The sequence below is a fragment of the Diadema antillarum genome, unplaced genomic scaffold (genome assembly GCF_040938485.1).
Source record: "Diadema antillarum isolate AM-2024a unplaced genomic scaffold, OU_Dant_1.0 scf00000052, whole genome shotgun sequence".
In the NCBI taxonomy this organism is placed as follows: domain Eukaryota; kingdom Metazoa; phylum Echinodermata; class Echinoidea; order Diadematoida; family Diadematidae; genus Diadema; species Diadema antillarum.
In genome coordinates this window covers 1,288,044-1,420,625 of record NW_027270941.1, presented here as the reverse complement: position 1 = coordinate 1,420,625, position 132,582 = coordinate 1,288,044, and the positions used below count along the sequence as shown (strand labels likewise).

General features: G+C 38.9%; 2 protein-coding genes across 2 annotated transcripts; both read left to right on the top strand.

Moving 5' to 3' along the window:
• Positions 1–26,478: 26,478 nt before the first annotated feature.
• LOC139715630 (FYVE, RhoGEF and PH domain-containing protein 2-like) lies at positions 26,479–127,086 on the top strand (the record flags this gene model as incomplete). Its single annotated transcript, XM_071627186.1, has 17 exons — positions 26,479–26,787; positions 92,183–92,997; positions 98,839–99,078; positions 103,133–103,281; positions 109,447–109,603; positions 110,534–110,621; positions 111,677–111,727; positions 114,508–114,566; positions 117,862–118,005; positions 118,949–119,044; positions 119,892–119,990; positions 121,198–121,275; positions 122,248–122,379; positions 123,377–123,505; positions 124,067–124,198; positions 125,233–125,384; positions 126,286–127,086. Coding segments are annotated over 17 exons (2,918 nt in total), but the record flags the coding sequence as incomplete, so codon positions are not given.
• LOC139715608 (uncharacterized) lies at positions 44,214–68,772 on the top strand. The gene is made up of 4 exons (XM_071627169.1): positions 44,214–44,827; positions 62,248–62,655; positions 63,855–63,994; positions 68,767–68,772. Exons 1-4 carry the CDS (start codon positions 44,725–44,727, stop codon positions 68,770–68,772), a joined length of 657 nt encoding a protein of 218 aa, XP_071483270.1. The 5' UTR covers positions 44,214–44,724.
• Positions 127,087–132,582: the final 5,496 nt, after the last annotated feature.

Below are 132,582 nucleotides of genomic sequence, written 5' to 3'. Positions count from 1 at the left end.
AGCACGACTTTTGGGTCGTGAAACAGACAGGCACGGTGACAAGACAGACATACACGCCACCTCAATGTCCTTTACAAAGGAATATTTGCATACGACACAGAGTGCCAGTAGGAATATGGGGGTCCTTGATATTGTATGTGGCGTGACGTCGCATTTTGGAGGGGGTGAGTAAAATCGTGCGAAATTTCTGGCTCATCACGTGATGGATGCAACACGTAACTGATGTGGTCTGATTCATTTCCTAATATTTGTTGCAGTTTGGAATGATACAGTAGGCCTACTCCTTTCTCTTGGATGCATACTTCAAAATAAAGTACGTTCACCCAGAACCCTCTGTGCTTATATTTAGCATAACAACTGTAGGAATACCAGGCAGACAAGTATAGATTTATAGGCACACTGTTTGCAAGAATGCATCAAGAAACAGTGAAGCGTTGTTTTTTAAAGCAAAGTTCTTTTATTTATAGATGCAGTAGAACTTCATAGCAGGTGGCATTGGTTCTGTTAACTTCTATGAGTTTCTTTTTAAAGATTTTTTCACATTCTTTTTTTATATCTGTGGTACACAGGTTTACCATTTTTGATAGCTGGATGGAAATAACATAATGTGCTGTTCATGTTCATCAAACGTACACTGTACATGAAATCACAGAAAAAAATGGTTAGTTTTTGTATTTGTGGTTATGTCTAAAAACTTATGGAATATAGTTATACTTGAATGTTGTGCTGTACTTGTATAACATTTGTCTGATTTGAACAGAGCAGGTAACTAATGATCAAAGCTGTTTAAAAAAAAAAAAAAAACCAGTGTTGGTGCCCTCGTTCTTATATAGTTTAACTGTCAGTTCAAACAGAAATAGCGTACAGGTTCTTATGCAGTGTTGTGCATGCCAGTTCAAACAAAGTACATCTGCTATTGAGACAGGAAAGACTGATTTACTTTTGACAGAGATTTTATAAGTCTATAGATAATGGGTAAAGGTAACAGGTTTACAACTCATCCTATTATATATCACAATCTTCTATCTAACTGCCATGGATCATTTGTGATAAATGAGCCATATAGCAATCACAAACATTCAACTTTATACACCCAACACACCACACCCACACACACACAACAAAAACAAACACACCCGCACACTCACTCGAGAGTCATGTACTATACTTTCGTGTCATGGTTGAGAATTTGTAGAGTATAGACCAGACATAGGAAAGGGCACTGAGCAACATTGCTAGTTTTTATTGCATGGATAGCAGGTGTAAAAGGTGGAAGATGTGTTTTCCTTTACTTTCCTGTGCAATGTTTACCCTGAAAATTAATGACCACACTTTCAAGTATATTAGAGGATACTTTATCCCAATTAAAAGCTTCTGGTTTTGATGAAAATAAACTGCACAAATTTATAAAGCAAAATAAGACAGGAAAAAAAGAATAGAAAATGTCAGTGGACATTTACACTTTCATATTTTTTTTTTCAAATATGTGACACCTTTTTGATTCCCCTTATTCTAGAATGCAGTCACTTTGAAATTAGTATTTTTTTTTTTTTTTTTTTTTTTTTGGGGGGGGGGAAGAATTATATATTTTAACAAATGATGTACAATCATGTAAACTATCATTTATCTTGCAATAAATCATAAAAATATGTGCTTGCTTTCGTAGAACACATTACCATTTTCAACCCAAAGTTTTTCACATTCCTGCTTTGCAGAGGTAATGTTTAACACAAATGCTTCTTATTACATCTTGTATGCCTTCTGACAAATTCTTTAACTTGTAATATTATTTTTTTATTATTATAAAAACATCTGCCAAGGTCACAGAGTCCCAGAAAATTTTATCAAAATCTCTTTGTAGCTTTTTGAGTAATATTGTGAACAGCTATACAAGTAAACAAACTAACTGGCAAAAATCATAACTTCCTTTGTGCAGATGATTTTTAGGAGTGGTTTAGGTTTATAGCTGTAAGAATTACTGAAATTTTTAGCACATCACAGGAATCAATCTAAGTTATTGACAGTAAGGTGAGTGCAAAATTGCTTACTGTATTTGATCAAAAAATGATATTGAAAGGAAACTGAAAGATATCCTACTCTCTATTTTTAAGTTTGATTTGATTTGATTTGATTTATTGGTTCAATCTGATAAATGAGAGTAAGATCAAAGAAATGGAATAATGAAATTTTGAGGAGCTTCAGTGTAATCAGGCAGAAATAAAGTTAAGGACTTTCCCAAGACCTAAAGGTTTTGCAAAACAGGTATCTAATTATCACAGTCATATATGTGACCGTGCACCTCAAAACGAACATAAAGTCGCACACACTGATTTTGCGTGAGGACTGAAAAAACGTGAAATGAATCAACTTAGCCGAACTTGACTTTTTCATATTTTCTGAAAGAGCGGGTCTTCTTTTACATTATGCTAAAGTTTGGTATCATAAAACGGGCAGGAAAGTGTGTTTTTTTAGCAGTTTATCTCGAACATTTTTGGTAGAATAATGTGATTAGGTGTGTCTTTAGAATCCCTTTTTCATTTCTGAAAAACCTTGTCCACATTCTTCACTTTCAACTCTAATAACTTTTGAAAGGATATTGCTACTGCTTTGAAAGTTGGCATTAATTATGGACAGAATGTATTAATGAGGCATGCTTAATTTCAGTTTAATCTGATAATCACTTCATTGTTGTTACTCTGGCGGTTTACTTCCTGTTTTTTGTCCCATTCATCGCACAGTCAGCACGGTTTGGTAAAGATTATGCGCTTGAATAGACACTGTACTTCAGAGCCTCTTTTCTCAGTTCACACTTTTCCTGAGTTTGTGCTTTCTTTCCAATATTTAGATAGGTTAGGAGAGTCCATTTGATTTGAGTTATACATCATTGTAAAGCTTAAAGTCTGCTCTTTCAGAATATGGTCTTAACTAAAAATTCTTGTCTGGCGACTTTTTGTTTGTTTTGAGGTGCAGGGTCACATATGAAAGTGCCTAAAGATGTAATATGATTGTATGTTGCTGGTTTATAGAACTATTGGTTGGTTGGATATTAAGCTATTCAATGCAGTTCAATTCAATTCATTTTTTTTTTTCATTTTTTGACAAAACATAAGAATATACACTTTTCTCTCTCTTGTATAATGAGTAATGTAAACAATACAATATGAAATGAAGTGTGGAAAACATTTGGAAAGGGAGTTTCCCTCTGCAGTTATTATTCAAGTCAATTTAATCATAACACTTAGCTAAAAGGTCATTGATAAAAGGACATTTTGTGCAGAATTGAGAGTACGAGCATTAAGACAGATATTATATGCAATTTTTAACGGTTATGGGTAATCCCCTACTATTCATGGTGGGACTAAAGAATTTTGGCAATCACATTTCTACGAGAGACGACGTATGCGTGCCGTTGGTAGATATAGATGTCTGTCTGTCGTGCGCCGTGTTTGCACGGGCCACTGCGCGTGTGCATCCCCTGCACGCATGGCTCACCTGGGTGTCTGTGGTTCGTGCAGGAAATCTAATTAGTAGAAACGATATTGGCCCACCGTCCTCCGCTTCACACCGCCAGGCTGCCCTCTTTCCGGCAATCTTCGGAGGAACTCAGATAACTAGGTACCGTTCCTCCGCTACCGTGTCTTATCCGAGTACTGATGGGTAATTCTATTTTCGCAGCGACTGAGAGAAGCTCGAGAGCGTTTTTTTTTTTTTTTTTTTAAACACAGTCTGTATACAGTACTGCTCTTAACTTTACCTCACATGAAAAATTTTGGTTTTTAAAAATTTTGTTGCTAATAAGCGATTGTGTGTGTGTGTGTGTGTGTGTTTGTGTGCGTGATTTGCAAGATGTACTAAATTTGAACAATGGTTATGTCATAATGTGCTCATTTTGAGCACAGTAGGAAACATTAGGGAAGGGATTTTCCCTCCCATTTACCATATAATCCTATATCTTCCACGACAATACACTACAATCCCTTGGTGTTTGAAGATGATTTTTTTACCAGTAGAGGGGCTTTTTGGGGTGTCCTTGTCATGGCTTTTGATGCATTTCAATGGCACACAAGCTGTGAAAAAACCATAGCTTTCTTAGATGGGGAGATTGTGATTTTTTTTTCTGAACTTTCAGTTAGAAATGAGCAACCTAAGGAAGCTATTGCATCAACACAATACACAACAATTAATATGTTTGTTTTGTTAGTTTGTTTTTTATTCTCCTTAGTATGGATAGGCAGTCTCAAGATACATACAATTTAAAAAGTGACCAAATTATAGATCAGCTCAAAAGAACTTAATTGTTTGATTAAGTATTGGTTTCATTATCAGTAAAATTATGATTTGGTGAAGCCATACATCTACATTTGTGTCCAAAATGCAGAAGGTTGGAGCTTCATACAAGGTGGAGTGTTTCTGTAAGCACATTATTTCTTTTCCTTTTTTGATTGACATCCTCCATACAAGCAGGCTTAGAAAGGAGGGTGTCATTGCAGACTGTAGGGAAGGGCCTCATCAGTGTACAGTTAAAAACACATGTCATGCCCAGGATATATTTGATTTAGAAACGGCTGCGTCTCCCCAGGAACCGTTCGAGCTTCTGGTGTGTATCAGAGGACATTACACTGAACCGTGACAAACACCCCATTCACACTGGGCTTTTAAGTCTGGTTCCTGTGCTGCTTGTAACTGTTTCAAAAGCAGTCTCACGTGATCTCGGTCTATTTAACCCCACTTGAATAACCAAAGGTGATTTGAATCTGAATGCAGACTATGAAAACGGGGGTTCATGGGTGGTTTTAGCCATATCGAGCTTGAATGAATGTTTCACAGGTCAAAGCAGTTCAAGAAAGGGTTTATTAGCTGACTAAAAAGCTGATATTTTGGGTTGTGCTGGATGATATAGTAGTAATGCCCCTTGAAAACTCTGTTGTGGTTATTCAGCACACATTAAACTTCAAAACTGATATTTTGGGTTGTGCTGGACGATATAGTAGTAATGCCCCTTGAAAACTCTGTTGTATTTATACAGCATGCATTTGACATCACACTTAATAAAAGCAAATTGGCATGCATGGTTTATTTCTGAGGCAGTTTGTTACCATAGCAACAGTATAAATTGTGTAGCATATGGGTTTCACCTCTACAGACAAGCACTGATATTCAATAAATTTATTTGATTGATATGTTTCTCAGGGAAACACTGCTGTCAAGGAGGCCCTGCTCATGCTAAGAATCAATTCTAGACTTACAGACCCTAGAAAGGCAGTAGAGATCTTGACGTTAATTGATATGACTTGGATCAAAATAAATTTGCCTTTAAAAGATTTTGCTGCACTCTACAGGCAATTGCTGGATAACAGAATCTTCATGACTGGCATTGTCTTTCGTTATATTGAAATTTTGATGTATAACCAAAAAGTAAAGTACATAAAAATATATGATAATTTTGGGACCTGAATTTGTTACTTTTTTTGTTGTAACAAAAGTTTTGTTTAACTGTCTTTGATATAACGGGAGAGCACTGTATTTATTGCATGTCATGCATATTGTTGATTATCTGCTGAAGAAAGAGAGAGAGAGAGAGAGGGAGAGAGAGAGTGAAACTTTTGTGGATCTGAATCAAAATTTTGGGTACATTGTGTCCTTTTACAGGAAATAACCTTCATTTCATTGCAGCCAGACTGTAGTATCTAGAATGGAATCTAGCTCACTGTATAGTCAAGGACTTTATGTAACTCATGTGAACATAGAACATTTGACAAATAGTGGCAGTGAAGCATGTACGTGGGACTGACCAAGTGGCATTGCAAGTGGACTGCAAAATACTGTAGGAAGGCTTCAAGGGATCAGAAATGACAATTCAAGGAAGGATATATTATTTCTCATTGCCATATAAAATGGCAAGATTTTTGCTCCTGAAGTCAACAGTTGGTGTTTTAGCCCTCCATCCCCCCCCCCAAAAAAAAGAAGATAAAAAAACAAATAAAAAAAAATTGTAATGTTCAAATTGTGAGGGTTTATCATTTTTCCCATCATAGGACCAGTAACATGACAAGACATTACCTTATGAAACTTAGAATGCAAAGTCATTGCGTGGTCAAGTTAACCTCAAGAACTTGAAATGGAACTGACAGAACAGTACATTATATGTTCCATGAAATGTATGAGAGAATGTTCTGGAAATTCAAATTTTCATAAGCTTTTGGGAAATAGAATTGTTGGGGTGCGTGTGTGGGTAGAGCTATAATGTTCCCTGGTGTTTGAGATATTCACATTTAAACTAAAAATATAGGGATTTTTTTTTTGCTTGCATTATAATAATCATTCGCTCTAAATTTACATCAGTGTGGTTGTTTTTTCCTGTTTTTCTGAAATGTCCTTTTCACATACCTCCTTTGAGGTAACAGTGGTTAAGCCTAGGTTAACAGTGACAGCTCTCATCAAAGGTTGCTTGTTGGGTTTTTTTGAGTGAAATGGGAGCTGAAAATACCATCCTGAGAAGTAACATGATTATATTTAGACTTGATTCATGACTTAAAATTAGACTATGCACAGCCAAAGATCGCAAGGTACCAAAATCGTCTAAAGATATCTCCAGTTTAAAGAAGAACGAAAACAATGGAAAACTTAAGAAGACATATTTTTACATGATTACTGAAACTTTGATGAGTTCTTTTCTTATAGGAATGAACCCCTATTTGGTTGTGAATTATTGACAGGCAAAGGTTGGTAAGGGTACATAGCATAATGTATATCAAGGGATGTACTTTAACCCTTGTATCTGCACCCTCTCTGCACTATAAATATATAATATAAGAAAAACATGTCCTACTCATATTCCCTAGTCTAGACAAAGATTTTATCAACCAGGAGGAAATATGTTTGACAACACATCCTCACCAAATGTGGGCTGTGGTTTCAAAAGGTGCCTGGCACATTCCATAGTTTAGCCATTGTGCGCCCCCCCCCCCCCCCCATCCCCCTGAATATGGCTACACTTTCGTAGGCTTGAAGTTTTATGATCGCTTAGAGGGCTATGGTCCCATCTAACAGGAAGTAATGAGCTGGTTGTACGCTCTTCTGTGTCACGAGGGTGAGTTGCGGGATGAAAGTGCAGTCACCCTGACGGTATTACGCAATAGGCCAAAAGCTGTCAGATTTATTTGTGCTGGTGTTTCTGTTGCTTCTATGACACCTGCATCATGGTGTCAGCAGCATCATTTGAATCATCCCCAGGTGATGTGACAGTCATGATCCCTAAGCTGCGCAGGTTCTGTTCATTAGAACCATGTCCCACCAATTAATGGTTCCCTCCAGACATCGTTGGAATCAGTGTGCACCGATACAGGTTACCTGCTACCGTATTGGTCACCAGTATGTTCTACAGGTCACCAGCTTCACATTCTTAGATTGTGGGTCACCAAGAAAGGTTGCCTCCTGATATTAGTTCAACCGCAGGTCACTGGTAAGGGTTGCCCAGGCATATTGAACTCATGGGGCATCTTCAATTTTACCAGTACTTCCTGGCACCACTGAACATGTCAGTTGCCTCTTGCCATCATAGATCACAGGTCACCAACAATGGTTACCAGTCAGCACCACAGTGGTCACTGGTCACCATTCTGGCACCATATCACGGGTCATCACCAATGGTTATCTTTCAGCACCACAGAGATTATTGATGTTCTTTGTGGTACCATATCACAGGTCACCAACAATGGTTACCTATCATCACTACAGTACCCATCTTTGGTCACTGTTGTTCCACCATCCAAGTTACACATCACAGTAAACCATCAATGGTTACCTATTGACACCACAGTAATCTTGGGTCACTGTTGTGGCACCATTCAAATTGTATGTCACCTACAGTGGATCACCTCCTGGCTCTATCATTTAAAGGACAAGTTCACCTTCATAAACATAAGGATTGAGAGAATGCAGCAATATTAGTAGAACACATCAGTGAAAGTTTGAGGAAAATTGGACAATCGATGCAAAAGTTATGAATTTTTAAAATTTTTGTGTTGGAACCGCTGGATGAGGAGACTACTACAGCTTGTGAGTCATATGCGTACAACAGTATAAAGAAAATGTAAAGAAAATTCAACATATTTTCACTTTTTTCGCATAATAAAAGAGCACTTGACTTGCCTCTTTCTAAAGGCAGGGGGAATGATATTACCCATAACATTTGTCGGTAACGAGTCGGGGGAATGTGTACTTTTTTCAAAAGATGAAATTTTGTGAAATTCTCTTTATATTTTCCTTACATTGTTGTACGCATGTGACATCTAAGTTATTCACACACTGCAGTAGTCTTCTCATCCAGCGGTTACTGCACAAAAACTTCAAAAATTCATAACTTTTGAACGGATTGTCCGATTTTCGTCAAACTTTCAATGATGTGTTCTACTAATATTGCTACATTCTCTCAATCCTTATGTTAATGAAGGTGAACTTGTCCTTTAAAGTGATAGTCACTATCAAATGTTACCTCCTCAATTTATTTGACATGGTTAGGCTTAGGTTCATGAAATCAGTTTTTTGATAATTTACTCTGATGCTTAGTCTTTTTTGTCATAGGGTAACAACGTACTGCGTCCTGAAATGATGGGGGTAATATCGTAAGCGTAACAGATCATTCCATGCTAGTCACATATACAACATGTAATAGCAATTTTGAAGAAAAAAAATACAATGTTTGCAAATCGCAAGATAACAGGGATATCCTCCATATTTGAATAGTCTACGAATGCATATTTTTGGAATTGTATGCTGGTATGCTTTGGCCAAAATTGAAGACTTTGACAGATTTGATTTTGCAGGGTACGAGAAGGCTAGCTAAAGAGGTTTACAACTTTACATTTTAATGATAGATTAATGAGACAATATTTTTTTTGTTGCTGTCTGCAAGTCCATTGGTTGGTTGCATGAGGAATCCACAATGTGCCCAGTGCACTCTCATTGGGCTGTTATGTAGCTGTGCTGACAGAGTACGTAAGAAAATATCAATCAGAAGGAATAAATGTCAGCCATGAAAATGACAACTGCAAGCAGCTTGCGATGAAACTGAAAGTTCTTTTAAGCCGGACACCCTGCTGAGATTACCAAATAGACATAGATCTTCTTTCTTTGCCTCTTCTCCTTATTCTCCCTCATTCTCTTCATGGTATTCAATGTTGTGTTCTTTAATCTCCCTTTTATTGCTGTCATAACTGATGTTATGAATAGCTTTGACTGTCAAACTAGTTAAAGGACAAGTTCACTTTCATAGACATGTGGATTGAGTGAATGCAGCAATATTGATAGAACATATCAGCAAGAGTTTGAAGAAAATCGGACAATCCGTATAAAAGTTATGAATTTTGGAAGTTTCTGCTTAGTCACTGCTGGATGAGAAGACTACTACAGCTTGTGATGTCACAGGTGTACAACAATATAAAGAAAATATAAAGAAAATTCAAGATATTAATACTTTTCTCGCATAATAAAAGAACACATGACTTGCCTCTTTCAGAAGGCAAGGGGGAATGATGTTGCCCTTAACATATGTCAGTGACTAGGCAAGGAAATGTGCACTTTTTTCAAAATGCAAAATTTTGTGGAATTCTCTTTATATTTTCCTTATATCATTGTACGCATGTGACATCATACACTTTAGTAGTTTTCTCATCCAGCAGTAACTGTGCAGATACTTTAAAAATTCATAACTTTTGAATGGATTGTCTGATTTCCCCAAACTTTCACTAATGTGTTCTACTAATATTGCTGCATTCACTCAATCCACATGTATATGAAGTTGGACTTGTCCTTTAATAAAACCCCTAATGAAGTGTGATTATTGACATGAAATGAGACATATTATCTTGTCACCCTAATCATGACAGGCCTTTTGCATTGTGACCCAAAAAGCGATACCTCTTGCGTGTGTGAATAGGCCTATGGTGTTTTGAATTGTCCCATTGTGTTCAAATGCCAAATCTACTGCATCAAAAGTTTGAAGCAGATTTTCTCCAAACTGTGCTTACGTGGCAGCTGGGTTTTATTTCTTGTACCCTATTTAGGTTAGTTTCTGAAAATAAACTTGGTTAACCATTATTTGAAAGCATAGAGAAAGTCTAGAGAATAACAGTAATTTATGAAATATCATTTAACCAAAACAGGAAAATCATAATTTGATAACTTTATTGAGCTTCAAATTGTGGGGGCCAGAAAAGCCAATATTTCCCAAAGAGCCTAAATACATTTTTACCTGCCAGGGTAAAAGTGAACTACTTCTGTACTGTAATTCATTTTTTTTGGTCATGATATCACCACTACCTACTCACTACTTATACTTGTGATATGTTTATAAAAGACTACCTGATTCATAACAAGTAATAATGCTGAGAAGTGAGAGAGAGAGAGAAAAAAAAGAAGCTTGCCACTGTTCAGCAGTCCAGACAACCATTGACACAAAGTGAGAATAGGGTTTCAAGATCTGCTTCCTTGTTTTGAGCAGTTTTCCTTGATAGTAGTTACGCAGTGGGGGGGGGGGGGGGGGAGGGGAAGGGGACATAGGAGAAGCTATGAGGAAGTAAGAAAGAAGATGTAAAGGCACATGGTGGTATCCTTATTACAGTACCCTCATAATCTCTTTCTTTCAACAGTACACCCCTGTTACTGAACTATCAAATCGTCGGCTGAGAATGAGAAGGGTGTTAAAGGGATTGTATAGTTTTGGCTGAGACCTAACTTCTGGTTTCTAACATTTCTTGTTGAGATGGTGAGAAACCTCTTATGAAATATGAAAGAACATGTAATACCAAGAGGGATTCAATGTTCATTTGATGACAATTGGTTTTGAAATGGCTGAGATATCTAAACCAGAGCAATCCTAATAAAAGGTAGGACCCACCTTTTATTACCATCTCTTTGTTATACCCCCGCCAAACGAAGTTTGAAGGGGGTATATAGGAATCAGCGGACGGTCGGGCGGTCGGGCGGTCGGGCGGTCGGTCGGGCGGTCGGTCCGTTGCAAATCTTGCGTCGCGAACTACTTCCTCAGTTTTCAACCGATTCCCATAAAACTTGGCACAGATGTGTGCCTTGGGTTGTAGATGTGCAAGACGTATTTTTTGACAGTACCCAAAAGTACGTTGCCATGGTAACGGCATATTATGGGCAAAAATGAGTACAAATCTTGCGTCGCAAACTCCTCCCACAGTTTTTGATCAATTTTTATGAAATTAGGTACAGATGTTCATCTGAATATGTTAATGTGCAAGACACATATTTCCGCAGTGGCAAAAAGTGCGTTGCCATGGTAACGGCATGTTATTGGTAAAATATAGGGCAAAATGCTTCATGGCAAAACTGCTTCATCAGTGTTCTTCCAATTCTCATGGAATTCATATTGAATGTTTGTCTTAGGATATAGGTCAGCATGACACATTTCTTGACAGTGACAAAAAGTATGTTGCCATGGTAACAGCTCACATATTATGAGCCAAAATGATGGAAAATTTTGTGTTGCAAACTACTTCCTCAGTTTTTGCCCAATTTCCATGAAACTTTGTACAGATGTGTGCCTTTGGTTGTAGATGTGCAAGACGCATTTTTCGACAGTACCCGAAAGTACGTTGCCATGGTAACGGCATATTAATGGCAGAAGATCAATGAAAGATCTTGCGGATTTAACTACTTCCTCAGTTTTTTGACCAAAGCTTATGAAATGTTGTTTTGACCAAAGCTTATGAAATGTTGTTTGGCGGGGGTATAACCAGTCGCTGTAGCGACATTTCTAGTTTTACTTTGTTTTGAATGTCTCAACCATTCTGAAACCGATTTTCATCAAATTAACTTTAAATTCCTCTTAAAATGGCATGCTCTGTACTATTTCATATGTGGTTTCTTGGTATCTTGCAAAAAAATTAAAAGCCCAATCCTCGTCTCCACCAATACTACACCATCCCTTTAAGTTGTCTTGAACACTATGGGTTTAGTGGCAACTTGACGCCCTTATCATTCTCAACCGACCAAATGCTCCAGCCGCCACAGTGGCATTTTTGGTGTATCGGGGGAAGTACCCGTCATGACAGAAGAATTTGTCTCGGTGCTATCTAGTTACGAGCTACGGACGTTTTCATGTTGAGCACCATTAATGTTCAGTGACAGACAGTCATTTTTTTTTTTTTTGGGGGGGGGGATATCATCCAACTGAGGGATGTTTTTGAAGTTATTGGTCTCCTGTTTAAATGAAATGTGTCCTGATGCGTATGTCGTGCAAGTAAACAACAAAGAAACAAAGCAAAGAAGGAGGATTTATTTGTAACTATTTGCAGGTTTTCACAGTTCGAAACTGCCACATCTCTGCAATCAAATCATATATATTTAGTACCACAGATATTCCAAAGCAGTGGAGAAGTATGTGTTTTTATATCTCTCTTTCTGATCTGTAATTACTCATTGTTATATTTTTTTTATATCTATCCATCTTACTCATTGATTGCTTCATAATTCTCTCTATTTGTTTGTTTGTTTATCTACATATTAGATTATGTATATATTTGTCTGTTTTTCTGTTTGTATTTGTCTTGTGTAGCATTTCATTTATTCAATATCTCTTCATTTAATCTCACCACTTTATATATTTCTTATGCCTTTCTGGAAGACACAATATAAGTAGCCTTGTATTTGTACAAAGAGCGAAAAAGATAACAAATTTAGCTAGTGTTAAAGCTTTCCATAATTGCCATAATTCCTGTAGGAGGTTATCCCAAATAACTAATGATAGATATACCATTACCTGCGAGTCTAATCAGACAATGACTTTTGGCTGAATTGAATATGTTTCTGTGAATTTGATGGAGGTACTACAAATATTTGCAGCCACAACAATGAAACAGAGAAGAGTGGGAAATTTTACACCAGCCAGAAACTATGATATTTATCCTACGTAAAAAGAACAAGCCAAAGGATGCAGTTACGGCCGTATCCTGGTCATATTATCCAAGCTGTTGGAAAGAATAATGGTCGCTAAAATGGTATGTCACTTTTGTTGTGTAGATGCTGTTGATCATAACTCTATCATGGGAATGTGCAACATTGCCCTGTGAAAGTTGGCATAGATGTTACAAAAGAGATTCACCATTCGATAACAAAGACCTAGTCTTTCATCCAGACTTTATGTCAAACACTCTCAGACAACCAATTATGTATTGTGTATTACTTTGGCTGTGTGGTGAAAGCAAGTGCATTCTTTCCTCTCTCCTGGGTTATAAAAGTGTAGCCGTAATATTTAAACCTCTCTTATTGGTGTTTGAATGTAGGCCATATTCATAAGATTAAGAACAGCTTATATGCTTATATCAGTGGTATGATTTGAAATGAAAAAAAAAAATATGACAAATGCTTTGAAGGTGTAGTGATTCCTACATGCCCTGTCATACGACGTTAATCCAATATCTCAAAAATGCCACTGATTCTGAGTTAAATCACATTGATGGGATGCATTTTGGGGAGGTGTTTATAAGTAGAAATCAATTGTGCATACTGAAAGAAAGCTGTGCTTGACATGGATAAAACCTTGTCATGCTTTATAGCCTTTATAAAATGCAAGATGAACTGAAGAAACGTTGAAAAGCCATGTCATGCCCAATTAGTGTATTTTTTTTCTTTTTTGAACACACAGCGATTCTGATTTATCTGTGAACAGCTGCGTGGGAATTCTGATCATGAAGTGGCAACAAGTGCTCCAAAGGAGTTAATTGTGTTAAAGCAGAACACCTACATGCCCTTTGTGTCTTGCTCTTGTGTCTATGGGCTAATTAGTTTGATCAACACCCAAACCTAGTCTGTTCCGGCTCTTCCCCACTCCCCACCCCCCCCCCCCCCCCAACTTGCTTAAAACCGCAGAGCAGTTTTGATCAGGAAGGTACGCCAAGCCGCTCTTTCACCACACACAGCAAGCAAAAAAATGTCAAGGGCATATTCTGAAAAAATGTTGTCCGGAGTCTGAATGACGGAGTGGATGACAGTGATCACATGATCAACTTGCCGAGTTTCAGCCACACAGTCCCATACCTTTGGGATCCTATTTGGCTCTCTATTTTAAAGTCTTTCCTGATTTCATAATCTAGCAGGGAATAGGTTCCATTAGTTTTCCATTAATCAGAAAGTCTCAAAAGAAATTTTAGTGATTAAAAAAAAAGAAGAAATGACATATCTGTGTTAAAACAATATAACATTTAGAAAAACTATGTCAAATAAAATAAAAAAGGGGGAAGAAATAAACTATTCATGTACAGGTATATTTCATATACTCAAATTGATTTGCAAACTTATGAAGTTCATTTATTTTATATTATAGTGTTAATTTGTGCCTGTATTTTATGTTTATATATTTATGTTTTTGTGGGAAATGGAAAAAATGAATGAATCGATGAATGGATGAATATATGAACATATGTACTACAAACTTTAACTTTCTACTTCATCACTGTTATGCAACAAAATAACTTTATGAACATCAAAACAGGCTGAATTGTTTTCAGCTTAAAAGTGTGGCAATACCATGTCTCTGGCCTTCATTCAATGTCAGTGAAACAATACCGCTGTCCATAACAATTATGTCTTGTCCCTCCTAATCCCTTTTCATACTTGTGTTTCTTAACCCCGTACTTTCTCTGACCCAGGACTATCGTTAGTCCCGTACCAATTTTTTTAGCTTTTTACACTCGCCAATAAATCCTGTGTTAAGCTCTTGTCCTGGGCTAAGGAGAAAACTGACCTTTTTACACTTGTATTTCTTAGTCCCATACTTTCCAAACCACATGAATATTCATGATTACGCTGTGCACTGTACAAGTACATGCATGCACCGGCAGCACTTGATTACCTCGTTTCTGATTGGTCAGTGGGGGGTTGGACTTCGTCTCCGTCGCTTAGCCCCGGATTATTTATTCGTTCAGTTTACACTCGCTTGCTTGGCACTGCAATTGCGAGGTTAGCACTGCAATTGCGGTGCTAACCCTGCTTTTTTGCAGGGCCAGATAGTACGAGATTGTCAGTGGGGCTAGCCCACTTTGGCAAAAACAAGTGTAAACAGAAAGTGGGCTAAGGAAAGTCCGGTACCAACGGTGAGGCTAAGGCCCCCCCCCCCCCACCCCCTTAGCCCCAGCGTTGGTACAGGACTAAGCAAAAATTTGCAAGCATAAAAAGCCCTTTAGACATGTGTCTGCTTGACTGAAACACTCATTAATCTTGCCTAATACTATAGGACCGAACACACAGAATGTGCTGAGGCATATTTGCATTTATAGGGATGAACACTACAAGGAGGATACATGCCTGTACAATATGCTTACACCATATTGCTGAGATATAATTTGGAATATCCTCCATCTCGTAATGCTATGTTTACACCGTGTTCCCATTGGCCACGGCAGTCCTGTTTGCCTGAAACGTATTGCGCCGTGGGTGGATGAGATATTCTCCTGTTTTCCCCTGTTTTTCTCTCAAATTGGCATTTTTTTTTTATAGAATTGGTGCAGATATTTATAGGGATGGTCCAGCATTGGTGGAGATGAAAATTAGGCTTTTAACTTTTTGCGAGATACCAAGAAAACATTTATGATACAGTACAGAGCATACCATTTTAAGAGGAATTCAAAGTTTATTTGATGAAAATTGGGTTTGGAATGACTGAAACATCCAAAAACAAAGTAAAACAAAGCGATCGTGATAAAGTATGGGTCCCACACTTTATTAGAATCGCTCTTTTTTGGATATCTCAGCCATTTCAAAACCAATTTTCATCAAATAAACGTTAAATTTCTCCTAAAATTACATGCTCTTTCATATTTCATAGGAGGTTCCTCATTATCTCACCAAAAAATGTTAGAAACCTGAAATTAGATCTCAACCAGAACTGTACGACCCCTTTAATGAATTGGATAGCACCTCAGAGCCACACTTAGACAAACCTGATATTTGAAAATTGCAAGTTCGTGAGTCCAATATCCTTTCAGAAGCATACAAATACTGACAGGAGATGCTATTGTAGATCTCTGACATTTAGACCATAGAGAGCCTTGAGCATTTGAAGAGATATGCAAATAAGCATTAAATGTGGAATGTCTTCTTCCTAATTATGACATGTTTGCTGGATTTCCAACATACACTATCTAGCACAGGAAGAATTAATTGCCAAATGGGTAAACCCCGATGCAATTTGCACCACAATTAATGATCAGACTGTTTGACACATCTAGCCTTCATGTTTATAGCAAAAGATCAATTCTCCTGCTACTGTGGGAAGCAGGATCAAGTCAGGTCCAAAACGTAGTATTGTAACAGACATTAAAGTTTAGAACATGTACTCATCAACTTGCTGTGGTGCTTCATGGGAGATGATTGCTATATTTCAATGCATCGTAATATAATCCGTTATGTACTGAATTCTGAAATGCCCATAGACTTGATACGCAGGCGACCAGGTTCCCGTACACAATGAGATAATAGATTTAACGATGTGAGACTAGTCATATCATATATTTGGTGCCATTGAAAGTACTTCATATTTTGATGTGTCATGAGAAGAGTATTGTGTTTTCATTGCAACATCAGTGATACAATACATTATGAGTAAGAGCAACAATGGAAGAATATAAAGGAGACATGAGGAGTGTGTGCACGTTTTACGTGATACCTTGCCTTGATTCGGGAAGTAGAAAAGAGTGCATCCTTAGACAGTAAAAAATAAGGTTCTTAAAACATGTATGTGTACAGACAATGACACTAAATGTGACTCAATTATCGTTACTTATGAACAGCAAAGAGGGGAATACAAATCAATTGTTAGCCATGTTCTTATCTGCCCCCCCCCCATTGCAGACAGTAATGTTTCTAATGTTTCTGAGATCTTTGGGTTAACCCTTAGATGCCCTTATAGAGTTACAGATGTTAAAACTGGGAAAACTGCAAGGTCAGGCGATTTGACAAAAAAAGAATGATTTTTGTGTTTCTTTTTAATCAAAATATTATTCTAACAACCATCTGTCTGAATTTCAAGTCAATGAGTCTTTAGAAATCGGCAACATTTCCATGTGACTCATGCATTGGTTTTTTTTTTTTTTCTGTCATAAAATTTTGGAAACAAATTGAAGCAAGTTTTATCTTTAAATCATTAAATTCTATCTTCAAATTAATGAACTGGCTGTCGGGCAGAAGTTCAGTCAGTTGGAATCCAACCTGAGTATGTATGCCCATGATTTTTATTTTTGATCATGGCACTACTAAAACACTGAGTAGGCAGTGCTTGTTTAGGTTGATAAAGACCAATTTCAATCAATTGCATTAAATCATATCTTGCTTTGTGGACTAATGAGATATTTCAAATTCCAAATTTTGTCAGGCTTTTGTGGTGAATACTCATACATCAAACTATTACACTTTATATTTTATTTCATCGCACATGTTGAACAATTCATCAGTAACTTCCTTTACCAATGTGGGAGTCCACTCCAGCATTTATGCTGAACCTCAGAGCTTCTGTTAGCAGAGGCCCCCGGCCCCGCTCCTGAGGCTGAACAACCAACCATGAATGATGACTAAATTTGGACCTGCTGTGAGTGCAGATCGGAAAGAGGTGTATTTTTAGTTTGCATTTTTCTTCACGAACAGCCTGTCTCATAAAGGTGAAGAAAGAAAAAAAAAAGGAGTGTGATTCCTTTTAAGGTGAGGAAAAAGGAGTTATGCGATATTGAATCCACACAGATCGCATTTGTCTTCTAGTATGACTAGAGTTGCCATGGCAACTATACATACATATATATATATATATATATATATATATATATATATATATATATATATATATATGTGTGTGTGTGTGTGTGTGTGTGTGTGTGTGTGTGTGGTTGTATGTGTATGTCATGTCAGACGTATCAGATTTTCTTTTGTAATTAGTCTAGCTACATATACTGTAAAACCAGAGATGTTTGCGTGCATTTTAATTTCATGAATTTCGCGAGAGCCAAGATTCGCAAAATTAAAATGCACATGAAACTTCTTGTCCACACTGTATGCATTGAACGCCAGTGGCAAGTAGTAAAAATTTCATGCCGTGAAAATATCTTACTGCGTATTATACTCTGAGATATCAATTTTGTCATTTGCATTCTTGGTGGTTTCAATCTAGATGTCTGCAGTATGTTCATATCTTCAGTAAACAGGCATTTCCTTTGGGTTAGGGATGGGTGGTTGTAGTGAATATACAATGAATACAATGCAGAGCACAAGTATGCATACTTTACCATTTTCTGTTACTGCCAAAATGGTAATTAAGTGGTTTGTTGGGGTAGGATGGAGCTGTAAAGAGATGCATGGGGGTGGCTCAAAATGATTTGATAAAGAGTATGGCTACATTAACACTTAGAAGACTAGTCCAGAGTATGATACTCGAGCAGGTGGGTATGGGAAATGTGTGTAATAGCAAAACTAGGTTGTCCTCGATAGGTTAAAAGAAAATAAGAAGGAGGAAAAGATAAGAGAAAAGTAATGGATATTTTCAACTTCAAATGTGTTGCTTTTTTTTTTTGTTCCAGAGCTCAAACTGAGCAGACAAGGGCTTCTGTAATAATTCATACTGTTTAGTTTCCTGTTGCAAATCTCAACATGGTGGTACGATGATTCAGTGGTAGCATTTTCAAACTTGCCAGATGGTTTCTTGTCAGATAGTACCTTTTTTAACATCAGTCATATCTGTGAGAAATGGCTGCAAAGATGATTATGAATTTAAGCTTAACACTAAGTTTGAGGGGTACAGGTTCCTCCTGCACACACGCAAAAAAGTAATCTCCAAAGTAATCACCAAGTATCATGCATTCCTGCCTAAATATAGATTTGTCAGACATCACCCCCTTTTATCAAAATGTTTATTATCTTTCAATACAACGTGACCTGAATAACAACCCTACTGCAGAAATTTCTAACCTTTTCGCCAATTTTTTTCTGTTCTTTTGGCTCTGGGCCGGTCATTTGCAACCAAAAAAAAAAATGTTGTTTTTATGTGGTATGTTGGAATGTTCAAGTGTTGTCAGGGACATTGAGAAAAACCTTGGATGATCTGGTTTAGGGGCTGTCTCGAGTTTGTTAAGCAGCTTTGGAGCTAATTTGCCTGTCACTATGAGGTTGATTGCGTGAGAGATTCCGAAAACCTTTTTGATGGAAGAGGGTATCTCATGCTCTTTTTATAAAGTACGTTGCATTTCCGAACACTGCACACCAACTATTGATTGGCATTTGAGGCGTCGTCAAAATCCAAAGGAAGACTGAGTTTCCTTCCAGGACAACAATAATGAAGTGGATATTAATTTGATAGTGAATAAGTGCTGCCAAATATCTCAGGCATGAAAAGAAATCTATAATGCGTGGGCTTAATTTGATCAAAGTTGCGTGCCAATTTTCTTTGGCGAGTATACTTTGGGTATTATCTAATATTGCGGAGAATCTCCAGCGAACTGTAAGTAAATTTCTTACTCTGCTGCCGCCAATGGTAGTCATTTACAAATGTCTGCTTTGTTCTCTGGACGTTTAAAGGGATGGTATAGGTTTGGTTGAGATGGGGTTTCAGGTTTTATTTTCATTTTTTTTAATGAGATAATTAGATACTACTTACATTAGATATTTAAGAGCATACCATTCTCAGAGGAATTCAAAGTTAATTTGATGAAAATCGGTTCGAAATGGCTGAGGCAAACAAAATTAAGTAGGTCCTAAGAAAAGGTGATGGGCTCCACTCTTTATGAGGACCTCTTTATTTTGCTTTGCTTTTTGATATCTCAGCCATTTCAAAATTGGTTTTCATGAAATAAACTTTGAATTCCTCTAAGAATATTATTGTATGCTCTTTAATACTTCATATAATAACAGAATGTAGTTACTAATCATCTCGTAAGAAGTTAAAATCTGAATCCCCATCTCCACCAAAACTATAATGTCTCTTTGAATGTCCAGTGATGAATATCACATATCCTTTTGAAATTAGATGAACTCACCAAACTCCTTGTTATCATACCTGTTGTTGTGGTTGTTGTTAAGGAAACATTAATCATTAAGATGTAATAACTTTAAAAAGGGAGAATTTTGTCAACATATACAGAGACTGACCCCCCCCCCCCCCCCACCCATCATCCTCACCATGGTCAGGCATTGTGTAGCAACATCGCCAGCAAATGGGCTCTTCACAAGCATGGAGTCTTGATTTCCATGAGGGTGTATCCAGGCATAAATCACTTATGAGATTAGTATACAGCTCCTGTTTGTGGTGACTCACCAGTATTGAGAACAGCGTGCTGTTATTTGCAGCACAATCCCTAAACAACAAACGACCAACTCTGCCTCCAGTGCTGAGGGGTGTGAATGGTAATGCAGCATTCATGTGTGTGGTGCAATCTTTTCTCTCAGTACCAAAAAATTGAAGAAAACAATGAACAAAAACAAAAACCTACACACCTGGACTCAACAAATTACTCTCAAAACTAAGCAGCACATACTACTACTACTAATGATAATATACAACATTTATAAAGTACTTAATATCATATTTCTAAGCACTGGGGAAGTGAAAGCAAAGATGAAGAATGAGTGAAGTAGAAAAGACAATGAACAAGTACATCCACATATAATTACAGCTGATAATTATGTATGAAGATAATGACAACTGTATACAAGTACTAACATATAAAACACTGCCTGGAAAAAAAAAAATGTTTTATAGAGTGACTTAAACGATTCTAAGGTATTGGCTTGTCGGATGCTGATGGGAAAATTGTTCCATAGTTTAGGGGCAAGAGAAGAAAAGGCACGATCCTACATTTGTTTTCTTTTTAAAGTGGAAGAGTTTTTTTTTAATGAGTTGAATTTTAAGACAGAATGTTCAGAAAATCCCCCCCCCCCCCCCAAAAAAAACCCAAAACAAATAGAAATGAAATTTCAATTTCTAAAGTTTGATGCTACCACAAATTGACTTCTCTTTATAATCATCTTAATGGTGTCCTGTGTTACCGCACCATTACTCACAATGGTTTTCTTCTCTGTTTTGAGGTATATCATTAAGAGGATCAGGTTTCTGTGTGAATTAATATACTGTCTATAGATTTCCCTTTTCATCAATCATTTTCTATCTTTTCTCTGGATTATCTAAAACAGCATCCTGGGTGATGGGAGTTAAGGAAGCGAAATCAGATAGTGCCGGGAGAGAGAGGTTACGTATGAGCCATGTTCTATAAAAAGTCATTTTCAAGTATGAAGGAGAACCGTGAATGTCGACACCTAGTTAGTCACTGAGGAATGGGATAAGGTAAACTCAAGTTTTGATCAAAAAATAGGATATCAATGCCACTGACTCAGAGAGAAAGAAATAAGTCTTCTTTAAGAGACACTTTTCCCACAAAGTTTTGTAACTCTGCAGGTGCCTGAAAGGTATACCGACGCAGTGCGGTACTATGCTGATCACAGAACCTGTTCAACCTGTACCGTCTCTTTTGGCCCCATTTCTCTTTGTGGGAACAGATGTTATGTTATATAGCGTGACATTTTCTCTGTGGGTTCATGACTGTACATGACAGTTTTGCAGGTGCAAGTATGTGTTTTCATTTAGCACTATCCCTGTTCAAGATATGCTTTGCCCCCGATATGCCCCCCGCCCCAGATGTATAAAAATTAGGTACCAGGTGATGTTGGGGTACCAAGGTATAGATATGGCAAGAACCATTAATAGTGGAGCAGTGGCAATCCTGAAGAGGCTGTCTATCCATAACCGAAGACACCATGAAGCGCATTGTATCATTATCATTATCTTGTGTGTAAATGATACAAGTGATGTATAATGGGAATTTTTCATATGATGTAAGTGACTTTAAAACAGTTCTTGCCTGTTGCGCATTTCAAGCATTTGAAAATCTTGGCATTTTCAACTCACTGACGATGGCCCTGTAGTATGTTATTTTGCAACATCTCTAGTTAGTAGTATATGAAGTGAGGACTGTGCAAAAGTGGAAATTCCGCATGCTCAAATTGGGGGAAAATGGGGATATTTTAACCAGGATGTCGCAGTGAAATAGACCGACATGTCATCGGGAATGAAACACCCTTACACGGAGTGATTTCCCTTGCGAGGAAGCGCGCTCATTTTGGGATTTGCAGTCCGCACATTATCGGATGTGGATTCGGGGATGCTGTCAGCGGCTGTCCTAATTAGGTGCCGTATTTTGCGGCGTGCGCATGTTCGCAATGCTGAAATTCAAAACCAGCCATCAGTATGAATTTTTTGATGTGTAATTGATGCAACATTTTTACTTGTTTCTCTCGCTCTCTTTCTCTTTCAGTGCAATTGCACTGAGCGTCCTCCAGACTGAAATAAAGCAGCCACAAAAGTAATAAATATTTCCTGGCCAACTGGAAGTGAACTATTGGGGGGGGGGGGGAACCTTGTGAAACGTAAAAATCAGCAAAAAAAAAATATATATATATAACTTTGGCAGAGCACTTGCAAAGCACAGTTTATTTGGAGTGACTGAAAATGATGTTTTTGACTGCAATATGTATTTATAGCGCTTGAGACATTTATTGTGACAGTATGCCATATAAATATTGTGAATTGTTATAGTTATTACTGTTTTTGTGGCTACTTGTATTTGTCATTTTTTTTTTCTGCACTTATTGTTAATGTTGTTTGAAAAACTATGATCATTACTTGGTAAACTTGACAAACTTTGGATCATAGGTCTCATTTGCTTATGGAAAATAGAAGGTGTATTTTTATTTTGTAAAGCAAAGATAAGGTTGTAACTCCCTGTTTTTTGGTGTTTTTTTTTTTGGGGGGGATATATGCATCAGTCATCAAGATGTGCAGGGAAGAGAAAAAGGAGAGAGAAATAGAAATAGAAATTGACAAATAGAGCGAGAGGGAATTAGAGTAGAAGAGAGAGAATATAAGTGATATAATGACAGAAAGACAGGGTAAGAGGAGAAGAGAGGGAGAGAGAGAAAAAAAAGAGAAAGTAGCAGACAGGATATTATGAATCAAAAGACAATTAGCATGTGTTTTTCTAATGGCAAAGTATGTTTTTCATGGAGGGGCTTATTTGAAGGTTTATTACATCATGTAATTTCACACTCTACATTCAGCCAATTGTCAAATTCCCCTTCTCACTTTCGGAAACGAAGGAACATTCACTCCTAACCCTCATTCATTACCAACACATTTATTTTAAAACATTTGACTAACTTCACCTTGAGGGCATATCCATGATTAATATATTTCAGGAGGCCTACCACAATGAGCCTTGAGACATCATTGATTCTGTGATGGTTGAAGCCTACCTGAACTGGAAATTGCAGTTCAGTTTTATCACTAAACATAATTGTAGGTTTTGCATCTGAAAGAGATGTCACAGTACTCAGAAACTTTACTCTTTCTCTCCCCCTGATAATATCAAAAGCGCATGAAGGGTTTTGATTTCAACCATAGGTGTGTCTTCATCAGCTCGAGCTTGAAGAATAGCCCGTTATTTCTGATCCAAAGAATTAGCCCGATCAGAAAATAGCCCCCTACTTTTGCAACGAAGACCGAAATAGCGAGCTATTCCGAAGCCAAAGAAATCTTGGACTTATTTGCAGAATAGCCAGCTAATTTGCAAAATAGCGCGCTAATCTTAATGCGTCTTCATCAGCTCAAGCTTAAACATCGGCACTGCATGCATTGCACACCACGCAGGAACGTAGGCAGTCGGGTTGGAGTGTGTTTGCGCCAGCATCGAGCTTATAAACCCGACCGTGCCATGCCTGAAGCTCGAGCTGGTGAAGATGCAATTGCACATTTCAGCTGACTTCAGGCTTATTTCTCTGATCCCCATAAGCTTGCTATTCTTCAAGCTCGAGCTGATGAAGACCCACCTCATGATTAACATGCAATTCTGCATCCTGTTCAAGGTAGCTTCAGTGAATACAGAACTGAGAAACCAGAAATGTTCACATGCATTTTGATTTTTTTGGGAATTTGGCGAGAGCCAAAATTCACAAAATTAAAATGCACACGAAAGTTCTTGTCTACACTATATGCATTGAATGCATGCCAGTGGCAATTCATAAAGATTTCATGCCACAAAAAAAAGCTGTCTCCAGTTTGCAAAAACTTCATGCCACGAAAATATCTTGCTGTACAGTAAATCAGATGTACGGAGTGGTTGATGTCTCATTAAAATTGTGCCTGAGATTAAAAAAAAAAGTCATGGAATTTTAACATTTCCCATATTTTCACTAATTAGTGGTACTAGTCACAGCAACATACTCAAATTGGCAGCAATGATGATGTCATAACCTTGCAAGTCTTCCATTCAACCTGCAGAAAACAAAAATCTTCATTAAATATCCTTTCTTGGCATGGAATCAATAGGAATGATTGATGCAGTTTTCCAATAATTAAAACTCATCAAAGTGCCCAGTATATTGCACAGCTCCTGCATAAGAGGAAAACAAGCCACCAACTCCTGTCAAAAACCTGATGACTTCTCTCCTTAGTAGATGCTAATTACAACAGGTGCTGTCTAGCAAGGAAACTGTATGCCGAACCATTAATCATATTGCATTTCTTCTCATATGGAAGGAGGGGGGGGGGGGGGGGGCAGTAAAGGTTTTGTACAAGCAATGGCACCTCTAGCACACTTAACCTATTGAAGACTAGTCCTGAATACACTCGGGCAGGTGTCTATGGAAAATGTGTGATATAGCAAGATCAGCTTATCCTCAATGGGTTAAAAAACCAAGTGTCCTCTGATATTAACCCAGTGAGGACGAGTCCCGGGTATACTCGGGCAAGTGTCTATGATGGGAAATGCGTGTTGTAGCAAAATCAAACCGTCCTAGGAGGCTGTGAAAATACAATGTGAGAATTATACAGAGGCTGTTATTGTTGTCATGGACAGTTGAGTTACCTGAAGAGGGGAAATTTAGACTGAAACTTTCTCAGAATTCTATTGATATCACATACATGAACAAAAGAAAATCAGAGCAAACGAGGAAAAGAGGCTAATGTCTGACTGAAACCATCCTTGTCATCGAACGACATTTTTGTAGCTGGTGTGAATGAGTGCATGTTTGACATCAGTAGTAAATTTATAGTGTATGCAGTCCTGATTAGATTGGCAATATCTGGCCATAGAGGGGGTAATTGCAATCTGTGGTAATTGAACAAGTGGAACAGTTCAGACCTTGAATAGTATAGAGTATTTGTTAGGTAGCCTTATTCATGAAAATTAATAATGTTGTGACTCCATTCCAATGATTTGTACAGTATATCAGAATATTATGACTATAATTGCCATGTGGTGATTTATTTAGTAGGAGTCTACCTATTTAAAGGTTGTAATTTTTAAAAGTCTGTGAGCAAAACATTAAAAAAATTGGGGTTAGTGGCATTGTTATGGGCTCAATACCCACCTAAAAAAATTATGGGGATAGAACTATCACTTGAAATGTTCCACATCTGTGAACTCTCTACCAATCCAACTTCAGAAATTGTAGCAACCTTGTTACCTTGAAATCTAAACTGAAGACCTACTTTTCCCAGTAACTTTGTGAATAATGTGTGACATAAGTTGTCTGTGGGAGCTGGGTGCCTTTGAATGTTCTATAGGTTCGATTGTTTGTTCATTTTTTCCATCTGAGAAGATGGCTGGATAGCCTATGTTCACCTGCACTACAGAGACTCCAACCCAAAGTACAACTTGTACCTTCTGATCTGGAGATTCTCCCGCCCGAAACCCCTAGCAAACGGGAGACTCAAAGTTGATGTGTGCGAAGAGCGAAATTCCCAGGGTTCTAGATGCTCTCTGGTGCTATCTAAGGCTTATTTTTTCAACATACGATAGAAATATGTAAGAAATCCTTTCCAACGGGAGACAAAGAGCCAGGGCGGGAGAAATAAAATCTCAAATGGGAGAATGGGAGATTTTGCAAAAATGGGTTTTCGGCGGGAGATCTCCCGTCGAAAACGGGAAAGTTGGAGTCTCTGGCACTATCTGGTCTTCCATGTGTTCCAGTTGGATGTGAGGCGGGACCACTTCACTGGGTTAAACACCCTGTTCTTCGCGATGAATGAATGAAGCAGGGTCTTTTACATACATGAGTTGTGACTCTCTCACACACGGGGCCTCCATTTTATGTCCTATCCGAGGGACAGAGTGTTTTGCCTCTTGCTAGAGGGGATGGTATGATTACACACAACATTGCTCAGTCCAGACTCGGGTTCGAACCCGGGTCGCTTGGATCGGAGGCAGACGTGCTACCGACTGAGCCAACTCGCTTATACACATAGGTAAATGGTATTATGTAAATGTTGTTCATCATCTTCATTATTAATCAACTCCATAGAAAGTATGAGATTTGTATTCTTTAATTTTTTTTTTTCATCTTTCTCCAAATTTCTCTGTGCAGCTATCAGCAAGGACAGTGCTGAAAAGTGGGAGGATCGCTGTACCTTGCTGGATGGCGCCCCCACGTGCAAGACCAGCCCCAACAAGTCGCCCCTCATGGAGAAGTTCCGCCAGCTGTCGGAGGGCAAGGGGCTCAAGTCCCGGGCCCGCAAGGAGACCGGGGCCCCGCTGGCCGCGGACAAGCTCGGTGGCAGTGGCAGGACAAACAGTGGTGGTGCCTTGAGCAACGGGAATAGCATGGAGAAAATGGACGAGGGAGATGATGACGACGAAGACGATGATGATGACGATGACGACGATAGCTCTGAAGGTAGGGATGGACACTCAGAGAAGAACAATCTAACTGATAAAATATGAAATAGTCACTGTGCAAGCAAAAATATATTCTAACAGAGTCAGAGGAAATTCTACTTTATTTGCAGTTAGTAGTGAAAAAAAAAAAGAGAATTAAGAAATAGTAGCTTGTGCAGGATGGGTGGATTCGTCATTGATCACTGCAGACACCTGCTGTTCTCTTTCATGATGTGATTCTATTTGTGCAAACATGACAACGGTTGCATTGTCTCTTTTACTGATCTCTTAATATTGACAGCATGTAACTGAGCATGAAATGTGCTGCACATTTTGGGAGAAGATTTTTGTTTTTGCATGTGTGTAGTAGTGTGTGGCATCATCCATTTTGGTCTTGTGCAAGTCATTGGCTGATAGTTCTCTTGGTTGGCTGGGTTGTGGTATAATCATTTGCTTGTCAGCTACAATATAAAGAATCATGCATCTGTAAATGTCATTAAAGGGGTGGTACAGTTTTGGTTAAGATGGTGCTGCAGGTCCAACTCTGTGTGTGTGTGTGTGTGTGTGTGTGTGTGTGTATGTGTGTGTGTGTGTGTGTGTTTGTGAGATAATGAGAAACCTCTTTCGTATGAAATACTGTATAAGAGGGTTTAATTTTTGTGAATTTCGCGAATCACAGTTGGATCGCGAATTTAACAACACGCCAAATTGTCTCCATGTGCTTTGTTAATAGAGCTTCACCGTAAGCCTTGGCGTCGATTCGTGAAAAGAACATCTCGCGAAAATGTCTATGACCTCGTCATTCATGAAAATATCTGTACGCGGAAATAACAGCGTATACAGTATGAAAGAACATGTAATTGTTAGAGGAATTCAAAATTTAAAACATGAAAATTGGTCTTGAAATGGCTGAGATAGCCAATCAAAGTGATCCTAATAAAATGTGACCGGCCACAACTTTTATTAGGATTGCTTTGATTTACCTTATTTTTGTATATCTCAGTCATTTTCAAAACCGATTTTCATCAAATAAACTTTCAGTTCCCCTAGGAATTGTATGCTCTTTAACATTTCATAGAGTGGTTTTTAAATATCTCACAAAACGTTAAAAGCTGAATCCTCATCTTAACCAGTACTATACCATCCCTATAAGCAGACATTCATAGGCTGTGCCATTACTAAGGGGTGGCAAATGCAAAACATATCTAGAGAGACAGAAAGAGAGGGAGGAAAAACAGAAAGTGAGGAGAAAATGTTATGAAGAATTCAAATGCAAAAATGGATATATCCATTTTCATCAACTTGAAATTGAATTTGAAATTGAATCTCCTGAAAAAAAAAAAAAAATTGAAACATGTATGATGATTTTAATGATATCTCAAAGTATCAATACTTTTAAATGCCAAAATTTTCATTGTACATTGATTTTCTCATATTTTGCGCTACTTTTGGGTAGCGCGAATTTAACTGGCAAAAATATCTTCCCAATTTTATCTGCACATTTTTAATGGTTTTAGCAATTGCACACTGTAAATTCAAGAACCAGCGAATATGTTTTTATCCACTCAGTGCGAAAATATCGATGTTTACAGTACTGTAAACGTGGAAATTTTCGCGGTACATTAATTTTCGCGGATTTCGCGCTACGTTCGGCTAGCGCGAATTCAAAAACGCGCGAATATATCTTCGCAATTTTCTATGCACATTTTGAACGGCCTGAATTGCGTGCGCTTCGTCGATGATACTACTACGTAGTACAGACATGTTTACGCGTATAGCAGGCACCGCACGCACCGAGCCCATGGCCGATTGGTGTGCTACATCTCCGCGACTACAGTACTAGTACTACAGTACATGTAACGAGTAAAATATGTGTACAGTGTACTACGTAGTTTAGCGCTTGTACTCACACTCGCGCCGCTCGCTACGTCGCTTTCATACGCTGGCATCGCTGCGCGAATTTAAGAACCCGCGAATATGTTTTCGAGCCGCTCAGCGTGAAAAATTAATCGCGCGAAAATATTGACGTTTACAGAAACCTATTTCTTGTTATGTAACAAGTACAATATTATTGAAAATACCTTTTTTCCCTCATTGGATGATGAGCTTTACTTAAAAAACTTTAAAAATGGAATTTATCTGTCTTTGCATTCAAAGGAGACCATAATCAGGTAAAATCTAAGAAAATGGTTATTTCATCTAAATCATTGAAACAGAAGCACATGAGCGCTACAAAAATATGTAATATGAAAAAACTGCTAGAAGAGAACTGATACAATTATATGCTTCAATATAGAGGGTGAAGTGTATTTGATGACATGCCAACCAGCAGTGTGCATGTGTTCATCATGGTCCTTGGGCTCCAACCATTACAAGAAGAGGAATTCCAATGATTCAGTATGCATGAAAGTGCATAGCGCCCTCTCTAGTCTGTGGTGTTGTTACTCACCGCTGGGGGTGGATCTGTTATCACGGAGACTGTTGGATAAGGATGTGTGACTTGTAACCATGATGAGGTCTCGTATTTGTATAAGTACTGCCCTGTTCTCTACTGTACTGTACTTTGATACTAGAATTACCACACACATACACATACAATACCGTTGATGTTTAATTAGAAAACAATCATGGCTACTCCGCCAGGTACGTACTCAGAAACTGAGTCTGATTTATTATTAATTTTTTGTCTACTTGAGTGCTTCCATCGTTTTCCTTGTTTTTTTATGTTTCCTTCTGCATGCTAATGGTGTAGTTCTTTTTTTTACCATAAAATTATCATCCGCATCAAAACTCCTGATACCTTGGGTTGAAGAAGATTTGATTAATTTGATGGTCTCTGTGTATGCTGTCTTGCAGGGTTATATTTCCTCAACTCAGTGTGCTTCATTCATCTCTGTCTGTGTAAACCCTTGTGAAGTCCTTTGCAGAACTTTACAAAAAAGGGGGCAAATATGCACCAACTTTAATGCAAAAAGGGGCAAAGATGTACCATGATTTGGTAGTTAGATAAGAAATGACCAATTATGGCATCGGATTGTTATGGAATACTGCCAAGATTATTTATAAATATATTCATATTACAACAGGAATTTTACTGATAAATGTCATATCCATCCATGTTCTTGAGACATTTTGTAAAGATGGATTATTATGTCACCAACTCTCCAGACTAAAAACAACAGAAGCTGTTGAACTGTGGTTTTTATTAGTCACATTCCATGTCCTAATGTAGCCACGGAAGAACCAAGAAGGAGCATTTGAATTCTAGACAGGATCCCTGCAGTGCCCTTAATAATACTGGAAAAAAAGAAGAAAAGAAGACCAAACCTCAAGTACCCTGTCTGCTGTGTAGGAAACATGCAAGTGGGATATTGTCCGTGCATAAATGCACACCTTGAACGCTGGTAAAAGAGAGCAACTTTTTTCTCTTTTTTTTTTTTTAAACCGTCTCCTCTGTTCAGGAAGTGATTAATGGGCTTTGATTAGGCGGGTAGCAGGTGGCAGCCCCGTTTGGTCTCCCTATTATCGAATCAGTCGTCAATTTGTTCCCGGACGGGTATTTGACGGAGCCTCAGGTCTCCTCCGGCAGTGCCAAGTTCATGCCATGAGGGCATTTGCGAGCGTTTCTTTTTCTGTTTTTTTTTTCTTCTGTTTTTTTTATCTTCTATTTTTTTACAACTTCACTGGCATTGCATTGTTGAAGCCTCTGCACTGTCAATCAAACACAATGACAGTGGCCTGTGATCTAAGCCTGCTATCATATAGGATTCTTTTCCTCGTAAAGTTGATGGGGGGGGGGGGGGGAGATGAGGTCAAAGATTGGGTTGTATAGAAGGTAATTCTCATCACCTTGTGCTAATAAGTTTTAGTAGCGTTAGCATTAATAAGGTGTCATCACTTACTTCGTCTGAGAAGAGAATTATTGCGATAGAAGGAAGGGAGAAAAAGGACTAATGGAGAAGGGCCTGGTGAGGGGAAAGGAAAGGATCATTGTTCTGTTGTAGTACAGATCATTAAAAAAAAGAATCATTTTGGCGAAACTTTGCGACAGTGATGGTGTTTAAAGTTTAGAGGGTTATCGCTCTGATGTATTCATGGGATACGTAAAAGCCACAAGCAAAACCTGCCCAATGTTCAGGTATCCAGTAATCATAGACTTCAAGAGAAGCTCCACTCCATAGACAAGCTAATCATCAAGAAGACCAAAATACAACATTTAAAGGTACTGTTCACCAGTGGGAGCAGTGACTTAAAAAATGTTTGAGTTATCACATTTGATGCATATGTGTAGGTCAGTTGTATCACAAAACGTCCTGCCATATAAGAATTTCACAGTAAAGCCTGAAATATAAGGAGATAGCACTATTTTTCTCAATAGACCTTAACTCTAGATGGTTTATTCTTGAAACAATTTTATTGTAACTATTGTTCACATTTTGTATATTTAGCAATACTTAACATTGATTATAGTGATTGACATTGTTACTTTAGTTGTTTCTATCACTAACTCATATTCTTATGGCACTAAAGCTGGGTTTTTGTTTCATCTGCAAATGGTAAAGAATGTTGAAGTTTTGATTAGAATTGGCCACAAGAGAAGCGAGTTAATAGAAATCAAAGGTTGTGTGCATTTACACGAAACAGAAAGATTGGAAGCAGCTACATTTAGAAGTAAATTGAATGAGGTGATGATGTCACTGTCTCACAACTCTCGCATCGGTTTGTTCATCTAAATACAAACAACAACAGCAACGTGGTTTGGCTGATAACTTTGCAAAGACAACTTCCTCCTGTGCTGAACATTCACCATGGCCAAGATACTGCAAGTTTGCAATCTTGATTGAAATAATGGAATCATACAGTTTGGACTAATTTATTTCATCTAACAAAAATAAAAGGAAGTGTAGTAAAGATTTGTGTATAGGTGAGCGGGAAATTTGTAAGGTGATTGTGACATCGTTGTCTCAGTGAGAGTGCGATTTTGCAAAGTGCTTTTCTAACTTGCCATTTGTTTGTTTATTTTACTAATTTTGCTCCTTGAGAAACTTCAGGTAAAGCAGAGTTTAATATTGAATGTCATTTGATACTGTAAAAACTATACCAACATAATGATTTTTAATTCCGCATGTTGCATATAAATGATGATGTCAATAGGTACGCGCCAGATCATGAGTGAAAATTTCTCAGTATGTGGGGGGGGGGGGGGGGGGTGTTAACATATATTTTACCCTCCCCTCAGTTTTTTGGATTATACAATGTGTACATACATCTTTGTGTTGGGGGAGAGAGGAGGTAAGGGGAAAGGTTTGGCGGGACGCTGGAAAAAATGATATCTTGCAACTGACGATTTTGCTTTTGATTGCAGTCTGTCTTGCTATATCTTTTTATGAGAGAGATAAGAGAAAAGAGATTGAAAGAGAGATCAACAATGAGGAAAATTTGAATGCTCAAATTCAGAAAAGATAAACAGCTACTGAACACACCTGCCCAGACTCTGTAGTGATGCGAAAAAACATATTCATGGTCATTTCTTTTCTTTTCTTCTGAAGGCCTTTAACCCGTTGAGGATGGTTTGATTTTGCTACAACATGCATTTCCTATAGACGCTTACCCAAAAATACTCGGGACTCGTCCTCAACGAGTTAAAATACATGTATTGTCTATTAAATTCTCTCCGGTAAGCAGAATGCAAGAACAATGATTGTGAAACATATGTGAAAGTGGGTTGGTTTCTTTGCATTGTCGAAACCTTTCCAAAGAAAAAAAAAGAACAAGGTAAGAAGGCCTTGAAAAGAGAGAGAGGAAAAGAAATTAATTAGTCTTTATAATGATGCACTTTTACGATATATATTATGAGTTATGGTAAGTGAAAGTGAAATAGAGGAGAGAGTGGAAGAGAGAAAAGAGAGAGGGAGAGAGGGTAGGGATGAGAAGTGATGGGAGCATGAAGATAATCATGCTAAATTGCTCTGCCTACCATAAGATCGATCATTTCAGTGATAGATATGCAGTTACCCAGAGAGAGGGAAAGAAGGAAAGAGGGTGAAGGGAAAGTAGACACCAGACATTACACCCATCTATACACCTAATAGTGTTTGATACTGTTTTTCTTCTACATCAGTAGAATGAGAACATGTGATGCATCATCATCACAAAAGACAAAGAATGCCGGGAAATATATATATATATATATATATATATATATATATATATATATATATATATATATATATATTCTTTGATATATGAATATGAATACAGATATGAATTTGTCGAATGCTAAGCTTTAAAGTGATGTATGATTTGCCCTACTTCATTACAGTGAAACATTAAAAAAAAGAATGAAAAGCTAGAAAGCTGTAAAGGTTATATCGCCAACGTTGGCTTTTTGTGCAGTTTTTCCCCTTTTATGATCTGTGACTTTATATAGGTGAGGTGATAATGCACCACAAATGAGCAGGGAAGAATGAAATGTGTCCTATTAATTACAAAGTACTTAGCAAAAAAGAGAGATCGTAGAATACTAAGATATATTTGCAGTAGACATGGTCAGAGACAGTGGACGAGTGAAGAAAATCTGTAGAATATCACCATGATATGCAAAGAAATAAGGAAAAAGAAAAAAAAAAGGATGCACAGAACAGAGGTATTGTAGTATAGATTGTATGTTGCCATGTCCAATGAATGAACAGAGAATCACATGCAATAAACAGGGAAGGGAAATCAGTATCATTTGTGTTGTGATTGTAGAAACTAAAACAAGTTTGGGAAGAATGATAACAGATTATTGAAATGTACTATGTACCCTGGCAAACACTGAAAGCACTGAACACGTTGACAAGGACAAGATGGATGTTTACCATGCAAAACATTACATGCACTAAATCAATTCCTCACAGGATTGTGCAATTCATATAGACTTTGTGCTCATACCCATAAACAGTGGGTTAACAACCCATCTTCTCAGTGGGAGATATACACAGGTGAAGCTGTTGATGCAGCAACTCACTCATTAAAGAGATTAATAGATAAATATGAAGATATGTTATATATTTATGATAAGAGAGAGGGGAAAAGAGAGATGTATGTTTATAAATAAAAATATATGGCGATAGAGAAAGAGTGGGAGAGATCAGGGGAGAGAAAAGAAGAAAGAGGGAGAGATATATTAGTGATCTCTTGTACTATGAAATAGACATTGGACAAACGAGGAAGAGCATGCACTGGAAAACTTTCTGGTCTTGTGATTGATATCACCCATCAAAACCAGTCAAACGAAACTCGGATAGGAACAATGGAGCCGGATAAGGGAACGACTTGTGTCAGTTATTGCATCTCACTAAACGTCGTCACTGTTTAATGACAGTAAAGCTGGATTAATTGCCTCTCAACTCTCTCTTTCTGAGAGGGATTGCATTTTGGTGTGGCGAGGAACGCTTCTTTCAGAACGGGGTACGGCCATCATGGAGAATGGGATCCAATAGGTGGAGTGTGTATTCACGGTTCTCCTTCGTTGGCGTCTTGGCCAAAGTGGGCGTCATCATTGCGTGTTTCCTCTAGACAGCATCCATTGTTAAGGTATCAATTGAGGTCACATTCTGTCGATCATTTGTAATGTTTCTTCATTCTGATGTTTCTTCGTTTCATAGCGAGGTTTGTTTTGGAAACTTCAGTATTGTAGAAAAAGCTGAACACGATGATGGGGAACAAGCAGGTTATGCCTATGTGCATGGAGTGTGTGTCCATGTGTCTCATCCATGGTGTGGTCTTGCGGTGGCTGCATTTTGAGGAGGTTGCTACAAAACTTTGCTTTGTTTCTCACATGTTGATTTTTGGTTAGTATCCCTCAAGTACAGTGCAGAGTAGAATAGGCAGAGGATGCAGCTATTTTCTTTGCTGTTATGCTAAACATCTGATGCAGAGAGAGTACTGTCTTTGCTAAGTGATACATCTGATGCGATGAGACTATGAACAGTGGAAGCATCTACTTGTGCTTTAGTCATTTTATTCTTATTATCAACTATGAATAGATAGCAGTTTTTTGTCCGAAAGACTTTCACTGATTCATAGTCGATAATAAGAAATAACAACTAAAGCAAGACGAGTGGATATGGGCGGTGGATTGTTCCACTGTTCGAAGTCTCGCCACATTAGACGTATTACTTACAAAGACGATAGTCTCGCCGCATAAGACGTTTAGCGTGATGGAAAGGACATCGCTACATCCTCCTCCTCCTAGACTATAAAGTGCAGAGGAGAGCAGGGTGGTGTCATGCAAGTCATCTGCCAAGAGAGATTCATAGAAGAGAGGACCTTCATCCTGTTTGAGGTTTTACAGATCTCTTACCAAATGCTCTCAAATATGGCGATTTCTCATCAAATTTGACTTAACACAACCCCGAAAACCAAGAATAAGGTCAGTAACACAGTAATTGGTTTCTGAGACATTTCCTTTGCTGTAGCACACATCCTAATGAAAAGAAAATGATGACTCAATTTGTGAATACTTCTTTAGTATTATTAGACAGACTGTTTTGGGCAATGTTTTGTTAGGTCAAGTGTAGCATCCACCATTTCAGATGTGTGTCTTGTAGGATGTTAGTGGTGAGCATTTCTGGCCATATATAGGTAGTGTGTGTATGTACATGCATTCTCAGGACATAGTGTGCTCTTTATAACAAATTTGAAAGCCAGGAATAAAGTTTGATCTGATATTTCTCTCTGGATGGGTGGCCTAGGACTCAAAATGTCAGCTGCAGGTATGTATGAAATCAGGAATTCGGTCACTAGAGGAGATCTTTGCTTTAACAAAAATTTGTATTTCAGGAACTTAACTAAAATTTGAGCATGTGCTGCCCCCTTAAAAGTATCTGCTGTAAAAGTGGGTATTTTCGCGCGACTAACTTTTCGCGCTTGGCCAGGTCAGGAGAGTTTTGCGCGTTATTAATTCCGCGGAATCAAGACATCACACACAGGAACATATGGCAAGCAAAAATATTCGCATGCTTTTATTTTCGCGCTAGTTTCTGGTTGCACGAAATGTGCGAAAATTTCAACACCGTGAAAATTTCCACTTTTACAGTACTTGCACAGACTCCACTGCATTAGTAGTACCTGCCGTGAAACTCATAAGAGATATGAAATAACTGAGCAGTAGCATTGTGTATTGAGAGAGAGATGTGTTGTTTATGACATGATGAGAATTTTGTTTGTGATGTTACCCAGGTGAGTACGAGTGTTGTGTCCCTGTAAATGATTGGCAATTTTGCAGTATATTTCTCCATCCTAACTACGTTTGCATCAGATATTTCTTTGGCAAACTTTTTGTCATGTTATCTTCATTGCATGGCTAAAAACTGCATGTATCCAAACATGAGGTCATTGGTTAAAAAAAAAAATGTTCCAAGAAATAAAGCGAAGAGATATTGGCAGAAAGAGAGAACAGCACTGAAATTAGCTGATTTCTCTCCCGGCACAAAATGCATATCATACTATGACTCGTCTGTGTAACTTTAACAAAACTTTAAAAAAAGAAAGAAAGGGAAATTGTGGTGCATATTTGGTGCTTCTTTTGGGCTGGTGACTCATCTGTCTTGATTTTTTTAATTTCCACTTATAAAGTAATTTATGTTTCTCTCAAAGTCACTCTTCCTGCATGTGTGATTTCTCCCTTTTTTAATGATTTGCAATGGAACTCTCTCACGCTTTGATATTCAGCATTTACCTGCACGTGTACGATGATTTTGTTATGTTTATTTCCTATTCTGTCTATCTTACTTTGCTTTTTTTATTTACTTCCTGTTTCACCTGTTACACTTTGCTTTTTGTTTGCATAGTTTTTCTTTTATATGTCTCTCTTATTTTTTTTCAAATCCAAAGCAAAGTTTCGTTGGATTAATTTTTTGCATGGCTCTTTAATAGCACGATTTGCTTTTATTTTCTGTTCATGTTTATTTTTGTTCTTTCTCTCTGTGCATGTTTCCCTCGCTAATACCCCTTTAAAGATGCCCTAAGTGAGTGCAGTGGCCAGCATGAAGTATTCTGGACTGAGAAAGATGAGTTTGGTTTCCTTGATAATGAGTTTGAAGGTGGAGATGATGATGAAGTAGAGGACGGAGAATTATCGGAGGAGAAAGATATCCTTGGTAAGTTGTCAGGGTGATGGACATGTCAAAGTCGTAACTCCCAGTTTTCATGTAGCTGTGTGCCATTGATCGGTGAAACAGATACTCGATGTCTTTCACTGTAGTAGAATTAATGTTCAGTGTAACAATGTATTGCTTGGTTGAATAGAGTGGGATTAAATGTTAGAGGGAGTTAGTATTTGGTTGCATGCAGTACACAGTTACTTCCTGAATTGTGTAACAATTTTGGACATTTATTTGGAGATAACAGTGCAACCATTGAAGCTACTAATCCAGTTATTGTTATTGTGACTGCCTTGATCCTCGTCACATTATGATAGACCATTTTTGCTGATATCAACATTATTAACATTATTATATTATCTGTACACATTTAGACTTTCATCATCATATTCATCATAACATTGCATATCATTAATTCTGAAAAAAACCCCATCATAGTATACCATCATTAAACCTGTTATTATTGATATTATTATGCTGTATTTACACATTATGAATTTCATCATCATTATCATATTATTGTATATTGGTAGTGTCATTAGAATTGTTACTCTTAATACTGATAATACCATCATACTATAATCATTACACCTGCCATTACTTTAAATCTTAATTATAAATCAGTCCTATCTGTAGCTACTTGCTCTTACCTCATATATTCATATATTTTATTTGGTAAAATCATATGTTTTTAATGTACAACTGCTTTTTTGTGTTTTATAAACATGAATTTTAAATGTTCGATATCTTTGTCTCGTTTCTATGTTTAACCCGTTAAAGATTAGTCCCGAGTACACTTGGGCAGGTGTGTATTGGAAATGCATGTTATAGCGAAAGCAGCTCATCCTCAACGGGTTAGCCTTCAAAAAAACTGCTCAATTATGAAGAATGACCTCTCCTATCAAAAAAGAAGTATGGTGTCTGTATGGTGGATGGATGTTCTTAGAAAGGAATGAGATGTATGACATTATCTTACGTGGTATTGTAGCATGTTTAAAGCAGCAGTGAAGTTACTGAAGTATTTCACAATTACTTGTCAAGCCATGGAAAGCCTTCTTGGCATAGACACAAAGTTCAGATTCAGAAACATGTCAGATAGAACTTAAGAGCAAGTCAGCGATTGTCTGATATCCACAGGGTAACGTGTGGAAATTGTGAGGCAAGTTTCTCGACTCATTTTAGCTGTCCCCTGCGACAGCTTCCATCCCACGATGAGAAGCGGGCCTGTCAGCCGTCGTTAGAGCCCGTAATGCCTGATCTTGCATCAAACTTTTGACCCACAGTCGAATTAATTCGAGTGAATTACGCACTGCGCCCCACCAGTCGGCTACATAAATTGCAGGGCAGGGGATGCTGGTGGATTCTCAACTTGCAGGCCCCATCTGTATGTGTCAGTCAGTGATTTGAAGGTACCACTCCTCTGTGGGTGTTCACGGAAGAGTGCTTCTGTTTATCACCTGGATGTGCACAGCGGTCCCCAAATCACGCACAAGTACACATGGGTGTTTGCGGTTCAGAAATGTGCTTGCTGGACCAAGACACACTTTTATAGTCAAGGTGTAAACATGTTCCACCTTCAATCTGCTATCTTGCATCGTCTGCTCCAGTACTGCATTCCCATGTTTACAGGAAACCAGGTAGATGCCTAACAGGTGAGTTCTGATTACAGTTCAATTTAAAGTCCATCAACCAGCTCTCGTCTGTTTGAAATCTTCAATGTTTTCCTCCAAACAATTCAGCACTATACTGTATTGGGCCGGCGTGTATTTCACAGTGCAGAGTTATGCATGCATGGAACATTGACTTATAAGTCTTTGACATGTATGGAACAGTCCAGCTTTCTTCATGAATTATGTCTCTTGCATTTTCAAGTTCACCTAGGTATCGCTAAGTCTTAGAAATAGACAGACAGATAGATACATGAATAGATAGATAGGTCATTAGAGATAGATAGGTTGATATTAGGTAGGTAAGTAGATAGATAGGTAGGTGATGGATAAAAGGATAGATACATAATGGATAAATAGATTGATTGAGATAGATAGGTTGATAAATAGACAGATATTGCTATTTAGGTAGGTAGATAGATCCATCTAGGTAGGTTGGTAGATAGGTAGATGGTAGATAGGTAGAAAGATAGATTGATAGATAGATAGATAGAAAGGTAGATAGATAGATAGATATGTTGGTTGGTACAGTAGATAGGTAGATGGTAGATAGGTAGAAAGATAGATAAGATAGATAGATAGATAGATAAGATAGATAGATAGATAGATTGACTGAGATAGATAGGTGGATAATAGATATTGCTATCTAGGTAGGTAGATAGATCTATAGGTAGGTTGGTAGATATGTAGATGGTAGATAGGTAGAAAGAAAGATAGATAGATAGTCAGATTAGGATATATGAATATATTGGAAATAGAAGGATAGATAGTTAGACAGGTAGGTTGGTATGCAGAAAGTAGATTGATAGATAGATAGAAAGACTGAGATAGACAGCTATCATAGATAGATGGACAATAAATAAATTAATATGCAGACGGAGAGAGAGATGAAAAGGAGAGAGAGAGAGGGAGAGTCTCACTCATTTTTTTATTGATATGCATCAAATGAGACAAACATTTTGCTGATTGGCTGGCAGCAGGCCATGTCTTCTCACACAAAAGAAGCCAACAGCAAACACCTTTTTTGCTAGTAGCACACCAATTTTAAGCTACAATTGGAAGCCTTATGTGAAGGATGCAGAAGTACCATACTTCAATTGCAACAACCTTGTTTGCACAATTAATGAGAAGTTTGCCACACTCATAACATCACTTCCCAAGGATATTGTTGTGGTTGTTTGTGAAAAAAATAATATAAATGGGGCCCTACTGAAAAATTATTTGCCCCAGGCAATACTAAGTAGAAAAATCAAACAACATTATTAACAGCTTAAGGATTGTTATTGTTGTTATGCTAATAAATGTCTCCACAATGGAGCTCATAGTGATAAATGTCACTTTACAAGGACCTATGTATACTTTGGAAAAAGAACACAAAATAACAACACAGATATTTGAATATAATAGTGCTTTGAGGTAACTTTTTTCTTCCTTTTTTTAAAGCTTTTATCCACTTTAAGCATCTTAAAGGAAACCAAAACCCAATAAGAAATGTGGATTGAGTGAAAGCAGCAACATTAGTAGAACACATCAGTGAAAGTTTGAGGAAAATGGAACAATTGATGCTAAATTTATGAATTTTTAAAGTTTTGGTGTTGGAACTACTGGATGAGGAGACTACTTGAGCTTATGACATCATGAGTGAACAATAATTATAAAGAAAATATAAAGAATATTCAACACGCCTTCACGTTTCTAGCATAATGAAAGAGCACTTGACTAACCACTTATAGAAAGCAGGGGGAATAATTACTACCCTTAACAAATGTCAATATCAAGTTGATGGAATGTGTAATTTTCATGAAAAATGAATTTTTGTGGAATTCCCTTTATATTTTCTTTGTATTGTTTTCCACATATTTGTGCATGTATATGTTTGTGTGTGTTTTTGCATGTGTGTGTGTGTGTGTGTGTGTGTGTATAAAACATAAAAAGAGGAAGAGGATGAGGAGGATGGAATGCATGATAATAAAAGGAAGAAAGAAGAGAATGTAGAAATGAAGTGATCAAGCGAATCTCATCTAATGTGTGAGTCAGCACATGAATAAGTGAAGACTTCTTATTTGCATTACATGAGTGCCACCAAGCTTCCTGTGCTTATTGGTGTCTGTGATATGACAGCTACACTCAGTGCTGATTATTTCATGGAAGGAATTGAGCTTTGGTTGGCATGACTTGGTTATTCGATGTCAAGATAATTGCAGTTGGATGCTTTTGCTGCTGTGATTGTGGAATGATGAAGATGTTGTCAGTCTGCAACCTGAAAAACAGACTTCGGGAATGAGGTTTATTAGGACTTAGTCTATGGGTTTTATTTCACGTATTTCTTATCAAGTGCTGGAGGAAATTTGCTGGGAAAACTATCATCTAGTCATCTTTAGATATTCTATATTGGGGAAGGATTGAAGGTAATAAGCGAAATTCATCCATTTGTTGCCAATTTGCTGCCAATTTTAAGAATCAGTTATAGATTTAGTAATTAAGAGGCTTGTGAAAATTCTACTGCTTGAACTAACAGCTAGATATGATAAGAAAGGGACAAAATTAGGAAGAATGTTTAGCTCTACTGTATGAAACACTTACAATGAATAATAAAAGTGACAATAAAATATACAGCACCAAAACCACAGAAATGTAATATCTAAGATGGAATAGTTTCATGTCCACTCCAAGGATTCAAACCAGTAGCTTCTGTTTCAAAATGCAGATCCTTACCCACTGTAGCACAATATTTTTATGTTCCGTTGGGTATGATGAATTTTGCCTGTTTTCAATTCCGTGATATAATTTGTACATAAGTAGTGTTACATATATGACAAGCAAAAAAAAAGTGCTTTTATTTTCATACTGGTTTCTTGTGCTAAATGAATGAAATTTCCCATTTTAACATTAGCTTAATATCTTGGCACATTCATCATCATTTTTGGGGAAAATTCAACACAATAGCTAAAACAAGTTATTTCCATCATTGGTTGTATGATTCATTTAAAGCTGGAAGTGGCCACTTTGCCTTGTTATGAATTTTGCTATTATATGGAAAATTGCAAACTCTTTCAGCCAAAAATTGATATGGTTATTCTCAATTTATTACAAGAAATTCACCAAAGGAACAGCTTAAACAAAATGATGTCCTTACAAATACAGTATTTGAATGAAATGGCTGAGAATTTTACACTGTAGTGTGGCGGGTTAGAGTTTGGGCTCAGTTCGTAGCATACTGGTGGAGTATGTGATGTGTTGTCTGGTAATAAGCTCTGAACTACTGCTGATTAAAATGGAAAAAAAACAACAACAAGTGAACATGTATTTTCCATGTCTTTGATATAATTGCCTGTATTCCCATAGTTGTTACATATTCTCTGAAGTTTCCTTGAATGAGAAAAATGTATGTTTTCTGTATTGATTCATTCAAAGTTCCTATTTTATGCAAGTATGATTTGATAACAGGTATTTCCTGTTTTATACTGATGTGAAAGTTACATACCTTGAAAATGTTCAGCTTAGGCAATGTTTCTATTCATCTGAGTTCCCGTCTGGAGTCTCACACATAAACTGGGCGACAGTGGTGATGAGGAAGTGCTGTATGCTTCGTCTGAATAAAACAGTTTGAAGTTGTGTTTATCGGCTGCATTTTGTGATCCCACGAAGAGCAGGCGAGGGGAAAGTCCCTTCTGAACAATTGTGATGGTAATAGTCTCTGTTCTAGACTCAAAGGTTCGAGCTCCTCTCAAGTGGAAAAGAAAAATACCTCTGTTGAGCATGACTACTCAGGTTCTGCACAACCTTTGAAAGCACGCTGCAGTTTGTATGATATATCGTTGTCTTGTGCATAGGCAAAATCCTTTGTCATTGCCTGATGTGGTACTGATATACACAAAAAGTTTGGGAAGGTAGACTAGGCACACATGCACACACAGATAACAAAGAAATGCATGGGCTGACCTTTTCTTTACACAGTCTTTCAATCAATACAGCCATTATGTCCCAGTGCTTTGAATACACCAACAAAAAAGGCTGCGTATACAAAAGGGGATTTCCTATATTTGGGTGTGACATAATGGGTCTTGAAGATGTCAGAATTTCCCCTTTTGTGTGTGTATATATGTGTGTGTGTGTGTGTGTGTGTGTGTGTGTGTGTGTGTGTGTGTGTGTGTGTGTGTGTATCTGAGTGTTCATGTGCTTGTGTGCATGTGAGTGAACAGGCATGTGCTTGAACTGATGCCACTGTAAACAAGAAGCAACCAAATGAAAATGTGCTATATTGAGTGAAAATGACATTATTCATTCCTTTCTGCCAGTGTTGAGATGTCAGTTTTGTACACCTGCTATAATTTAGAAAGCTTTGTTCAGAATACCGGTATACCTTCCTTCCGCGGGCTCATCTCATCGGCGTCACTGGGAATAATTAGTTGGCACAGAGATCTTTGAGGTATGTGCATGTATTGGTAAAGTAGACTGGATAGTGTAGGGTTTCTTCTACTGTAATGAGACAATTTCACTAGGATATTGAAATTGATCACAACCTTGAGGAAAAAACAAACAAACAACAACACCCAAACATGGCCAAGCAAGCAGCCAATAATACATTGGTAGTCTGTATTCCAATTACTGATATATGATATACTCAGTAAGAATGGGGTGACATGAATAGCTCACTAATATTGGGTCTTCAAGGAGATTTTTTTTTATAGAATAGATTTGAGTACAGTTGAGCCTCTATTATCCGGCCTCCCTTTATCCGGATCTCTCTATTATACGGACGCAATCTCGCCGTGAAGGTTGCAGTATACACATTACTACATGTGGTACTACAATGGGCTACATCAGTACATGTGTATGTACATGTACATGTATCAAGCAATGAGTCTCCCGTATCCGGCCAAATCCCTTATCCAGATGAGCCCCGGTCCCGACTTGTCCGGATACGAGAGGTTCAACTGTACTTTTGGTTAAATGGTTCATTACCAAAAGCTCATTTTTTTTGGAGAAAAAGTGATATTAAAAGGAGACTTTGCATTTAAAAATGTTTTAGGGGGAGAACTATTAAAAGATATGTCACATATATCTTTCAAGCATAATTTTTCTTGTCTTTATTGTATTTTACATTGTTGGAGGGAAAATACAAATATACAAAATATATTTTGGTGGTAGAGAGCAAATGTCCTTGTTGGGTTGTGCAGATCTGCACTTGTGAGACTCATAGAAACAGTCAATTTTATTAAAAAGAATGTTCTAGTAAGGCAGTTATAGCATTCTTCAATGTTGTCATTCTTTTCATTTCCCATACTTCACACAATGTCTGCTTAAACTTTTAAAAAAAGTTTTCTGCTATAAAAGATGAAGATATGTGAAGATACATACTTCTGGGAATACAATGGCTCCTTGATTGGTTGTTGATTTCAACCTTTGGAATTAATATTCTGTCATTATTAACTGGAGCAGTAATTAAAATGATTTCTTCGTGTGGACTATATATCAAGATAAAGAGCAAGAGCCGACATCCGTGGTTCTATCCATATTTGATAACCTTTATCCCTGCCTATTTACACTGTACATATCTGACATCATTGGTTGTAGCTATTTCTACATGTCGAATGGAAAAATCCCCTGAAATTTTGCGGGGGGGGGGGGGGGGAAGGGTAATTGCCTTTCTGAAGTATGTGACAATGGTGCAAATACACAATGACTGGGGTTATTCGTCTGTGATGTGCACTCAACCATGGTCCTTTTAGTTTCCCCCTTGCGGTCGCAATGCTGGATCATGTGCGTACTGAGTACATAGTTCTGTGTCGCACATTTATGACCACTTATTAGAGAGAGCTGGACTTCGAGAGCAGTCAGTCAACCTCTTGCCAAGCTTTTTTGTTTTGTTTGCATTGGAATGCAACGTGATATGATGTGATGTGAGAAGTAGTTGTGTGCACACATATCCTTTAAAGTACACACTAGTATCGTCTCAGTTTATATTAGTCGTCTGTGCCCCACTGATCAGATGATCCTTTCTCGAGGGGATGTCGTAGGATCTCTACTCTCTGCCTGCCTGCTGTGAGCTCACGGTGTCTCACTTCTCACAGAGAAAATAAGTAATCAAGGCTTGTGGATGTTTTCTCGCTAGCAACCGGTCAGAGGAACATTTTCAGGATGTTGTGGCCGGGGCACAACGGAGCTTACGCTGTGAGCAAAGTTGAAAAGCAGCTAGAGCATGATGAGCGTAACGATGATGATGATGATGATGATGATGAAGGTAAAGTCGTTCCACTTTATTTTGCATTGTCCTCTTCTTCTTCTTCTTTTTTAGATATTAAGTTATAGCTGAATTATTCAAAGTCGATTTGAGAGTGGTGCATCATTTCAAAATCCGCCAGCAGTGTTTTTGCAGGTTTAAATTTTCTCTCCATCAAAGAGTATTCTCCTCCCTTGAACTTGATCTTTAAACTTTTTCTCATTATCTTACTCTCTATCTCTCTGTTTCTCTGCTCATTAGCTCTTCCAGGCTCTTGTCATTTTGTGATTGTTCTCATCGTGGAAAGATGATGTGGTAGTTGTGGACAGCAAAACTGACACAGATTCAACACATCAATTTTTTTACTCAAATTATGCAAAAGACTAGTGCCTATTTGTGCTGTAATCTAGCCAGAAGTAGATTGAGTAGATGTCCGAGTAGCTGCCTCTGTTTGACAAGTGAACATTCTGAATGTGAAAATATTCAATTAATGTGAGTCTTCTGTCAATTTGCTATGTAGTGAGAACATAGTTTCACATATGACGAATATGGATAAACACTGATGAACAGAAGTTAAGCTTACATGAATGGAAATGACCCGTGCTGTTGATGCTCATTTTGATAGGATTAGGAAGGACAGCCTTTTTTGGGGCAGGATTTTGAAAAGATACAGCAAAGTGATACAGTGAATCCAGTGCTAGTATTAAAACAGCAGTAGGTTGGAGTGAGCAAGTAGAGTCATCCAAAGTAGAGAAATGCTCTAAGCTCAAAGCAGCATTGCAGTGATATGGGCAAAATTTTCACATCCATCTCCAGTTCGAAAAAAAAAAATCAGAAGAATTTATGCCACTAATTCTCAGAGATCAGACTTCTTTGGTATAGTGCTGTATCTTTTTTTTTAAATAATTTTTTATTATTGATTGTCAATGTATTCTAAAGTAGAGCAGAAAGTCTCCCCATTTGAGCCCTTTATTATATATTATGTATCATTTGTTTGGTTGCAGAATTTTCACCTTGTCGAAAACTTCTTAGTTGCCTGGGTTAAAAAGTATGTCTTAATTTTGCAACAAATTTCAGAGGATTAAAGTTCCTGTTTCTCTCCAAACTTAACGTAAATTTCTTTTTGATATTGTACAGATATCATGAATTTTAAACATGAATTTTAAACAACCTGTCCCATCTAATCTTTCTCTAATCGTATTAGTGAGTGCCAAGGTGCTTATATTCTGTAAAACCTGAAACATTCGCTGCATGAAACTACTTTCTTGAACTGGAACCAATGGCCTTTTTCGCAGGACGATTATTTCGTGAATTGAAGCCAACTGCCTTTTACGCAGGATAAATCTTTCAGGAATTGGCACTTGCATTCAATGCATTGTTTTGACAATTTTTGTCTTACTTTCACGAGTCTTGGGTCTTTGTGAAATTTGTGCAAGTTCCGTGCATGCGAACATTTCTGGATTTACAGTTATGAAGACAAGCTGATTAGCTTTCCGCAGCAAAGTCTCCTCAGAACTTGATAGGTTTATGCCTTCGGCTAAAATGCAGTGTTATCTCCCTTCATTTTGTGAACTGCTGAAATGCAATTTAGGATTCAGAGTGAATATCTCCTACACCTATCTAGAAAGATAGCTACTGTGTAGTGTTCTAGTGCACTCAAAAGTATATATCTTACCAGTCTGCTGACTGTATTAATATAGAAAGGTTCATCCAAGTGTTTGTTTGCACATACTGTATGTATATTAACCCTAATTTCTCTTGGAATATGTTTGTTCTAGCCATTCCAGAGGCATTCCAAAGGTTGGATTTTAGAACTTCACAGTGAACCATGCCAATATGCACTTACCTATGCCAGAATGATTTGCGCTGTGATATATATATGGATGTCTTTTCCTTCTTACCATAAAGCAGCATTGGGGTTCTCCATTCTCTTTTAAAGAATTAAATCAAAGAAGCGAGACCAAAGCTTCAAATCAAAGAAGCGAGACCAAAGCTTCACATAAGCCAATATTCGAGTGGAATCAGGAAAAGAAAGAAGCTTCATCTATCAGTAAATCCACCTGAAATGGCATGTGATTGGAATACAATTTACATCAGATACCTTATCTATTTCCTCCCTGATTATCTCTCTATATATTTGTCTTTTATATAGATATATCTATCTCTTTTTTTCTGGCTCTTTGTCCCCTTCCTTATCTCCACACTCACATACTTATACATATACTGTAGCGGTATAATAATGAAAAATGTACTGTTGGATTTTGTCATCTTTGGTATATTGTATATCACAGGTGTGAAAAATTGTGATGAAGGATTTTGCAGGAGGCATTTTTTTTTATTACACTAGTTTCAACATTAATCTCTTCCTCAGCCTTATTGGTTGGGATGGCTGTATACACATATACTGTATGTATATTTTGTATGTGAAGGAAAATACCATTTTTGTAAGGGTTGTAGGGGTGTTTATGTCCTGAACATACTAGTAGTCCTGCAAAGTGAGTAGAGAGTCATGATACATCTCATTCTTCATTGTGAGAATTGCGAATTCATGCGAAAGATTTACATTGCATTCATAGCCAAAAATTGATATATGGAGTCATCTACACATTCTTGTGGCCAAAATGGCTATGGAACACTGTGTTAGATGACTTTGATAGATGTTAATCAAAAGCCACCTGTATAGATTTGTGATATTAACCCATTGAGGACGAGTCCCGAGTATACTCAGGTAAGCTTCTATGGGAAATGTGTGTTGTCGCAGTTTCACATATTATGTGATGCCCTTGCTTGCTGCTTTCATTCAAAATAGTTTTCCCAGTGTGGTCGCTTCTCCCACTAAAGGCATAGTATAGATTTCAGTTGCTGGATCAATCATTAGCTATTTACCTGTTAGCATCCTGTTTACACGTACCTTATCCATGAAACTGACATCATCAGATGCTAATATCACAATCAGTGCTCCCTGTATCCACAGTGTGGAAGGGAAACGTATGTTTGTAGTTAAAGAAAATGCTGCGTCTCAAGTAGTTTCACTTTCTAGTGCCCTGGATAAATGCTAGACATGGAGAAATTCTAGACACGGGACACCTTGTACAGTCTGGTTTTTCCTCAAGTTTCTGTGTATCTAGTGCCAAGGCTTTCCTTATTTATACATAGAATTAATTCCTTGATAAGGTGCTAACATACCAAGCGCTGTGGTTTTTAGATGTGCACGTATCACTCTGCCATCAAATATTGAATAATTTCGTAGCTTTGTTTTTTGTTTTGTTTTTTCAATTCACAGTATGGGAGTGATCTGCTATTCCACCAACTTAATATGGTGGTAGCATTATGTAAAATAGTTCTGGAAGAAGTTGATTTTGCAGAAGATAAGATACACACATACACACATACACACATCTCTCTCCCCTAGAATGTATATTCTGGTGAAATGTGATATTTGGCATTGGTCCTGCATGGACCAATTTCAATCTTTGTAATTTTTTGAGTATTTCTGCATCTAAAATGATATCTCCCCAATATTCACAAACATTACCCTGCTGTGATTTTTGTTCCTATAGTACAGATAGTGTATTCTATTTTGCCTATTAAACATTGTGGAGCAGATCAGATAAAAACACAAAGGTATATGCCCCTAGAAAGAGTTAGATTGTGGTAAACGTAGCAGTGAAATTGGAAAAAAAATACCATATGAAGTTCAATCAAGAGAGTCTGCACATAGTATGTTAAACCAGATGTTTTTGTCTTCTTGTAATTTGCAATCACAGTAGATGTGATAAAAGCTTCTTTTTTTAGATTGATCTTTTTTAATGGAAGTTTAGATGTGAAGCGATTAGGGAACTTGTAATTTGTCTTGACGCCTGGATCTATTTGGGACAAAATAGCGAGAAGGTGACTTGTCAAAAGGTAACTTTATTCAAACTCACCTTCATATCCTGTTTAGTATGAAAAGAAGAGAAGTTAGAAAACTTCTCCAAACTCACCTACTCACTTTTCTAAGATGACTTTCTCAAAGATGAGAAGGAGAGGAAATGACTTGATAAAACTGACCAAGGTGCCTTGTTTAGGAGGATCAGAAGATGAGAAGGCACCTTCTCTGAAATATGTCCAAGCACCTTGTTCAAGACAAGAAGGCACCTTGTTAAAACTTGCCCAAACATCTTGTTCAGGACAAGGAGGCAACCTGTTGGAACTTGCCCAAGTGCCTTGTTCAAGACAAGAAAGCAACTTGTTAAAACTTGCCCAAGCACCTCGTTCAGGACAAGAAGGCAATATGGGGACTATTCAACACTCATGTGGGTGCCTTCTTTGAAAGAAAAAGGTGCCTCAACAGTAGAGGTTGCTTTCTCTCCTTCTTATGCTAAGTGATATGTCTATTGTAGCACCCGCCAAGGGTCACGGGCGCCGAGGGAAATATCACCAACACTGAATAAAGCAGGAGGAGAGACCATGTGATGTTACTTCAGTCAGTGACACGATGTGAATGACTTTATTATCATATCAGCTTCAATAAGCTCTTCCAAAATATGACATAATCACAGTTTAAACATTTATCAATGTATCCATTCCACAATACACTTTCTGTCTTCTACTACCAAGCTGTTAACATTGATAATTTTACACAACAATTTCTTTCCAATTACCTTCCTGTGTGAGAGAAATGTTAACTTGTCTGAACTTAAACACAAACAAAACACAAACTAACCATATGTGATTCTCCGTTTTCTGTAACCATAATGCTGGTCTCTAAGAAATTAAATTGTTTTTTTCTCCAATTTACATTATCATCCATTAGCTACTTCCGGACAAAAACTGCAATAAATAATAGCTGTTACCCCAGAGCTTAACTCATTTATTATTTTACTTAGCCGAAGATTGTTGTTGCTTTAATTAATTCTCTATCTTGGTAATATTCCTCCGTCATTCCACTGCTAACCAATCTTTGAGGAAAACACATATGCATAAACATGATATATAGTCCTGGATTCATTCTGCAATTTGTCTAACATGTACAGTATACTCTCACTATATTCATGTATTCCATTGGGTCAAGCATTATTACACTAGTCTCTATTCTGGTACAGTGACAAGAGAAGTTTCCTCTTTTCCCTTTTTAACATGAGAGAGAGAAAATATCTCTTTCCAGCCCAAGTGAGGAGAGGAGCTTCTCTCTTTTCCACTACTAAAACTATAAAAGAAATATTCTACTCCGACCCAAGTGAGGAGAGGAGTTTCTCACTCTTCCACTGCTGAAACCACAAGAGAAATATATTACCCCTGCCCAAGTGAGGCGAGGAGTTTTCCCAATTTTCCACCGATAAAACTACAAGGGATATATTCTTTCCAGCCCAAGTGAGGAGAGGAGTTCCTCACTTGTGGTAATTCATTGTTTATATGCCCCTCTGCCAGTGGAACTTCATGTCCCTCTGAACTAGCCGGCCAAGAAACCACACTGCCTCGTTGATGGAGTGGTTAGTCTTTGATTCAGCCCATATTGTATTGTATTGCAACTCACTTCTACTGTACCATAACTTCTTTACAACTGGCAATCTTCATTCTCCAATACAACCATTTAGCAAAGACTTGATCCCTCTGACTAATATGAACCAAAACCCTAGATTGGGGTCTGAATTTTCAAAACTAGTCTTATCTTCCAGCTATGCTGCCGAGACCGTTCCTCCAACCACAACTGTCCGTGGTGGCTCCACCCTCATTGGTGGACGAGAGGAGCCCCAGTTCACATCTAGCTCTGAACTATGTTATACACAATGCTCTACACGGACTCTTAAACTACATAGCAACCACTCCGACTCTGTTCACACAGGGAACACTAGGACAGAGTGTGTTCACACATGACTATGAATAACCTAAGGGGTCCTGTTACCAACCTAAAAGTAATCCCCTCCTGTTGCATACTCGGACCTACTTTCTCTACACATACTCCACACACATATTCTACTTTCACCCTACATATATCACATGATAATAGGGGTCACATTATACATTCATCTTTACTATAATCCTAGTCATACTTGTAATCACACCATCTTCATCTATCGTGATGCCGTTTAGGCCATTGCCCAAGTGGTTATAACTTTCATCTTGCTTACATGTGACAGCAAGTATCCAAGTCAGAGATAATTCTCCACAAGTTCATTGTTGCATTCGTGCAGCACATACAACACTTAATAATACATTTAATATCTCTCAAAATCTTAATCAACACCACAAATCATGACAATTAAAAGCATATAAGAATTCTTTGTTCTTACCTGAATAAAGCAGGAGGAGAGACCATGTGATGTTACTTCAGTCAGTGACACGATGTGAATGACATCATGGCCACTAACCACATCTTCTTCTTCTTCTTCTTCTCTCTCTCTCTCTCTCTCTCTCTCCTGTTCCTGGGTTAGACCATATTGGTTTTAGGGGGTTCTTTCTGGAAGAAAGTCCCTCTACTGTCTAATTTAGTCTGAACATATTGCTTTTTCTGTTATGTGGGCTTGCCCACACTCTCCCCCCAAATTTGAAGGCTTGTGTATACCTTCAAAACATACTCTACAAACATGTCATATAACATTTCACTCGTCAATTAAATCATTTTCACTCTCGCATGGGCTCCAAACGCCTACATACTTACTTACAAGAACTGCATCACGATGTCTAGCTACCAAAGGGGTCCCCTGTTACATAGCTCAAGTTAAAAGAGTGGCCATCCCTATTAACTTGTGTGGATTTATTCCATCCGGACATAGACATCCATTAGCAAGGTCTCAATACCTTTTGCAATTCAACAAATGTGGCCTCTTCATTTTCTACTCTTACTCTGTCATCTTCACCACATTTCCAAAAATCCTATGTAGTAAGGTGATTCCATTTGTGCCAAATTTTATACACCTAGTGTTGGAACTCTCGTATTCTTTGCACCTCTTCTCCAAGATTTACATTATGAACGACAAATTCTCAGATTAAATCACTAATTCGCAGAGTTTTCAGATGATGGTCTCGGTTGTTCATTCTGCTGACCCCAGAGAGAAGCGTTCTGCAGTCCTGGGCATGGCGGCTGATACGGATATACTCCCCATGGTACATATGGCACAGCATACGGGTTGAGCGGTGGCGGCTGGTTTCTGTCGACCCATCCCTCAGGCACCGCTGGCATGTACAGAGCGTTGAGTGATGTACCAGTCGGCCATTGTTGCGGATTCCCCAGCTGAGAGTACGTCAGGACTGGTGGTGGACGTCGGGACCTAGGTGGGTTGCGTCGGGCCGGTGGCTCTACACTTGTAGGGGAGGAATCAGGACATTCATAGATTGGCTGAATTACTGAGGGAGTCAGAGGGGGCGGTAGTAATGGTTGTATGGGGGGAGGAGAAGGTGGTGGCAAATGAACAGGCAGTGGTACCGGCGGTTGAAGTGTGTGTGGTTGGTCGTGTAGTCTCGCTTGTGTGTCATCAGGCAATTGTATCTGATGATCTGATGTTGGTTCTTCAGGTAGGGCAGAAGGAGGATGACCTATAGGTGACCGAGGTGGTTGAGCATCCAGGTGACTGTTTTGGGCGTCTGGGGCTGTCCCTGGTACCGCTGGAGTAGCACCATTACCATATTCTGGGATCCATGTGACTTCTTCCTCTTCCGAGTCGCTTTCTTCCTGTCTTTCAAAGCGTGGGATGGGTGGTTGGGGGTTCCGGTTCGGAGTAACATGTCGGTTATCACGCTGGTCATTTGGTACTTGAGATTCCAAGTGGTCACAGGGCAACAGCAGGTTGCGATGCAGTACACGTACGCGGCCTTGGCCCTTCTCTGGGCGGACTTCATATACTGGGATCTCAGGTGACAGCCGGTGGTTGACCACATGGACGTCCTTTTCCCAGTATGAGCGTAATTTTGAAGGTCCAGACTGTGGAGTGAGATTCCTCACCAACACCCGGTCTCCCTCTTCAAGCGGGAGAGGGTGCAGGGCTCTGTCCCTGTGTCTCCTTGACTGGTCAGCCTTTACTTGGGATGTCTGCTTGGCCAAGGTGTAAGCCTCCTGCATCGCTCCTTTCCATCGTTGGGCGTAGGCCTTGTGGTCGCCTCCAGATGGGATCTCGGTATCCAGTCCAAACGCAAGGTCAATGGGAAGCCTCGGAGTCCGTCCAAACATTAGGTAGGCGGGAGCATAGCCTGTGGCCTCATTCTTTGTGGCATTATAGGCATGCACTACCTTATTTAGATGCTCCTTCCAGTTGGCTTTTGCTTCTGCCGTCAGTGTTCTGAGCATTGACAGGAGAGTCCTGTTAAAGCGTTCTGCTTTGCCATTTCCCTCGGGGTGATAGGGAGTGGTCCTGGCGTTTCGAACTCCAGAGAGCTGCTGAAGCCGGCGGAACAGCTTATTCTCAAACTCTCCCCCTTGGTCGTGGAGAATCCGGCGGGGGAACCCAAACCTCAGCACGAAGTCATTAAAAATCCTATCTGCGACTGTCTGCCCTGCCTTGTTCCTGGTAGGGTAGGCTTGAGCGTACCTGGTGAAGTGGTCAACTACCACCAGGATGTACTCAAAACCTCCCTTGCTGGTCTCCAGATGCAGGAAGTCAATGGAGATGAGTTCCAGGGGTTCTGACGTGATTATTGGGATCATTGGGGCCTTTTGGGGACGATTCGGTTTCCGTTGAACAAGACAGCTACACTCATGATGGATGAAGTGCTCCACGGTTCCCTGCATATTGGGCCAATAGAATCGCTGCCTTGCCAAATCCATCACCCGTTCAACACCTAGGTGACCCATTTCGACATGAAGATCGTGAAGAACGCGCCTATGATATTGGGCAGGTAGGACCACTTGCCGTCTTGTGGGCGTAGTTCGGTAGAGGATGCCATCCTCTCCCAACTCCAACCTCTTCCACTCCCGGAACAATGCTCTCATCTCCTTGGGTGCTTTCCTCCAGCAGGCCGCCTTAGGAGATTCTCTCTGCTGCTTCATCTTCACAGTTTTTCCAAGGAGGGGGTCTTCGTGTTGAGCTTTGGCCAACTCTGTCTTGCTGACCTCTTGGATAGGCGTCGTCACGTCTTGTTCCGTGTCTCCATTGCTCAGGTTGGCAGTGAGACTCATGACAAGTGGCAATTGCGGGGTTTGGGTTGAATGTAGCTGTGAGACTGCAGCACAAACGACTCCTGATGGAGCCTCCTCGGTACAGTCTCTTACGTAGTCTTCCATGTCTAGGGGGATTCTCGACAGTGTGTCAGCATCAGCATTGGTCCGTCCGGGTCGGTATCTGATTTGGAAGTTGAAGTCGGCAAGTTCCGCAACCCAACGCTGGCTTGTCGCATTCAGCTTGGCTGTGGAGAGTATGTATGTCAACGGGTTGTTGTCTGTGTAGACTGTGAAGGAGGGTGCATAATACAGGTAGTCCCGAAACTTGTCGCAGATCGACCACTTTAGTGCCAGAAACTCCAACTTGCCGGAATGCAGATGGTAATTTCGTTCCGCTGGAGTCAGAGTCCGAGATGCGTAGGCGATCACCCGTAGTTTTCCCCCTTGTCGTTGGTACAACACAGCTCCTAAGCCATCATTCGATGCATCTGTATGGAGGACGAACGGCTGCTCGAAATTGGGGAAAGCCATGATTGGTGGTCTAGTCAGGTGGTCAATGAGCGTCTCCAGTCGCTCTTGGTGGAGTCTTGTCCATTTGACTGGAGTCCGAGATGGGGCTTGGGCATTCTTCTTGGTCCCTCTTGATTGTCCTTTCGACGTCTTGTTGGTTGTGTCCTTTGCCGTGACAGAAAGCAGATCATACATCGGTTTGGCCACCTTGGAAAAGTCTGGTATGTATCGCCGGTAGTAGCCGAGCAGTCCCATGACTTTCCTCACATCCCCGACTGTAGCTGGTTCCTTCTCCTTGAGGGAGAGCACTGCGGCAATGTCACTTGGATTCGGCTTGTGGCCATCTGCAGAGACGATGCGTCCCAGGTAATTCACCTCCCGCTTGAAGAGATGGCATTTCGTTGGTCGCAGTTTCATCCCATGTTTCCTTGCTGTCTGTAACACTCTTCTTAGGCGAGAGACATGTTCATCAAATGTGTCACTGTAGACCAAGATATCATCAAGGTAAGTAACGCATATCTCGTTGTTGAGGCCTTCCAAGCACGCTTCCATGCACCTTTGGAAGGCTGCAGGGGCGTTCTTCAGCCCAAATGGGATCCTCACCCATTCGTAAAGACCCCAGGGAGTGATGAAGGCCGTCAGGGGTCGGCTGGCTTCATCCATAAACCCTTGATGATAGGCCTTCCCCTGGTCGAGGGTGGAAAACCAGTTGTTGCCTCCCAAGGTGTCGAGGGTGTCCTGAATCCGGGGGATTGGTTGCCTGTCGCTTACTGTCCTTTGATTGAGCTGACGGTAGTCGACACACAACCGTAGCGTCCCGTCCTTCTTCCGCACACACACGATTGGGGATGAGTACGCGGACTTGGACTTGGCGATCCAACCTCGGCTTATCAGGTCACGCAAGTATTCCCGTACTTCTTTCATCAAGGGTGGGGGGACAGCCATGTAGGTCTTTTGCACTGGCGTCTGGTCATTAAGGGTGAGTCGTAACTGCAGGGTAGGGATACATCCCATGTCTTGCTCGTCCTTGACGAAAGCATCACTCTCCTCCATCAACATGGCCTCTGCCTTTTGTCGCTGTCCCTCATCTAAGTGGGACAGGTCCACTGGCGGAGCCCTGGTTGGAGGATTTTGAGTATTGGCTGACACTCCTCCCACTGTGCTGTTCTGTGTCTTGGGTGCGGTACTCTCTAGCAATAGCTCCCCTGGTAGCACCGTGCGGACTGTTGCTAGTCTTCCCAGGCATGTGTATGGTGGGAGGGACACAGGGTAGTTTCTGTCATTGATGACGGGGACAGCCACTTTTGCTCTGCTTCCCGCTGTTAGTTCTACAGGAGTAGCTTCTGCAGTTAGGCCTTCTGGGAGTTCATGGGTAGGGACAGGTTCCAGGAGTAGGGTGGTGGGTGCATTCAGGTTGAGGTGTACATTGCATATTACCTCTCTCCATGTTCCAGGGGGTATCATTATTGTATGCCTTCCTGTGTTGACTCGACACAGCTCGTCCTCATCGTGCTTCCGAAGGAGGGCGTTCAAGGCATTCACTGCACCCCACCTTGACTGTGGCAGCATCTCATGCAGATATTTCTTTGCCTGTTTTGGAGAGTCATTCTTGAGGAATTCCTCAATGACGTTGAATCCGATGATTGGGTGTTCGATGTCTTCTGTGGTAACAAGAACAGGGATGGCAATGGCTGGTCTCTGATCAGGCTTAACAACAGTCAGTTGGAGCTCCACCCACCCGTTGAACGAGATAGAGGTTCCATTAGCTGCTGAAACCTGAAGGGACTTGTCATCTTCTAGAAGAGTTGAAAGGGGTGACACTGTTACTGTAGGTAGAAAGCGGTCCAGCCATTTTGTGGAGACGATCGACACCTGGGCACCCGTGTCCCACAAAACATCTGCGGGTACTTTGTTCAGACTGCATGTGACCATACACTTCCTTCCAACTAGCCTTGCCATTTTTGCTCTTGTCCTAGGGTTTGGGGTTATGTTTCTACTTGCTATGGAATTTATGGATGTAGGCTGGGACTTTGGTGTCCTTGAGGTTACTGCTCGTCCCTCCTGGGTAACCTCCCGTCGTTTCCCGGAGGGGAGTTCTGTGCTCGCTGCCTGCATCCCCTTGCGAAGTGTTCTCCACTCCCACAACGGTAGCAGTGAGTGCAGCACTCTCCCTTTCCAGCCTTCCTGCATGTCTCACACCCTCTCTCCCTCTTGGCTGATCTACCATAGGACTGATTGGCTTGTAAGGCACTCAGTTCTGCCTTCACGATTTCCTGGATGCTGTTCCTCAGCTCCTGTAGATCCAACCTCTCTTGCTTTGGGGTGTTCTTTTTCTTGGTGTTGTCCGGCTCAGTTACAGTTTCAGTCACAGCCGCCACTTTGGCATGTCGAGGCCTCAGCTTCGACTGTCTCTCATTTTCATGAGCAACAGCCTTGGTGAGTACCTCTAGCAACTCCTCGTCAGGGGTACCATCATGTAGGATTGGCCTCAGTTCATGCTGGATGGTGGTGTCCTGCAGCCCTGTCGAGATTGCCCTCAGTGCCATCCTCTGCACCTGGACCCCATCATAACTGATGGTAGCTCCGGATTCCTCTGACGCAAACAGGACCTTTTGCTTGAGGTCCAGAGTCCGGAGCACGAAGTCGTGGGGGGTCTCCTTCGGGGATTGTACAGAGGTTGACAGCTCCTGGAATAGTGCTGTGGCATCCTTCTCCCTGAAGTGTGATCGCAGAAGACGGCGAAGCATCGGGAGGTTCATGTCTCCGCGTCCCTCCAGGTAGCTTCGGAAGGGGAGTCCTGGAACAACAGCCCGAACCACAGCTTCCACGATCTCCTCTTCGGGGAACCCCTTCCTCAGTCCACCGCTGATCTGCCTAGCAAGAGCCACGAAGGAGAGCTTATCCCTCTGGCTCGGTTCCCCTATCTGCCCTAATATTCGAAATTCCTTCCGCCAGGTGGCCGGTAGTGATGGCTGTGATGGCATTCTCGAGATGGGTGGTGGGTCACAACTAGTCTGCTGCTGTGCCGGTGGCTGGGTCGTTGGTTGGGTTACTGGCACGGTTGGCAGCTCCACGGTCTTCTTGTCCTCTTGCTCTACCTGCCCACCTTCACCTTTCTCCCCCAATCCCAACACTTTACCTACCTTACGCCACTCTGACTCACCTCCATCCTCCGCATCCATCAGTTCATCTCCATCGAGGAAGCGCCTGATCATTCGCTTCAGCCCCAGTCGACCTTTAGACTTGGCCTTCTCCACCTCATCCTCAGACAGCTTGAGCTCTGCCGCCGCCTTCAGTAGTTGCTCCTCTGTGCCTACTGCTAAGAGCTGGAGGACTTCGTCTGTCATCTGCTCGAATCCTGCCATCTTCAGCCAGTGTAGGAGGTACAATACGGCTCAATTGTCAAACTGCCTGGGTGCTTGTAGGGGCCTTGTCGCTGGTTTAGCGGCGATGCATGAGTCAGGGAAGGTTATTTGTTAAAACTTCTCCCGCATCTCAGCATCATCCGGGCAGTGCCTCCAGAAATGTAGCACCCGCCAAGGGTCACGGGCGCCGAGGGAAATATCACCAACACTGAATAAAGCAGGAGGAGAGACCATGTGATGTTACTTCAGTCAGTGACACGATGTGAATGACTTTATTATCATATCAGCTTCAATAAGCTCTTCCAAAATATGACATAATCACAGTTTAAACATTTATCAATGTATCCATTCCACAATACACTTTCTGTCTTCTACTACCAAGCTGTTAACATTGATAATTTTACACAACAATTTCTTTCCAATTACCTTCCTGTGTGAGAGAAATGTTAACTTGTCTGAACTTAAACACAAACAAAACACAAAATAACCATATGTGATTCTCCGTTTTCTGTAACCATAATGCTGGTCTCTAAGAAATTAAATTGTTTTTTTCTCCAATTTACATTATCATCCATTAGCTACTTCCGGACAAAAACTGCAATAAATAATAGCTGTTACCCCAGAGCTTAACTCATTTATTATTTTACTTAGCCGAAGATTGTTGTTGCTTTAATTAATTCTCTATCTTGGTAATATTCCTCCGTCATTCCACTGCTAACCAATCTTTGAGGAAAACACATATGCATAAACATGATATATAGTCCTGGATTCATTCTGCAATTTGTCTAACATGTACAGTATACTCTCACTATATTCATGTATTCCATTGGGTCAAGCATTATTACACTAGTCTCTATTCTGGTACAGTGACAAGAGAAGTTTCCTCTTTTCCCTTTTTAACATGAGAGAGAGAAAATATCTCTTTCCAGCCCAAGTGAGGAGAGGAGCTTCTCTCTTTTCCACTACTAAAACTATAAAAGAAATATTCTACTCCGACCCAAGTGAGGAGAGGAGTTTCTCACTCTTCCACTGCTGAAACCACAAGAGAAATATATTACCCCTGCCCAAGTGAGGCGAGGAGTTTTCCCAATTTTCCACCGATAAAACTACAAGGGATATATTCTTTCCAGCCCAAGTGAGGAGAGGAGTTCCTCACTTGTGGTAATTCATTGTTTATATGCCCCTCTGCCAGTGGAACTTCATGTCCCTCTGAACTAGCCGGCCAAGAAACCACACTGCCTCGTTGATGGAGTGGTTAGTCTTTGATTCAGCCCATATTGTATTGTATTGCAACTCACTTCTACTGTACCATAACTTCTTTACAACTGGCAATCTTCATTCTCCAATACAACCATTTAGCAAAGACTTGATCCCTCTGACTAATATGAACCAAAACCCTAGATTGGGGTCTGAATTTTCAAAACTAGTCTTATCTTCCAGCTATGCTGCCGAGACCGTTCCTCCAACCACAACTGTCCGTGGTGGCTCCACCCTCATTGGTGGACGAGAGGAGCCCCAGTTCACATCTAGCTCTGAACTATGTTATACACAATGCTCTACACGGACTCTTAAACTACATAGCAACCACTCCGACTCTGTTCACACAGGGAACACTAGGACAGAGTGTGTTCACACATGACTATGAATAACCTAAGGGGTCCTGTTACCAACCTAAAAGTAATCCCCTCCTGTTGCATACTCGGACCTACTTTCTCTACACATACTCCACACACATATTCTACTTTCACCCTACATATATCACATGATAATAGGGGTCACATTATACATTCATCTTTACTATAATCCTAGTCATACTTGTAATCACACCATCTTCATCTATCGTGATGCCGTTTAGGCCATTGCCCAAGTGGTTATAACTTTCATCTTGCTTACATGTGACAGCAAGTATCCAAGTCAGAGATAATTCTCCACAAGTTCATTGTTGCATTCGTGCAGCACATACAACACTTAATAATACATTTAATATCTCTCAAAATCTTAATCAACACCACAAATCATGACAATTAAAAGCATATAAGAATTCTTTGTTCTTACCTGAATAAAGCAGGAGGAGAGACCATGTGATGTTACTTCAGTCAGTGACACGATGTGAATGACATCATGGCCACTAACCACATCTTCTTCTTCTTCTTCTTCTCTCTCTCTCTCTCTCTCTCTCTCCTGTTCCTGGGTTAGACCATATTGGTTTTAGGGGGTTCTTTCTGGAAGAAAGTCCCTCTACTGTCTAATTTAGTCTGAACATATTGCTTTTTCTGTTATGTGGGCTTGCCCACACTATAAGCAAGGTTTTAGAGGTTATCCTTATATGCCTTCTCATCATATAGAAGGACCCTGTGGATGTCCAACATGTTGCCTCTTCATGCCACATACTTCATCTTCCATGATATTTGACTTACAAGTGATTATCCTCTGTAGTACATTTGTTAAGAGCAAAAGTAATGGTGTGAAGTGCGATAGGAGTTATTTCGTTTGGTGTTAAGCCGTTCCATACAGGAACCTGGTGGCCTGTGTATTATATCAATGGGAATTTCAGAATTCAGTATGAAACGGTGTAAGAGAGAAACAGCAGATCTCTACAAATGCAGCTTCTAAGCATCAGATGGATCAATGGATTAAGGATTTGTGTGTGTTTATCTGTTACTCCGTGTGTGTGTGATACAGACATGTTTGTGACCAGTAAAGTGACGTATGGAGACTGCAGTGTTTGTCCGTGTGCAAACAGTCTTTGGTTGTTGACGATCTCCCAAAATTGTTTGTCCTGTTCTGTTTGAAGTACCAAGCCATCAAGGATTTTTATCACTCTGATGTCTGATGTGGGGCGTAGAATTCTCCTTTTGTCATTCTTGGTTCCTTGTGCCCCTGATTTTTCATCCAAGAGGAGGTCTGATAGTTTCTAAAACTTTATACTGTCTTGTGGATTTTGTAATGAAGTTCATCTGACTGTGTACCGTAAGTAGAGGCCATACCTGCGATTTCATGTTCTTCGTGTTGATGTAGCAATTTTATGTAAGTTTGTGCAATGATCACTTGCATGTTTATACACTGCAGATGCATAGTAAACCTTATATCCTTCAAAAATAACTTTTGGACATGCGTAGTTCAGGTAGACATTTGTGTATATTCATGTTAAAAATCATTGGCTGTGTGCAAGCTGCAATGAGGAAGTATATTTCTGGACATCAGGATCTTTCTTATATCCCCATTGTAGGTACATTTCATACCTGATGAATAGCATCATTTGAAACTGATAAATGAGCTGTTTCTTATTTTCAGTGATGCTATTTTGAGATTTTTGTGTGTGTGTGTGTGTGTCAAAGTTGAAGTGTGAGTTATGCATCTGAAATCTTTATAGTATCATTGATGTCAGCTTTATTAATAAGCTATGATTGAACTTTATGCAAAAAAAAATCACCCTTTTTATTATTTCTCCTTATTGGGTGACAGTGTGATAATGTACTCTGATTCAGAATGACAAGGAAGTGTGTGTGTGCCGTGTTTGTGCTTGTGTATTAATGATAACTTTATGCGTGGACCCTTTATGTGCAAATAGGTACATGCACATATGAAAGCAAGAGAATATTCAGCAGAGAGGTTATGGTTGAGTTGCACACAGGGCTTCATGTTTTAGATGTTGTTTAGAACCAAACTGGAGAGCAAGCACTCTTTGGGTGATGTGTTTCAAGTGAATGGCAGAAAGATGCATCGCATTAAAACAAGAATGCTTGGTGGATATTAATATGCTGATTGTAAATATGTTTTCTGTGGGGGGAAAAAGGAAAAATGATTTTGGATTTATATGAGCAAGTTGTAAAAACTGAAAACTGCATGTAAAGAGGTTCATAGAATCACATTAAGCCTGCTATCTATGTGCATGAGTAAGTGCTTGCAAGATTTAATGAATGCTAACATCTTATATTTTTAACTTCATTCTTTCACTTCCTTCCCATCACATAGTTCATGCTTGCAGCTCTGACATTGATGGGTTTACTGTGCTAAAAACTTTGATGTATTTAGTGTAATTGTGATACAGAGGAAAATTAAATGTGCCAGGCAGCAATGTATACGAGCTACGTGGAATGCAATAACTTTCTTAATGTGATGAAATTCTTTCATAGCTTCTTTTCATCTTAAGCTGGTGAACTGTTCACTCAAAAGTGCAAATGCATGTTATATTCTGTACTAATGCCTCTTTCTTTTCTTAATACAAAGCTTGCCTTCCCAATGCCTGCTTCCTCAAATGTCATGCCCATTTTCTTCTTGCTGCATACATATTGTACATGTTTTTGCCTGCATGTTGCATGACAGGGGATGATGGATCTGCATGAGATGTGGACAGTTGGTCTTGTGTCTCTGTATCTTAAAAAAGAAAGAAGCCAACAACAACAAGCAACTCACGTCTAGCCCCCCTCCCCCTCTGTCACTTATTTCCCCCTCCCCCCACCCCCACAAACTCACCTCCTCACCCATTACAGAGTACCACTCCGACTCCAGCCTGCTGGGCACCAACGAGCAGCAGAACAAGTTCTTCCATCAGCAACACAACAACCAACATAACAACCATTACCACCACAAAGACCATAATCACCATCACCACAACCACCACCACCACCACCAACACCATCACCACCACCAGCAGCCAAAGAGGGCTGCCGGTGGGACAACGGGCGTCGGCTCCACCTCACCCGTGGTCATCCCGCTCCGCCAGAACAAGCTGCTGCAGAACAAGTGCTACCGGGAGTACCGCCTCTCGCGGTCCCTGCCCAACCTTCCCAGCGAGGACCAGGTGGTCCTGTCCATCAGCAACGCCCGGGGCCTGTTTCAGCGGGCCCAGCAAAAAGCCCGGGGCCACAGGCGCAGCCACAGGATCAGCCGCTACAGGCGTAAGACCCACTACGCACCTTATCTTTTTTCATACTGCATCAGGTCACCCATCTCTTCCCATTCACTTGTATTAACATAAAATATAATCAATATTTAATATCAATATCCATGCATGCATGTATTGACATACTATAGTAATCTTCTCTTTGCCTCTCTCTATTTTCATCTCTTTTTCTCTTTCTGTATTATATATATCTATCTAATGTATATATATATATATATATATGTATACACACACACACATGTATATACATGTGTGTGTATTGTGTTTTTATTCATGTACATATATATATGTATCTTTACAACTTTATTACTAATACCCATCCCTGTACATTTAATTGTGATATTTTGTGTGGATGGTTCTTAATTGTGCAAGACATGCTTTTCATGAAAACTAAGAAATGGTATGCAAGAGAGTCAGCTCCTCCATAAGAGCAATAATATATGAGAGCAGATCATGAAAATGGTGCATTTTATATCACATATCTATGGGCCTAACTCCATTTTTTGTCTCAATGTTTTCTTCATTCAAAGGTAAAGGGTGGTAATGGATGAGAACTTCATTGAAAAATGTTGGCAGACGGAATATTTCATGTGATGTTCTCATTGTGCAATGTAATGGGAGCCTGTTGAGCTTCGTAGTGCATTCTCTTGGGATCAAATTTTTGGCATTTTTAGAGAGTCTGGAATATTCCAGTTTCTGCCTCATATATTTAACGCCATGGTACAATTGTTCCAGAAACTGCTGTTTGTAGGTCTGCATTATGTCTAGGACAGATGATACTTCAAATTCTGAAAGAGTGTGAAGGAATACACTGGTCATAAATACTGATAACTTGCCCCCCCCCCCCCCCCCCCCAAAAAAAAAAAAAAAAATCACTTTGTGAGTAAGCTCCAAGGAGGCATCCACAAGACAATCCCTGGATTTTTGTTCAGCAGATGCCTCATGTTCCTTTAAACAGTCAGAGAGTGTAGAGCCTGATGAAGTTTGAAATGCTTTCAATGAACACATTCTACTGACATAGTATGCTCAGAGTGCTTGCAAAGGTATCTTGTTCAGCAGTGTTAAGCTTGCATTAGTAAACTCGCCCCCCCCTCCCGAAAAAAAAAAAAAAAAACGGAGCTGGCTGTACAGCTTTAATGAGACAGCCGACGCTTTTCCCCTGTAACGTTTTGTCTGCATCAACTCTGTATCTAGAGGGTGATGTGGGTAGCTCAGCAGGCAGTCTTGCCATTAATAGACACGTGAGCGCAGCTGGTGCTTTCGTCAGGAACGAAGCATCTAGCTGTCCAGCAGAGAAAAGAATCCAAACCTCGTCCTGGAACTCTGATCATGATGTAAACTTTGTGTACTGTCTTCCAAGTTTGGAGCACAATGTTTGTTAAAGTAAACTTAGCCATGAAGACAAAAATAATTACAAAAGCATTTTAGAATCGTCACACTTTTTAAAATCAAAAACGCAATGAAAGGTGTCTGTGAGAGATAAACCTTTACAAAGTATTGTTAGAATTTATTGGTGACCTCCACTTTTGTTTTCTAAAACGATCTTCATATCTGAGTTAATGTTTGTTTCTAGACCATTGTTAGATTCAGCAAAACTTGGCAATGTTGTTTGAGATAATTTTTAAAGGTTTCATACCACATTTAAAGACAGCAGGTGTTAGCAAGCCTTCCCAAATCATCCTTTTTTGAGGAATTCCTCTTCATCTGGCATTTAGCCAAAAAATGTTTGTCTCAAATATATAGTTTATGTCACCTCCTTCAATGTGGTAATTAGGTATGGAAATCTTAATTAAGAGACAATGTTTTTATGAATCAATTAAACGATGGATGGTGAGTGTTCAATTTCAATGATTGAAGAAAAAACAAGTATGGAAATCATCCTTCAATTTTCTCACATTTCTTCTTTCTTTTTTGATAATGCTCACAGCATTTTTCTGTGACCCTTAGGATACAAAATGATTAATTACCACATTCTGTCATCATTCAGATTCTGATGTTATGGTATGGCTATACCAGATTGGTTATGACATTGTGGTGTGATAAATTACAGTCTGATTTAACACCATTGCCACAATAATTTGTAAACACAACCATCTGCCTTCAAAGGAAGTTATTGTGGGATTGATAAATATCATAATCTGCTTTGTAAGTTTCACTTCTGTGTTTCCATTCTTCTGTACCATATCAATATTTGTGCTTGGTTATTATTTTTTACATACCCACCTGCATGCTTAATGCTTGCTCATGTGCGCAGACAAAGAAATACCAGAAAAGACGCTCAAAGAAAAGACAATTGAAGCATATTATGATGAGTTTCATCACAGGTCAGAAGAATGTTTTTGATACCTGTTCATTACCCCACTTAAATACTCCCCCCCCCCTTTCATTTGAATTCATCTGCATGCTGTAATGAGCATTATAACAGCTACAGCTAGCAACAAACAACTCACGCCAAATCTTAGTTTATCATATTTTCAACATGCTTGCAAAGTCATGGCTGCCCCCGTCCCTGTTTTCACCTTCTGGACGAATGGACAATATCCCTTTCGAAGCTTGAACAGTGATATTTCATCCATGAGTTCTCATAGGCAATTAGACCTGAGAGGCTCAGAATTGTCACTTGAATCATTTGTGTAGGAAGGAGGCACTGCAGAAGAGTATGATACAGTCAAACCTGTCTGTAGTGACCACATATGCCTTTAAAGGGTGTGTACAGTTCTGGTCGAGGTGAGGATTTTAATAGCTTTTAACATTTTGCGAGATATTCAGAAACCACTCTATGAGATGTCAAAGAGCATGCAATACTAAAAGGTATCAAAAGTTTATTTGATGAAAATCGGTTTTGAAATGGCTGAGATATCCAAAAACAAGGTGAAACAAAGAGATCCTAATAAAGTTGTAGCATGTTGCCTTTTATTATTATCACTTTTTGGATATCTCAGCCATTTCAAAACCAATTTTCATCAAATAAACATTGAATCCTTTTTAAAATTACATGTTCTTTCATATTTCATAAGAGGTTTCTCATTATCTCACTTAGAAATGTTCAAAACATGAATCCCTTACCTCAACCAGTACTGTACAGTCCCTTTAATATGCAACCACACAATGTACCAGTGGTACTCTTTTGTGTACTTGTGCAGCATAGAAAGATGTGAGTTTCAGATGGTAACTCTATGAGGAAGTGCACTTAAAGGAAACCAAAACCCAAAGAGAAATGTGGACTGAGTGAAAGCAGCAACATTAGCAGCGGAAGTTTGTGGAAAAGCAAACAATCGATGCAAAAGTTATGAATTTTTAAAGTTTTGGTGTTGGAACCGCTGGATGAAGAGACTACTAGAGTTCCTGACACCATGTGTGGACAACAATGTAAAAAAAAAAAAAAAAAATATATATATATATATATAAAGGGAATTCCACAAAAATGTATCTTTTTTTCATGAAAATTACATATTCCATCAACTTGATACTGACATTATGTTAAGGATAGTAACCATTCGCCCTGCTTTTTGAAAGCAGTTAGTAAAATGCTTTTTTATTATGCTAGAAAAGTGAAGTCATATTAATTTTTTTAAAAATATTTTCTTTCTAATTATTGTCAATACATGATGTCATAAACTCAAGTAATTTCCTCATCCAGCAGTTCCAATACCAAAACTTTACAAATTCAAAACTTTTTCATTGATTGTCTGATTTTTCTCAAACTTTCACTGATGTATTCTACTAATGTTTCTGCTTTCACTTAATCCACACTTCTGTTTGGGTGTGAGTTTCCTTTAACTCCTACAGGGTGCTCAGATGCAAAAAATTTATACTAAAACAGTGTAGCTACAGCTGTGTGTATATCAAAACGGTATATCTATAAGATGAATTTATACGTCTGAATGCTGACTATTACAACGTATAACGAAAGGACGTATAACGAAGCAATGGTCAGAGCATCTTTTCAAACTAGAACTCGATAACGAATCAGCATTCCATCATTTCCATATATGGTGACCATAGAACGGTATAACTGGGTGGGGCTTAATGTGAGCTAGCAGAGATGTCTTGACCGTAACTACATGTACGTGGAAAAATGCACATCTATGTCACGTTTTCCAGAACGGTCAAGATTAATCGCTGTGCTCTATCATATCTTTGGTCTGAACGGTCTCCTGGCCATACAAGGAATCTCTATAGTTGTTTCTTTATCAAGTTTTGGTATAAACTGGCTTGTGTCTGAACAGGGGATTATTGTCACTTTACACATATACTTATACCACACACCCACACACACACAGACATGCTGTTTCTCTTTAAAGAAATCACGCTCATGTTTGTTTTCATAATTTTACTAATAAAAAACTGCAGTCAGTTTCCTTGTGAACCTATGCTTTGTTATATAGAGATTCAGTGTGGATATGATACCAATAATTTATAGCAACTTAGCTGGATATCTCAGCATACATCAAGTTTTCCATTGTCATGATCATGATGTATAAACAAAGCAGTTGTAATGTGCTTCACCTACAGTGTAATTGGAGCTTTAATGGCAGTTTGAAATATCTACTGTCAATTTTATGGAGTAGAGATTGAGATTGCAAGATATGTGCTATGTGCCAAAGGGTGTAAGTAACATGCAGTGTTTTGCTGCAAATATCTAGATCTCACAACAGTGTAGTAGTGGCTAACTGTTACACTGTTTATCAGATTTACTATTTATGTGTGTGTGTGCTTAATTATCAGTGAATAACTTTGTGATTAATTTTTGATTGATAATTGGCTGTCCTGTAATCTGAAGTGGATACTTGTATGACTGAAGTTCCATGAAATTAAGTGTGTTGATGCTCCAGTACCTTGCGGAAATACGTAGATGATGGACATTTGATACGATAAGGCACAATGGGTGTGCAAATCACACCATCTAGACTTATACTCTATGTACAATAACTTTCTGAACTGTGAACATTGTCAGAGCTTTATTAGTTATCTGATGTTATATAGGGCCTATATGTGTTGAATATATATATCATGTAAATATATAGATTTCATTATGAAAGTGCGAGGTACATATATGCATACCCCCATGATATGCTCTTACTTGGGTATACGCATTATGACGAAAACTTTCTGATGGCTTTTCACAGTTTTCACAGTCATTTTACGTTTGACCTAGTGTAACAACGATGTAGAGCATTTTTTTTTTCTGTTTTTTGTGCTAATATTAATTGCCACATCCATCAAAAGATTGGTTCCTGTACTATGTAAATACCCTCCACTGGATTAGAATATGATGGTACAGGAATGATTATAGTGGTTGTGGTATTTTAAGTCATTCAAACTTCCTCATTGCTCTGTATGCTAGAGATAAGGGCCATGAGAGTGTAACGGAAGGGTTCAAACATCAAAAGCCAATTCTTCCAAGAGATTCTATAAGCTCCCATTGTATCGACCTGCACTGAATTGTGTTCAGGTGTTCAGGATGATGTACACATTGCACCATTAAGGATTGTACAGACTGACTACCACTGCGGCTGCATCTATTTTTACTACTACTAAAACAATTATTGCCATGACTACTACTTACCAAAGTGTTAATTGGAACTTTCTTGCAATGTATTTGAGAATAATAATAAATGACATATAAATAATACAAAAATATCTTCCCCTTGTGATAGTATAAAAAAAGCTTTCTAAACTACAGGAATATGTGAACTGAATAACAGTGTTACACATACTTTATCTGAATTTTATGCTCAAACTGGGAATTCTGCACTCATGTAGTGATCAAATGCTTCAATCTTTGGGCTTGCCATGAAAATGTTTTTAAAAGCAAAAACTAGAGCAGTGTGCCTCAAAGCAAGGATAAGAGTACATGGGAATATACTAAAATATGCATACGTTCCCTTTATACCTGTTTGTGATAACCACACAAGGTATTGGAGTGAAGATTTGATTCATGTAAAAAAAAAGGTCTTCTTTTCTGCATGATTATTCCAAATCTAATGATGAATCATCAACATCATGTGTGAATAATTGATAGGATTATAACAGTCAAGTGACATGTTCATACCTTTTTTTTGTTCTTTTTCATCTCTTCATCTTGTACTCTTTTCCCTCCTAGGGATGAGCACCACGTAGAATACTGTAGTCATTGTTTCGGGATACAATAGGATAGTCATTGCATATAATTTCCCAAGCTGTGCTTTATCAGGAATGACTAGTTGTCTGATTATGTGATTCAATGTAGGAGACGAAATTGGATAGAATTAGCTGCTATCTAGATGGGCCTGCATGGGATGAGACACCATTAAGATTGCATGGAATAGGTCAGGTGACTGAAATGAATTTGAATCTAGGTACCACCTTTAAAGGTGTGTTGAACTTTAGCTTGTAAGAACCTGGTAGATTTTGAATGAAACAACAACCATAAAGATGTTTTGAGCAATGCCATAGCCCCAAATCACAACTTGGATGTAAGCCAATCAGAGTCAAGCGTTATATGACCTGTAATTTGATTTGCTGCTACAATCAGGATTGTATATAAAAAAGAGAAGAAAACAAACAAAACATATGTATTCTACAGGTTTCTCGGCAAATACACAACTTAGGATCTGGTTGCAGTTCCCTAGAAATTCAACCGGGGAAGAAGTATGATTTTCCCAAGGTTAGAATTCCCACACGTTCATCTTGGTTAGTATCCAAAGAATCTGTGTAACTTTTTTTTTTTCTTTGTCTTATTTCTTTTGTGTGTGTCTGTGCTGGGACCTTTCAACATGACTGTGCCTATTAATCTAGAATAGCAATTTTTATGCATGTTTTGGTTCAAAGGATGGTTGGTATTAATGTCTCTTCATTTCTAACAAATTGATGGTGGAAAGTCTTCTTTTTAGCTCACCTGAGCCAAAGGCTCAAGTGAGCTATTGCGATCGCCCTTCGTCCGGCGTCCGTCGTGCGTCGTGCGTCGTGCGTCGTGCGTCGTCCGTCGTCCGTCGTCCGTCGTCCGTCGTCCGTCGTCCGTCGTGCGTCGTGCGTAAACTTTTTACATTTTCATCTTCTTCTTGAAAACCCCAAGACCGATTTTCATCAAACTTGGCAGGTAGCATCCCTAGGGGGTTAGGAACTCAATTTGTTAAAATGGGCACCATGCCCCACCCAGGGGGCCCCCAGGGGGGCCCAAACCCCCCAAAATTAAGGAATCTGTAAAAATCTTCTTCTCTAGAACCAGAAGTGATAGAGCTAAGTTAATACTATGAGTTAGTACATTGATGACTGTAGTTTCAAGTTTGTTCATGGCAGAATCAGGGGTGCCCCCCTTGGGACCCAGGGGAGGGGGGTGGGGAAGGGTTCTAATGGGGCCTAAATTGTACATTTTCATCGTCTTCTTGAGAACCCCATGACCCATTTTCACCAAACTTGGCAGGTAGCATCCCTAGGGGGTTAGGAAATCAATTTGTGAAAATGGGCACCATGCCCCACCCAGGGGGCCCCCAGGGGGCCCAAACCCCCAAAAATTAAGGAATATCCGCAAAAATCTTCTTCTCTAGAACCAGAAGTGATAGAGCTAAGTTAATACTATGAGTTAGTACATTGATGACTGTAGTTTCAAGTTTGTTCATGGCAGAATCAGGGGTGCCCCCCTTGGGACCCAGGGGAGGGAGGGGGTGAGGAGGGGTCCTAATGGGGCCTAAATTGTACATTTTTATCTTCTTCTTGAGAACCCCATGACCTATTTTCACCAAACTTGGCAGGTAGCATCCCTAGGGGGTTAGGATCTCAATTTGTGAAAATGGGCACCATGCCCCACCCAGGGGGCCCCCAGGGGGCCCAAACCCCCCAAAATTAAGGAATATCCGCAAAAATCTTCTTCTCTAGAACCAGAAGTGATAGAGCTAAGTTAATACTATGAGTTAGTACATTGATGACTGTAGTTTCAAGTTTGTTCATGGCAGAATCAGGGGTGCCCCCCTTGGGACCCAGGGGAGGGGGGTGGGGAAGGGTTCTAATGGGGCCTAAATTGTACATTTTCATCGTCTTCTTGAGAACCCCATGACCCATTTTCACCAAACTTGGCAGGTAGCATCCCTAGGGGGTTAGGAAATCAATTTGTGAAAATGGGCACCATGCCCCACCCAGGGGGCCCCCAGGGGGCCCAAACCCCCCAAAATTAAGGAATATCCGCAAAAATCTTCTTCTCTAGAACCAGAAGTGATAGAGCTAAGTTAATACTATGAGTTAGTACATTGATGACTGTAGTTTCAAGTTTGTTCATGGCAGAATCAGGGGTGCCCCCCTTGGGACCCAGGGGAGGGAGGGGGTGAGGAGGGGTCCTAATGGGGCCTAAATTGTACATTTTTATCTTCTTCTTGAGAACCCCATGACCTATTTTCACCAAACTTGGCAGGTAGCATCCCTAGGGGGTTAGGATCTCAATTTGTTAAAATGGGCACCATGCCCCACCCAGGGGGCCCCCAGGGGTCCCAAATCCCCCAAATGAAGGAATCTTTATAAATCTTCTCTAGAATCAGAAGTTATATATAGAGCTGAGATAATACTATGAGTGAGTACATTAATGACTGTAGTTTCAAGTTTGTTCATAGGAGATCCAGGGGTGCCCCTCTTGGGTAGGGGGGGGGGGGGGGTGGTGGTTGGAAAGGTCCAAATGGGGGCCTGAATTGTACATTTTCATCTTCTTCCTGAAAACCTCATGATGGATTTTTGTCAAACTTGGCAGGTAGCATCCCTAGGGGGTCAGGATCTCAATTTATCAAAATGGGCACCATGCCCCACCCAGAGGGCCCCAGGGGGCCCCCAATCCCCCCAAATTAAGGAATCTTAAAAAAATTGGGCCCTTATTGTACATTTTCATCTTCTACTTGAGAATGCCTGGTCAAATTTTGGTAGAGCTGTGAATAATTTAGATTAGTGACTGCGTGAAAGGTGAACTTGCGATACTCAGGTGAGCGCTAGACCCGCGGGTCTCTTGTTTGTTGTTGTTATGTCATGATATTCGAGGAAACTGTGAAAACACTGTTCTGAATGGTTTGTTATATATTTTTGGTCATGTGAACTCTAGCAAATTGAAGAAAGTAGAAACAGAAACTTGCCAGGGAATAGTGCAGGTTATGAAAACACTGCCAACACGGATATAGATGTAATGTTGACCAAGGTTACAAGAACATTTTTCATTTGGTTTTGAAATATACAATGCTACTGTAATCATGAGCAGAAGTTATATCTTCATGCAATTTCTTACATGAATGTTGACTCCACCGCATGAAATAAAATGTTTGATTCCGTCAGGCTTGAGTAGTGATAAATCAAAGCTTTTGAAAACTGTCTTATAGGGTGTTGTTGGACATTTTAAGAATTTTGATTTATGTTTTGAATTGAGGTTTTGAGGTGTAGATGTAGATTTTGTTACATATAAAATACTTATGATGACATCATTCTTCATGACATACCCCTGTTCTGCATGTTTCATGGGTTTTACAGTCTCTGCTTTGTTCTGAGACACAATTGATGACTCAACTTCTATCCTGATACATCGGAATGTTGAGTCAAACCAGCATCCAAGTGGCTACACTAGAGTCAGACCAGTTCATTTCTATCTTTTTGCAGTCAAACAGAAATCCATATGACGTGAGTCCAACATGTATCAATGTGGCTCACGTCATAGTAGGTATCCACATGGCTCGAGTTGTACTGGAATCCATGTGGCTCGAGTCAAAGTGGTATCTGCATGGTTTGAGTCAAACAGGCATCCATGTGGCTCGAGTCAAAGGGGTTTCCATGAGGCTTGACTCAAAGAGGTATTTGTGCAGTTTGAGTCAAACCGGTATCTATATAGCTCGAGTCATATATGGTTATCCATGTGGCTCGAGTCAAAAGGGTTTCCACGAGGCTTGACTCAAAGAGGTACTTGTACAGTTTGACTCAAACAGGTATCTTTATAGCTCGAGTCATATGGTTAATGGATATCCATGTGACTCGAGTGTGACTCGAGTCAAAGAAGAATCCAAATACTGTAGCCAAACAGGTATCTCTCTATGACTAAACGTCAATCAAGTATACACATGACAGCATTGAGATCTTGTGGTAATAAGATCACCTGTCTGATCATCATCAGATAATTGATTGCTTGCAATAAACTTGACTCATATGGGTTTACTATATTGACATCAGGCCTTGATCAGACCAGTTCTCTCTGGAGGACAGCTCTGAGACTCTGCATTCTGAACAGATCAATGTTAAGTGACTTTATTCAGTCATTGTAGGATCATTCACTCCTCCAAACTTCCAGCACTTTCCATGGCTGACTGTGTAGTCAATGAGTAGATGACTTTATGAGCAATACTTCTTGTTTGATCAAACAATAAATACTCTAGTGTGCAGTAGAAAATGAAAGTTATTTAATCTGCAGACCGATGCACATTGAGACCCCAAACAAGAAGAGTATGTGAAAGATGAGACTTGTCAATCAAGTGACAGAATGCAATCAAGACTCAAGATGATTTATCTATTTTAGTCTTGCTCTTTGGATTTACACCTAGGGGATCCAGCTCCCCTCATAACCTCATAAGCATCTGTCAGCTGCCTTAACTGGCATTATGGAGAATGGTACCATAGAGAAAAAAACTCTCCCCTCTTTTACAGAGTGTATTAGTGCCTATTGAAAGAAGAAGGCATGTTAACCCATTGAGGACGGGCTGATTTGCAACAAAATGCATTTCCCATAGACACTTGCCCGCGTAGACTCAGGACTCATCCTTAACGGGTTAACAGACTTATCAGCTAGGTGAAAGTTGAGTTAAGTCTGACAGCCAATCAGAAGCTGCACTTAAATGTCAGTATGTCAGCTAGTACTTGTACAATAGGCATTTCAAAATAGCTGCGCCACAATCACATGCCTACAAGATCACCTGACTGCAACATCACCTGCACAAGGTATTATTTGTTTTATACATAGACCAAACCTGGCTATGATTCAAATCAACTATTTTTAAAAGAGGCAATCCCCTTTTAAGATTTTCATGAATTTTAAGATTTTTTATGAATTGTTTCATGAATTTTTAGAATTTCTACAGTATTCCTCTTGTATTTTTTTTTAAATATATGTTAAGATTATGTTATAAGATAAACAATATTATCAATATCAAAATATACATTTATGAAAGGCTTTCATACTTATCAATAGGATAAATACATGTACATGTATGGTTTTACTGTTTATTTCCTCTTATTTGATTTTCTAGTTCAATTGTATAACTGCTTGATAGGCCTACTGCATATAAAACTGAGGCATGCATTACCTCCCTCCAAAACAAAAACAAAAACACAAAAACAAAAACAAAACAGCAACAATGAAATGAATCATTTGATGAAGTAACATGTTATGTTAAAAGTAAAAGGCAGACCTGGACTTCTTGTCTACTGAAATTTCTTTTTTTTTCTTCTTTTCAGAAGAGAAGAATCAGTATTAAATTTGTAGCTGTTCGTTGATAATATACAGGGTTGGAGACTTCATTCCGATCTTTTTCCTGTTTGTGGAGCTGTTTGTTTACCTTTGGGTTAGAAATCCATAAAAACAGACTTGTATTGTATTGGCAAGAAATGTTGCTGTATCCACAAAGCACGCATAGGAAACGAGACAAAAAGAAAAACATAAGAAATATTCTACAGTATCTACTTCTTTGTTGTGGGCATGTTCATCCTAACGCTCAAAAGACATAGGAAATTATTATGAAAATTAAGAACTGTCTACTTAATTGAGATAAATGTAGTAATGATATTTGTAAGAATCCCCTTAGGCTCCATTCAAGACATTTTGCATCACCTTGAAACTTTAGAACTAATTAATATCACACCCAAACAAGGCTTCCAGGCCTCAAAAGCCACAGAGAATTAAGGTGAGTAGACTGGGGTCAAACATGGTTGAGTCAGGATGTACTATTTTGTGGGAACTTTCGCACACAGGAATACTGTATTTTAATCTAACTTTCATGTCCCAGGAAGGCACAGCATTTATGACATTCCAAGCAATATCAATTTAAAATATTATCAAAATTGAAAATAGTTACATCACACACAAAAAAGATGATAATATCTTAATGATTCAGCCCAACTAAAGAGCTCCATTCCGCATAAAGTAATCAGTGATTAAGACAGAACATTTTTCTCAAAGAGATTATGAATTATCAACCTCTACAAATCTTCTGCTGTAATTGTTTCCAGTGTGAATAAACCCCTCCATGATGGAGAATTGAAAATAGAGAAAAAGGAACAATAAAGATGATGGTCACTTTGTGTCAACCAATACCTACATGGAATAAATCTTATAATGCCATCATTCTTGAAAATTGACAAGTCCAAGACAGGAAAGGTTATGTGATGTTTCGTTGAAAGGTTATGTGATTGTTATCTCATGAGAAAAGCATAGGATATCTGCACAAGGATGCATATGATAACTGCAGACATTATCATACTCTCTTGGCTCAGGTGTGCCTGATAGAGAGCAGACCAAAATATAATTAGATTGTCACCGCAAGCTGTCTCTAGGACGTTGCCTGAGTTTGAAAATGAGCTCTGTCCAAGGTCTGATGCAATACAGGGTTGCTGATGAAAGTATAATTGGATGTTTAATGAGCTAGAAAATTAGTCCAGTAAAGGCACTTTTCCTGGGCGGAAAGAGCCATTTCTGACTCTGGCTGTAGCGTTAAGTTTGGACCACTGTCTGAAGACTCCTCAAGTTGCTGGCCTGGCACTGGGCTTGTTGCTTTCCTCTCTAGAGAGGGTGGAAATGAGAAGCGGGGGATCTTGATGTAGTGTTTAAAGTTTGAGACGTTCTAAGCATTGTTATGGTGTGCCATGCTGTTCGATGTACTGATGTTGCATGGCTCGGCCGGAGGAGAGGCGCACTGCTGGATCATTGGTAACATCTGTGAACCGCTTCGAGAGTCGGCAGTGGCTGGCCCCACATTCATTAAACGGGGGGGAAGAGCAGTGAGTAAGGGGTGCTGAGCCTGTGAATCATGCTAGCGGATCAGAGCAAATTGTGTCGACGGATTTCGACTTCATGTGCCTTTTCCCCGACACTCTGCCCTGTGCAGCAGCCTTAATCTCTGTGGAGTAGGAGAGAGTGCCACAGTTGTTCGGGATCGTTAATTGCAGCTGTACTCAGATTGGGATAAACAAAAACCTCAACAAGTGTCTTTGCTCCTTCATGCAATAAAAAGAAATATATTGTAATATGCGGGGTGTGAGCTAGACCTTCTTGTCCAAGAGGTTCTGTGACGCACCGCCCAGTAATGGGTGGCTTTTGTGCCTGGTGACGTAGGCCGCATCAGGGATTTTATTTTGCCTGGCGTGGCAACACTGCTGTCATCGCAGATCAGGATTAAATGTCCATTATCCATTGGATCAGGTGTCCTCGGAACATTTAGTCCCTTTTTTTCTGATTCTACTCGATAATTGTTGTTGTTGTTGTTATTGTTGTCGTCCTGGCATCTGCCATGTCGTCATCGAGGGGTGCTCCCAGTGTTCCAAAGTTTCCTCCCCCACCTCGGCCGGTGGGGTTGCGCGGTCCTCACAGTCGGTCTGTTCCTACAGGGGCTGCAGCAAAATGTAAGTCTATGCTATGGTTCTCTCAATCTCTTGTTTTTGGTGCTTTTTTTAAAGATTTTTGCAGTTGCATGTAACTTGTTGACAGCTGTATTCAAAGTGAGTCTGGACTGATAAAAGCTTGTGTCCATTTCTTCTTTATTTTTGAAGGGATGGAAAGCAGATCAGGGGAAGGATTGCATGAGATTGCAGCTTTTTTTCTCAGCTGAGCATGGGCATCATAGAACTTCTTTAGTAGTGCCTTTTAAATACACAATGGTGCTCAAAATGCAAGTTTAAAAACAACAACAACAACAACAACACCAAATCACCTGGTCTGATTTCATCCCTGAATAATAGAGTGTTGTTATAAAAAGCATCAGTAGAAAAGATCCTGTGTTAAATTCCCTTTAATATATCGCCTAGAATTCTTCAGAGAAGTGTTGTTGTTTTTTTTATTTTATGCGAAGTCATCATTGATTAATGTGACGACAACAATATTTAGGTGGCTGCTATGCTCCAGTCTCGTGTAAAATGTGACAACAACAATATTTAGGTGGCTGCTATGCTCTGGTCTCATGTATAATATGACAAAATGGTCTGTAAATTGTGTGTATGCTCAATTGGTAGCATTCAAGTGAAAGCTCAGAAGCCAGGCTTCAGATCTCTGTGCAGTATAGCTTTGTGTATCATTTAGATGATATAATGTGATTCAAGGATAGTGTAAGGAACAAGATCGCTCTGTAAGAACTCCATACTGCATCCATGAGATTTGATTTTTTTTTTCCTTGTAAGTTGTGGAAGTTTGGAGTTATCTTAATGTAGAATTAATGGAATCAGCATGAGAGAAAGAGGAAGAGTAAAGAAGTGAAGAGGAAATGAATAATTAAGGATGCAGAAAACACAGTTGAAATACACAGGTGGAATACACAGACGGAGACTGGCTGATCTTTGTGTGTGTGTGTGTGTGTGTGTGTGTGTGTGTGTGTGTGTGTGTGTGTGTGTGTTTGTGCAAAATTCAGCCAGGCCTTCGTAAAAGCTGTGAATTTTTCTATCAAATGGAGCACAACATCATATTTCTCTTTCTACATTGTCATCTCCTCACTCATGGTGGAAGGTAGTTGAGATTTTATGCAGTATCAGCACATAATTTGTTGATTGCTTTTAAAATATAATAGCTAGTTTCTGTCTCTAGCAATTTCGTAAGTTAATAATTTCTTCACAAATTAGAACAATAATCTAATACACAATGTAAGTACTCAAAGCAATCCAGAATTATCATGAACATCACAATCTTTTCTAGAGAATTGATAAAGGACTGAATACACTTTATTATGTATTCATTTAAGCATGTATATATTTATTCAACTTTTTCTCATTCTATTCATTTGGGATTGATTTGAATTTATTTCAGATGTCAGTATACTAATCTTTACCATGAGTGAGTATTGTTATCACATTTAGAGAAAATGATTGAGCATTCAGTTTGTTGCAGCAAACAAATAGTTTCAACCCTTTTTTTTTGTTAAGAAGGAGTGTACTGTTAAAAATAATTTATAAAAGTGAACAGGTGTGCGATCATTTATACAGACCACATTCCACTCAAGCTGCCAGGTCAAAGTTTTCAATTTTAGTTCACAGTCGAGTGTGTTTTTGCTTTGTCACCATTCCGTTCCTCATCCATTATGATACATCTGCTGATTGTCTCAGGAAAATGCCATTTTTAGCATTAGATCTCATGGAGATAAAACACCCATGCTTAAAATAGTCTGGAGTGCACATGTCGAGCAAGAGTCACAGAATCCGTGGTAAAGGCACTTATTCTCTTAAATCATTTATATTTGAATTGAATTTAGTTTTCACAGATATCCTTCGCTATGTCAGATAAGGAAGTGTAGTACTACGTGCTATTGCAGCTCAAAGAGAAGGGCATGAATCTCGGTTTATTTATGAATGATTTTATTCAGACGAAGATGAGTGTTGACATGTTTCTGGTGAAAATATCGTTGATAGCTAGGTGATGGTGAGCTACAGTAGTTTCAGCGCCTTGAGTATAATTAACCCATTGAAGACCAGTCCCGAGTATACTCCGGCAGGTCCCTGTGGGATATATGCATGTCATGGCCAAATCAGCTCGTCCTCAGTGGGTCATAAATGAAACCTTTCACATTCTATCGTGTGATGTCTAATTTGCATTTGAAGTAGGACAATGCAGTATGGGTTTGCTCTTATCTTTAGCAGTGATCCATGGCAGAAACAAAAGTTTGAATGTCGAAACCATGTATTCACCATATTACAGTTTCACAGTGCAACAGTCTTTGGTGAGACAGCTGTGTGTGTTATACTTCAATACTTTGGTCTCAGTTCAGTCAGAAATACGATAGTACTAGTACTTTGTCTTTGTGAATAAGAATGATGCCAGCTATTCTACCATGGTATCTATTTCTGTGGTATTTTGCCACCCAATTACTGTAGCATTAATATCACAGTAATTGTAATATGAATGCAGCTATTGTTTACCATTGAATCACAGGTGGGGTGCATTTATCAGGATATGTGTAATCAGCACAGTCTTTTTGTCATCACCCACCTTTTCTCCACACACACACACACACACACACACACACACATGTACAGCTGTATATATACATATGTATGCAAGTTCACGCATGTGTATGTAATTATATACACACATGACTACACACACTGTCAAATGCACTCAAATGATATATACACAAACTTGAACCTCCTCCAAGAATACTCTTATTGCAAAGGTTTTGAAAAGGTCGCTGCACCTTTGTCATAAAGGATTTGTGAACATGCTTGTGGGCCCTTCAGAGGAAGCTAGCTCTGAGGATCATGATTGCTTTCTGTCACTTTTGCTGTTGAACTGGGGCGGGGCACTCAGTGATATTAATTTGTCACAAATGTACACACTAGTAGTTATGTACATGTATGATGTACTGTATGCATGGTTGTTTTAATGTGTATGTACACAGGTTGACCAGATTAGTGGAGAACATTCTATGTGGTATAGATATAGTACATACAGGCTGACCAGATAAGTGGAGAATTTTCTAGGTGGTATACAATGTAGCTATACAGTACATGCATGTAGCAGGAAATACATTATAGCTCACTCAATCTAGAATGATTTCACCCATTCCAGAAAGTTCTGGGAAGTGCTAACATATTTGGCTGAGTGAGGCACTGTCCCTGTAGCCCAATGTGATTGGTAGTTATTCTTGGCAATGATGTTTTGTACATAGTTAGGCAGTGAGTCATCCAAGTTTCCTGGAACTTAGACTGGCTAGTAGGTTGGAGAGAGTTATAGAATGTGCTAGAAGGGGGTGAATGGATAGTATATAAGCCAGAGAAATTCTGCAGTAGGAGAGTACCCAACACCTCTGCTCTGAGAGTTACGTCACTTCTGGCTCTGAAGCGACTTGTTATAGTCAGTCCTGTGTTACCTGCTGACCGGTTATGTTTGTGGAGATAAGGCCTGGGAGACATTTTGCCTGCAGATAATTAATTTGCCTTCATTGGGGATAGACACCATTTTTATGTCAAAGGACATTGCTACGGAAAGGCTGTGACGGGCTGGATTCCTAGCTGGACAATATTAAGTGAATCATCATTCAACGCATCAACTGGACGTGGTCATCACAACATTTGGACTCCGCACGTTTCGCCGTGGACGTATATCGTGGATTTTACCCCGGATCTATACCGTGGACTATCGTAACCTGTACCTCTGAAGTTACGTCAGAGGAATCATTCATCGGTGCATCGCGGATCATTCGTTTGTGCATCGAGCATCGTATTTGGACATTTCCAGGGATATTGCGTGTAATGCGTACGTAAGTGATTCCATTACTGACTTATATTTGTTTCTATTGATCATTATTGTACTGATGTGAAACCGATTACCAGTCTGTACCTACAATATCACTGTTAATAAACCGCCTGAACATCAGTTGATTGTTTCTTTTGTGCGATCATTCTCGGAGTGATTTTGGTCGTAACAAAATTGATTGTTCAATTGTATTGATTGTTCAATTGTATTGATTGTTCAATTGTATATTGTGTGTATTACAGTGTGATAATGTCAATCAGTACAATGGATGTTCAGGCATTTGTTCAGAGGACAGATTTGTCCCTCAAAGATTTGCAAAGGTTACGCAAATGTGATTTGACTGCTATTGCACAGCATTTAAATGTAGATGTTCCACAAGGTGCAAGAAAGGCAGAGATTCTTGACTTAGTAGCTGGTCACATGGAGCTCAAAGAAGAAATTGACACTCCAGATCAAGCTCAAATTTCTGATCAGACACGGCTTGAGCTTGCTAAATTGGAAATAAAGGAGAGAGAAAGAGCAAGGGAATTAGAACTGGAGAAAGAGAAGATGAGACTAGAACTGGAAATGAAGGAAAGGGAAAAACAAAGAGAAATGGAAATGAGGAAATTCGAAATGGAGCAGCAAATGAAGTTGCGTGAGATGGAATTGACTCATACACAGACTGTTGGAAATCGTGAAAGGGCTCCCTCTGAATTTGATTTGGCCAAGAACATTCGATTGGTGCCAAAGTTTGAAGAAAACAGAGTTGATGCATACTTTGTGTCATTTGAGAAGGTGGCTAACAGTTTGAACTGGCCACAGGAATTTTGGCCCTTGCTCCTGCAAAGTGTGTTTGTCGGCAAAGCAGCCGATGTGTACTCATCTCTCTCTGAAGAGCAATCACGTGACTATGCTACAGTCAAGAAAGCAGTGTTGAATGCTTATGAGTTGGTGCCAGAGGCGTACAGACACAAGTTCAGAAATTCGTACCGCAGACCAGGCCAGACACATGTTGAGTTTGCTCGTGAAAAAGAAATGATGTTTGATAGGTGGTACAGATCCCTGAAAGTGGATCAGGACTTTGATAACCTACGTGAGGTAGTTCTCTTGGAAGAATTCAAAAAGAGTGTTGCTTTCAGTGTGAGGTCACATTTGGATGATCACAAAGTGACAAGTTTGCATAAAGCAGCCTTGATGGCTGATGAGTATGAGCTGACCCACAGAAATGACAACAGACCACCTTTCAGGAATTTCTCTGGAAATAAGAGAGACAAAAATCAGTCGAGCAATCCAAAGAATGCTGGTCCTGAAAAAGGCCCGAGTTCTGAAACTTCATTGGCACCAAAGCCTCAATCTGACAAAGGGTCCAGTACAAGTGCAAATGTCATCAAATGTTTTCACTGTAACAAGACAGGGCATGTAAAGTCACAGTGTTGGAAGTTGCAAAACAAAACAAAGAAGGACTTGGGATTTGTCATGTCAAAAAGTGTCCTACCCGAAAACAGTGTCCCGTTCAGTGAAACACAGGCCATTGAAAGTCAGTCTCCCAAATTCAAAGATAGGCTGAAGCAGGTGGATGAGAGCTATCGTAGCTTTTTGTTTGATGGTGAGGTGACCCCATGTACTTCTGGTGAGGCAGGTAAGCCAGTGGTCATCCTGCGGGATACGGGGGCTTCTCAGTCATTGATGGTGGATGGTGGTATGACTTTTCCACCAGATAGTGCAGTGAATGCAAAAGTCTTGATTCAGACTGTTGATGGCAGTTATATGTCAGTGCCACTGTATAGAGTGGATTTGAAGTGTGACCTAGTTTCTGGTCCTGTGACTGTTGGAGTTGTTCCCGAGTTGCCCATGGCAGGCATTGATTTCCTGTTGGGGAATGACTTGGCTGGGGACAAGGTGGTTGCGTCTCCAGTTGTTTCGGATAAACCAGTGGTGGTTGATGAAACTGAGCAGTTGCAGGAGGAGTTTCCTGGGATTTTCCCAGATTGTGTTGTGACTAGGTCTCAGGCTCGTAGAGCTGTTCAAGATGATGCGGATTCTGTTGATGTGGAGGAGAATTCCGGTGTTTGGTTGGCAGAAACCTTTTTCAAGGATTTGAATGATGGGGTTGCTGTATTAGGCTCCGAGGCTAACAGTGATGGACTGTTTAGCAAGTCTTCCTTGGTTGAAGCACAGCAGGCAGACTCTGAGTTGAAAGGCTTGTCTCAGACGGCGTGTTCTGAGGCTGAGGCTGAAAAGGTCCCTGAGTGCTATTATGTCAAAGATGGCATTTTGATGAGGAAGTGGAGACCTCCCCATAGGCCAGCTGATGAGGATTGGACGGTGGTCCGTCAAGTTGTTGTCCCTCCTAGTTACCGCGGTGAGATCTTGAGGATTGCTCACGAGTTACCTGTTGGCGGCCATTTAGGCGTCAGAAAGACAAAGGATCGGATCATGAGGCATTTCTATTGGCCAGGGTTGAATGTGGATGTGGCTGAGTTTTGCAAGACTTGTCACACATGTCAGGTGGCTGGTAAACCACAGCATTCAGTGAAGCCGGCGCCATTGATTCCGATACCTGCATTTGAAGAACCATTCAGTCGGGTTCTAGTTGACTGTGTTGGACCTTTGCCTAGGACTAGGTCGGGTCATAAGTACCTCTTGACAATCATGGATATGTCTACACGGTTTCCAGAGGCTATCCCATTGAGAAATATCACTGCTAAGACTGTGGTAGATGCTCTAGTGCAGTTTTTCACTAGGTATGGGTTGCCCAAGGAAGTGCAGTCTGACCAAGGGTCAAATTTCATGTCAGGCATATTTCAAGAGGTGATGTATCGTTTGGGTGTGAAGCAGCTGAAGTCGTCAGCTTATCATCCCCAATCCCAAGGTGCATTGGAGCGCTACCACCAGACCCTAAAGACAATGATTAGGATATTTTGTGAGGAGTATCCCGAGGATTGGGATAAGGGCATCCCTTTCCTACTGTTCGCAACGAGGGACTCCCCAAATGAGTCGACGGGTTTCAGCCCATTTGAGTTGGTGTACGGTCATGAAGTTAGGGGCCCACTGAAGCTCATCAAAGAGAAATTCATGACTGAGGATGATGAGGTCCACCTACTTGACTATGTGTCAAAGTTTCGTGAAAGGCTTTCAAAGGCTTGTGAGGTAGCTAGGGAACACTTGAAAGTGTCACAAGACTCTATGAAGAGAAAGGCAGACAAAAATGCCAAAGCACGAACCTTCAAACCAGGTGACAAAGTTCTTGTACTGCTGCCCATACAAGGTGAACCACTGAAAGCCAAGTTCAGTGGCCCATACTATGTCAAAAAGAAACTCAATGATGTGAACTATGTGATCAGTACGCCAGACAGAGGCAATGATCAAAGGATGTGTCATGTCAACATGCTGAAAGAGTGCTATGACAGAAAGTCAGTTGGTGTGACATAGGTAGTGGATAGCACAGTAGAAGTTAAGGGTGAAAAGATTTCACCTCAAATCACACATAGTGTTCAGTTTATCCATTACTGATATGCAATTTGAGTTTGACATGATTGTATAAGTTCTGAGAATCCAAGCAATATAATTGTAAATGGTATCCATGAAAAGAGAACATGGAATTAATACATCTATCCAAAAGGCATGTGATAGTATGTGATTATTGCAGCTTGACTTGGATTTTACCTCACACTCATTGTAAATAATAATGAGAAATTGTGAAGGTAAAAGAAACCCTTGCTACGGCAAGGCTTTCTTTTTCCCATGGGGGATGGTGTCACAAATGTACACACTAGTAGTTATGTACATGTATGATGTACTGTATGCATGGTTGTTTTAATGTGTATGTACACAGGTTGACCAGATTAGTGGAGAACATTCTATGTGGTATAGATATAGTACATACAGGCTGACCAGATAAGTGGAGAATTTTCTAGGTGGTATACAATGTAGCTATACAGTACATGCATGTAGCAGGAAATACATTATAGCTCACTCAATCTAGAATGATTTCACCCATTCCAGAAAGTTCTGGGAAGTGCTAACATATTTGGCTGAGTGAGGCACTGTCCCTGTAGCCCAATGTGATTGGTAGTTATTCTTGGCAATGATGTTTTGTACATAGTTAGGCAGTGAGTCATCCAAGTTTCCTGGAACTTAGACTGGCTAGTAGGTTGGAGAGAGTTATAGAATGTGCTAGAAGGGGGTGAATGGATAGTATATAAGCCAGAGAAATTCTGCAGTAGGAGAGTACCCAACACCTCTGCTCTGAGAGTTACGTCACTTCTGGCTCTGAAGCGACTTGTTATAGTCAGTCCTGTGTTACCTGCTGACCGGTTATGTTTGTGGAGATAAGGCCTGGGAGACATTTTGCCTGCAGATAATTAATTTGCCTTCATTGGGGATAGACACCATTTTTATGTCAAAGGACATTGCTACGGAAAGGCTGTGACGGGCTGGATTCCTAGCTGGACAATATTAAGTGAATCATCATTCAACGCATCAACTGGACGTGGTCATCACAACATTTGGACTCCGCACGTTTCGCCGTGGACGTATATCGTGGATTTTACCCCGGATCTATACCGTGGACTATCGTAACCTGTACCTCTGAAGTTACGTCAGAGGAATCATTCATCGGTGCATCGCGGATCATTCGTTTGTGCATCGAGCATCGTATTTGGACATTTCCAGGGATATTGCGTGTAATGCGTACGTAAGTGATTCCATTACTGACTTATATTTGTTTCTATTGATCATTATTGTACTGATGTGAAACCGATTACCAGTCTGTACCTACAATATCACTGTTAATAAACCGCCTGAACATCAGTTGATTGTTTCTTTTGTGCGATCATTCTCGGAGTGATTTTGGTCGTAACAAATTCAAGTAAGGTCAAAGAGAAATGGGTGATTTAGGATGTCACCAAGAAAGGCCAAAGACCTGGTCAGGGCAACACATGAATTGCTGTGTGTGTTTAAAACATTCCATGAGCGCAGCAGTGCCAAAATTGAGATTATAACACATGTTGCCCTTAGCATGGAGTGTGTGCTCGTAATGGTGGAAATGTCAGCCCACGGAGAACAGGGAAAAACATCAGACATTGTTCTTTTAGCCATCCTTAACCCGTTGAAGACGAGTCCCGAGAATACTCGGGCAGGTGTCTATGGGAAATGCGTGTTATAGCAAAATCAGTCCGTCCTCAACGGGTTAAGGTTCTTGAATCTTAAGTTATGAGTTCAGCTCTTTCATTTATGTTGCATGATGTTTTGATCTTCAAACTATTCTTTCATTCTCTTCATTCCTTTGTCATGCATGATTTTTATGGGGTTTGCTTTGTTTTTATTAATTATTGTTATACAATGTAATGAATAGCATCAACCCGCAGTATTACTGCCAGCTAGTGCCCATAGTTTTTCTACTGTCAATCCTTTTCAGTACTACTTCTGCTGCTTCTGCTGCTGCCACTACTACTACTACTACTACTACTACTACTACTACTACTACTACTACTACTAATAATAATAATAATAATAATAATAATAATAATAATGATAATAATCATGATTACAATACACTCTAAAAATTGAACAGGTAAATCCACAAATGTTGTCATTCCTGACCCTTTTTGTAATATGTCAGATTTAATACTCAAAATGATGGATTTACCATTTAATTTTGTAGCTAGAAATAATGAAATTGTAATCCAACATTTTGAATGTTTAAATTTTACATATTTACAAAAGGTTTGAGGTTTAACAACATCTAAAATGTTGATTAACTTTTCATTTTTAGAGCGTACTACCTCTTCTACTACTACAACAACAACTACTACTACCAGTACTACTACTACTAATAATAGTCATAATAATAATAATAAAGATAAGACTACTACCACCACAATTAATACTACTGCAGTGCCTCCTTGTACTACTTCTACTAATATAGTTGTACTCACTATCAATGCAAGCCAAGCATCACCATACCAGTAATGTCTGTGTAGCCCTAATCTTCGTCATCTGTAGTAGAAAGCAGGTATAAGTGATTGTTTTACAAGTCATTTGAAATGCATAGTAGAAAAAAAGTAGTTCGGTATGTTATAATTTTAGTACCCAGTAGGTATGCAAGAAAAATTACAACAACAGCAGAAGGAGGCAATTATAGCATACTCTTGTGTTGCATTTGAGTTTGTGAAAACTTATTCCAGTTTTGGTTCAAGTTCGGTGTACATTACATCTAATAGATCGAGGGCAGAAGCATGTACTGAAACATGTGAGGATGAGCTTTTAGTGAGCAGGAGTTTTTAAGCCAATCATACCCAAAGGCAAAAACTGTTATGTAGAATGACAATGAGATTTTCAAAACAGTGGTGGTGGGAGGGTTAATGGTCAGGGGGCTACATCTCCGGGTGGAGAGGAACTCGAAGCTTTCCTGCCTCCCCTTTGATAGTCAGAGGGGGAGAGCTTCCTCTTTCGTGGAATGAGATGATCATGATGTCATCACGGCATTTCCACCTTACTTCCCGCGTCACAGTTCTGATAGGAGGCTGTAGCCAATACTGCATTTTGATACCAATGACTAAAGATTAAGATTCTAGCCAGCATTTAGACAAGTATGCAGGGTAACAATGATGAAGGTTGGGGAAAAGATTTAAACTAGATACAGAGACAGGGTATGATTACAAGGAAAATTAGTGAAAGGAATATACTGGATATTTCATACAATACTGTAAAACCAGGAATATTATGTGTGTGAAACTTTTACAAATGCGGTGAGGAGCAAATATTTGCATAGGTAAAATGCAAGACAAGTAAATTCAAAACATCAACTACTGGAACAAATGGCAAGCGAGCAAAAATTTTCGTGTGCTTTTATATTTGGGCTAGTTTGTAGTTGCACGTATGCATGAACATTTCAACACTGTGAAAATTTTTACTTTAAGAGAGTTTTCTCATCAATTTATCATATTCAGTTGTAAAAGAGAGGTATTGTCAATGTCATGCATTCCAGTACACTATGTATGAAAGTACAAAGAGACATACAAAGATAGATACATTGTCGGATGACACAGATAGAGAGAGAGAGAGACATAGAAACAGACTAACTGACTGACAGACAGACAAAGACAGACAGAGTGACTGACAGTCAGTCATAGACAGATCAGAGACCAAGGAGTTTTACGTCGCTGGGGCGACAAGACCTCGTATCTACAAAATGTCAAATGTTCAGGAGAGCCAAAAAACATGGCGGCCAAAGCACTATAGTGAATGGGACAGCCTTTCCTTTGACATGCCGTGGTGGCTTCATTTTTGGAGTAAGACAGTTGGGATTTGGACAGGACATCACTTAACCCATTATTTGACCATTAATCCAAAAAAGTCATTTTCACCAAAATTGCTGATACAAGGTCTTGTCACCCCAGCGATGTTTATTTTTCTACTGTAGGTTTTGCAGTCTGTGTGTGTGTGTGTGTGTGTGTGTGTGTGTTGTGTGTCCTTTGATGACGCCCACCTTCTTACTGCTGTGATTGAAATATTCTTCGTCACACTAAGCAGTCTCTGCTGCACTTCCGTGTGAAGTGTATGTTTACCTTGCGTGTTCTTGATGCTGATATGAGTTATGTATTCCTTCCTGTGTGACTTGTCTAGTCTCTGGGATCCAAAGTATCTGCCCCCCCCCCCCCCCCCCCCATGGTCTCATGTTTGGGTGAAATGTTGCGAAATAGACTATGGATCGTGATAGAACACCACAGGTGTGATAGGAGCATGTAGTGTTTGCCATATTGTGACTCAGAATGTCTTTGCGGGGAGAGGAAGGAAACATACACAGTTTTGTTCCCCTAATAGTCAAGTGCTTTTCGTGTTTACTGCATAAAGCTGTGAATTCTGTCTAATAGCAGGACTGATGATCACACTGTCATTAGTGTGTGGTCACACCAGACATGATTTTAGAAACAAAGTACCAATTCATACATGTTTAACAACCTGTGATGTCATGTCATAATCATATGATATTTTCTGACCTTGAGGAAAACACTACTACAATCAATGTATTGTCTGGCCTAGGACCATGTTTCATGAGTCAAAAAGACAGATTCGAATATGGTTCTGATGAAGGCAGAACTATATTCTTGTATCCCCGCATATGTGGCCAGCTGATATCATTGTTAGTTTATGTATTGAATGATTTTCTCTCTCCTTTCAAATTTCAGGCAGTTCTTTATCATTTTAGAGCTGCAAACCATGAGCTGCTGCTGTATGCAAAACAAAATATTCTATTATTTTGCCATGGAATTTCTTGCATACCTGTGCACGTTTGTCGTGCTTATTAAAGTCTGCAAAGGTTGGGGTCAGGTTTAAGGTTTTGTTGCAAGCAGTGTTGGATAAATTACAAATTCTCCTGGAAGGAGAATGATATGATGTGGCACAACCCATGCAGAATCTAGTAATGTATGAACTGGGCAATCGAGGCATCTTGAAGACATTTCCATCAGGTAAAAGAAAAAAGAAAAAGAAATTGGTGCTTCAGAAATACAGTTATCAAGTTTCTTTATTTGCACTCTGTCAGAGTGGATGATTGCAAAATTCACAACTTTAATGAGGGAAACTTTGAGCAAGAAAAAAAGAGGAAGTGGTGTAAATTTATGCCAAATTACATGGACTGATTGCATCAGTATGCTATATGCCACTGAACTCTTCAATGTCATATGTAAGTTGCTGGTTGAGATCCAAATTCTGAAGAAGGATCCTATAACCTCTGGTGGATGTGGAGACCAAATTTGAAGTGTGAATGACCCCAATGGTAATTTGGTGATTCATTTTTCAATCATCATGTAATCTGGGTCACCACCCTCATATAGACTTCCATCTTTAATTTTGCTTTTATATGTAGGCTACATGTTTTTTTTTTCCATTTGAGCTTTATCTTATACATCTAACAACTCAAATAAAGAAAATGTGCTGCCTAGTTATAATAAGCATAATTTCTTCTTTTTTATAGCAAATTGTTCTGTGATGATGTAACAAAAAAAAATTGTGCCTTACCCATGTGATGTTTGCCATTGCATCACTACAAGAGTGGTCAGTATAGAAACTGCTATCAAATTGCTTGTTTTATGGCCATTCTCAATAGGCATTTTCATATATCAGCCCAATGAAAATCCAAGCATTATATTTTTTCTTTGTGATTATGAATTAGTGCACTGTTTCATTTTTTGTTCTCATCAGCCCCAAAGAGAATTAGCATGAATTTTTTTAAAGCTAATTATATAGCTGAGTATGCGCAAACACCATCAGTACAGCACGCCTTCAAAAAATTACCCACGATTTGTGTGCAGGTTACCTCATTCAATCAGATCTCTTACACACTAGTTATGATGGGATGCATCTCACTAATTTCTTGAGGCAAATTCACATTATCAAATAGCATGCTAATTCGCAAATCATCCTGCTATTTCAGAAATTTCCCAAGTTTTGGTCGAAAAATGTTCTTGATTTAGCTTTCAACTTAGCACGCTAATCTGAATTCACATTATCAAATAGATATTTTGCCACTGGGTTATAAAAATCCAAGCTCGAGAGTCTGAAAATGGTGTGCTATTTCGAAACATCAACTTCATGTAAAAATGCTTAATAATTCAGCACTTGTCTTCCGTGAGAATCCATATTATTATAGATATTAATCAATGTAAATCAACCTTTTATTACAGTGCAATAACGACAAATTATAACTTTCTTGTACACATATTCATTTATTCATGCATGCAAATGTGTATGCTTATATATATATATATATATATATATATATATATATATATAGTTATATTTGTATATATATATATATATATATATATATATATATATATATATATATGTATGTATATTTCTTTCTTCTTCTTTTTTTAAGCTGCCTTGCAGTGTGCTTACCAACCTATTTTAGTTGAAATTATTGTGTTTATGTGTGTGAGTGCATGCGTACAACACGTGTTTATCACTCTTCTGTGTTGACTACCTCTGGAAACATTCTTAGCCTTCCGGAGAGTATCTGCGAGGCAGGAAACGAGTGAAATGACATATTTCCTATCAGGAAAGAGGGAACACACCGCTCTCTCACTCCAGACACCACTGACAAGATAACGTATATTCAGCGCTTGTCTGTAAAGACTGAAGCATGACTGGCAAGCTTGTTGCTATGTCACCCTTTTTCCTGTGACAACCGGTTGCTATAAAACACAATCCTGGTAGGTAGATCATCGTATTTTCGGTCCCATCCGCATACTCTCACTTTACACTCTAAATGAGACCTCAGGCCGCATTTAAAGGCAGGTGACGTTAGTTCCTTGGTAAGGCCTCCAGGAATTGAATTCTTTTGAGCTACTGTAGGTATCCTGCTGGAATAATTTCTTCAGTGGTAGAATTTTTTAGTTTTCAGTGTATATGCATGTTGGCATCCTTTTGCCAGGTTCTCTGCCGATGGCAAAGAATGCTCTGTACTCAGTACTGAGTCCTGCGTGAGCTCTCAGTGAGTGAGGAATATTTTTGGTGTGGGGCGATGTAGCGTGATCACAGTGTGTTTGAACACACTGTGTAATCATCACAGTGTGACTCGTCTTCATGGGTTCATCAGTTTGGAGTGGGAACGCAGCATTTTGACACCCTGTCCACACTGGGGGGTCCCTCTCTTGTTCCCCAAAGAATTTCTACACTCTGTTCATATTTTGCTTCTTTACGCACATGCAGTTAAACTGGCAATCCTCAAACCTTTCCAATGCAAGAGCGCTTCCAGGTGACCCACAAAAGACCCCCCTCCACAAAAAAAAAAAAGAGAAAGAAAAAAAGAAAGAAAGAAAGAAAGGGGTAGAGAAAGGAATAAATGAAGGGGAGATATGGTTTGCAAAATTTAGCTCATTGCTTTTGGTATTGCTTAATCCAAGGAGCCTCGGAAATAAATAATGGTAATTCATCCTTTGTTTAAAGACATGTAATATTTCTGTGATTCAACATTTCAACATAGAATTTTATTGCTCCTCAATTGCTGGTATGTTACTAACTCAAAAGATTGTGATGAACCGATCATTTCCAGCCCATTTTTCCTTTTCATATCGTATTGTCAAAGTAAGCTTTGTGTGTCTTGATCTACTTCTGGTGTGTACCTTTAAGAAGGCCAAGTGCTCTAAGACATGTGGTAAAAACATTTGGGGATGCGGATGCCCCTGTGGCAAATATCTGTATGAGATTCTGCTTTGCAGACTTTTTTTTTTTTTTTTTTTGCTGTCTCTCTTTTTCTTCCCTCTGGCTGCGTGATGCATGTATGACCTTTCTATTAAGCAAGTTGATATGGCATTAACCACAGGCATTGATCACTATGTAGTCGCCTGTGGCACTGCATGTAGGTGTCCTGAGTACCGACGAAGAGAAAACATATATGTGAGTAGCATTCAACGCTGTGGACAGAAGTGAGCAGCAGGACCTCGACTTGTTCCTGCTTGCAGTATTTGTATGCACCCAGCTGTGGAATTTTTTTTTTTTTTTTTTTTTTTTTTTTACAGTGAGGCGACTGGGGCTAACATTTTTGTGTCGAGTCTTGTCAATTTTGGGCCGTTGACCCAGTGATCTGATTGTGTGAGTGCGATGTGAAATTGTTGCAGATTTGGATTCTTGAGTCCTGTTCACTTTAATTCATTGTGTTGTTCATTGAACTATGATATATTGTGAAACATTTTGCAATCTAGATCTGCGGTGATCATCTCAATTTTTTTTTTTATTTCTAGTGGGAAACTTTTTATCTGTTCTTGTTTGTTCTTCTGACTCTTCAGTGAAAGCTGCCTTGTGTTTTCATGTGATAGTTTCTAAGTAGGGGTATACACATATCATGCAGAGTTGAAAGCGGAATCCTCTCTTGATTCTTGACTTGACAAAGCAACTTTTCAAAGTATGACAGCATTGCTGAGGTGAGAGCTTTAGCTGCATGGAATGCAGTAAAGTTCAAAGTCTCTTCCAAACTTTATCATGCGTATGTGAATAGTAGCCTTCCTCTCCTGTGAAGTCACATCCTGGCGGTGGGCTTCTACATAAATAGCACTGTTAAGCTCTGATGTATTGTATTTCTCAACTCCCCACGCAGATTCCAGGCGGAATAAACCTCCCGTGCCACGCAAGCCTACTCACCTGGCGAATAAGGTGAATGGCAAACAATACCTCACCAACAGTGACTCTACTGGCTTGACGGATAAAACTAGCCCAAATGTGCCCAGCAAACCACCGCTGACAGCAGCCAAGAGTGCCGGTGCAGCCCTTGAACAGAGGCGGGTGACGGACCTGTCAGACGATCAAAGGACGTACGACCAAGTGTGCTTTGAGGATCCCTCGAGCTTTTTGCCCGCACCGAAGAGCAAGAACCTGGAACGCTTCTTAGGAATGTCCCCAGCAATGGCGCAACCAATCAAATCCATCAAGCCGTGCGAGGCCTTGTCGCCTACCAGCACCGGTGGATCCGGTGGTGCCAAAGGGTTTATGAAGTTCATCAGGAGAAAGTCAGACAATGGGGACGAGGAGGATGCAGATGGCAATGCACACTATGCCGTTGTGGACCTTCATACCAGTAGCGGTAGCTCAGAAAGGACTTCTCAAAAGAAGCGCGACAAGAAACCAAAGAATTCCCCCGCAAACGCCCTCTCAAGCTCGCCCGGCAAGACGGAACTCAAGCGAGTTTCGTCGGGGGCGGACACATCCAAGCTTAGCGGTGACTCTGGAATATCCCTCATGCTGGATACATCAAAGCGCAATTCCCGCGGGAACTCAGTCCCTCCAGGATTCAAAGATCCCCTGGACAAGACAGGGTCTATGGACTCAGACTATGTTGAGGGAGATAGCTCTGATGATGACCATTACATCGTTGACTCAGATTTTGACCACAGTGAGGATGAGCATGTATCAAAGGTGAGCCAGAACATATGACCTGAATTATTTTACATCCAAAATGTGTTTTCCAACAGGTTTATGTTAGAATTTGAATGTCCATTATGCTTTTGTTTCATACGTGAAAGTAAGCAAACGTGTTTCCAGGGATTTGTAATCACCCCAGACAGATTTATCATGAAAATAAAACAGTAACAATTGAAAAGTCTTACATAAGCATGCACCTGGGGGGCATTTCATGAAGCATTTTGTCCGACAAAGTTGTCGGACAAATTTCTTCTCAGCCAATCAGATGCAGGGATTTCAGTAGCTTGTAACAGTTTGTCAGAAAAATATCTGACCAAAATGCTTCATGAAATGCCCCCCCTGAAATGCTTTGAAAATATTTTGAAATCCATCATTTCCTTTTTCTTTTGAAATAACAGGCTTTGTTCATGATGATTTTAGGCTTAGTATGATATATGGGCGTTCCAGTGCCCTGACACTTAGGCAGGGTGCATAACCCGGCAAAGTGGTCCCCCTCACATCCAGCTGGACTCCATGGAAGACCAGCTTGTGCAGCTGAATCTTCTCAGATGGAAATTATACAAATCAAGAAGTTCATATACATGTTATGTGTAAGTCTATGTATGAAGGATTATTTCAACTTGGTGACTAATAACTGAAGTAGAAGCTAAAAAGTCACAGCAAAAAATGTCTCAAGCAACCAGGCCAAATATTCTGAAGTATTTGTAATGCAGCCTCACTCAATCTTTAAATGAATTGTATAGTTTTTATCAGAGTACTTGGATTTTCATCAGATTGCTGAATATGAACACATAAATGGAGTGTTCCCACAACTGAAAGAACATGTGGAAATAGCTGTAAGCAAAACAGGAAGCATATCATGATTAAATCCCGGCGTTATATCAACACATTGTAGACAATGTGCGTTACCCATATAAACCGCACAGCAAATGAAAGAGCATGTGTGTTTTCATTTTTTGTATATGTTATTTCCTTCTTGCTATCAATGTATCATGATGTCTAACAAGCAAAATCCTTAATCACAAGTGTAATTTATTTATTTCTGTAGGTAGTAAATGCAGTACTAATGTAATCAATCTAAATTTCTTAAAGCCATGGGCAAAACACTTTTTTTATGGGGGATATTTATGGGTATGATGGAGAAGGTCAAGAAAGCTTTGGTTGCTTTAATTTCTGTTTGTTTTTGCTTATTTTATATGAACAGATGAGACTGAGTGTGTTACTTGAATAGGATTGACAATTGAAAGAGGATTAACAAAATGTTCAGACTCCTGAAAATGCATTGCCTTACGATTCTGTGTTACTAACTAACAGGGCCTGCTTGCATGCTACAACTGTGAGTGAAAAAGTGGAATTGTATTGCTGCTAATTTTGGCACCTGTTCCCACTTCCCATAAAAAAGTATAGTTTTGTGGCTTAAAATTCCTCGACAATGCAGATCAGGCAGATTAGCAAACGAGGACACGGTTTAAGCTATGTACATGAATTTTCTGCTTGAGGGGGATAGAGAATGGCGTGACTGGAGTCCAGCAAAATGGGAAATGGGGGATATGAGAATGAAAAGAAAACACAAAAGCACAACAACGACAGCAACAACAAAATGATATATTTGAAACTGTCTGTCACCTTGTATTCCTATGAACATTTATCAGTAATGACAAAGAGACAAAATCTGGGGAATTAGTTTTTCTGCAAGATGCTTTTCATCGAGTATAGCAAGATCTTGAGATTGACCATTCTTAGACTCCCTCCCATGCTCTTACAAGAAATCATTTTAAAAGATGAGCCCCAAGTCTCTATTTAGCCTTATGTGATGATGACTCATTCTACTCGTTTCAGCAGCGACTATTTGCTTCAGACACTTGCTGTACTTCAGCTGTTACACAGCCAATTTCATAGCAGATGTATGCAACAGAATTATATGAAAACATTGTAGTATGCACCAACGCACATACAAATGATGTATACGTACATAGAACACAACAAGCCACCAATATCAAATGCAGATTTAGATAATGAATCAGACACACTTAATTGATAAACCAAGCTGCACTTCAACAGTGGGAGAATCAAACACATCCTTGTCACAAAGAATATAATTGGGTAATCATAATGTAATTATATATATATTCAAGGCAGTGAGTCATATCAATTAATAATAATTTCTCCCATGAATTAATTACATCCATATTATACCTCAGTCAGCCTTCTTAATGTAATTTGTCACCCAAAGAAAGCCTAATTACATCCAGCAATACTGATTGAAAGAATATGGTCCCCATAAGCATGTGGCATTTACTATATGTTCTACTTTTCTGTAGTCATTTGTAGTGGGATGTCTTAAAATCATTTGAAATCATTCAAAATCAAGTACAAAAGAATATGCCTCATCCCTAAAATCAAATGGAAACCGACTATGAAAACATGCTACAATCTTCATTTTTCAGTTATACTCTCATAAAAAAAAGATGTAATAAATCTGTAATGATATTCATTACTATTGGCATTGATTGTCAAAGCCATACTTGTCAAGAACTTTTTGATTTGGCATCACGATTCCTAGGAACCACTGGGGAGTTTTGAATGGTGGCCAAGTAGATTATGGATGATATAACTGATTTTTTTTTTTTCATTTAGTTTACCAATAAGAACACGTACATATCGTGCTTTTGTCATGTGCTTGTATCACTTGTTATAAACTCTATGGAAATTTTATTGGCTGATATTTAACCCTTACTGAGCTTTGCTTACTGATTACCATACATGATGTACATACGTGTAGTGCTTTCTGCATCGATTGGCTTAGATGTCTGAAAACTAATTGTGAATGAGTAGCGATTATCTAATCCCCATTGTCTCGCCATGGCTTCCTGCTTGACAGAGGTACCTTGTTACACTTGAGTGGGTTTCCTAATCCACAACTAGATCAAGCTAGGATGGAGAACTGAATACTGATGAGAAAAAAAAAGTGAAAAAAGAGAGACCTTGGCAGGTCAAGCTCAGTGCATGGACACACAAAAGGTTAACTGAAACTGTGCATGTCAAGATGTATCTCTGAAGAAACCGAGTGAAGTGACTGACTCAGCAAGTTTAACCATTGATCTAAGCAGCAGATGTCAATGGCCTGAACTATATATACATCCATTCAGTTTTTGGGGTGGGGATGGGGGAGGGGGTGATTGAAGGTATATTGGTGGACTTGGGAAGATGCACAGGCCATTGCTAACAGATGCAGATACAACTTCCATGCCCTTCACAAGTGAAGGTTCTAAAGCGAGTATCCCCTGCTCCATGACTAGTAACTGTGGTTGTACATTTGTGCTACATGCAACATATGTCATTTTGTATGAGCCAGTTAGAATACAAGCATCTTTTACATTTTTTTTTAAACAATCAAGAAACACTTAAAGAAAATCTGGAAATACAAAGGGTGTAAATGTTGTTGACTAAGACAATTGAGGCTCTGTTGACTTGATTTTGATATAATTTGTGATAGCGACTCACATTGGAATGATGAGTATCCAAGGCATTGTTATACCTTGACGCACAGAAGGGCAGATAAAAGCCCTACAGACTAATGAGTGTTTAAGTTGCAGCCAGATGTATGCGTTCAAAACCTATTCATTATATGAGAACATCAGGAGAAAATACTTCATACTGATAACCTCTCAAAATGGAGTACTTACTTGAGTGATGCAATGAAACAAGGATGTTATTCTGCAAATGTCTCCATTCAAAAACCCTTAATGCCTGGTTACTGCAAGTGTTCATTCTCAATAGCCATTTTAACTGTCATGATTAGTCACTGTTTCTGTCAGTATGGTACCCATAATTCATGTTCATGAGAAAGAAAAAATGCTTTAGAAAGTATACTTACAATGAAATGGCTTTTAGTTACATGATATCCTATATTGTTGTACTGAAATGTTTCTGTCAATGTGTGTCATGCAGTAATTGTAAAGGATTGTGTCTGTGTGTTTGTTTGTTTATTTGTTTGTTTGTTTGTTTGCTTGTTTCATCAACTTTGTATCAGATGTTATCGACTATAACCTGTTCCAAGTTATATCATGACATCAGTATTTTTTAATACATCTGATCTCTTCTTGTCCTTCCTGTACAAGGATGTTTTGAAAGATTTATAGATGTACAGATACATTTCCTTGAAGTAAAAATGATCAGAATATTTATTATCCAGATTTTTATGCCTCCGCCACGAAGTGGTGCCGGAGGCATTATGTTTTCGGGTTGTCCGTCCGTCCGTCCGTCCGTCCGTCCGTCCGTCCGTCCGTAATAAATTTTGTGGACAGGGTAACTATCAAAACCTTTTAAGGTATCCTAATGAAACTTGGCATGTATGTGTATTAGGGGGTGAAGTTGTACCTATCAACTTTTGGGTGCACATGGTCAAGGTCAAAGGTCAAAAGGTCAAGGTCAAATACGTAAAATTTCACTATTTCCTCCATATCTATGCAAGGCCTGAAGATATTTTCTTGAAACTTAGTGTATACATGTATTACCCAATTAAGATTCTCTGGTGAAAGTTTTGGGTCATGAGGTCAAAGGTTAAAGGTCAAAAGGTCAAGTTAAAATATTAAAACTTCGCTTTTTTCTCTGTACCTTGGAAATTGTTCAAGGTATCTTCATGGAACACTGTATATATACATGTACTGACTGGCAGTTATTATGTAGAGAATCTAGGGTTCATAGGGTCAAAGGTCAGGGGTCAAAGGTCAAGTGCAACACTTCAAATTTTTAATATTTCCCTCATACATGTATTTATGTAATGCCAGCAATTTTCATTTTTTTTTTGCACTTGGTGTATGCATGTATAACCTAGATTATGTAGAAATTTTCTTTTTCTCTTTTTTTTTGGGGGGGGGGGAGGGATTTGCCTCAAAGGTCAAAAGGTCAAAAATCAAGGGAAAGTGCTGAACTAACTTTTTCCTCCATATCTCAGAAGTTGCTCGTGTTATCTTGAAACTTACTACATGTTTATGCATGTTCTGCCTGACAGTGATTATCCTATGAATTTTAGGGTCAAAGGCCAAAAGAAAATGGTAACAGTGTACTTTTCAATACAGAAATTACACTTTTTCTCCATACCTTGAAAATTACGGTATTCATACACTTATGAATGGGTCAAAGTCAAGTTAAAGTCCTTGAATCCCCAAATACATGCTCTCCTATTCATCTAATTAAACCTAGGTAAAGGAAGGTGAACATTCAACACATTTGTGACAAACATGTAATTTCAATATTTTGCCAATATTGTGAAAATGTAATTATGCATTGTCCACATGTACTATAGACCTATTAGGAGAATCATGTATTATGGAGGAGGCATAGCAGTCGCCTTAGCGACATTTCTAGTTTTTTCCTGTAATCACTTTTCATAGGAATAGAAAAGTATGTGTAATGCATTTTGTGCATCATCACACAATAGATGCAGTCTTTTTAGCCTTCTTATCTCCTATTAGTCAAGCGCTACAAATAGAAATACCGTTCAAGGTTCCTAGTAATAGTATATGATCTTGGTTTTCAAGTGTGGTAACCTTCTTCAACTTATGTGAAATCGCTTAGCGGTCATGCTACTTTTCTTTTCTTTCTTCCTAAAAATAAAGCAAGGAGATCTTACATCATAAGAGAGAAAAAAAATAGAGGTCTGTAAAAAGGTTTTTTGTTGTTGTTGAGAGTATTGCAAGATTTTGAACTAAAAAATAGAGAAGACAGAGAGGGAGAAACCCTTGTCTAAGTCAAAAATAGGCTTGTGTTCAGCTCTCTTAAATAGATGTGCAGCGTCTCAATGAGATAACGATTCTTGTCTTCCCATCACAGGAAAGGCCAACGGAAAACATCAACTTTATCAATCAGAGTCACAAAGTGGCCTACGAGGTGCTCACGTCAGAGAGGCAGTTTGTGGACCGGCTGCATCTCTTGCACAAGGTGAGGAAAAACCTAGGGGAAACAGTAGCAAGTTTGTTAGTTTCGTTAGGACAAAAGAAACCACTGAAGAAAAACACCAGAAAAAAAAGGGAGGGGGATACTAAGCCCGAGCAACACTGCCTTTTGGAAAATGTGAAGTTTATGTGACTAATTTTAGAAAAATTGTCACCGTGATGACAATCAGGCAGCTGTAAATTTGTTGCTGCTGGAAATGGCTTTTTGGATTGCTAGAAGAGCGGTGTGTCGTGACGAGAGTTTGACGTCAGGGTCTGTGGTACGCTGTTTCTATCTTCTGCCATCTTTGTCTCGTAACTCAATTTGTCATTTTCTTCTTTCCCCCCTCGTCTGCTGACGTTTGGCAGAGTGTGCAGCGATGCAGGCGAGCTAAATCTTGTTACGTATTGTCTGTCAGTCCCTTTTAGTCTTGCCATGATTTAAATGAATTGTTGGTGTGAGACAATGCAAAATGTATACCTATACAAAAAAAAGCATCAAAATTCTTTCATCTTGCAATTTCTTTCAAAAAAAGCGTCAAATTGTGTGTTAATTTCTCAAAAATATTGTCACTTGTCAAGTCTGTAATGGACATAATAATAATGATAATTCACAATACTTATATAGCGCATTATCACATTTATAATTGTCTCCAAGCACTAGCAGAAAAAAAAAGTAGTTCTGAAACACGCCTATAGCGCGGACCTGCCCATGCCAATTACACATCTCTGCTCCTCAGGTCAAACCGTGCAATGGAGCTGCCTGGTGACAAGGCATCCCAATTGACTCACGATACAGTTGATGAACGCAACAACTTGAGAAATCAGATCCGAAAGGCGTTTGATAAAATGTGTTCTGATAGTGGATATTTAAATGCGTTTTCAAAAATGGGAAAGTTGATCAATGCAGCTAAAGTTGAGCATTAATCCTTCAAATTGACATACCATAATTTATCATAGAAGATGCACAAAAGACCCTTTAATTTGTTATAAGACACTCTCAGGGCGGGCTTTTGTTGGTGCGGTTGCTCATAACAAAGAAGGATGTCGAGCGATCGTGCCAAGATAGCTAGCCGCAATTTCCTACCCCTTTCCTCATGGAGAGCCCTGGACTGACAAGCGATCGAGATGACCCATAGCTTTATGGCAAAGCAGTGAGTGCCCCAAGGGGGAGATGCAGGGGGAAAAAGGAGGGAGGGGAGGGGTCAGTCAGGGCTTGGGACCTGCTAATAGGGGACTGGACATGTGGCACAGATAACGGTCAGGGATGACTCAGCCAACGAAGATCCGGTCTGTGATGCCCGAGAGTGGTCGCTGCTGCCACAGGTTCGATGTCCAACCTAGGCAATTTGTCAGCAGTGTTCCATATACACTTAAGTGAGAAAGATACCCTGCTCACTGACTAATTGATTTGATGTAATTTCATTGTCTATTGTTTCAAAGAATAGCCACCAGGGGTATTGTGTGCATCTTATTAACAAAGAGTTACATCCTAGCTACCCTTGCTTCAAATACCTTTTTTTTCAAATAAATTTTCCAAACTATCCATTTTTGGGGTAAAGAAGATCCTTTTTTTGTCCCTTTTTATAGCTTTTGTTGAAGCAGTGGAGACCCACCTATAAAGATTGTTGTGAAGAGGAACAACTCCATGACAAATAGTGTCATTTGTATAAAAAAAAGAAAAGAAAGATGATAATAATAATAACAATAAAATCCTGATAATGGCATATTTTGTTAAACCTAGTGTAACTTGTCCAGAATCACTTTTCTTCAATTTTGTCAAAGCATCTTTAAAAAACAAACAGAAAGACAATTCTGTTCAGGGATAGTCAAGGTGTCCCTCTAAATTGTGCATATAAGTAGCTGGCAAGATTGTAAATGAGGCTTAAATGTGTCTAGTATTAAAGACCTGAAGACAGGCAAGCCTTTGTGTATTGTCAAGGAATCATTCATTGCCAGCACATTTAAAAAAACTTGGATGTTGTATGTCACAATCAATGTTGCACTTAAAAAATGCCATTGGCAGTAGCGGAAGATACTCGGTGCGTGACAAGTGTGGTCGGGATTTAGAGTCATGCATGGTTTGTTTAAAAGCACAGTTTCCGCACCAGACGCCAAGTTAGTTTCCATATCCGCGCTTTTCTGTTGGCATTTGAAATCATGCTCAGTGGATCATGTGTTCAATATTTGTATTGTGTAGGGATGTAGCAGGATTTGCAAACCTATTTGATTCACATAAATAATGCATAAAAGCGAGTTAGATATCAGTTCTGATGGTGTTGAAGTCTGAGTACCTACAGTCCAATATAATCATTTTCATAAAGAGAGAAAAACCAGCAATATTTGCCATCGAAATGCAATCCCAATTTAGTACCATCTAGACACATTTACCGATAATTGTTGATGTTATTCTTCAACAAAATGGAGTCCCTCTCAAGGGCAATTAAGGTGAGACTTTCTATCAGTTCTACAAAAGCTGGCAGAGTTTGAAATGTGAGGCACAACTAATGCCTGTGACGTACATCAGCAACGCCAAGAGTGTCGGGGGTTTCCTGTCACAGAAACCACTGAAAAAGCCTCCTTATGCAAGCAAACTTGCACCGGCTTCCTGGCCTAATCCAGTATTCAATTTGCTGTCATAAAGTTTGTAAATTGCTTCATTACTGAATATCCTCCAACATGTGTCTTTGAGTTTCAAACACTGATTTCTCTCTGTGTGCCCACATATAGAGATAGCTGTAAATTTTTATTTTTTTTTTGAGATAACCTCAGCTGAGGTGACATTAGGTTTGATCAAGGCTGAACATGAAGTAAACAAGGTTGATGAAATCAACCGTATCAAAGTTGATTAGAGGGAAAACTTGTGGTTTTCCATTCTGTTACAGTGTTGTCAAAGGGTCACGCTTTGGTCAATTATAGCAAACACGTCAGAAACTCAGACTTCATATGTCAGAAGGAAAGTGTGCATAGATAAAGAAGAAATATGTGTTTATTTTGCCTATCATTGGATGTGAAATATAATCTAATACAGTTGAATCATCACTTAACGTTATATGTTTGCTGAAAGGGCACTAGATTCACCCATTTGCAACTTTTTCATTAGACCCTGCAGGAATTTAGGGTTTTGCTTACTCTTCAAATGCCATCTGCAACAAGTTTTGAGGTGCCATTTTCCTGCCATCTGTTTTGTGTAGCAATGTGGAAATGGGCTTGAGTGATTCACACATTACTGTTTGGTGTGGGTTTCTAGCCTTGTAACACGCAGTGTAAATTTGTACGACAAGTTGTGCAATGATTTACTTTCTTGAACACAAGAATATAACTTTTGTTTGCTCTGAAGTTCTACAATATTGTGATAGATATCAGTGGCGTATCCAGAGGGGGCGCACTGGACGCGTGCCCACTCTTTATTTGTTGTTAAAACAAAAGAAATAAAAAGAAAAAATGAGATGAAACCCGGAAGTAGCACCAGAAATATTTTTTGTGCGCCCCACCCCCCCCCCCCCCCCCCCCCCTTTACAGAATTCCTGGATCCGCCCCTGGCTATTGTAGTTCATATACATTGTACTTGATTTTTTTTTTCAAACGTTAATCATTTTTGAGAGGATAAAAAATTATCCATTATCTCTATATAATTAGGAAGCAGAGTATCACACGCCATTATTGTTACTGCTACCTTTTCTTGCCTGCGTATCACCAAAACACAGGTGATGAAGCAAGGATTCACCTGTGTGATATAAATATATTTTTAATTTGTAATAAGCATCCATTTTATGTGTGCTGCCCTTGTAATTCTGACAGTGTATGTTATCAAATCAGTTCTGTGCTTACAGGAATGACTTTGATGAGGTGGACATAAGGTCATTGCAATACAAAGTACAAAGTTGATACCTTTTGCTCAACTTGGAGATAATTATGAAGGTGTACATTTGTTGGGGTTGATATGGATGGGGTGTGGTGTGGATATGAACTTAGGTAACCATCATTATAATCAATTTGGAGTGTCATGTTCTTCTATGCCATGGAAATATTCTTCAAAGAATATAAGCCCATGTCTAACAGTTATATTGATTGATAAGTATGTAATTCTGAAATATTATGTTATAATGTGCCACAAGTTTATTTAGTGTGATGAAATATCAGCAACGAAGCAACTTCAATCCTGGAATCAATCTTTTCTTTCCCCCCACTAGGTGTTTGAAATGAAGATCAGAGCAGAGAATGACAAGCATAACTGGTTCCCCAAGGACGTCATCAATGTCATATTCTCCAACCTCAGCACCATCTACGAGTTTCACAACAAGTTTCTCCTACCCCAGCTGGAGGACCGGATGCAGGAATGGTAGGTGTCATCTCACCAAAAGCTTTATTATTTAATCTGTGCAGATATATATATATATATATATATATATATATATATATATGTATATGAGATGAGAAAGGAAGGAGAAATATATATATATATATATATATATATATATATATATATATATATATATATATATCTCCTCTCCCTCTCTCTCAGTCATAATTCTCTGTAGCTCCTTACAGTGTGAAATAGTGACACTGCAACTGAAGAAAGGATCCATCGTTAAATTAGATGTTTACACTAGAAACATAACATTCAGTGATATGTAGCAGTCAAGATAACATTTTATTTTTTAATATACAGTGTATTTTTGTATGTGTGTGTCAAAGAGGTTGCACAATTGAAAAGTTGAAATGCAGAAACCAATATATCTTTATTTATAAGCTTGCAATATTTGACGTTGAAGCTCCTAAAAAACAAAGAAAATAAAAGTGTATGTGATGATTTTAATGAAATCTTTTTTAATGATTTTTCCTGTTATCGTGCAGAGTGCAGTAAAATTGAAGAGATATGCTTGTCCTCTATTTGATGATGCTCTTCCTTAAAAAAAAACTTTGAAAAGATGTAAATCTGGTGTTTTTTTTTGCATTCAAGCTCTTCAATAGTACATGCAAGAAGATAATTTCCAAATCAGACATAGTATAGGTGAAAAGACTTTTCCTTCATCTTCTAGCTCCAAAAAACCTGCTAACAAACTATTGGTTGTCAAGCTGAGTAGTATGGGTGTGATTACTCTCTAGGATTGCTATTGTCAGTTTTGTTGATAGACATGGTAAACATGTATGTTATAGTTTTGCGGTAAAAAGGAATCACTGTTACCAAGTGTGATCACCTTTACTAATGAGTCAATTGACACTTATTGTCAAAATACACAAAGGGTGCAGACTATATGTGATATATTTCATGGTACACTAGATTAAAGTGAAGAGAAGGGGGGGGGGGGGCTGCGGGGACTAAGAAAGACTTCAGATATTTTGAGGGTTGTAAGCAAAAAGAGCCTTTGGCCCGAAGACACCCCAGCAGACAGGAAAAGGTCTAGCCACTTTCCCCTGTCTTTTGGGGTTGGTTGGACAATTCTCCAGCGTGCTTTCTGAGAGATGAATCTCTATACCCTCACCTACTTGTTTTGTCAGGTTTATCAGCCGGTCATGAACCTGGAGCTTGTCCCCCCAAACAGAGAGATAAACTGGGATAAACATGTGAAGGTCATGAAATATAAAGTTGACAACGTCCTTGAAATTACCCTGAATGGTTTATTCATTTCATACTATATTGGAGTCTTGTTTTGCCTTTTTTCCCTGGAAAAATGCACTTTTATGCAAGATGTAAATCTCCTGCAGAAAACAGTGAGAAATTTGTTCTGTTGAAGACTGTTGAAGTCTTTTTTTTTTCTTATGCGTTTTAATGTTGGAATGACTGATGACATCTACACTGTACTTCAGTGGTGAAGGCACGGAGCGATGTACCCTTTGAATAGTTGTGCATTTACAAAGTTTTCCATTGAATCGAGATATCCTTAGATGCTTTATAGTTTGTTTTTAGTATGAAATGCATACACTGTAGGGACGGTGAGGATTATTTCTTGTCAGTCTAGGGAAATAAGAGCAGTTTGTGGTTAAACCTCACTTTATGTGATTCATTGTGTCCAACAATCCCCTTACATGCTTCTCCAAAATGGTGGTCTTCGGCCAGTGTCATTGTAGAGCTCCAATTACTGTTATTGTGGTCTGAAGTTAACAGAGACTTTTGAATCAAATATTGCCTGATACATAGTGGGCTGGTAGGGTGGCTTTTTTCACTGTGCTGTAATTGCTAGGCTTCCACTTGAAACATAGGGTCAGGAAGGGTTTGGTGCAACTGTTTTTTCTAGCTGAATATGGTAATGTGCAAATTTGTCATTGTGGAGAATCAACAATTTCAATCTACCATAAATTAGGACCCTATTTAATCATGATGTACCCTATCAGAATATACAGAATTCAGATAAATGTCAAGGAAATCGAATGCAGGGGAATAAATTGTGGCATGTAAATGACACTAATGACAGACACTTACTGATTGGGGATTGATTGAGCGGAGCTTTCGTTACGAGTACAGTCAGTGCTGCTAGTGAACTAATATTGTTTGAATCAAATATAGAAGGTTGCCTGCAAATACATTGATGCAGCAAAGTTCAGAGTTCAGTAAGAGTCTCAAGCACTCAGAAGTTTCGAAGTGTTGAAATCTATGTTGTTTAAACAGCTGAGAAGGTGTACCCTCCAGAGAGCCATTTTCCTGTACATAAACTTGACACTTTATGTCCTCTTTGTGTACAGAAAAGAACATTTTGCATGAAAGGCTATAGAATAGGCTAGCATACACACACATACACTTCCCTGCGTAGGCTTTCTCATGCATATATAAGTATGCACGTACGTGCATTTTATACAATGCCAGTGTGTCTTTTGAGATAGTGCGAAATAACAAAAATCACAAAACAAATAATGGAGCATGAAGATGAGAACACGTGTACATTCATGTGAATGTGGCTGTTGTTATGAAATTCCCTTTTACTGCTGTGGCATTCAACGTGTGTCCGCCAATCGTATTCTCTCTCACAAATGATGTCATACCGATGTTCTGCCAGTGACACAATGTTGTCCTAATCGAAAATAGTCGGTATTGCCAATTTGAGGAGGACAATGAGTGATGTGAACTGCACAATGGGCAACCCTGCCACCAGGACAGTAAGATAATTGGCTGAGAGCTCGTACAAGGATCTGTTTGACATCTTAACTCCTACTCCTCTGCAGCAGCATTCTCAGAGAGAGTGTTACACAGCACATTTCAGAGTATTAGTTGTGAAAGGATTAATCAAGAGCAGCAGGTGGGGGGGGGGGGGGGGGGGACAGCCGATGGGGAATATTTTTTCTGAGAAACAGGGATCCCTGTGGTGAAGGTTTCCTCTCCGGACACTGGCAGTAACTCAACCTTTTCTGGTTGCCTGTATACATCCTTTGACGTAGGGTCCTGCTAATCGCAAAGATTGCAGTGTGAATCTGTGGTTGTGCCTACAAACTGTACAGTATCCAGTTGGGAACCTCACGAAAGCATTTCTTCTTTTTCTCTAATCTTCTTTCAAAGCGTGTAGGAGTTCCAAGTTTCAATTTCAAAGGACATGATCTTGAAGCAGACACTGCTTTGTTGACAAATTTTCCCACGTCTTTCAAACGTGTGGCGTAAAGCTGTTATCTGCATTATAAAAAATTTATAGTTGAGGGTTAAGGTGAAGGATTTTGTTGTTGTTGTTTTATTCTACTTATATTCGCCTGAATGTTGAATTCATTGGGTTGTGATGACGTCAGTTTAAAGCATTTTGCATTGAACCTGTTTGTCAAACCTTTCAATTCTTATCTAGGTATATAAGCCATTACTCTAATGCTACTCGCTGAAGGATGAACCCATTTTCTCAGAGTGGCACCTTTCGACCTATTCTTTTACCAATACATCAAAGTTCATAATGAACTTTAAATTTCATGTTCCTACATTAACAGTATTCAACCAGTACTATGAGCTCATTAGGTCAAATGACACCTCTAGTTCTCAGGAGAGGGCTGGGGCCTAGAAATATTCATCTTGCAAATCTTTTTTTTTTTTTTAATAAGTATGTCCTATTTTGGCCTGGTGTAAGTTAAATTCAGAGAGACTTTTGTATCCTGGGAAAAGTAGGGTTATTCCTTTCAGGTATTTTTGTTTTGTGTGTGTGTGTGGGGGGGGGGGGGAGGGGATTATAATGGATTGATGGTCAGTGCTGTGGCCTGCTTTTACTGTCCCCACAGGGAGGAAAGAGACAGATTTTACAGGAAATGGCAGCAGGAAACAGAGTGGAAAGTCGGTTGACATCAAAACAAGGGCCACAATAATTCATACTTTTTTTCTGTTCCTGTTTGAAATCTACTGTTTAAAGGGTGTGTTACAGTTCTGGTCAAGGTGAGGATTTAGCTTTGAATGTTTTGCGAGATATTCAGAAACCACTCTATGTTAGATGTCAAAGAGCATGCAATTCTTAGGGGTATCAAAAGTTTATTTGATGAAAATCGGTTTTGAAATGGGTGAGATATCCAAAATTAAGGTGAAACAAAGAGATCCTAATAAAAGACGTGGCCTGTCACCTTTTATTATCATCACTTTTTTGGATATCTCAGCCATTTGAAAACCAATTTTCATCAAATACACGTTGAATCCTTCTTATAATTACATGCTCTTTCATATTTCATAAGAGGTTTCTCATTATCTCACTTCGGAATGTTCAAAACATGAATCCCACCTCAACCAGTACTCTACAGTCCCTTTAAAGTAAAAAGAATATGAAGAATAGTTTGTTCACCAGATACATGCAGATGATGTGTGTACTTGGATGTATGTGTGTGTGTCTGTGTGTGTGTGTGTGTGTGTGTGTGAGAGAGAAAGAGAAACAAGTTTATTATAGAACCTGAGGATTCATGGTTTTGTCCAATCAATATCATTTTTATAATTGTCAGTGCTACGTTTTGCCTTCTGAGCCGTCAAAAAGTGTCAAAATCTTATTGTCTAGACATAAGATTAGGCTCATCCTCATTGGAGCATGGCAATTTTCATATCATAACATAATTGTCAAAAATATTTTCCTGTGATTGTCATTATCTGATAAACTTGCGTACAATCATCCCATGACAGCTGATTCAAACAGAGTTTCTGTTGGTTAAAAAAAATCAGATCACTGGTAGATGTTAAACAATTGTGTGGAAACTCAATATTACTTGAAATGTTAATGTGGATCTCTCTGAAAAGATACAAAATAGTAGAGAGAGCAATATGTTTTTTTTTATAATGCTATGTGCTCCTATAATATAATAGATTGCTGTACTGCCTTAAAAATCAAGCATTGGTGTCAGATTGTGGTGCATTTCTGGCAAGCTTCCCGAAATGTGTTGAAAGTAGTTGGAAATGGCATTTGTGTGTCTTTTAAAGCACCTGACGTATCTGTTTTTTTTCTAAATAAAGAAATGCAACAAGACATACTTTTCTTCCTCTTCTTTTTTTTAAAAATCATTTTTGTGTGAAATGATATAAATGATGAGTGGGATGGCAGCCAATATCAGTTGACCTGTTTCTCACTCTGGGGGCCATCTTGGATCGAACACTGACTTCTGTGCCTTGGTCAGATGGGTTCTGTCTATCGTCACTCATCTGTGGGGATATAGGGAAGAAACTTAGGGCTCTTCGCTGTGATCTTTAAATGGACCCCGAAAAAAGGGGGAGTCAAAGGGACTTCACCGTTTGCTTCAAGATTTGTTTTTCTAAATTTAGAATAAGTGTGCCAGAAATATTTACCATTTTTTAAAAGATTATGTACATTATTTGCATGTTTGCAAACGATGAGACATCTGTGAGAATTTGTGTTTATTTGCGAATTGCTTCTGGTCATTTCAGTTTGTGTAGGGGAGGGTCCAATCATACATCTAGGTACAGAAGATAGCATGCAGGCTGTATGATGCAAAGTGGAAGACTTCCATATTGCATCTGGAGGAATACTCCGCAATTTATGTGTTAACCCGTTGGGGACGGACCAATTTTGCCATAACTCACATTTCCCATAAAAACCTGCCCGAGTATTCTCGGGACTCGTCTTCAACGGGTTAACAATTTCATTGCTTATTATCATACAGTGAAAGTTCTTTCATAAATGTATGTGGATGAAAAGTAATTGTACATAACCATGGTCCTGTAATGTGTCTTGACCTGATTGTTACTGATTCCAAGTTTTCCTCTTCCGTATTCTTTCATTTGACTTTTCTCTCTTCACCCTTCTGAATATGTCAGTGTAATTCTTTTACTAGCATGCAATAAATAAATACAGCATTCCTACACTCTGATCAGGGAGGATTCCACCCCCTGCTCTGATGTCTTCACATCTCTAGAGTTGTTCACTTTTTTAACAGCAAGAAAAGATTTTGCTCTCATGAGTATTCACCAGACACGCCAGGTTAAAAAACTCGAGGAAACCTTCATTGATAGTAAACAAAGCACTAATAGTTAGTTTGTGCGTTTGTTTGTGTGCTTATTTGATGCTGTTAACCACTGTGTGTGTTTCTGTATCTTTGTTCGATCCGAATGCAGGGAGAAAAACCCTTGTCTGGGAGACATTCTTGTCAGATTGTCGCCGTTCCTCAAGCTGTACACGGACTACGTCAGCAACTTCGACAATGCCATCAAATGCCTCAATACGTGGACAACCAAAGTACCAAAGTTTGCCTCGCTCCTGCAAGAAATCCAGGTACAAAAAGGACACTGTGTTTTATCAATGTTTTGTTTCAAATCATTGGTTGTTCTGAGAGGGAGAGTTATAATGTTATGATTATTCAATGTTATTATAGTATCACTCAGGTTCCTTACATTGCGTGCAAGTGTGTGCTGCTGGGCAATCATTTTTTTTTTTGGTCTAATTGTCTGAGAATATAATATGTCACAAGCAGTGTTATTTCTTTTTTTTTACTCTGGAAATTTCATTGCAGTGTAATAATAATAAAAAAAATACATAATTATGGATAGCTTTGAAACATGAGCTTCTTGGCTGCCGTCCAGACATACTTAGTGTAATGCACTTAACCGTAATGGTCCTTGTATTGCATGCGAACAATTAATGCTTTGCAGGCAGTATTTACAGAGTGCAGTCACAGACACCTTTGTAGAACACTATTGTGTGTTTCTGGTTTAGCGGTGAAACATAAAAGTGTCATGAAAAACATAATGCTGATACAATTGAAGTTCGGTAGCTGTTTTTTGTTTTGTCCCACACAATGGGACTTTGAATGATTTCAACAGTTTTGTCCTTCTTCGCTAATAAGTAACACAAGAAAACTTGGATGGAAGTAGATGATTACAAACATGCAGAGAGAATTAAAGAGTAATTGTTACAACATGAAATTGTATGTGTAAAGCATGATTTGATGCTCTTTGTGTAGAATTCAATTTGAACAATACTACGAGTACTGTAAATGTTGACAGGGCAAACCTCACAAGAAGAATTGTAATTTGTGTAATACAATACAACTCCTTAAAAAAAGTATCATATTCTGCCTTACTTGAAGGGAACATTTGATTTGATTTAATTGTTTTGTTGAACAGTGTAACAGAGTAATGAAATGAAAAATTGGCTCTGATGTCATCAATTCTATGTATTTTCCTCTCCACACATCCCCCACAGAAAAAGGATGTCTGCGTGTCCTTGACTCTACAACATCACATGCTGGAACCAGTTCAGAGGATACCAAGATACGAACTCTTACTCAAAGGTGTGTACCATGTGTGGGAATAACAAAGCTGCCATGCCAACTTTGGTGTACATTTGTCTTTATCCAAAACAAGAAAATATGCGCTTGATGTAAAACAAACAAACAAACAAACATATTTCTGAAATTACATTTAGCATGCTTCACATTTTATCTAATATTCTTTGAACCAAAATAGCAACTTGCTTCTGGAATATGTATATTTTGATTGTTTGCTATTACAGTTGTATGTTTTGGATCAGCAGGGGTTGATGGATGTGGAAAAACTTTATGTGGTGGCCATTTTGCACCACATTCTTTTTTATTGTTTACAAAATTAAAGTAAAACAATATTGTCAAAACAGTGATTATGGTATGAAAATTATGTTGTGTGATGATTTGTTTTGTAGTTTATGAGTGCATGGGGGAAATAAATCTCTGCCTTTGATGCCCTGACAAGTCTAAAGTCAGCAACATTAATGCTGTACTCTCCATGGTATTTTTGACTTTGAACTTTGTACTGTTTGTGTCTGTGGCATAGTAGGCAACATCAGGTAATGAGCGTGGTTTAATTCTGTCATTTATTGGTCATTCAATGTAAATAAAACAGGAATATAGAAGCTTGTGGTGTTCTAGAGAAAGACAAAAGCTCTCCTCAAAGCATTAAGATACATTATTGTACATATTAATCAATTTATATGAAAGCACAGTTTAATAGCCTATGTTGGTGAATACAGACGTTGTGTTGCTCATTTTGTTTGCACGATTGCCATACATAACACATGAGATGATTATTCTAGCTGATTAAATAAAATGTTTTGATATCAGTATGTGTGTATGAATGCTCATTTGATGAATCAATATAGAAGCAAAGTAAAGACATTGTGCGATACCCATGGGAGCAACAGAATAAGCAGATCAGGAAGTTGTGGTGAAGAAATTTGTGTTGAATGGTTTCCGCTAGATCGGCTCCTTTTGTGCAGTTATTTTCTTTGAAAAACATAATGTGCAGATTTCATAAATGTTTAAATGTTTATGATTTACCTCCCCCCCCCCCCCCCCCCCCCCCCCCCACACAGCTTACCTGAAGAAACTACCGGAAGAGTCATGTGACAGGGCAGATTCAGAAAGTGAGTATAAATGCTTAGACTAATCAAAAGCCTATAACCTTGTTATACAAGCCCTATATTCTTATGCAAAATTTGATCTGTAGATGGGAATTTGAGAGTAAATGTAATGCTTTTCAACTTTTGAAACTTTTTTTCAAATTCTAAAAGTGAATAAAAGGAAATTCCAGTCTGGCTGCAATAAACAAAACATTTCTCAAAGTGCTGCGAGAAGTATCCTGGTACAGTAGTTACCCCGAGATGAAATTGATGTATCTGTGACATGACATGACCAATATGTTCAGCAAATTAGCCAATTTTGTTATTTGATATCTGCTGGTTAGCTGTCTCCAAGCCACTGGCTTTACATTGATTTCCTCAACTCATACATTTAATTAACAGTGTAATATACTCTAATTGCTTTTTCTGTTTTGAAATAGATTTAAGATAAGAAGAGAAAAACTTAAAGGAGCAACGTTTAACTTTAAAGATTGAAGCAATGACTGGTTCATGTACTCTGGCTTAGGTTTGATCGTAGATGTACTGTAATAAGACTGTTTCTGCCAGACAGAACAATAATGTTGAGAGGAAGCTCTGAAAACTGGATAGCGCGATTTAGAATGCTGACATCCAGAAGTGTGTTGTGCGATACATGTGTGAATCTGGGGACAGGCTGTGGTGTGGAATAACTCCTTAACACTGTGGTGAGACTCAACGTATGACTAGTTGCAGTGTTACCCACAAGGGCCAATCATCCCGCTTCTCACTGACATCGCCAATTTGATCATCATGTCCCATAATGACATCGCCAATTTGATCATCTTGTCCCTTAGCGGCATTGCCAATTTGATCATTATGTGCAGCAATGGCATTGCCAATTTGATTGAGAAGGATGAAGCGAATTATCCCCAAATGCAGTGTGTCAGGGGGGTGACATTACCAAAAAAAAAAAAGAAAGAAAAAAAAAAAAAGGCAAGGAAAGTACGAACATTCCTGGGATAAAGATATGCGGCCATCATGTTTGCCTTCTGCGAGTCCCGAAACGTGGCCCCTTCTCAGGGAATTTCTTCAGCAACTAAAGGGCTGATGGGCAGAATGTTGATGAAGAATCTAGCATCTGCTTTCTTCATGTTCGGCCGTCCGTGTCCCGCAGATGTGCATAGCTGTGTTTGCATGCAATCATAAATCATTGGGCTGCCAAACAAACATATGGCAGTACGAAGATGATGCCCTTAATAAAAGTATGTGATCCATATTGTCAAACCCTCCATTTCCTGCATAATTTAAGATGACAAAGTATCTTTGACGTGTGGAGTTTAATTGCCAACAGTTTTCTTGTGGTACTTCGAAGCATTTAATTGCAAAAACTTTTTTGGGGAGTCAATAAGCATTTGATAATTGCTCTCTTAGAATATTGCTAATGCCTTCTGGATGAGAAATATGCCTGAGTTTATCTGTCTCATTTTGCTCCCAGTCGATCATTACACCCATTTATCAGAACCGTGTTTGACTTTTGATCAATTAAAGTCGAAGCCTTCATGGATTGATATCAAAGGAGTTGTGTTATATGCCATTAAGTATCGAAAGAAGCAGCAGTGAACTTCCTCGTTAGCAAGTAGGCAGCCTCTTCCCTTCCATTCCTGCATAGAAATGTACAGTGGCCTTAATTTTCTTTGGGACTGAAAGTGTCCATGTTGGCATTTATAAGGTCAAAAGTTAGGGCTCAGATAAAGGGCATGTGACCTTAAAATTTGTTCACATTTATTAAGACATGGATTACTGAGGGATCAGTGAAAACCAAGTGGACAGGTCAGTTAGTCTCTATTGAGATTAGTTCAAGATCTGTGATATTGGTCATTGCTTTATCTTTTATGGCTGACCTCTCGATGGCACAGGTGCAAGAACTGGACCACTTACTGCACCCCTCCCCTCCCCAGTCTCGAGTGATCACCCCCCCCCCCCCCCCTTATTGATCTCTTTGGGCTTCTTGTCCTTTTACCAGTTACATCAAGTACCAGAATGCATATCAAAATTTAAAGATAAAATCCTCCTCCTGTTGGTCATTGGTCCTTCTCACAACCCCATATACCCCGGAATCCCGTCTGCAGATTGCCATTTAGGTTTATAACAAGATCTGAGGAAATCCAAATAAGTCCATGAGTTTAACTTACTGTAGGATTATGCAATGTTTTGCATGATGCAGGTGCAATGATTTATAACTGAAGCAGTTTATTCTTAGATTTATTTCTGTCTATTCCTGAAGCAGTAATCGGTAAATTTGATGTAGTGCCCATATCCAACTTCCTGGGCCTCTTGCATGATGATAACCAGATCAATATGGCAACACAAGGATGGTATATGCTGTTTTAATCACCTGTTTTGTCACTGATGTGAAAAAGACCCCCAAATCCCATAAATGCATTAAAGTACACAATCCCTGTACAGATAAACCCCCCCCCCCCCCCCCCCCGAGTTGACAGATATATGTGGTATGAAAACACTTCCATTAAAAAAATAAATGAATAAATAAAAGCATTTGAGATGCCAGTATTTCTTTCTTGTCCAACTTTTACCTTTCCCAAGTCTTGTCATTATTTCTGGCAGAAGGACAGTATAGTGCTATTTTGCTGGGATATCACTTTCCCACCGTCATATGTAGTTTGTAGTGTGAGATAAGACTTTATGGCACTATTGTGTGTGTGTGTGTGTATGTGTGTGTGTTTGTGTTTAAGACCTTATGTCACTATTGCATGCATATGTGCATGAGCTTATACCACTATTTTGTGTGTCTGCCTTTATTGCAGAGGCTTTGGGTCTCATCTCTAAAGCAGCCCAGCATTCCAATGACATGATGCAAACTATGGTAAGTTTCTTAATCACATGTTTCACTTCAGTTTTTACCACCCACTACCTTCACCCTTATCATATGAATTCAAACAATTATGTGAATGTGTAAATCAGAAACAGTTTAGGGTATGCATCCACGCACCCTGGCCTGAACATAAGTACACTAGTATCTGCATCTATACAGTAAGACAGTCGATTTCATAATGAATCAACAAGTCGTCTGATGTAAAGAGATCCAAGAAAGTTGAATTTGCAGGTAGAAACACATAAACAGAGATTTTATCAGTGTTGCACAGTAAAAATTAGTGGTATGTTCATAAAAGTAGCCTTGAAAAGTTATGATCTTCAAGAAAAAAAAAAAACTCACAATGAAACAAAAAAAAAAAACACATTTGCTCTCATAATCAGACCTTCAGCAAGAGTTGAAAAAGTGAACCAAGTCACTATTACTGAAAAAAACACAAAAAACTCAAACTTAAATTTCACAGTTTGTGTGGTAACCCGGCCCTCTTGCAAAATTAATATTTGGCAAAATTATTGCCTACAGTAACACAAACGTGCTATATATTGTAATCCAAGGTGGAATATTACTAAATTTTCTCCTGAAAAGGGATGTATGTTGATGTTGTAAGGAGAAAAGAGGAGTGAGAGACACCTTTTAGTAGAGAGTGAGAAAAAGAAGGAGGAGGAGGATTGAGAGCATGAAGAAGAAAAAGGAGGCGTAAAGAGAGAGTAAATCACCGACAGGACGGCATTCAGGGAGGTTCAAAGGATATGGGAAATTTCCCTAAACGGGAAGCAACAAGGCACGGCAGTGTCAGTATTGACATCACATCATCTCGTATAGTCAGGACAAAAGCACAGGATGAGAAAGTATGATGATAAAAAAGAAAACAAAATGAACAGGGCATAAACATCACCCCTCCCAAACCAACCCCCCCCCCCCCCCCCCAGCTCCATCTCCTCTTCACACGAGAAAAGGGATTTGTTAGCCTCGTCACTGACAAAATCACTCAGCTGGTCATAAAAACATCCCTCTTGATGCGTGATTGTGTGAAGATTGTTGATCTGTTGTTCCTTCCTCGTGTCCACATTCCAGAGAAGAAAGTGAGAGTGGTTTCCTCCCAAACAACACCTCATTTAATCAGTTTGATCTCAGTGTCTGCAACAATTGATTGGACTGAAGAGAGGATATCAGTCAGAGAAAGGTTACTGTCTTGAAGATCTAGGAGAAACTATGTCAGACCAAATTTTAAGATATTTCAAACATGATTATAGCATTTCATTCATTGGCACGTTATGCCTTAATGTTGGAAAAGTAAATTGAAGCATGATTCCATTTAGATGTCTGATTCACACTTGAGCAATTTAAGCACATAAATACAAAACAGTCTGTTCGCAAAGTAAGAAGAAAAATTCTTGAATGTTTGGCTGCCATCTTTGTGCTGTTGTTTGCAAAATATTAGAAATGTCCTGAAACTGAGAGAGATTTCAGAGCATCAAATCTGTAACAAGTATGTGTGTAAGTTAATATTTGGGTTTCCCCATGAAAATATCAACCGAGTCCCAAAAGATGATCACTTTACCTGCGATTCTCTGGAAGTATTATGAAAAATTTTCACCAGTTAATTGAGTTCCTTGCTGTTTTTATGATTTAAATTTGCCAAGTTTCATTTCTGCTTTCAAGAAGCCCAGTAGTTATTGAATGGAAGCGATCAGGATTAGGTTGCTCATTCCCTTCATTATGCCATCATCACATTTGCTAAAACAAAGTACATAGGGTAGGTGGAGTACCACGACACATTTGTGAATGGCCTCTTCAATTTGTGAGATCGATTACTCAATAGCCATGATATTTTTAGTATTGCTAGGCTTGAGTCTATAAAGGGATGAGTACGGGAAGAGTTGTTTTCCGAGAAACCATGTGACACCTCGGCTATCTGCTTAATTGTACGGCCTGCTGTGAGGCTGATTTTTATTTTGGTATAGCATCACTATAATTAGCATTCGTTGCCTAGCTAGCAGAGGACAGTATCTGCATCTGTGCTATGTTCTCCTAGCTGCAACGGAATCCTGGAAGGAATTTCTCCAGCTGTCTTCTAAAAATGCCACATGCCGTCATTGGCTGCTGAATGAAAAATAGAATGTAACGACGTTTTACGCTGACCAAAACATTGTGCGTTTAATGTCAAGGATTTGTACATTGCCACAATATGTCTATTTTTGCCTTCGGAGGATATGCTTACATGGCTAACATTACATGCTATACTTTGCTTTATTTATACCTAGTAGAGAGGTTTGTTTTCTGTGATAGTGACTTGTATGTACAGAATTTATTGTGAATATTTTATAACTTTAGGATAAATACCTGTAGTGAATTCCACTTTATTTCTAATGCAGTGTTATTCTTTGAATGATTAAAAGTGTAGTAGATTGATGTCTACCCAGATATAAAATTCTTCCTCCTTTACAAAGTTGGTGATACCTAGTTAGCACTTTGTCATGTTAAGATATTAGAAGGTTCATGAAAAAGAAAGTCAGTTGTAATTTTGTTCTGTTGTGTAGCAAACAGTCAGTATACCCTTCATTGACAAATTTCTCAACTTAATTACAATTGTGTCCTGCTATACTTTAATACCATTTACTGTAATCTGTACTGTGGGAAAAATGGTTTATTAACTTTTATTTCCGGTATGAACTTAAACACAGAAGTTTCAAGCATTTCTCTTAACCTTAGTGAGTTTTCATGCAGAATGAGTTCATTGGGTGTGATGTTGGTGTTCACAGTTATGATAACAGTAGGCTAGAATAGCAATGGCAACAGATTTTCAATGGTCGGTGCAATGTTATTTTTAACAGCTGATCATATATTCTGATACAGGGTAGAACCTGCAATGGATGCATGAGCCTCTGAAAATTTGACCAAATTTGGCAAAGATGTTTCTGCAGAGTATGTTCATTCAGAAAACAATACGAAGATAGGTTATGGGCAGAACTACCATTTATGTCTCCATTATACTTTAGGAGACTTCCTGAAAACATGGAATAATATCCCTGCATATCTAGGTATTAAAGAAAATATGGAAACCTCTCATATTTAACGGCTATTTTTTGCCCACTGACATATAAATACACAAGTGCATCCCCATGAGGCTCCATGGATTCCTCCCTAGGATTGATATATGAATGTTGACAGCCCAGAAGGGGGTAAAAAACCCTCCCCTCTTAAATTCATCATGCAACTTTTGAGACACGTTTGATCCTTTATTCATTGCTTTGATTCACTGAGATGTGTTTTGTGTCATCCTCAGGAGCACTTTGAGAAGCTGCTGAAGCTGAATGAGCGCATCGACGGCGAATCCATCATCGACCCCAGCCGACGCCTCCTCAAGGAAGGCAAAATCACCCGGGTGTCGGCCCGCAGCGGGGAGCTCCTCGACAGATACCTCTTCCTGGTGAGATGCTTAATTTGAGCAAGCTGATTGGATGATCTTTTCGTGGTTGAGTGCATGAATGTAGACTTTTTAAAAAAATCTATTGGCATTTGGGGAATGTATTATTGTCTTCTTTGTTCTTTCTTCCTACGTTTGTTTGTTATTCAAGTTTGTTGGAAGAAGGTGCTGGGGTAAGAATCATTTTAAAGTCAGGCAATGTAATTGGCAGGGGTGCAATGTATTATTATTTTTTTTTTTTTTTAGCGGGGAAAGGATAATTTGTTTGTTTAATTGCATAAGAGGATAATTTTGCAAAATCAGGAGGAACATTGTGCTGTTTTGTTTGCTTCATTTCCATTTGCCTTTGTTTTGTTCTGCTATTAATTTTGCTTTAACAGCATTCAGAGTAGATACATAAATCAAGAGAACATGTGACTTTCGATTTCTCTCTGGAATACACTACATGTACATTATATTTGTGCCAGCTCTCTATATTAAATGTGACTCTACAAAAAAAAAAAAAGGTAGAAGATGAAAGAAATCCTCAGAACTTGTTCTGCACAAAATAATGAGTGCCTTGTCAGACATTTTGCAGGTCATCATTTAAACCTTTGTGAAACTGCCTGACAGGCCATGATATGACAGATTACACAGTGGGTGTGTGGGAAAATCAAACTGAAATTAGATCCCAAACCTACAAATGTAAGCACACTGATATGCACAGTCATGATAAGCAAGCTACATGCACATTGTAATAACAGGAACTCCAGTTTCTTCAATTCTCTGTTATTAATAGATTTTCTACGAGGAAGTAGGGGATCAGGTTTATTGATATTACTTTTTGTCGACCTGGCCGCCGTGTTGTTACCATGGAAACAAACTTTTTTACCCCCTTTGTGTATTTATGTTCTTGTTCACATGCTTTTTATTTCATTGCTATTTTCTTTTGTCATTGGATTTGCAGTTCAACGACATGCTGCTCTGCTGCACCCAGAAGCGGCAAATCACAGGATCGGTCAGTTACAAGGTCAAGGACAAGGTGGACATTGATGAAGTCAGGGTACGTTGTTGAGTGGTCACTCCTGTATTAAAGCATGGAGCCAGTAAATGCCCAGGGGGGAAAAGTGGCCAAATTAAGACATGTGAACCACAGTCCTCAGATTTTGCAAATCATGTTCTCTGACAGAACAAACAGTGAACCTCTGCAATTCTGCTGTTCATGTAGGACTGTGAACATGCATTGTTTTGGAGAGGAGTGGGTAGTTTAATAGTTAGACAATTATAACATATTGTCCCCATTCTGCTGAATTGGTGAATGCAAGTTGATTTTTTATAGAAGATGTTTGTATGACAATGTTAGAATCTTTGTGTCAGAAATTTGTACTTCTTTTCTTACCATGGTGACTCATTTATATCAAAAGGACTCTGTTATACAGTCTCTCTTCTTTGTATGATATCTTCTTTAAAAAACAACAACAAACAAGTGGCATATGTGTTTCAGCATACAGGATGTGGTTTTATTCTCACTCATCTCAATCAAAATATAGATTGCAAATAAAGTTAAAATTTAGACATGATATCAATTGAAAGTTTTGAATGAACTAAAGATAGAATGAGCTTACTGTGTTTAAAGATCCTCCTTTGATAAGAATTTGAAGAAAAAAAAAAGAAATATCTTGCATGAAAAGTGTTATGCCATCAATAGGCCCTACCTGTTGTCACAATGTAGCATCTCAAAGCCTATTGTTTTCTAAATTTTATCAAGCCTGTAAATATTTCATAGATTAAATACAGACAGCCAGTGCATGTCCATTTTGTCTTTTGTGAAACTGTAAAACAATATTTGGTTATGAAATTGATGATTCTAATTTCCCCATTCTTCATCCATACATCAACCTGTTCCACAGCTGCTTGATGGAGCGGCCACACGCTTCAGACTGGAGAGGTCCCCCAAGTCACTGGAGTTTGAGACCAACACTGACGAGCAGAAAGAAGAGTGGATGGCGGTGAGTGACCCAAGAATTTAACCCTTGCAGGTCCATGATCTCAAAATTCTCTGAGACATTGCATTCAGCAGGTCTACCAGCAGTATCGACAGGCTTAAAAATCCTCTCTTAAGTAGAACCCGAGAGTTGTAGCCAAGTGAAAGGTAGTTATTGTTGCTCAAACAGAGACAGCTGTCGAGAAATTCCTTTGGAGTAGTTTAAGGGATGGTATAGTATTGGCTGAGATTCAGCTTTTAACTTCATGCGAGATGCTTAGAAACCACTTTATGAAATGTTAAGGAGCATACAATTCTATAAAGAGGAATGTATGGCTTACTTGATGAATATCAGTTTTGAAATGGCTGAGATATCCAAAAACAAAGTAAAACAAGGCAGTTCTAATAAAAGTTGGGTCCCATCTTTTATCAGTATTGCTTTGTTTGGGATATTTCAGTCATTTAAAAAACAATTTTCATCAAATATACTTTGAATTTTTTGTGGAATTACATGCTCTTTCATATTTCATAAGGAGGTTTCTCATTATCTCACAAAAAAGTTGAAAACCTGAAACCCCATCTCAACCAAAAATATACCATCCCTTTAATGCATAATCTGTAGGATACTGTTGTACATGACCACAATATATTTCCCCCTCTCTCTCTCTGTTGTTGGTTGGTGACATACATTGTATTATATTTTAGCTGTTTTGTTGAAGTGTCCATTATCTTGCATAACACAATGCCCTATGCATTAGTGCACCTGCTCTTACAAAATCATTCACTACATGCCGGCATTGCAGCTTCCTGGTTCAAAAATGACAGTGCTTTTCTATGGACTATTACATAGCACTAACGGTAGATAAAAGATGAGAACAAGGCAGAATTATCATCTGAATGTTGAGGAAGATGAGAATTTGAAGAGTTTTAGCAACAGCTGTGTGATAATGTTCAGAAACACAGGGATATGTGTTCCCCTTGCATTTTATGCTGCATGGTTATACTGTACAACTGTGTAAACATTTATGGGGAAGCAGACTCTGTAGATATTCCATTCCAAAAGCAATGACTAATGCCGTACATGTAAAGGAGCTTGTGGGACAATGGAAAGCTGAGATGCTATTAAGTGACCGAAAGCTGGAGCAGTGCCGGAGGTCAAAGGGAAGAGATTAATTACTTGCTGTTTTTTTTTTTTTCCCCACCCATACTCGTCTGGATTCGTCTCTCATTAGGTCTTGCTGGAAGCCATCAAAGAAATGGTTCGGAAAAAGGACACTTTCAAAACTAACTCCACTACCTCAGAGAAAGAGGTGAGTCCATAGAGCCGATGAAAGAAGAGAAGGTGGAATGTGATGTGCTATCCATGATTATTTCATGTCAGTGGTTGCTTTGTGTGAGTATCTGTCAAACTGGATGTATAATGAAAGGGTTTCACAAAGAACAGGCAGTTTCTGTCCTATGTATTGTGTAGTGATCATGCTCAAATGTCAGGTTCCCTAACACTATTATGATTCTAAGCAATTGGTGTAATCTTTCACTGTAATTCATCGCCATGCTATTGTATGCTTTTCACGTCTACTGGCAAGGCCCCCTTGAAAAGTTGAAATTGATACATGAATGGCTGCTCTGCATAGTCTACCTAGGATAACTGTGAAATATTAAGAAGTAAATCGGAAAATTCTAGAAATGAAGAACCCTTCACTCAAATAAACAGGTGAAATAGAATAAACAACACAGAGGGATAAAGATAGCAGATGATATGATAGCTGTAGAGTTGAGGATTTTCCTGAAATAGATGTAACGATATGAGGACTCTTGGTGGACAAAGTTGGCTGCATTATCACAAGATGAATGCTTTGATATACAGTGAGGAAGTGGTAATTACAAATTACAAATGACAATATCAGTGTGTGCCAAGGAAATGCCCATCTCAAGACTTACAATAATGATTTACAATGAAAAGTTCTGCAAAAAAGTAAAAAAGTACAAAATGCACATTGATGCTTCTGATCTACAGTTCATGTGATGTTGGTGGTGATACTTTTGTTGATTATAATAATGAAAGTGATGACATTGATTGGTAATAGAGGAAATGATAACAATATGAGGGATGCTTATGATGCTAATCCTGAAAAATTACAATGAAAAAGAGCATGACATCAGGTTCTTCACTGTAAATTAAATGGACAGAGCAGCCATATATTGATGGCATGGATCAATGTCAATTCCCACGATACAATCAGAGCCAAATGAGCTTGAAACATCTTACTGCTCACTTGCAGGATGACTATGCCATACCGCTGGGAGAACGTGTGCCCGTACAGATCAAGGATGACGAGGTTACTATGTGCATGAGATGCGGTTTGGAGTTCACCTTAACAAGAAGGAGACATCACTGTCGGGCATGCGGAGCAGTGAGTACAAAACAGATCCCCGTAACATCATAATTATAACTAGAAAAGCACTCTGATAGGACATGTCTCTTCCTAGCAGCTAATTTCCACCCATACACACATGCTGAAAATCGACCAGTTTCCCCAGTAAACGAAGCCTTCTGTTTACATCATCAGCTTCCAGTTGCGCAGTGCCTCGCCAGAGCAGAGCACGCACTTTAGTGCGCATAATATGCAAACCTAAAAAAATGGCGCAGCTTGAACTCCCAAGTTCATTGACCCTACCCGACAAAATATCAAAATCCTTCATAAAATCTATAAAAATGTGTGAATCACTACCAAACTTCAATTGTGTGTTCCTTGTGTCATTTTTAACCTTTCCTGTAAGTTTCAACAAAATCCGTCCCCTTGGCGTAGGTAAATACATTGATATTACTGTTGTGCTGTGGGTGAAGTGACCACGGTGGATTCTGTCAATGATATGACAGTGTGAAAGAGATAAATAATGGCAATTCTGAAGACGTGATTGAAGAGAGTTCTATGTCTTATTGGCATCATTTATTACCTCCACCAAGGGAGGAGGTTATGTTTTCATCGGTGTTTTGTTTATTTGCTTGTCCTTGTGCAAGATAACTCTATAAATTTGTGAACGGATCGGATGAAACTTACAGGAAAGCCTGAGAATGACACAATCAAAAAATGATTAAATTTTGGTGGTGATTTGAGAATTTTTATGGATTTTGAAGGCTTTTCAATATTTTGGCAGGTAGGGTCAATAGGATATGGCAATTACAGTTGCTGTCATTTGCTCTATAATATGTAATAAAAAAACAGATCGTATCTTTGAAGATAGATAAACCCAGAAACTCACAATGCAGATACCTCAATAGAAGGTGAAAAAGCCTGACCAAAATACCATAGCACATGATTGAAGTGGTTTTATAAAATATTGAGTAGCAGTTGTTACAAGCGAGATTCAAAATTAGCATGAACTCTTATGTGTGCTGTGTTTGACCAGGTCGTGTGTGGCAAGTGTTCGGGCTTCACAGCGCCACTCCCCTACGATGACAACAAGCCGAACAGGGTATGCTGTCGCTGCAATCACATACTCAAGGGCGAGGATGATCCAACGGAGGGGTCACGCAAGGTATGAAGATAGAGTGTAACACATTGCGCCTTGATCTCACAGAGATTGTTCTATTTCTTGCAAAAGATTACAATCCAGTATGATATACCCCAAGTTATACCTTCAAAATATGCAATGCAAGGGTGGATCCAGGAATTAAGTACAAAATGTAAAGAATTAAAGGGGTATGTGCGCCCTGTGCGCTCCACCCTGGATCCGCCACTGCAATGTATCAGCACATGTCTTGTGTTAGTTGACACTCAGCTAAGAAAGTCACATTCAGTTAATGAGTTCACCCTGAATAGATTGCCATAATTATTTCCCTCTTCCCATGCTAATGGTAAAAAATATGTGTACATGGATACTTGTGCATTGTCACGATATGATACAGTGTATCAAGAGCTTAATTTGAATTGTACATCCTGACAGTTAGGAGTTAGAAATGCACCGAGTATTTGGTTAATAAGGTCTTTCAATTGTCCCGATAGTGACTGCGTAAAATGAATATGATGGTGTAAATGCAAGGGTGAAGCACTTAAAGTTTCTAATCTCTCTCTTTTTCAAATCTGGCTCTCTGTATAGTCGTTTGTGGACATTGATGAGCATAAGTCCTTCTGCAGCTATCTGTGGTACCTGCAACCCAAGGGCCCATCATGGGTCAAATACTGGGTAGCAGCAACGGATCAGGACCTTTTTGCTCTCCGGGCACCGAAGGTATGTGTATACTATCGTTGAATGCTCACTTCAGACCACTAGCTGACAAATGAGGTGTAAACATCATGCATACTTTTCTGCCGTTGGTGCACTCTTGATTAATCTGGGGGGGGGGGGGGGGAGACTTGTGCTGTTTTGCACATAGGGCACATGAAGGATTAAACTGCACCCATTCAACTTGGCAGTTTGCTTGTTTGAATAAAAGACGTTCAATATGCAGTACATTCTTAAGATGTTCAGTACATTTTTAGATAGACAGTTACACCTGTTTAAATGCTGGTTGTTGATTGACTTTTAGCTCATTTCATGATCACAACGGTGAGATACTGATCACTCTTTAATAACCAATATTTTCTCTAAATTAGAGAATTTTATTATGGTTGAAATTATATAATGAATTATTCTTTTTGTGCGTGTGTGTGTTGTCAAAATTAAAAGGGCAAGTATACGAGGCAAAGGATAAAGCATAGTGGAGATGTAGATGTCGAGTTCATTTGTAATGTGCAAGCTGCGTTTGAACTAAGTGAAGAGGATGATTGACGCGTCCTTTGCCCTTCAGATACTTCCTAAAATGGTCAGGTTTAATTGCAGGGATTTTCTTACCTCATTAATGAACATATTTACTTCAAATACTGTGGTACAAATAAAGAATGAAAATGAAAAGATTTATCACGGATTGACAAATTGCCCTACATTGTCGTAAATAAGCTTATATACTTCGATGTAGGGCACTTTGTCAATGTGCAGTTCCAATGAAAACATCTCGATGGAAGGATTTCATGAATTTGAATGACCACACAGTCTTTTCCATCAGTTTCTGATCTGTTGTGTAATCATGCAGCATGAAAATAGTTTTCTTTGTAAGGCACTGCATCACAATATCATCAACGTACATTTCGACTTTCAGGAGGAAAAAATAGAATCAGATGGTATCAAAGCATGCGCTTTAAAGAGGCTACTGTAGGTACATATGACTGTGTTATTATCATTTAATATTATCATGAAATACCGTTGTCATTACTGATTATTGGCAGGATGTTCGGGCAGTGCTGACGCTTCCCATCAAACTCTATCAGGGCAATGAAGTGACGGAGGAGGACGGCATTGACAAGGAGTATGCCTTTAAGGTCATGAGTAACAAAACCACGCATTACTTTGCTGCCGAGAACAAGGAAACCAAATACAAGTAAGGAAAGGCTTTTCATGTGGAAGGCAGGGAACGGTTCTTTACTCGTTAAAGAATGTATTCCCAAGTATGCTTGCGTAGGTCTTAATGGGAAATTTGTGTTATAGCAAAACCAGCTCATTCTCAATGGGAGTCCCTTACAAGCAGGGTGTTTGGATATGTGTCATGACTATTGTCCTTCTTCTTGATTTTTTTTTTTTAACATCAAAATCATGGGAACACTAAAGTGACACATTTTTACATTGTTTGCATGTGCTTGGGTGTCCAGGTAGTTTCATATCTGCAATGTATTGTACAGTGGGCATATTCTTCTCTTTTGCGGTTCTAGGGGAAAAAATGTGGCTCTTACAGCTGTAGATTCCCCTGCTTTTTGGTTAACAAGAAGTCTGAAGTGTAAGCAGTAGTCTGTAGAAAACGTGGTACTCTTGTACAGGGAGTTTCAAAGTAATTTCCTTTTTCCTGTATCTGTTTGTGTGTCTGCAATGACGTACCAGCCATTTCTTGTTTTTCACAAACACACCCCCCTACACACACATACACAAACATGTGCAGGGCAGATCCAGGAATTCCGTAGAGGGGAGGCGCCTTTACAAAATTAAAGGGAGCGCACACCTCCCCCCGCCCCCCATTTTCTTCCTTTTATTTCTTTTGTTTTAATAGCAACAACAAAAAAGTAAAGAGGGGGCGCTCGCCCAGTGCGCACCTCTCTGGATCTGCCACTGATGTGCATACACAAATTGAATGACTGTCACAGTTAATGGTGTATTTCTGTGCATTCCACATAAATGCATTTTCGAAGTGCATAGTGTTTACCTTTACTGGTAATATTTTGAAAGGTGTCATTTCTGTTTTACTCCCTCACGTACCAATTACCACTCTTCTCCCTCTTCTTCCTGTCCAGTTGGTTGCTGGTCCTCCAGAGCGGAGTGTCCTCGGTCATCAGTCCACTATCAAATGGTCAGCCTGAATCCAACTCCACAAGCTTTTGACCCTAACTTGGTCACCTGCCAGCTGATCAGCAGAGAAACATCCATAAACTTGTGTCATCTATCGCTGCAGGCAGCAGTGTGCTTTACTCCCCCCCTCAATCTACCATACAATATCTCGTCCAGCGGTGACGTCCGAAATGGAGCAACACTTTTCACCTCAGAATGGGGACAATGAGTTTACCTGGGATGATCGTGAATGAGTGTGCACCACTTCACAATGAACGTTAGATTTTGCAAGGATCTGCAAGATTAGGTGGTGGTATGCAGGATCCTTGGTGAATCAGGAACCATGCACGTCAGTACCCAGCATGTCCTTATCAAAAGCTGCACAACATCAAGCACTGTGGACTGTGTGGAAAATGCAGCAACCAAGTAAATACATGCCAGGCCTGTGGACTGCCTAGAAGGGGACGATGTACAACATTGATGCAATATTAAAGTGGTCAGATTTTTTTTCCCAGGAATATTCAGGACGAGCATTTCGTGTGGCGAAATAGAGTTTTGTGCCGTTTGGAGTCTGAGCTTTTCCCATTCTGATAAACTCAGTGTCGTATCCTTCCATAGTTGCAAGGAGCAAGTCTGGAAAGGTGTTACGTCACAAGCAGGCTCTGCAAAATTGAGAAGAGTATGGAAAGCCGTATGGAAGCTATTTATATAAAAAATTTGATGAACCTGTGATGTTCCGAAGAGACAGCGAGAATTAAACGTACGACCCCAACGACCCCAACACCAAATGCAGTGATCTTTCTTCAGCATGAGTGTGAAAGTGTAGCAATCAGACCAGAACATTTCATGCTAATGTTGACTCTTCTGTAACCAAGAGATTTAAGCACTATTCGGGTGAAGAAAAAAAACAACACACTATGTACATATATATATATTGAATATATATATATATATTCATATGTGTGTAGAGAAATAGATAATCAGGAGTAATTTCATGATTGTCATTTTCCTATTAGATATTTTTAAGATATGTTATTGAATATGCCAAAATCGATCAGGAAGTAAACATGAAAAAAAAAATATTGAAAAAAAAAAAAGAGAGAGAAAGAGGTGTATTAGGCAGTGAAATGGGGTTCAGTACTGGCTTGCTCATATGTTACCATGACAGTTTGTGAAATTGATGTGAATGTAAACACAGTCTGATGTGCCGTTGCTGGATTAGAAGCACGAGCACAGTAATGGCATGCATTTAAACAAAACAACGAGACACTCCCTTGATGAGGCGTGATGCAATTGAATGAATGTGAAAACAAAAAGTCTTGTTTCCAAGTTCATTTGTCGTTTACCTTGTCAGAAAATTGGATATCTCGTCTACAGTGTTACCAATATTTTAGTTCTGGACCATAAAATGGAAGACTGCAACAGTGAGCCAAACGGAAATAAAGGAAAAAGAATACAAGTAGTCAAAAAGAATTCAGTACTGCATGCTTAGCAAATGAACAGGCTAGTTGTCCAAATTGCTGATGTGTCTTTCCTGGTGCAGATACGGCACAATTTCAAGAAAAAAAAAACTGCTTTAAGTTGCGTCACTTATGTGTTTCATAATCATCATGCAAAACCCTTATTTCTTTTTCCCCCTTTGCATACTTGCTGTCATTTATTGAAGAATCTTTGGCAGGCCCATTTTTCAAAGTGCTTAATATGTTGTTTGTTCTCCAATGGCCTTTTTCTATGCTTTGATTGAATGAATCGAATAAGATATGTTTGCAATGCATAAGTTGATGATAATATCAATTTATTAAGCGCAAAACCTCTGTATTTGTTCTTGTCTGTGAACAAGCTCGCACATTTTAGGTTGTATGATCACAGAGCCATGCTTGTATGTAATTTTATGCCATGAATATATACTGTGCATATACATATCTCTATCATGTGTATATATATATATATACATGTATACAAACATGCCTAAATGTGCACAGGAATGTAAAGCTGCGCTGGTCGCATATTTTGCCCCTCTACATCTATCAATGACTTTCATGTTTATATTGCTTAACACGCAGAGCAAGTGACTAGGCTATGTACCAGCCTCAATGATTTAATTTACTGCAAGAAAAAAAAAATCAATACTTCGTGCAATCACACTTCAGTGAATTTTTCTATATTTGCAAGATTTTATTGAAATAAAGTTTGGCCAATGTCTGTAGCTACTGGTTGGATGCTTCTTCCTATCAACTTTATGGCAATTTTGATTCGCTATTTGATACTTAGTGAAAAAAAAGTATCATGCTTCAGAAAGCAGAGTACATTGTTGTTGTACAGATGAGCTGGTGCTTACATTTTGTGTCATATTCATAAATTCATGTTTCAGATGAGAATATAAGGAGCTGCTAGTAATTGATGACGGATTGGTCGTATCTAACACAGTGCAGAACTTGAGAGCAATAGAGACAGCATGGATAGCCTGCCTCAGAATTGCTTTCAAGTTTTCCTTTTTCCACACTGTTTGTTTGTTTGTTTTTTTGAATCAGGGAAGATCAATTGTGGATGATACAAATCCTTATATCTATAAGTGATAGCAATTTAAGGTGGAACTTTGGCATGTCGTGGCATGGTGCAGTGACTTTTGTTTTTTTAAATCAAATTTTATTGTCATTGTGTTAGAGGAAATCATGGATTTAATTATGCAAGGAGCTCCTACTTATGACCAGTGTCATATCTACATACCCTCTGCATGTAGAGATGACATTGGTGGGTGCAGAAAATAACACCTACCGATATTTTCCATCTTACAAGATGTATACAATGAGCACAATCAGTCTGGGACTAGTGAATGTTGTTTGTATTTTAGTATCAAATTCTGTTGTATCAGGGCTAGGAGAACATATTGGCATCTAAAAAAATTTTACTCTGAATTGATACCATTTCAAGGTTGGTTTTGGCACTTTTGATATGTGGTAACCTGCTGATGGTTTATGGTAGACTGGTCCTAAAGAGGACTTTCACATTTCTTCCTTTCTCAGTTCTAAGAACTCGAGAGCACTCAGAACTGAGAACTACCTCACACGGTGTAGCTGGGTGTGCTAGAAATCACCTGCAAACTTTTCCTTCATACTGTAAAAGGACTTTCACTGACAAGTTTTGCATACATCTTTATATTTCTGTTTCACCAATACATAATAATGTAACCTTTAGCAGTCAAACTTGTGACGTCATTCAATTGTAATGTACTGCATGTTGCTGTCATATGGGGGTCTTGCTTTAGATACAGCTATGCCTTTTTGCTTCTTTTTTATTTCACTTAGCAATGACTTTAGACAAAATCCATCTGCTTTCCTCTCCATTAACACCTACAAGTATTTTTAGGAGTTAGATTTAAAGTTACTGCATGGTTTGATGTCCAATTTTAAATGGATATTATACTTCTGTAAGATTTTATGCCTCACAGATGTTTCATAACTTTGCTCTCGCAAGTTCTGGTAGCAGTTGAATGTAAAATATTTGTGATTGTATAAATTGCTTTGAGAGGAATTTTTTAAGACCCGCACAATTTCGTGGTATATATTTGTACAGAATTGTTTCCATTAGTGAATTTTCTACGATAGCATCATAACATCAGTGTCACCTCTATCCCTCGGACTGTTGTAACAAGAATGATGTTGATGTTCGTGTGTCCTTGAAAATATCCCTTCTTGTGTGTAAATTCATCCAATGTTATTTAACTATGCAGAAAGAATGTGTATATTTACTGAAAGAAATCAGATTATACTGCATGTTACATGACAAATTCCTGGAGGAAAAAAAGATGTGGATGATCATACTAATGCATACAAATGGATACATGAAATTTTTTTGCTACATTGGCTATTAAAGACACCAGGAGAAAATGGATTGTGCCATTAAGAGCTATATTTCCCAAGATTGGTAAATGGTCTATATGATGAAAAGTTGCCGTATTGAGACAGTTTAGACAGTAGCAGTGCTCCTGCTATTGTTCTCATATGCAATAGGAGTGCATAGGGTATGATGGTACTGTGCTTTTCTTGTTAATCTGTTGTGGGATATACACACCTACTCTCAAATACACAATTGTCTAATATAGCAAACAGTATAGGCAGTCGAGTGCTGTGGATTTGATTGGTGGACTGTGCAGGCTGTCTGAACTAGGAGACATATAATATTTTAAATCTATCTGCACAGGGACACAGTGTGATTGGTGTTCAGTATTTTAGCACTGATTGTTGATATGCATTGTAAATTTTGCTTATCTACTGGGCATCTTACGTTGTGTGTAATATTTTTATCACATTCACAAGTCAGCATTCTTGAGTATTGTGATTAAAAAAAGAAAATATCATCCATTTTTGTATAGAATGCTTGACAATTAAAAAGCATAAATGTTTATGGTCAGATAATAGATTTTTTTTTTTTTTTTTTTTTTTTTTTGGGGGGGGGGGTGGTGGGGTAAGGGGTCTTTTAAATCGTGAGTAGGCATACTCTATATGTGATAGTTGTGCTACTAGCACCTAACCCGTCACTTAGTATATGCAAGAAGTTGTACCCTTTTTTCTGCAATACGGTCAAAAATTGGAGGGCGGCTTGAATGCTCACAAGCAGCAAAGAACTATTGTCACAGTCCAAGAACAAGATATCTGCACAGCTGTAGGTCACATTGCGTGTGTGTAGAGAGCAATATCATCTATGATGTAGAAGTACCATCTGCGATGCATTATAATTATGATGTACACTGTACTCGTCTTCCGCGTTACACTGTTATAAATATAGGAAATACACAACTCACTTGAAACGTGCAAATATGTGACCTGTGTTGTAGCTTGGCTTTGATATTTTTTGTGTCTGTGTTTGGATATGTGTGTGAGCATGCCAGAGACTACATCACAATATTCTTTATCAGCTATTAAACACATGGAGCAACACACACGTTTATAGTCAACTTTGCTAAGTCGAATCCATCTGGACTGAAGAAATAGCTTCGACTAAGACAAAATTCCACTAATGATGGATTAAAATTAATAGAATAAATAGAGGAGTTAAAAATGTCTTCGACTTAGACAATGTAGTCATATACAAGTGCCTTGCAGCGCTGCAATCCTTGCATTTAAGTACAAGTTGGTTGAGGTCATGAGGCATATGGTATACTATTATATACACACCAGGTGTAAACTAAAGGGTATGATTCGTTATTATATGCATCATTGAAGTTTGCTTATAAGCACACACACACACACACACACACACACACAATGTTACAATGTCATACACAAGCTCCGAGAAAGAAAGATAAACATAGCCTAGAGATTGATATAAAAAAACAAAAAACAAAAGAAAAGCATGTACAATGTACTACATGCCATCCTGAAAAAAACAACAACAAAAAACAAACAAAAAAAATCATACATTACACAATGCAAGTGTGCTATGTTGTGCTGCACTTATTAGAGAGCCAAAGTGGTGAAAAGGTGCTAGTATTGAGGTAAAATGGGCATCTTACTGAAATGTAAACTTGGGAATGTTTCCCCCATAAGCATGTATCTTCCCTCTCCCTCTCTCTCTCTCTCTCTCATTCTATCTGTCTCTCTTCCTTTCCCCTCTTTCTTTTTTTCCCCCTCCATCTCTGTTTTCTTTCTCTCCAACTGATATTATCTAAGGCTTTTAGAAAGGCTTGTATGACGGAAAATTGTTGAATTTCTCACGAGTCTGTCATAGTTATGTTCTTTATAAATCACAGTAGGGTTCTCCCATACTATCTGTAAATCTTTACTTTCTTTTTTCAAAAGGAAGTGTGTATTAAAAGCTTTCTGTGTAAAAAGGAAAATGCAAAAAATCTGACAACTGCACACACTAAGAAATATGATATGGAAAGAAAAATAGGAAATAGAATATTTTGGTGTTGAAGGATTTATTTCGGTACAGTTCATGCAAAGGTAATATAATAGCATCTTATCCTGGCCTGCTACAATTATTACCCAACAAAGTAAGCAATTTTATGGTTATTATACGAGTAAAATGATGGGGAAAACTGCTCGTTGCCATGAATGCCTACTGCCAAACAATGTTACAAGGCTGGCAGACAGGAAAAAGCCATAGCATCAATTGGCAGTTTGAAAATCTGCCATCTGTGTCGTAGTCGAAAGAAGATGGAGAAGAAGAAGAAGAGAAAGAAAAGGAATAAGATGAACATAAAGGAGAAGAATAGGAGGAGGAAGAAAAGGAAGAAGAATATGACTAAAAAGAAGAAGATT

Coding starts and splice junctions, on each gene's coding strand:
- LOC139715608 (XM_071627169.1), top strand. CDS start 44,725: ATGTTGTGGCCGGGGCACAACGGAGCTTACGCTGTGAGCAAAGTTGAA. Junction 44,828..62,247: donor TGATGATGATGATGATGAAG/GTAAAGTCGTTC, acceptor CACCCATTACAG/AGTACCACTCCGACTCCAGC. Junction 62,656..63,854: donor CAGGATCAGCCGCTACAGGC/GTAAGACCCACT, acceptor CTCTGTATCTAG/AGGGTGATGTGGGTAGCTCA.